Here is a 117,019-nt window from a genome sequence, read left to right as displayed (position 1 = left end):
CACTGTGAACAGTTCACCCTGGACTATCAGATCAAATACAAATATCACTGTCATGTCTACCTCTGATAAGCCTCCCAGTAAAGCAATTAAAAACAATCAAGCAACCAGAAAAGTGTGAAAATAGGTCACATTAACATACAGTGCCTTCAGAAAGTACTCAAACCCCTTGATTTCCTCCACATTTTGTTAAGTTACTGCCCTATTCAACAATGGATAAAGAAAAAAAGATCCTCAGCAATCTACATACAACACCCCATAATATTTTTTGGGGTGCAAATTTATAAAATATAAAAAAACAGAAATACCTTATTTACATAAGTATTCAGACCCTTTCCTATGAGACTCGAAATTGAGCTCAGATGCATTCTGTTTAACTTTTCCATCCTTGATATGTTTCTACGACTTGATTGGAGTCCACCTGTGATGAATTCAATTGGACATGATTTGGAAAGGCACACACCTGTCTATATAAGGTCCCAAAGTTGACAGTGCATGTCAGAGCAAAAACCAAGCCATGAGGTCCAAGGAATTGTCTGTAGAGCTCCGAGACATGATTGTGTCGAGGCACAGATCTAGGGAAGGGTTCCAAAAAATGGACGCAGCACTGAACGTCCCCAAGAACACCCTGGCCTTCATCATTCTTAAATGGAAGAAGTTTGGAACCACCAAGACTCTTCCTAGAGCTGGCTGTCCAGCCAAACTGAGCAATCAGGGTAGAAGGGCCTTGATCAGGAAGGTGACCAAGAACCCTAGAGTTCCTCTGTGGAGATGGGAGAATCATCTCTGCAGCACTACACCACTCAGGCCTTTATGATAGAGTGGCCAGACAGAAGCCACTCCTCAGGAAAAGGCACATGAAAGCCCACTTGGAGTTTTCCAAAATCAAATCAAATCAAATGTATTTATATAGCCCTTCTTACATCAGCTAATATATCAAAGTGCTGTACAGAAACCCAGCCTAAAACCCCAAACAGCAAGCAATGCAGGTGTAGAAGCACGGTGGCTAGGAAAAACTCCCTAGAAAGGCCAAAACCTAGGAAGAAACCTAGAGAGGAACCAGGCTATGAGGGGTGGCCAGTCCTCTTCTGGCTGTGCCGGGTGGAGATTATAACAGAACATGGCCAAGATGTTCAAATGTTCATAAATGACCAGCATGGTCAAATAATAATAATCACAGTAGTTGTCGAAGGGTGCATCAAGTCAGCACCTCAGGAGTAAATGTCAGTTGGCTTTTCATAGCCGACCATTCAGAGTATCTCTACCACTCCTGCTGTCTCTAGAGAGTTGAAAACAGCAGGTCTGGGACAGGTAGCACGTCCGGTGAACAGGTCAGGGTTCCATAGCCGCAGGCAGAACAGTTGAAACTGGAGCAGCAGCCCGGCCAGGTGGACTGGGGACAGCAAGGAGTCATCATGCCAGGTAGTCCTGAGGCATGGTCCTAGGGCTCAGGTCCTCCGAGAGAGAGAGAGAGAGAGAGAAAGAAAGAAAGAGAGAATTAGAGAGAGCATACTTAAATTCACACAGGACACCGGATAAGACAGGAGAAATACTCCAGATATAACAGACTATCCCTACCCCCCCGACACAAACTACTGCAGCATAAATACTGGAGGCTGAGACAGGAGGGGTCAGGAGACACTGTGGCCCCATCCGATGATACCCCCGGTCAGGGCCAAACAGGCAGGATATAACGCCACCCACTTTGCCAAAGCACAGCCCCCACACCACTAGAGGGATATCTTCAACCACCAACCTACCATCCTGAGACAAGGCCGAGTATAGCAAAAGGCACCTAAAGACTCTCAGACCATGAAAAATAATATTGTCTGGTCTGATGAAACCAAGATTGAACTCTTTGGCCTGAATGCAAAGCATCACGTCTGGAGGAAACCTGGCACCATCCCAACGGTGAAGAATGGTGGTGGCAGCATCATGCTGTGGGGATGTTTTTCAGCGGCAGGCCCTGGGAGACTAGTCAGGATCGAGGCAAAGATGAACGGAGCAAAGATCCTTGATGAAAACCTGCTCCAGAGCACTCAGGACCTCAGACTGGGGTGAAGGTCCACCTTCCAACAGGACAACGACTCTAAGCACACAGCCAAGACAACAAAGGAGTGGCTTTAGGACAAGTCTCTGAATGTCCCTGAGTGGCCCAGCCAGAGCCCGGACTTGAACCCGATCGAACATCTCTGGAGAGACCTGAAAATAGCTGTGCAGCGACGCACCCCATCCAACCTGACAGAGCTTGAGAGGATCTGCAGAGAAGAATGGGAGAAACTCCTCAAATACAGGTGTGCCAAGTTTGTAGCGTCATATCCAAGAAGACTCGATGCTTTAATCGCTGCCAAAGGTGCTTCAACAAAGTACTGAGTAAAGGGTCTGAATACTTATGTAAATGTAATATTTCAGTTTTTTATTTTTTACAGTGCCTTCTGAAAGTATTCAGACCCTTTGCATTTTTCCACATGATGTTACGTTACAGCCTTATTCTAAAATGTATTTTTAAAAATCCTCATCAATCTACACAATACCCCATAATAACAAAACAAAAACAGGTTTTTAGAAATGTTAAAAGTAAAGAACTGAAATATCACATATGTGATGGGATGTATAGACATTATGGACAGTATGTGGATAGAATATGTAATATATTTGTAGAATACGTAGGACAGAATAATTTATGTATAGCAGTAATTTAATAGGATGGTCTTTACAAGAATACAGCATTATACATATGAAATTAGTAAAACAGTATGTAAACATTATTAAAGGGACCAATGTTTCATGTCAATGTACATAGGGCAGCAGCCTCTAAGGTGCACGGTGGAGTAACCAGGTGGTAGCCGGCTAGTGACAGTGACTAAATTCAGGGCAGGGTACTGAGTGGAGGCCGGGTAGTGATGGCTATTTAACAGTCTGATGGCCTTGAAATAAAAGCTGTTTTTCAGTCTCTCTGTCCCAGCTTTGATGCAGCTGTACTGACCTTGCCTTCTGGATGATAGCGAGGAGAACAGGCCGTTGCTCCGGTGGCTAAGGTCCTTGATGATCTTTTTGGCCTTCCTGTGACATCGGGTGCTGTAGATGTCCTGGAGGGCAGGCAGTGTTCCCCCGGTGACTCGTTGGGCAGAGTGCACCACCCTCTGGAGAGTCCTGCGGTTGCGGACGGTACAGTTGCCGTACCAGGCGGTGATACAGCCCAACAGGATGCTCTCAATGGTGTACCTGTAAAGGTTTGTGAGGGTCTTAGGGGCCAAGCCAAATTTCTTCAGCACACTCTCTGTGTGGGTGGACCATTTTAGATTGTCATTGCTGTGGACGCCGAGGAACTTGAAGCTTTTCACCTTCTCCACTACATCCTTGTCAATGTGGATTCAGGCGTGCTCCCTCTGCTGTCTCCTGAAGTCCATGATCATCTCCTTTGTTTTGTTGAGTTTATTTTGCTGGCACCACTCCGCCAGGGCCCTCACCTCCTCCCTGTAGGCTGTCTCGTCATTGATGGAAATCAGGCCTACCACTGCTGTGTCGTCTGCAAATTTGCTGATGCTTGCAAGACGAAGAACACCATCCCAACCGTGAAGCATGGGGGTGGCAGCATCATGTTGTGGGGGTGCTTTGCTGCAGGATGGACTGGTGCACTTCACAAAATAGATGGCTTCATGAGGACGGAAAATTATGTGGATATATTGAAGCATTATCTCAAGACATTAGTCAGGAAGTTAAAGCTTGGTCGCAAATGGGTCTTCCAAATGGACAATGACCCCCAGCATACTTCCAAAGTTGTGGCAAAATGGCTTAAGGACAACAAAGTCAAGGTATTGGAGTGGCCATCAAAAAGCCCTGACCTCAATCCTAAAGAAAATTTGTGGGCAGAACTGAAAAAGCATGTGCAAGCGAGGAGGCCTACAAACCTGACTTAGTTACACCATTTCTGTCAGGCGGAATGGGCCCAAAATTCACCCAACTTATTGTGGGAAGCTTGTGGAAGTTTGACCCAAGTTAAACAATTTAAAGGCAATGCTACCAAATACTAATTGAGTGTATGTAAACGTCTGACCCACTGGGAATGTGATGAAATAAATAAAAGCTGAAAGAAATCATTCTCTCTACTATTATTCTGATATTTCACATTCTTAAAATAAAGTGGTGATCCTAACTGACCGAAGACATGGGATTTTTACTAGGATTAAATGTCAGGAATTGTGAAAAACTGAGTTTAAATGTATTTGGCTAAGGTGTATGTAAACTTCCGACTTCAACTGTATATAGTGGATCGAGAGTTAACTGTCTAACAGAACACAGAGGGTGTTGTTTAATGGACGCCTCTCCAACATAATGCAGGTAAAGTCAGGCATACCCCAGGGCAGCAGGCTAGGCCCCTTACTTTTTTCTATTTTCACTAATGACCTGCTACTTGCACTGAGTAAAGCCTATTTGTCTATGTATGCTGATGACTCAACATTATATCTGTCAGCTACCACAGCAAGTGAAATCACTGCAACACTTGAAGAGCTGTAGTCAGTTTTAGAATGGGTGGCAAGTAATAGGTTAGTCCAAAATATTTCAAAAACTAAATACATTGTATTTGGGACAAATCATTCACTAAACCCTAAACGTCAACTAAACATTGTAATTTCTAAACTGCTTGGTGTAACCCTGGATTGGAAACGGTCATGGTCAAAACACATTGATGCAACGGTAGCTAAGATGGGAGAGGTATGTCCGTAATAAAGTGCCGCTCTGTTTTCTTGATATCGCTATCAACAAAATAAGTCCTAAATGCCCTAGTTTATCGCACCTGGACTACTGCCCAGTCATATGGTTAAGTGCTGCAAATAGCAACATAGGCAAATTATAGTTAGCCCAGAACAGAGTAGCACGTCTGGCCCTTAAATGTACACCAGAGATGGAAACTCTCGCACTTAAATTGCAAAGAAAATGACTTGCGACTTGACTTAGACTCGTGATCAATTGACTTGAGACTTGGACTCTAGACGAGAGACTCGTGAACAATGCAAGTCAGTACTGGGATACGTTTTTGTTGTGCATTCTGTCAGATAACATGGAAGAGGCGGAATTGTAACACAGAGAAAGTAGTTTAATACAGAGGGCTGAAAAGCGTTCTAGAACATCTGCATTCCGCAAAATATATGCAGACAAGGACGTATCTATTTCAATGGGGGGATAATGGTTACTCATATTTACACTTTGTCCTTATTTGATTGAGCGGACATTGTGTATGCTATTGCTATATAGATCGGAACATTAAAACGCAAGCAAAAGCTATCGTTTATCTTAAGTTAAGCTTGTTAAGACAAGCAAAAGTTAGCTATCGTTTATCATAGTATGTGAAATCGTGTCATATTTAAATAATATGCTGTAAATTATATAATTATGTCAGTGTTTGGAAACTAATTTTAAATTTATGAAATTATCCAAAAAAGAATGTTGGAAATTTCTGTTAGTTTTTTTTAAGTGGACATGGTTTCACATTGACTGTTGACCTAGTGAACCGTCTTAGTAAACTTAGAGCTTAAAGAACTATTAAGTGTTAATTTTAAAAATAGGTTATTGGACTGGTCTAGGTGGAATTATTAAAAAGGAAAGAATATTTATTAAATGTTTCTGCCCACTATGCTGTGTCTTCCACCAGCGCCCCAGTGGAGAGTAGTCATGGGGGCCTCATCGTGCGCCCTCATCGTGCCAGGCTCAGTGCAAGAACACTGACAAACTTGATCTTTCTGAAAAGTAACCTGTCTGCAATAGAAATGTTCTCTATCTTAGGGTACACAATATAAATTGCTTCTTGTTACAGGAAATTGTATTTCTGTTAAGTGTCCAGGTCAGTAAGTATATTTTAGGGATAAAGGTCATTACGTTTGATATATAGGACACTTTAGTAGTGCAGATATTGAACAGTTGTCAGTCATTTTGGTTAAGATTCATACTTGTCATTTATTTTCCCTCACCTACAGATTTTCAGTTTGTGTGACAGAATGAAGTGAAATAGACAATATCTTCCACAAAATACCATAACATTTTAAAGTTTATGTTTGCTTTTTTTCATATCCGGTACAATTACTTTTAATGTAAACTGTCTACATTTTAAAAGGCAATGTATTTTGATTTAAATAGCGCCTGATGTGCTTTCTTCATACAAGTATGGACTAATGAACAAGGGAGTCTCTTCAAATAATTTACAAGGTTTACAAGACCTAACCCACACCAGGCAGAAAGCCATTGCCTAAAGGGACTTGCGACTTAACCCTAAAAGACGAGACTTGACTTGGACTCTACCTCAAAGACTAGTGACCATCTCTGATGTACACGGAGAGCTAACATCAGTAACATGCATGTCAATATCTCTGGCTCAACGTAGAGAGGTTGACAGTATCACTACGTATCTTTGTGAGAGGTATTGACAAGAAGCAGCAGCAAATGGGGATCCTTAATAAATACAAATACAGACTTAAAAAGCAGCCCCTCCACAGTTGTCATAGCAGGAGGGAGAAAATACGACACTATCGGGTTTTGCCCCTCTGCATAGTAAAATACCATGGGCCGTGTAGCAGGCCAATGCTATTATGTACTGATACTTGCAAAGACATTGGAGTCTTACAGACATTGGTAAATGCATCACCTTCACTGTTGCGACATGTTAAAAGCATCAACGTGAAAACAGACTAAAATTGCTGATAGCATCAACGTTAAATAAAATGGCCACGGGTTACATGATTCTATATCTCTGTACATCATTTTATTTACATGATACAATTTTGAAGTAATGTTGTGTAACAAGATTATATGCGCAGTACATAAATATAATGATGGTTTGTACAAACTTGCATAACTAAAAAAGGGTTAAAAATGTTAAAACATAGATATTAAAGTGAAATCTCACAGCCCTACAGCGTGAACAGCAGGACCAAATAAAACAGAAAAACTAAAATAATCTAAATCAAGAGTGAGTCCACTGGACCAGTTCTGACTACTGAGGAACACAAGCACTTACTTGCATACATACAAACATACACATCCACCATACATCCAAGTCTACTGCACTACACTTGTGTTTAATACATAGCATGTGACACGCACTCCACAATATATCAAACATATCAGCACACATACATTAAAAATTAAAAAAATGAACAAAACACAGAAGTGAAACATTAATCAAAAGATTAGTGGACCTAACCCTTCCAACCTCAGCAATCTGGTTAATTTAGGCTTTTTGTCATTGATACAACAACCCATGCAAAACAATCCATATCCTCGTAAAAACATGGACACGAGAAGGGAGAAAAAAAGAACACAGAATGGGCACCAACACTGTCACATGACCCGAGTGGCTGGATGAGTGAGGTCAAATGACCTGACCTTGATCTCATTGCAGGAAGTCTTCCTCCAATTTCCCATCCACCCTGTCAGAGGCAGCGCCAAGTATCCCCTTCAAATGAGCATCACAGCATCAAACCTAAATACTTCTTTAGGAAATAATCTTTTAACGGATACAAGTAAACCTAAGCAATGTTTTTTTAGTGCAGCACACATTGCCAGAAGAATGAACCAGTGGAGCAGGCGTGTATGACACAATGCTATTCGGTTTGATTCAGACGCATCTCCGATGAGAGCCAATAAGGTTGGAATAGAACACATCCATCCAGCCATCGTCCAAGTGTCAGGGGTCTGGCTGCTTTCACCATGCCTACTGGATGATAACTTCACAAGCTCCCCCAAGATGTTCTTTAGTTGACTAATAAATCAAGCTTTTTTTTATGTCACTACTTCACATCTTATCTCACAATAGGGAAATGTGCTTGAGGACCTCCCCTGAACTGAGGCCCCATGCAGCACAGAAACAAACATGTCTGGTAGTACATATAAAACAGACTCCATGAGGACACGTTATGAGAAGTTGAGCAAAAACAGCTATTCCCAACAAGCCAGCTGTGACCTGACACTGCGGGAGTGATCCGGTCGGGGCTGTAACAGTCTCATAGGCTAGTATGTGTCCCACATCCTAAGAAAAATCTCAACAATACACAGATAGCCAGTCACAAAAGTAGTTAACACATCAGATCGTCTACTTGACAACAATCAGACTCCCCCATAAACAGTGAGAATTAAGCCAGGTCCAGGCATCACCGGAAAAGCAACATTTCTAGTCTGTATTTTTTAAACAATTTTTTGATCTTTCTCATTTTTCTTTAATCATTAGCACAGACACCGACAGAAAACAAAAGAAAAAATGTGATCGTTCATGCATTGCAGGAAACTGGACCCCCCCATACTGTAATTTAAAAAACTAGTCCTTTAGAACGCAGGTCAGCACGAGTCCTTTTTTAAAATCCAATCACTCAGTGTTCAAGGTCAAAGTGAGAAAAGGTCTTATATTCTCTGGATCTTGTCGGCCACCACCACAGGGTTCTCCTTGCGGATCTTGGCGGCGGCCTCTGCTTTGTAGTCGTACGGGCAGTTGTGCTTGTCTGAGTAACGGTGGAGTCCACAGAACAGGTTCCCACAGCGGCAGTCAAAACCTGGCAGATTAAAAAAGGTACAGTGAGTCACACTAATAGACCTGGCTCATACCAACTCTGTACAGTGTATCACACTCAAACATAGCAGCACATAAGCCACAGCCTTCTTGAGGTGTAACTGACCGAATAAGCAGTAATGGAATGTTTGTCCTCACCTGTAAGGCCAACCTTCTTGCGGCACATGAAGCACCTGTTCTTCTTCGGTTTGGGGGGTTCGGGTAATTTGGATTCGTCACTTCCGGCAGCACTGGGAGGGGAAGCGGAGGCGATGGGCTGAGTGACCACTGGAAAAATAGGGGAAAGCAAAATAAGACCTCAAAACGGTCCCAGAGAATATTCACAACCACCTCCCATCACAGGCCTGTAACCACTCACAAGTGACCCCGCCCCCCACGAGGCTCTGAACACCCATATGAGTCAGACACCCACCAGGTTCTGCAAGCTCTGCTTTAGGCGATGCTCCTTCCTCCTCACAGGAAATGCTCATCTCGGTCATCTGTTGGGTAACAGGAAGAGCTGCTGCTGCCCCACTACAGTGAGAGAAAGAGAAGCTACAAAGTTTTACTCCAAATCGTCCACTTCATACTAGCCATCTCATTCAGATGTAATGATATAACAAACGTGGTGCAAGACAAGCGACAGTCATTTGGTGTGGATTTGTCTTAAAGAATTGTTTCCATGGTCATTTCTAAGTAGCAACAGACACTCACCTGGCAGCTTCGGCATCAGCTTCAGCAGCAGCAGCCGCAGCATTATTCAATGTGGCCTCAATTCTCTGGATGGCAGAGGCCTCCATTGTGGGGCTACTGGAGACACTGCCACCTAAATTAGACAAATTATTGGATTTAATAGGAGAAAAGGTCATGACCGCAAACCTGAGTCTTAAGGCATCTACTTCTCAAACAGATAAAAATTAACAAAAACAATTAACAGTTTATGGAGGAATGGCAGATCTTACTCATTGCACTCAGGGGGCTCACTCCTCCATTGTTCTGTCTGGTCAGGTGGTCCTTATAGCAGACAGAGCACATGCCACTGGTCCTGGGGTTTCCAAAGAAACCACAGCCGGTAGCACAAAGCATGGGCGCTTGACTCTGATTGGTCTCCTGTGCCATCTCTGCTGGGTAAATTGCCCTGGACAGAATCAAACAGACATGCTCATTAGAAAGTGAGACGTGTGGGCTGCAAACAGTCGGGCAGAATGTCATCTGTCAAAAACAGACAGACAATGGTTAGGGGGGGGGGGGGGTCGTTTTATGACATATGGCTAGCTGAGCCCCTTCTAATATGATTCTAGCACAGTTATTAGCCTATCATTTGACAAAATGTCTAAACATAACCAATTGTTAGTGAGACAAAGCTGTTTACAGTATTGGTCCAGTCACACATCAGACAATATTCAGTACCAATAGAAGATAATGAACCCTTAAAGAAGAAGCAATATTATATTCCAGCATTTTAATCTCGCCGGGCTGTCCTGGCATCTGTGGCCTTGAACTGCTTGCCGCCATTCTAAAAGCACTGCCACTTCAACAGTTGAACCTGAATGATCTCACTCACCCACATCAGGGTCAGAGTGGGTTTATTTTGAGCCCCATTGAAAGTTTTCTAAATCAGAGATTTTATCTCCGCCTTTTGATAGCCTCACTGTCCACAGTTCAGTTTACAGCTTCATACGTTTAATCACCATCTGTTTCAAGTCACTCTTGCTGCACTGAGTGAATCAGTGCGGTCTAGGCCTAGTTATAAGTTAAAAATCGAGATAGCGTCGCCGGTGAGCTCATCAGTCAATATGCGGCTGCCTGCATTGTTATCGTCAACACAAGGTCAATAGACAAGACAGGACTCTTTAAACAGCTGGTGGGATGTGCAGTCTTCAATCATAGACAAGAAACAACTAGTCCCTCTGGTTGAATCACTCACTATCACAAACAGAGATAAAACAAAGAGACGTATGAGACTTGGCCCAACCAATCAGCTAACGATTTTCAACTGGACACAAAATTTAGCAGTCAGTTAGCATTAGCCAAGCTATAGCCCAATAGTATTTTCATGGGAAGATTAACTATAAAGCAAGAGTTGGGTGTGGGCCACAGAAATAATGAATTAAATTACTATGGCTGGGGCAGTTGTATCAGTCAGAACCAAATGGGTCCCATGCAAACAAACTCCAACAGTACACCCCACGCTTTTTTGCGAAATGCGTCATAGGATTTCCCAGGAAATGCACTGCAATCGCTCCATCACGTGTGCCTGCTGACTACAGTGTTCTTCAGCATCCCATGCTGCGTTCCTAACCAAGTGGGACGTGGGAATTTACCACCATAGATTTAAATAGGACTCTAGATGGATAAAACCCGTTTTGGTATGAAGGGCTTCCACCATTTTAATGTAGTCAACTGGGTGGGACCTCCTATGGGTGAAGGAAGGATCACATGATTCCACCCAGGGTCCTCAGGAGGAATCAGACAATTAATTATACTTGTGCGCTAACATTCAATAAGTGTAGGAGGCAGTAAATTGCCATCATTGGCTTCATACCGGTTTAAACAACACACTAGGATGACAGTATGCACCCTTTCAGTTTGTTTGCCAACTTGTAGAAGTAAATTGACTACTTCAAAATTGATGTTTTCAACGGTGCTGCTGGTGCCTTCAGACGCAATAATGGGACACACAAAATCTGTTTACCACATACGACTGGGAAAAATCTGTTTGAACGGTCCTCCAACTGGAAATTATTAGGGCGGTGACGGAATTTTACACGAAAACCAAACCTTTAAAAACCTGCTGCATGTATGCATGTATGACGTGTGCTATAGCTTGGAGAATACACCAAACAAAAAGATAAAAAAAATCTGCATGTAAAGTGTTGGTCCCATGTTTCATGAGCTGAAATAAAAGATCACAGAAATGTTACAAATGCACAAAAGACGTATTTCTCTCAGATGTTGTGCACAAGTTTGTTTAGATCCCTGTAGTGAGCATTTCTCCTTAGTCAAGATTATCCAGCCAACTGACAGGTGAGGTGCGGGGGGCTGTCTTAAACCGACATCCACGTCTTCGGCGCCTGGGGAACAGTGGGTTAACTGCCTGTCAGTTCAGGGATTCAATCCAGCAACCTTTCGGTTATTGGCCCAATGCTCTAACCACTAGGCTACCTGCCGAGTAAAGCCACGTGTGTGTGGCCATGTTCGCGGCATTCCTGATGATAATGTCGTGGACGAAAATCTATTGGTCATGGGTTGTCGGTTTTTGGGCTATTTCTAAGTTGCACCGCAGCCACCATGGCATTTCTCTTAAAATATATATTTCACTGTGACCTGCTCCAGACTGTCAGGTAGTTGCTGAGTGAGTGGTGGGGAGGGCCAGAGGGGTGCGTGTGGGTTGAAAGACCACTACAGTTATTGGCTGAATCACGTGAGCGAGAGGAGAGAGAGCAGCACACACACATTGTGACATCTTTTTTCCAGTCGTAGGTAGGCTATTTAGATTGTCATTACAGAGACACCTATTTCCAACCCTTTTTCCAGAAAACATTAAAACTCTAGAACTGATGCATATCAAGAAATAATGGAGACAAAGCACTGGAAAATGATTTTAGGCGCATTACATTTATCAGCTCAGAGGAGGTTTAAAATGCATTATAATGTTGACTGCTGTCAAGCGCAGTGATTCATGCATGCTCAATTCTTGGAGGTTGCCGGAGTGGAAGTCTGAAATGGACGTTGTGGAACTCCCTCGCGTGGTTCTTTATTAAAAAAATTAAATTATGGGGGGGGGGGGTCCTAAATGTAGGCTAAATGTGGAAAATTATATATTTGCCTCTGTTAACCATCAAGTAGCCTATTAACGTATACGCCATTGAAATTACAATATCACTGGAGTCAAATCAATTTGTGCCACCTGTATAGCCTACCTGGAGCTGGCAAACCAATTTAATAAATTGGTCTATAACTTCAGTTTGTTGTTGTAGCCTGGTGTTCTTATGAACACATTAGATTGATGTAACAGTAGTCAGATTAGGCTACAGAAAAAAAAGAAACATTGGCTGTTGACAAGCATATTGAGTTAGTCTGCTCATTTTAACTAAGTAAGCTGCTAAATCGTTCAGTTTACATCTAGTCTACTGTAGACTGAAATGAGATGTGGGCCTATAGACTACCTGACTTTATCTAAGCAAACTATGGCATTTAATTAGAATCATAAACCCAGATTTTAGTCTGTGTCCTTGAAATGACAAGTAAATCTCACAAATGGGCCATTTATAACAGTTTAGTCTTAACATCTAGCGCATAAGAGAACAATTGCCAGAAAATAGCCTAACATTAGTTTATGTTCATCCAAGTGTTTCTTGCTCAGAGATTGAGATCTTCTGTCCAACTTTCTTATCTCAAACTCATGACAGATGTATCTATAGTTATGCACATGCTGAATGGGGATTTATTTACAAATATAAACCTGGTTTGAGGCCTGAATGCAGATTGGCTGAAAACAGTGGTATATCAAATCAAATGTATTTATATAGCCCTTCTTACATCAGCTGATATCTCAAAGTGCTGTACAGAAACCCAGCCTAAAACCCCAAACAGCAAGCAATGCAGGTGTAGAAGCACAGTGGCTAAAACAAACTCCCTAGAAAGGCCAAAACCTAGGAAGAAACCTAGAGAGGAACCAGGCTATGAGGGGTGGCCAGTCCTCTTCTGGCTGTGCCGGGTGGAGATTATAACAGAACATGGCCAAGATGTTCAAATGTTCAGAAATGATCAGCATGGTCAAATAATAATAATCACAGTAGTTGTCAAGGGTGCAGCAAGACAGCACCTCAGGAGTAAATGTCAGTTGGCTTTTCATAGCCGATCATTAAGAGTATCTCTACCGCTCCTGCTGTCTCTAGAGAGTTGAAAACAGCAGGTCTGGGACAGGTAGCATGTCCGGTGAACAGGTCAGGGTTCCATAGCCAGACCATATACCACAGGTATATCAAAACAGTACTTTATTACTGTTCTAATTACGTTGGTAACCAGTTCATAATAGCAATAAGGCACCCCGGGGGCTTGTGGTATATGGCCAATATAACAGCTAAATGGCTGTATCCAGGCACTCTACGTTGCGCTTAAGAACAGTCCTTAACCGAGGTATATTGGCAATATACCATACCTCCTTGTGCCTTATTGATTAATCATAACAATCAAGCAAGTTAATAAATCGACATCCATTGATGGAAAATGATCTGGCAAGTTTAATAAGGGCAAATTCTTTGCTTGTCACATTCAAATTCCTTTATTACGTCATGTCACAGCTTGCAATAATTATTTTGAGGAACACCAAATTTTGCCTATAATTTCTTTAAAAGTTAATGACATTAATTACCTTGATACCGGTATGAAAAAATTGCTCATTGTATAGATATGGCAACTCCTCCCTTGCTGTAAAAAATAAAATAGGCCTAGTTTTCAGGTCATTTAGGCAGGTTTTGATTGGTCATTGGGCAAAAAATGTTTGCTTGAACTGGCAACCCTGGATGTGACTAAGGGCGTCTCTTCGCTATCAGTTGAAGCAGCAGACTAAAACTAATATCAATAAACAACTGAGCTGTTACCTACTGTGAACAGATGTCAGTTCAACGTTTAGTTTTGATTTAAGTGAAATTACGATAAAATTCCCTTACATTGATGACATTTTTGCAAATCCAATAATTTTCCCATCATAGAGTTTTGTTGTAGTAGAATGACGTAGAAACAAAGTTGATTCAACCAGTTAGTGTAACAGTGGTGTTACTCTTCTACACGTTCAACAAAAATATAGTACAAAAATAAAGTATTACCTATACCAATTAAAATAGTGTTGCAGGGTGGGCCCCATTGAAACTATGCATCAACAAATTCCATGACAGGTTTTTAAATATCTTAATTGGTATCGGTAATGGGCATAATCTGTCAATGGCATCAAACCAACAGTAAGAGGTTAGGTGTCTGTTAACGTTACACGTGGTAGCTCTTTAGAATACTTTGGTTTAAGCAAATATTTGCGCTCGCTCTCTTACAATAATGCTGTTACACAAGTTCTCTGAACATTTAAATGAGGGACATCACCTTTTTCTGTCACCGATCTTTCAACATCTCATAAATGTCTGTCTTTTCAGTCCAGCTCTCACAAACACACAGCCTGATTAAACACATACTTTCCTCAATGAATTAGTCATTGTGATTACTTGGCTAAGCTTTAGTTTATTGTGTTGTACCTCACCAGACTGATCACACAACTCTAAAGCGCCTGCTTGTCATCTCTGTAACCCCTTCAAAATACAGTATCAGTCAAAAGTTGACACCTACTTATTCAACGCGTTCTAAAACCCTTGAATGAGTAGGTGTGTCCAAACTTGACAAACTATACTTTGAAAACAGCCACTGCAGCATTTTTCTAATAGAAATCGCAACTCGCACTTACTCAACTCTACTCGCACATGTAATGCTCGCATTAGAGCCCTGCAAATTGACCACCCGCAAATGTGGCTGGTAAAATAAGCATTCGTAGCATCCAATACCTAAATCTACTCTCATTTGGCAGGTGTTCATTTTATGCCCTGCTAGACTGCCATTTTTAAGTATTGCCATATATTTTCAAGCAGATTTAAGTTAACACTAACTAGGCCACTCAGGAACGTTCAATGTTGTCTTGGTAAGCAACTCCTGTGTATATTTGCCTTGTGTTTTAGGTTATTGTCCATGCTGATGACAAGCATAGCCATAACATGATGCAGCCTCCACCATGCTTGAAAATACTATGAGTGGTACTGGCTTCATATTCAGGCCATTTAAAAAAAACTCCACATTTTGCATGCCATTGGAAAACCTCCCTTGGTCGTTGTGGTTGAATCTGAAATTCACTGGTCAACTGAGGGACCTTACAGATAATTGTATGTGTGGGGTACAGAGATGAGGTAGTCATTTATAAATCATATTAAACAGTTATTGCACAGAGTGAGTCCATGCAACTTGTGACTTAAGCAAACAACTTATTTAGGCTGGCAATAAAAGAGGTTGAATATTTACTCAAAATGTCAGCTTTTCATTCGAACATTTTTAAACACATCTATAAAAAAAAATCCGCTTTGACATTATGGGGTAGCGTGTGACATCCATTTTAAATTCAGGCTGTAACCACAAAATGTGGGGAAAGTAAAGGGGTGTGAATACATGTCCCATTGTGGCGCCTGAGCACACAGGCAGCGTGAGGCCATCCCCAGTTTGAAGTAGTTTTTCTTTCTACTACTTCTTAGTTGGCAAACAAAGTGAAAGGGTGCATACTGCCAGCTAGAGTGATTGAACAGGTATAAAGCCAAGGTTGGCAATTGACTGCCACCTATAGTTATGGAATGTTTGCTCACAAGCATAATTCCTTGACTGATCACTCCTGATGACCCAGGTGGAATCCTGTAATCCCTCTTCACACATAGGAAGGCCCACCCAGTTGGCTACTTTAGAATTGTGTGGAAGCTCTCAATGGCAATGCCAAAACTGGTTTTATCCATCTAGAGTCCTCTAACTCGGGTGGCAAATTCCCACAACACTGACTCACATGGACAGGGGTATTCACTTTCGCTGGTTACAAGCAAGGTTGACACACTGATCTCAAACAACCTCGCTAGCTAACAGCTCGGCTGACTATTTTTAGGCAACCCTGGAAGCCCCACTAAGGGTTGGTTACATCACAAAAAGCCGGCTGGCACAGCAAGACTGTGCATTGGTTGTTTATTTATACAGGAACGAATGTAGGGCGCTTAAAGTTTGACTGAGCAATATATTACAACCTTTAGCTACATACCAGCCGATTAAACTCAACAATAGTGTGGGCGGACTGGAGATCCGACATAACATAAAAATAATAACCCGCAATTACTACTTTATACTGTATAATGCCGCGTTCAAAACAGCGGAAAAACTGTTTTGAACGGTCATCCAACTCCAGACCTGAAGCTCATCGACGTCTTGAACACGGCATAATTGGGTGTTATTCTTTGTGTGCTGAAAATCAGTAGTTTGATAGAATGTCGCTCAACTCCATTGTAAATCGTGGAGTTGGTTAGCTACATACCTACAAGCTGCAAAGCCACATGCATATGTCTTGCATTGAAATGAAATGTGTGTTGCTAGCTAACTGATAAGGCAACAGTCCTATGATGTTTAGCTATAAATAATATATATTATATGAAAATCAACATGAAGGAATATGTGCTGCCTGCCTACTGCCACGACCACCATCCCCCACGTTGGGGTCAAAGGACAAGTTTACTTTATATCGAAATAACGTTGGCCAACTGACAACGTTATATAGACAATAAAACTATAATGCATCCCAACATAATAAATCCACCCAAACAGACTGGCGAGCAAGCTGGAACGAAAGCTCAGGCCAACGATTCCGACATTTCAGCCAGCGGAGGCCTCGACTGCTCTGTAAATCCACCGAGTCATGCTAGCTAACGTTAGCTAGGGAAGACTGCCATTCCGACATCTAGTTAGCTAACGTACTGTACTAGATATAACAATAAAGCTACGGCGTTGCTTCCCAACTATACATGACATGATCATATTGCAGTAGCTAACTACCTAATGATCAATAATATATGATTCAACAATATATCCAACGTTAGCTAGCGAAATGTGGTTCTTCGCAAATCACCACTATATCTTACTAGCTAGCTACCGTTAGCACTTTGTCATGTCTTTGTTCCTGCCACTCTTCCTGTTTTGGCAGTTTAAGATGAACAAATACTTTCGGTACACCAATAACTAGTTACCTACATCTAACGTACATTAAATAAAATGGATGCCCATTTCGACAGACGTTGGTTGCTAGCTACGTTAACCATATAAAATATTCGAGGTTGAGGTTGCCTCGAAATGATCCGCACATCACACTCTCGTCAACCATCATCGACCACGCTGATCGAACTCAGATGGTTGCCGTTTTAGGTAGCTAGTTAACATTAGTTAGCTGGCCAGTTCTGTGGTGGTTATAGTAACTCCAATGTTCCCTAACGGTTGTTTTCCGCGGTGAAACTGTTCTGACCCCCCCTGAAGAAAAAGCTAGATATACGTGACGCTAACTAGCCATTTTCACTTCGTGGACAAAAACAGTAAGTTACCTAGCTAACGACGTTAGGTAGCCAGCCGTTTGCCCTTAATACTTCACCATACATTAATTAAACTGGATAAAAATTGCTTAGACTGATCTGTATAGTTAAGACATTTTACCGTAACTAGTAAAAGTAAAAACTAGCTGGTTGTAACGTTAGCTAGCTAATACATTTTTGATATCCTTTCACACTCACAGTAAACAACTGTTAGTCATCTAAATTACAGTAGCTAACATTGTCTGGCAAATATTTTTAAAGGCATTTCACTTACCTTATCGGTGTAGTTTTATAGTAGCTTAATTGAATAAGAGGGTTCTTGCTCCGTGGGTCGTTCGGTGTTAGAAAAGCCCTGGCAGACTCTCCGTTTCCCCTTTCTGCGATTCTAAGGGCTCCGTCAGAGTTTAATCCCACCAGCTGGCTAGCCTAGCTACTGTTTTCCATCGGTTGGGCGTTTGTTGCCTTAGTAAGAGGAGGAGTGGCAATACACGTCATGGAAGATAGCGACCCTATGGTTGGAGGAGAGGAAAGTAGGGGCATCCCTTTTGGTCGTCGCTAATATTTTAACACATACAAGACAAATGTTAGCTACAATGTAACCATTGTGAAGATAGTCAGTGGATGTTTTGGAAATCAGTGAATTTGAGCAGTCAACGCCCCCAAAAAGCATCGGTAATTATTCGTCATCGTTTTTGCATCAATTGTGGCTTAGACACGGTGTAACAACAAAACAACGGAGTAAACAATGACTGTATATTAGGTAAGTAAATCATGTCGAACTTGAGTAATACATTGTTTACGTTACACAATGTCATACTAATGTTAGCACTGACTCCAGTAAAGAAAATAATATTGTGTAGTTTAATTTCAGTAATGGCATTGAACAATCATTTGAAACTACACGTTGAACAATAACATCAAGAAAAGGAAAAAGAACAGAACAAGACAATATAAAATGAGGGTTATCAGGGCCCTAGCCTTTGAGGACCTAAGTGAGAGAACATTTTTGCAGTATTACAGCGAATTTCCTGTAATTCCACCCATTCTGCCACGGGTGGAGATAAGTTAAGTAAATTTCCTGCAAATCTACACATTTTGACTGGTAAATTAGTGTGTCACAGAGGCTCTCCACACTGCCAAAACTGACACTCCTCCGTTCTCATCCTGCTAGATCTATCCGCTGCCTTCAACTCCGTGAACCATCAGATCCTCCTCTCCACCCTTTTAGGACTGGGTGTCTCAGGCTCTGCTAACTCTTGGATTGCATCCTACCTGGTGACGTGGAGAGGATCTGTGTCTGCATCAAGTACTCGCACTACTGGTGTCCGCAAGGGCTCAGTTCTAGGCCCCCTCCCTCTGTCTATACACCAAGTCACTCGGGCTCTGTCATATCCTCACATCAGGGATGGGCAACTTTGATGGGGGTGGGGGCCACAAACAAATCTGAACTCATCATGAGGGGCTGCAATTGCGCACAGGTCTGCGTACCCAGATCCATACCCCCAACATTGCAAGAAAAACATGTGGCCCCACTCTTGACAGCAGATAAATAAATACATTTTTTGCAATCTACACGTTTTTTCCATGAGGTGGAGACAATGTTACTGTTTTAAGGCAAGTTTGCTGCCATTCTACTCATTTTGCCATAGGGTGGAGGAATTGAGCTGTTTTACAGCAAATATTCTGCCATTCTACATATTTTTCCATAGGGTGGAGAGAAATGTTTACAGTTTTTAATATATATCTGAGTGAGACTGATTCTGTTAGTCTATGGGGGCCCCCCGGCAGGAAATTTGACCATGATAAGTTTAGATAGTTGAGCGGCCAGCTAATTTAGCAATAAAAAAAAATGCAAAGAACCTTGACGTAACCTTGGACAACACCTTGTCATTCTCTGCAAACATCAAAAGCAGTGGCTCCTGCAGGGTCATGCTCGACAACATCCATAGAGTATGACCCTAACTCGCACAGGTCCTAATCCAGGCACTTGTCATCTCCCGTCTGGACTACTGCAACTCGCTGTTGGCTGGGCTCCCTGCTTGTGCCATCAAAGCCCTGCAACTTATCCAGAATGCTACAGCACGCCTGGTGTTCAACCTTAAGTTCTCCCATGTCAACCCGCTCTTCCGCCCATTCCACTGGCTTCCAGTCGAAGCTCACATCCACTACAAGACCATGGTACTTGCCTACGGAGGAGCAAGAGGAACTGCCCCTCCCTACCTTCAGGCTATGCTCAAACCCTACACCCCAACCCGAGCACTCCCGTTCTCCCACCTCTGATCTCTTGGCCCTCCCACACCTACAGGATGGCAGCTCCCGCTCAGCTCAATCACTTCTCTATCCTGGCACCCCGATGATGGAACTAGCTTGCCCCTGAAGCTAGGACTGCAGTCCCTGCCCATCTCCGGGAAAACATCTGAAACCCTACCTCTTTAAAGAGCATCTTAAAATAATCCCACAACCCCCCCCCCCCCCCCCAAAAAAAACTTTTGTTAACTAACACTCACATGACTTCCTCGCCCCCCTTACATAACTTAATCGAGGCTTTTCCGGCTCTTTTGCACTATAATGTGATCAGAGGTGATGAGCGCAACAAAATGACGACATTTTCACTCTGGTTTATAGACAAAAGGTATCCAAGTTGATCAAGAGACCATTGATACAATGGGAGGGGGTGAGGGAAAAGCTTGGCGATTTCAGTGTCTGATGTCCTAAGCACTCAGCAAAAACCATTAGCTAACATACTATCATGTATTAAAAATAATCCAGAAAATGTGTCTTTTGCCATGCTGAATTGCTAGATGTCACTGAAATGTAAAAATAATCCATTATTAATTTGTTTGACCCAAAATTGAACAGCGCTTGTGCGGCAGATAGCTTAGCAGTTACAGCTTTGGGACAATAACCGAAAGGTTGCTTGTTCAAATCCCCGAGCCAGCAAGGTGGAAAAATACGCTGTTCTGTCCTAGAGCAATGCTACAGCTGCTCCCCGAGCGCCGATGACATCGATTAAGGCAGCTCTCCGCACCAGAGGGGGGGGGGGGGGGTCGTGTTGTGTGTTATACACTTTTCGGTTTAATACATAGTTGTGCAACTGACTAGGTATCCCCTTCCCCACTTTTATCAATGACAATTAACTTTTCTTAGTCCTACAAATCTGAAAGAAAACATTTATTTGAACAGTGTTTTGAACAGTATATACAAAATATCTATTAATTTGACGAGAGTATATAAAAACAAACAAATAAGTTGCGCAAATGTGTAAGGGGAGCAATGCCAAAATAAACTGATTGTGCATACTTTTTTTCTGTCAAACCCAAAATTAGGGCACGAGATGGCAGAGAGCGTTAACTGGTGATTTCACTACTTGACCTTGCGGCGGACACAGGGTCTGGTGAATGCCTTCTCATCCCATTTGTGGGGGGGCAGCATGTGAGGTCCGTTATGGACACACAGGACGGTCATCTCATCTGCATACTGGAGGTTCTGCAGGAGCTGGAAAGAGAGAAACACACACACTGGGTGCGTTCGACCAGATCCATTTGGGCTCTATACCCATTTGAAGAGAAACAAGTTATTGTGTTTGAGAAGATTAAAAAGACTCTCATGGGACGCTATTTAAATGTTATGGGACTCTAATTTTGGGATTCACTGTACTACTAACCTCTCTCCCCGTTTGCTTCAATGCTTCCTCTCTCTCTGTGCTTCAATGCTTCCTCTATCTCCTTTGCAGCCTGACTCACCACTGTCTGTAAAGAAAAGGTATTTTGTTATGAGAACTTATAGTAGCCCATCCTTTGATTATAACTAGCTTAATTTCAGTCAATTGTTCCTGCTGAAGTCAGGCTCCATTCAACATTAACTTCATCCTTCTAGCCAGCTAGTTATAGCTAGCTACCTGGCTAACAGCCAGAGCCCTTGAGTACCTAGCTAGCTAGACATCTGACTGAAATAGCAGCGACTCTTTTCCAGTTGTACACTCATTCTCCAAGAGTCAGGGGGCTTTTATTTGGGGGATGTATTGACACGGCAGGAGTCGAGGAATTTTAAAAATAAATCCCACTGTCAGCGGCGTCTCCGCTACTTGTCAATCTAGGTCTGGGCTGAAGTAGTTTGTTTCACCTCTCGGGCCTATGTCGTGAGAGGAGTTTCCTGTTGGACAGAGTGGTGAATGAATGCGCTGCTAACAAGGTTAATCTGAGGAAGCAGGCGAACATAACGAGCATACATGAATCATTCATAATCCCACTCGTTCGCAGAGGTAGGCGCGATTAGAACTCAGATCTAGAAGCCTTCTGAGCGTTGATCAATGTTGGAAATGCAATAAGTGGGTAAATGATAATTAAAATGGTGAGTAAACCATAATTCACAAATATAAAAAGGTGTGTAAAAGGTGCTTATCCTCCACTACATCCCTGGTTGGGTCTGGCAAAACCAATTCATAAACATCAATATCCTGCCAGGCCGAATTGAATCTACATTTGCTTGGCATTTTAGTTATCGATGTGATGTTTGTCGCCGCCTAATCAGTCAGTTCTGTACCTGCCTGGCTGAGTGGCAGTGTGGGTGGAATGAGTGAGCTCTCCTGACACGAAACACGTGTAGGGAAATAAAACTCTGTAGTGTGCCTGGAAATTAATTTGCAAGACCAATACATTTCTACTATTTTTCATATTAACATATAGTGCAGTCGGAGAGTATACAGACCTTCACTTTTCACCATTTTGCTACGTTACAACCTTAATCTCAAATGGAATAAATAATTCCCCCCCCCTCAATCTAAATACAATACCCCATAATAACAACGTGAAAACAGGTTTTGAAAAACAGAAATGCCTTATTTAAATAAGTATTCAGACCCTTTGCTATGAGACTCGAAATTGAGTTCAGGTGCATCCTGTTTCCATAGATCATACTTCAGATGTTTCTACAACTTGGAGTCCACTTGTGGTAAATTCAATTGGACATGATTTGGAAAGGCACACACCTGTCTATATAAGGTCCCACAGTTGACAGTGGATGTCAGAGCAAAAAACAAAATATGATGTCGAAGGAATTCTCCATAGAGCTTCGAGACAGGATTTTGTCGAAGCACAGATCTCGGGAAGGGTACCAAAACATTTCTGCAGCATTCAAGGGCCCCAAGAACACAGTAGCCTCCATCATTCTTAAATGGAATAAGTTCGGAACCACCAAGGCTCTTTCTAGAGCTGGCCGCCCAGCCAAACTGAACAACTGGGGAAGAAGGCCTTGGTCAGGGTGCTGACCAAGAACCCAATGGTCACTGACAGAGCTCCATGGTTCCTCTGTGGAGATGGGAGAACCTTCGCAGCACTCATCAATCAGGCCTTTGTGGTAGAGTGGCCAGGTGGAAGCCACTACTCAGTAAACAAGGCACATGACAGCCCGCGCGAAGTTTTCCAAAGACTCTCAGACCATGAGAAACAAGTTTCTGATGAAACCAAGATTGAACTCTTTGGCCTGAATGCAAAGCGTCACGTCTGGAGGAAACCAGGCACCGCTCATCACCTGGCCAATACCATCCCTACGGTAAAGCACGGTGGTGGCAGCATCATGCTGTGGTGGTGGCAGCATCATGCTGTGGGGATGTTTTTGAGCAAGCAGGGACTGGGAGACTAGTCAGGATCGAGGAAAAGATGAACAGAGCAAAGTACAGAGAAATCCTTGATGAAAACCTGCTCCAGAGCACTCAGGATCTCAGACTCACCTTCCAACAGGACAACGGGCCAAAACACACAGCCAAGACAACGCAGGAGTGGCTTCGGGACAAGTCTTTGAATGTCCTTGAGTGGCCCAGCCAGAGCCCGGACTTGAACCCAATGCAGTGACGCTCCTGACAGAGCATGACAGGATCTGCAGATAAGGATGGGAAAAACACCCCAAATACAGGTTTGCCAAGCTTGTAGCATCATACCAAAGAAGAGTTGAGGCTGTAAATCGCTGCCAAAGGTGCTTCAAAGTACTGAGTCAAGGGTCTGAATACTTAAGTAAATGTGATATTTCTGTTTTTTTAATACATTTTTTACCCGTTTTACCTGCTTTGTCATTATGGAGTATTGTGTGAGATTGATGAGGGAAAAAAACAATTTCATCCATTTTAGAGTAAGGCTGTAACGTAACAAAATGTGGAAAAAGTGAATGAGTCTGAATACTTTCCGATGCACTGTATTTGATCATTTTATGTTATCCTCTCATTTTAATTTAAGTACTTTTCAAGTACCATCTTGAGAAAATCTCTGATTTTCAAGGTATTCCAGGACTTGTGCCAAATTCAAGTACTTTAAGCTCCTTGTGAACCCTGAACAGGTTGTGTGTGGCGTGCTTACCTCGTTCTCTGAGTGCAGATCCACCTCCCCGGCACACTGCATGGAGCAGAAGAAATCACTGAACTTCTCATTGATCTGCTCTACCAGTTGCTTCAGAGGGTTCAGCCAGCACTCCTTAGCCTGTCAACAGAGAGAGGGCGAAGGCCTCAGGAAGGAAACATTACTCTCTGTAAGACAACACACCTGAACATGCACTTTGAGGCAAGTACACTAGCAAACACAGATTTTCTAGATTGTGTATTTTCAGAGACCAATTTTGCACCTGCTTTTTTATGACATATTGAAATAACAAAAAATATGAAGGAAAAAGAAAACGCAGGTTAAAGTCAGGTACGGAACTATTTAAAGGCAATTTCACATTTAAGCTTTGTTTTTGTAATCCTCATTTTTTTTAAAACAGGTCAATCTTGCACAGGTACAAATGCTTAGTAAATCTGACCAATCCAAACACTGAAGTACCTCTGATATGTTCTGTCTGTAGGTGTCAAGGGCATTGCTCTTGTCATCCAGCTCTTTCTCCAGGTTCTTGATCTCCTGCTCTCTTCTGTTGTACTCATCCACCACCTGGGGAAGAGGGGGGGTTAAATAGTGAGGCAGAATCTATGATCTCAGACACACACACACCAGTGGCATACTGCAAAAAAAATTACTTCCTACAATTCCACACATTGCCATGGGGCATAAAGGGAAAAGTGCAGTTTTATAGCTAATCTCATGCTATTTTACAAATTTTTCCATGAGGCTGAGGGAAAATGTTGCAGTTTTAAAGCTAATTTCTTGCTATTCTACACATTTTGCCCTGAGGCTGAGAACATTTTTGCGGTTTACCGCCCTGCGGGGGTGTGTGGTATGCCAGACACGCGCGCACACTGCATGCTTAGAGGAGCCTTCCAACTTACATTCTCACGGAGGCCAGTGAAGCACTCTGCCCTGGACCTCTCCTCATTCAACATGGCATCCATCTCATCCAGAGCGTTGGGCAGCTGACTGAAGGCCTACACAACACAAATGAAGAAATACACAAATGAATGAATAGAGGAATGAATTTAACCTGGTAGAATGAATGGACGACTCCGTTTTGAGTTGTGCCGAGGTTACTGTATTGACCGTGTGTAGGTCTGGGGGTACAACACTCTCCCCAGGATACATGTTACAGATCTCCCTGGCCCTCCTCAGCATGCCCTTACATTTCTCCAATAGACAGGCCTTACGCTGCTCCAGCATGGCACACGCTTGCTGCGAGGGGGAGAAGAGGAAACACACACGGTTAGCACTCAGCAAATCATACATTAAATATTGTGTTGTGTAATAGTTTAGTGTGTGTGCGCGCGTGTGACCTCTAGGACCCTGAGCTCAGCCGAGCCCTCCTTGCAGTCCCTCCAGCTTGGTCTTCTCTGCTGTCATGCCCACAGTCTCTAGAGCCATGTACACCTTCTCCATACTCAACCTAGCCCTCAGCTGGAGAAGGAAAAAGTGAAGGAGAGAGTTGAATAAAAATAAAGGGTTTTAGTATACACATCTCATGTAACATAGAACCTGTGTATATAGAGCCTTCAGTATTAACCCGTGACAGTATCTTCATGTGGGCCATGAACTCAGCCACAATGGACACCTTCTGGGAGTTGACTGCAGAGATCTGGGCCTTAGTCTCTTCTTCAGCCTTTTGCAAGTCAATGCCCCCCTGCTCCATCTGCCGAAGACTACACACAGAAGAGGAAATGGTATGTGAGAACAAATACAAAGCTTATTGTCTAAAAGTTTACACTGTGTGTGTGTGCCACCCACCTGTCCTGCTTGGTGCTGATCTTCTGTTCCAGCTGTCTCTTTTTGCCCTTCAGTTCCAAAAGCTCCTTCTTCCAGGCCCGCAGCTCGTTGTCACGGCGATCCTGTTTAGCAGCACGTTCCTACATGGCTATCATCTGTGCGTCGATGGCCTGCAAGCTCTTCTCAGCTGCCTGGGCATGGCCAAAGGTCAAAGGTTACACTTCACTTTCAAGGTGTAATGCTATGCTAAGCATCTGGTTATTACTACATTACTGCAAGTTATCTATGCCAACTAGCATCATTGTGCGTCTATGATATAAATGTATTACTATGGCAGGTGTCGAGTCAATCTTAAGAAAGTTCCTTTCCTATGTGAAATGACAAAAATATACTGACTGCTAATGGACAGTTTATAGCATGTGTTATTTCAAATTCATATTTTTTCCTGGCCTCACACTGATCTGCTCCTCCAGATGGCGTTTGTCCTCGGCGTCCACGGCCATGGTGAGGTACTGGGAGGGCCGCACAGCAGAGTTACTGGTGCTGGTCTTGCCTGAGTAGAAGGACTTCTTCAGGGGAGTACTTCCCCCTCAGCCATGTAGAGCACCTTCAGATAAGGCTCCTCAAATCACCTGACAAACATATATGGTCAAAGGATTATTGAGGTGAAATACTAGGGATGTGACAAACTGACCAACAGTTTTTTATTTTATTAAAATCGGTTTTCCGTTAAAACGATAACCCCCCCAAGAAATCATACAATTCCACATCAATTAACAATGCAGAATAATTTCCCTATTATGCATGCATGACTGCTAGGGCTATATTATATCTACCAGACATAGGACGCAGCTACAGTAACGTGTCAATAGCAACAATTGATAACTTTTCAGACAAAAATACATTAAAAAAGCTGCATCAGAAGCGTCTAACTTTTCAGAATTCTGCTCCGGCATAGAATGTTCTGTATTGTATCCCTGACAATAAACATTGGGGATTGATGTGCTGCTGTGTTTTTTTATGGTAGGGTAGCTAGATGTGTTTTTTTCCTACTAAATGTCTTTGTATGTCACAGTATTTAAATGTCTGCGTGCAGGCAACAAACAGGCAGGTTGCTCGCAGGCAGTTTGAGATTATTTGATTGACAGTTCTGGTCGTCTAGTGATGAATGTTAGTCCTGCTTCAGAAGCGGCATTCCTTTACAGACAAGTAAAATGCCCGTTCATATGTCTAGAGGTTTCGTGTCGGTATTTAAAAAGCCGTAGTGTAGCCTACCCTAACAGACAAACATGCCAGCAGCCTAATGTAATTTCATATGAGACAACAGCACCCCCACCCACTCAGTAACGAAGAGTAGGCTATCCTGTGCTCATTAGACTGGCCTGAAGATACCTCTGTATCCCGGCAACATCGGTGTCATGAAAAGGCTAGGATATTCTACACGCAACAGACCAAAGAATGAACACACACACTTGCATCATTAGTGAAGAGAAAAAGCAGGCAGGCCAACACGAGGGAGAAAGAATGGAGCAGGGAGAACCATGAGCATATATCGTGGTAATCTGCGTCTCACAATGTCTTGTCTCACATGCTTTGTAGTAGCCTAAAGTTCACCTCTTCCTCTCTGGTTTTACTTACATTACACAACTTTCCCCAGGCCTTTATAGCCTATTGTCTAATATATTTTGTTAGGGATTTTCTTAACATTAGGGATCCCAATTTAACAGTCACACCCCTAGTTTGGAGCATTTTATATTGCAGTCTGTTCAGAAATCAAATAAGATATGAAAGTGACATCATTTGTTGAAATTAAAATTAAAAAAAATCCATCCTCCCAGCCACTCTGGGGTATGGAACGTACCGTCTTGATCATGGCTTTGGTTTGGTACGTTCCCACGGGAATATCGTGCACCCTGTACTGGTTGCAGAGGTAGCTCATAACCTCTTCTGGAGCATCGAAGAGCTCCTGCAGGTACGCAAAGAACCCGAAACGCCTACAGACAAAAAAAAAAAAAAGCATCTTACACATACAAATGGAAGGGTTAGGATTAGGGTTGAGGTTAGGTATAGGCTTGATACATTTACAATCCATATTGGGACAGTATGAGAGGACTACTCACTTCAGGGACTCAATGGGTCGGGAAGGGGGGCGTGTGGCACAGGACTCCTCAGGAGCAAAGACTGAATTCACCTTCAGGATCTGGCTGTCACGTACCTGAGGCCAAGGACAAATCCATTATAACTTTTCCCACTGTATATAGTTCCTTTAACTAGAGCCTATAAGAATGAGGGCCTGGGCAGGTGGGTCACATGGTCAGTAAACCTTTGACTTAACCAAATTTCCATGACCAACAATTGTATATGTATAAACATATGTATGTATAAAAAAGTAAGCATAATGTGGTATCGACTCTGGGAGGATGCTCTCTGATCCGATACCATCACCTGTCGTTGTGCAAGGCACTTAAGCCCCCACAATGCAGAACACCTGTTAGGTAACTACATAAAACACGTGGTCAACCCTCAGTGAGCTACTGGGTGTCAAGGCTTTTGATCAAGCTCTGCTCAAACACAGAGCCAGTCTATCAAGGTCCGGTTGAGCAGCTAATTTCTAAAAATGTGGTTCATTAGAGGGGGACTGGAATAAAAGCCTGCACACCCAGTAGCTCTACTGGAGGATGGTTGACCACCCTTGATGTATAACATTGCAACATAACAACCAAATACTTTATACCTTTTTAAATAATTAGCTCACTCAGTATATCAAAGATCAAATGGCTATCGTAGATTACAAATATTTTTATTCAGCAAGCCCACAAATATTTTTTATTCAGCAAGCCCACAAATTTTCTTCAGGAAATATACCTTTTCGATTTGAGTCATATTTATATATCTTAGCTACCTTAGTCGTGTTTTCTTTGCAGGCTGACTAGCATCTATTGAGTTGCAATGTCCCATACATTGCCCAAACGAACTGGAAGTATCCACATAATCCAAAAGGTTACATCAAATATTTTTTCCTAAAATTACTATTCGCAAATTATAATTTTTATTCACATGATTAGATTCACCACAATTGAACCGAATCCCAACTAATATAATGGCAAAGTGAATTGTTCGTTTTGTCAAAAAGAATAGTTTCAATTAATCATACGAATTGTTCAAAAAAGTTAATCAACTTTATATGGCCTTTTTTGTGATTGTCGGTGAAACGTTTTGGGATATGACGAAAACCTTAATACACGCTAATAATAGCTAAACAGTTAACTAGAGGGTCCTATATATATATATATATATTTGTTTTGAATTGGCTACCTAGTTATTAGTCTGTTCTCTATAATATTTTACAGGCTAGGCCTATCTGCTGCTACAATGTCTGACTGTCCCGCTTCTCCTTGAGCAACAGCCCACTTGTCTCGAACCCCAACAGGTGACGCGCGCAACCACAGACACGTTAGTGTCATTCCAATCCTGGCTGACATGTTATCAATTAAATAAAAAGAAACCTATTTAAAAACTGTGCCTAAATAAATTACATTAACAGAAACTATTCAATTAATTTCTATGACTTTTCCAAACCTTTTATAATTTTCCAAAACTTTTCCAGGCCTGGAAAAGACCATTTAAAAATTCCATGACTTTTCCAGGATTTTCATGAATGTACAAACCCTGCCTTATATCATTGTAGACAGAGCATTGTGATATTGTTGTATTGGCAGTTGAATTTCTTTCTGAATCTATTGCTGACCCTTCTCACCTCTGTCATTAACTTCTCCATGTCCTCTCTCTTCTGGAAGATGAAGGCCCACACTGATCTGATAGAACAGAACGTTTAATTCAACAAAATGCTACTACGGACTTTCAAATTCTGTTTACATAGTCATACATACTATTCTTTGAACCAAGTAGTCTTGATTGAAAAAAGCCCTCCGTGCTACAACAAACAAACAAAAGTATGAGGGGTGCTCAACAACTACAATGATACTTCAAAGTATTAGGACAGGGCCAGGACAAATAGTATGCTCTCACCACTAGCATCTTTGGTTCATAGACGTTGCCACTGAAGAGGTGTTTGTTCTGCCTCAGCCACTTGACGGCAGCGTAGGTGTCCTTGGAGCGCCCTCTCAGGTTCTCCTCCTTGATCTTCATCATGTCATCCAGACTTCTCAGCCTGTTCTTCAACACTACAGGTAACAGGGAGTTTAGCACCAAGTCAAATGGTATGTGTTACACTTCACCATGGTTAAAATGGTGCAGTAAGGCACTGTGCCAAAACTCCTCAGAGCCTGTGTCTCTCCTACGTCTACACTCTCCGTTCAGGTTGGCCTTCTCCTCATGGATGTGCCTCAACTCGGCGTTCACCACGACGAGCCGCGGTGTCACGTCCAATTGGTCGCCCAGGTTAGCCACCTCTGCCCGCAGGTCGTCAATCATGCATCGGGTGTTGCTGACTCGCTTCTGCCGGTCCGCCTACTCAGTCTGCTTCAGGCTGAATGCCTGCTTGATGTCCTCAATCTAGAGGGATAAGGGAGGATCAAGCATTTGTACATGTATTTTTATGTCATACTTTCTCATTGGTATCAAGAGAGTATAAAAGGCAGAAAGAGAAAGAAAACAGCGCCAGACCTCTGTGCTTACTGTCCAGGTGGTCCCGTTTCTGTTTACACTTCTGAGGCCTCCCTGACGCTGGCCGTCTGGAACACAACAAGGATACATCACCACCAGTCCATGGGCTACACAACACACTGGTTCCCAAATGTCTTTGCAGTATCACCCACCAAGTAAATATAACCCATGCTTCTACCCAGGTCCCCGTTTCAAAATGAATCGACCCTGGAACTAAGTGGAATAAATGGACATCCCCATCCAGCGCAGCTACACAGCCCAGGAAGCCTGTCTGACCTTGTCTTTCATTTGGTTCTCGATGGGCCTCAGCTGGCTGTCGATGTGCTGGATCTTCTTCAGCATTTGGGCCTGGGACTCCCTCACGGTTTTTAGCTGCTTCTTGGCATCCTCCCTCTCCTTCTTCACCCCCTCCAGCTCATTACAGGCGGTCTCATATTCTTGGAGAGGACAGAAAGGGTTGACAAAGATTAACATATTCACATAACATTCATATAAACACACTCACGTGCAATTTGTTTTTACATGGAGGATAATCTACCCATGTCCAGTGTCTTATTGCAAGCTATGAATGACTACAGGGTTGTATTCATTAGTGCACAACATAGCAAAATGTTTTGCAAAGGAAACAGTTTACATCATGTTGTAGTGTCTGGAGTAAGCGGTTTACGTTGGTGTGCATAATAAAAACGTGTGTCAGATGATCTTGCTATTGAAACTCACCACCCAGGGTTTCTTCTTATCCAGCATTTTAATCATGTCCAGGTGTCTCTTCTTCTCATAGTAGCGCTCCACGTCATGCTTGTTCCGTTCATTCCTCTGCTTGAACTTCTCCAGGGCGCTGGCCTTCTCCTTCTACCAAAAAACAATACCAGCATACCTTTTAACTTGCTCTCCCCTGATCGGTCAACACTGCAGCAAAAACTTCTTTATAAAAGAAGAAGCAATGAGTCCCCATTCATCCATAAAGCTCGAGTTAAAACTGTGCTCACCTCCAGTTCCCTCTCTTTGGTGCGGAAGTTCTTGAGCTTGCAGTGCTACTCGTACATCTCTGGAGGCCCCACTGACTTCTCTGTGGCCTCTAGCAGCTCAATCTTGGTCATCTTGGCAAACTCACCCAACTTCTTCTGCAAAGTCACAGGGCAGGAGGCAAAGGGTGGTCAGAAAATTGGAAGGAGTAGGACGTTAGCATTCAAGTAAATAAAATAAAATAAAACTCCAAGTTTACACTCACCTGTGGCAGGAACTGGCAGAGGTTGCTTACTTGGATCTGTAGAGCCTTCACCTCCTCCCCCACAGCCTTCTGGCTGGAGTGTCTCCCATTCAGCATCCACACTGACTGGTTATTCTCCACGTGGATCTCTCTGTTGATCACCAGGTTCCCCCGGCCTTGTACCTGAAAACACAGGTGGGGTTCCATTCATGTTATTATACCCACTATTGGAGACATATGGGAATCAGTGTGATGGCATTTCTGATTTAATCAATAACAGACTTACAATTTAATCTGAAACGATCCTTTGTTGCACCCACGCTTCACGTACAGCCCAACCTAGTCAGAATAATACAAGTTATCAATTAAATTCTGTACAATCAAATACAAAACCCCAAACAAACAGAAATTAAGTACAATATAGAGTGCCATACATGCAACAATCCAAAATAATGCTATGGAAAGTTTGAAGTTCTTGAAGTTAAATAAAGGTTAAATAAAAATTGACAACACATCCCAGTTGTAGCTAGCTAAAGTCAGTAATGTTACACTTGTTAATAAATAGCCAACTACCTTGTCCCCTCTGCCCAGGATGGTAGTATTTCCTGCCAGACCAAGACATATGGCACAGACAATACTGGACTTCCCAGTTCCATTGGCTCCCACAATCATGTTCAGGTTTGGTCCAGGGTGAACTATGGAGTGGTCGTAGGTTCTGTGTGAAGGAGTGAATTGTGTCAGCTTAATTTAAGTGCAGCAACTTTATCTAATAGTTAGCACATTCAGTTAGTTAACGTTAGGTAGCCTCGGCTACAATACAACAACCTATGTCGGACACAAGCACATTCAGCAACTTTGAAGCTTGCTAGCACATTTAGTTAGCTACAAGACTTGGCCATATACAGAATTACCATCATCTTTGACTCGGTTGTTCATGCCAAGTAGGTGTCTCTCTGCAAAACAGCAACATCTCTCACAGCTAGCTAAGTTACCTAACTAGCTAGATCAGCTTACTTCAAACATTTCACAAGGCTAACGTATGCTAGCACACAAGAGACGTAGCTAACGTTAGGTAAATCGCCATCACGTCATTGTGGTTAGCTAGCTTGTTTGTTTGTTTGGGAGCATTTCAAAGGGGAGTTGACTCACAGGAAGTTTTGCATTATGATGCAAAGTATGGATCATTCGACAAAACCAGGCATTTTACCATCTCCAACGGGACGTGGGTCAGTTTCAGTACCAGAGGATGAGCTAACTTAATTATTTGATGTTTGTGTGTTCATTACGTTACTTACTCGTTTCCTTTTGCCCACAGAAGCCATGTTCTTGAAAATTATAAGATGCGCTAGCAGTCTGTCACTACGATTCGAGCGCCCACTGTGGAAGGTTTTCGATTGATGATTGGACAAGGTGGATCACGTGTAGTTAATCAACAAAACAACATGCAACACATTCTTCTTCTGGGGCATTTATGGCGGACTACAACCCCAAAAGGTGTATTGCCGCCACCAACTGGACAAGTTGAAACCAAAACAAGGTAAAAAGAAAATCCATACGTGATAGGGAAACTAACTTACTTCACCCAAATAAAAATAGTACATATACAAAACAAAATTCCCACTTATTTCTTCTTTCAATACTCCATATCTCCCTTCTCAGGCTCTAGGACCTAAGAGGGTGGTACGGCTTGTGATAATATTCCATGTTACTCCTTCACCGAGAAGTCTTTCAGCCCCAGGAACCGCTCCTCCTCTTCCACAATGATTTCTATCTTCCTGGACTTGCTTTCCACCTTGGCAGTGCCATTTATCACCATAGCTATAAAGGCCACAAATTCCACCTTCTTAACCTTTAAAATGTCAGGATCCTGCTGGTGAAAGGCAACCCCTGCAGCCTGCAGTGAAGGCCTATCCACTACCATGGACTCTTCATGTGCACCATTCCAACCCTCAACCCTTTTAACAGCTGCTGCATATGATATGCTCTGGATAGCCCTGACTTTGGCCACCTCATTCTCTTTCACCCTTGTGGAGCATTCGAAAGACGTAGCTTCATGGTTCCCACCACAATTGCGACATGTCACATTTATCCCTTTAATAACACATAATATGATATTTTCCACAACTTGGACATCTCAGCTTCTCCCTTCTGCAAACACTTGAAACATGACCAAAAGCTTTACAATGATCACACTGTATTGGTCTTGGGATAAATTATCTAACTCTGTAGTTAATATACCCTAAATGTACTTGAGTAGGGAGAGACTCCATATCAAAAAACAAAAGAACAGAGACTCTTCACTTTTTCTTCATTCACCACACAATTAATCCGATGTGCATCAATCACTCCAGGAAGAGTTTATTTGTATTTTTTTTATTTAACCCTTATTTTACTAGGTAAGTTGACTGAGAACACATTATCATTTACAGCAACAACCTGGGGAATAGTTACAGGGGAGAGGAGGGATGAATGAGCCAATTGTAAGCTGGGGATGATTAGGAGACCATGATGGTATGATTGCCAGGACACCAGGGTTAACACCCCTACTCTTACAATAAGTGCCATGGGATCTTTAGTGACCACAGAGAGTCAGGACACCCATTTAACATCCCATCCAAAAGACAGCACCCTACACAGGGCAATGTCTCCAATCACTGCCCTGGGGGTATTGGGATATTTTTTGTAGACCAGAGGAAAGGGTGCCTCCTACTGGCCCTCCAACACCACTTCCAACAGCATCTGGTCTCCCATTCAGGGACCAACTAGGACCAACCTTGTTTAGCTTCAGAAGCAAGCCAGCAGTGGAATGCAGGGTGCTTCATCTCTTCAACATCTACTTCCCACAAGATATAACCCCCTTGAGGGGTGCCCTGTTCCTAAGAGACACACACCGCACTTCAAACTTATTAAATCGGGAAAGACGAAATACACGTTTCTTCTGGAAGCGCAAAAAATCAAAACCAGCCCGTCTCTTGTGATCCTGACAGCCTTCACTCTACCCAGCACTCTCTCCACCAGTTTGGATATCTCAAATGGATTCCTCAAGATTGGTAGTTTGATCAGCTGCTCCTCATTTACAAACCGTACTCCTACAAGATACTTAGTGACATTCTCATCATTGTACTCTACTGTGATCCGTTTTCCTTTCCTTTGGACAATATTCAAATTCTCCTTGATTCTACGGCCATTAGATTAATAATCCACTTCCGCCATCTTTTCTCTACTGCTCCTGTTACCACACGCAACTCATGTCCACTAAGTGGGGCAGTAACAGTTTGTTACAGTAATTCATTATGTCGGCCTTCCGCATCAGCAGTGGAAGATGGCCGAGTTACAGCGGTGTTTGTCAGACAATGAGGCATCCCGAAATTCGGTATTCTCACGAAAATGTCTGTTGCGTCCGAAAGGTTCTTGATAGCTTCTCTGTTTTGAAGTTAAAGGCATTCTTTGTGATTTCTGATAAAATCAAGACAAGGACACATTTGAAGCATGTTGTAAAAAGCTTCCCTCTATTTATTTTTTTTACCATCAATTCATATTCATCTGAAGACAAAGTTTCCTCTATTGCTGGGGAAATGTTGACTATGACTATTACCAGTTTCTATACAAAGAGCAAGTATAGTCAGGTGTGACGTAGTTAAAATGCAGGATCTCTTTTACTCATCATGGCAAAGTTGTTGTATTTTGTGTTTGACATCATTATGTCTTTATATAGCAGGCCTTTCTAATCGACCTGGCCCGGGTATCCTGGAAGGATATTGACCTCATTTCGACAGTAGAGGATGCCTGGTTATTCTTTAAAAGTGCTTTCATCACCATCTTAAATAAGCATGCCTCATTCAAAAAATGTAGAACCAGGAACAGATATAGCCCTTGGTTCACTCCAGATCTGACTGCCCTTGACCAGGACAAAAACATCCTGTGGCGTACTGCATTAACATCAAATAGCCCCCGCGATATGCAACTTTTCAGGGAAGTTAGGAACCAATATACACAGGCAGTTAGGAAAGCAAAGGCTAGCTTTTTCAAACAGAAATTTGCATCCTGAAGCTCAAATTCCAAAAAGTTCTGGGACACTGTAAAGTCCATGGAGAATAAGAGCATCTCATCCCAGCTGCCCACTGCACTGAGGCTAGGAAACACTGTCTCCACCGATCCACCGATTTCCACCTGGCTACCCCTACCCCGGTCAACAGCCCTGCACCCACCACAGCAACTTGCCCAAACCTCCCCCATTTCTCTTTCACCCAAATCCAGATAGATGATGTTCTGAAAGAGCGGCAAAATCTGGACCCCTACAAATCAGCCGGGCTAGACAATCTTGACCCTCTCTTTCTAAAATTATCCGCCGAAATTGTTGCAACCCCTATTACTAGCCTGTTCAACCTCTCTTTCGTATCGTCTGAGATCCCCAAAGATTGGAAAGCTGCCGCGGTAATCCCCCTCTTCAAAGGGGGAGACACTCTAGACCCAAACTGCTACAGACCTATATCTATCCTACCCTTCCTTTCTAAGGTCTTCGAAAGCCAAGTTAACAAACAGATCACCGACCATTTTGAATCCCACCGTACCTTCTCCGCTATCTGGTTTCCGAGCTGGTCATGGGTGCACCTCAGCCACGCTCAAGGTCCTAAACGATATCATAACCGCCATCGAAAAGAGACAATACTGTGCAGCTGTATTCATCGACCTGGTTCACCAACTACTTCTCAGACAGAGTTCAGTGTATCAAATCAGAGGGCCTGTTGTCCGGACCTCTGGCAGTCTCTATGGGGGTCTCTGCTGGAACTGCAAAAATCACTGAAGCTGGAGACTCATATCTCCCTCACTAACTTTAAGCACCAGCTGTCAGAGCAGCTCACAGATCACTGCACCTGTACATAGACCATCTGTAAATAGCCCATCCAACTACCTCACCCCCATACTGTTATTTATTTTATTTATTTTGCTCCTTTGTACCCCAGTATCTCTACTTGCACACTAATCTTCTGCACATCTATCACTCGTGTTTAATTGCTAAATTGTAATTATTTCACCACTATGGCCTATTTATGGCCTTACTTCCCTTATCCTACCTCATTTGCACACACTGTATATAGACTTTTTTCTATTGTATTATTGACTGCATGTTTGTTTATTTCATGTGTAACTCTGTGTTGTTGTTTGTGTCGCACTGCTTTGCTTTATCTTGGCCAGGTCGCAGTTGTAAATGAGAACTTGTTCTCAACTAGCCTACCTGGTTAAATAAAGGTGAAATAAAAATAAAAATAAAATATGTGCAAAACGAGTTGGTGCCATCAGTACAACAGAAAATGTTTGTCCACATGTGCAAGTTTCAACTCAGTTTTGATGCATGCAACATATTCAGCACTATTCCCCTCTGCTGCTCCTTCACTCAATGTCATTTGCGTTTCCAGGGGAATGGGTCATTTTGACTTCAATATCTGTGGACAAAAAAGAAAACCAACTGGAGTAATGAGTTCCATGAAAGACACAATCTCTTCCCCAGCCAGATCTCGAACTGAGCCTGGGGACAAGGTTATGCAAGACTACATGAAAGCAAAACAATACATTTTTGGAGAGGTTGTATGACCCTTATAGGGAACAGATACAATACCTGGGCACAGTCTACTTTCAAACACAATGCTGTCAATGGCTATATCACTTCTTATTGAGGAACCCCTGATGGCCTCAAATACAATCTAGAACAATAGGAGAAAAATAACAAGTGATGACTCAGTAAAAAAGTATTTGGCCAGAGCACATGTTGTGAATAACACTGGGTGCAGTAGTAGTGAGCGTAATTCTTCAAACCCTTGCCTGAATATCTTTTTGTAATTTGGAGGTGGTGTTATCAAAGAAAAGATGGTGAATAAATGAATATATACTGAACAAAAATATAAATGTAACATGCAATAATTTCAAATATTTTACAGAGTTACAGTTTATATAATGAAATCAGTCAATTGAAATAAATAAATGATGCCCTTATCTATGGATTTCACATGACCGGGCATGGATGGGCCTGGGAGGGCATAGGCTCACCCACTCCTGGCTGTCCCCAGTCCACCTGGTCGTGCTGCTGCTCCAGTTTAAACTATTCTGCCTGCGGCTAGGGATCCCTGTCCTGTTCACTGGACGTGCTACTTTGTCCCCGGACCTGCGGTTTTCTCTCTATTCTCTCTCTACCGCACCTGCTGTCTCGACCGCTGAATGCTTGGTTATGAAAAGCCAACTGACATTTACTCCTGAGGTGCTGACCTGTTGCAACCTCTACAACCACTGTGATTATTATTTGACCCTGCTGGTCATCTAAGAACGTTTGAATGTCTTATAGAGCAATCTGGCCTTAAATGGCCATGTACTCTTATAATCTCCACCCGGCACAGCCAGAAGAGGACTGGCCACCCCTCAGAGCCTGATTCCTCTCTAGGTTTCTTCCTATGTTCCTGCCTTTCTAGGGAATTTTTTCTAGCCACCGTGCCTCTACATCTGTATTGTTGGCTGTTTGGGGTTTTCGGCTGGGTTTCTGTAAAGCACTTTGTGACATCTGCTGATGTAAAAATTGATTTATAAATACATTTGATTGATTGACTTGGGAGCCATCAGCTGTCCGGGTGGTTGGTCTCAGACAATCCCACAGGTGAAGAAGTCAGATGTGGGGGTCCTGGGCTGGTGTGGTTACACGTGGTCTGCGGTTGTGAGGCCAGTTGGACGTACTGCCAAACTCTCTAAAACGACATTGGAGGCAGCTTATGGTAGAGAAATCAACATTTAATGGCAACAGCTTGGGTGGACATTCCTGCAATCAGAATGCCAATTGCATGTTCCCTCAAAACTTGAGACATTTGTGGCATTGTGTTGTGTGACAAAACTGCACATTTTAGAGTGGCCTTTTATTGTCCCCTTCAAAAGGTGCACCTGTGTAATCAGCTTCTTGATATGCCACACCTGTCAGGTGGATGAATTATCTTGGAAAAGGATGAAAAAGCTTCTGCTAAATGTTATACATAAAAAGAGAAATGCTCACTAACAGGGATGTAAACACATTTGTGCACAAAATTGGAGAGAAATAAACTTTTTGTGCATATGGAACATTTCTGGGATAATTTATTTCAGTTCATGAAACATGGGACGAACACTTTACATGCTGCGTTTATATTTTTGTTCAGTATTGTTCACTGAGGCCGTTTATCATTGGGGAAAAAAGTTAAGTTCCGGTTTACTTAACCGGGTGTATCTCTCATAGATATGAATGCAATAGCAGCTACTTAGTTCATTGACTTACATTGAACCAGAAAACCCCCCCAGAATAAAACAACGAGTGGGGTGTTTCGTTTCTTCTTACGTTTCAGGTGTTATTGTACAGAGGAGGAGAGGGATTATTGGTAGTGACGTTTTTCACCACTTGCCTGATGCTGTTGGTCACTTTGGTATTCCACAGTGGCTCTCAGCCAGGTGATGCTCTGCTCTCCAGTGCGTTTCCATAGCAATTTGTCCTTTCCATTCTTGCTCAGATGGACACTGAGCTCACCTATGCCCGAGCCATACATGTGGTAGAAGAAACGCAGGCACAGAGGACCCCTGGACCCCCTCAGAGGACTGGAGAATAGTCAGGCATTTTGACCAGGCAGCATGTTAGAGGCCTCAATGTGCATGTAGTACCCTGACAAACAGTTTCACAGGGTCAAACTCTAACTATCATGGTATAACATGGAAACAGACTACAATGATGTCACATTTACACTCCTTCAGTGAATGCTGGAGGGAGTTGGATACTCACTGACTCCTGTGGTGTGATCCACCCTTGGCCCGGTGTAAGAAGTGGGGGTAGGCCCTCTCACCAGTACCCAGTCACCCTTATCACCCTCTTTGTCCTGATTGTACCCACAGTGACCCGTCTCAAAGTTACAGAGCCCAGGGACAGACAGGAGAAGACCTGTAGATGGACACCCAAAATGACTCAAGGAGCTAAATTATGTTTATCACAGAGGCACTACTTCCAGAGATCTCCCAGAGATCCTGTGGGCATCAGGGATCAGTGAAGGTAAAGTTACCTGCTGTAAGATCACAATCCCCGAGGCTCACACTGATGTCATCCAGAGCAACTGACCCACAGTCAGAAGTTCGTACATGTGCTGACAAACACCACCTGGACAGCAGGGGCAGAGTGGGTGACATCATCAACCACAGACATTCTCAGAGGATATAGCTTCTGGACAATGTAACTGCATAATACATTTGCAAACAGTTACATCTATTTAATTTATTGTGATATGGTATGATCCATGTTTTAACAGGGCAAAAGCTGTTTAAAAAGAAAAACCAATGAGGAGAATCACTGACTACGGACTTCGGCATTCCTGTTTAATTTTATGTGAAACATATGAAACCTAACTGCTGCTCCTTATGAAGCTGGAGCCAAACCAAAGGACTGACAATAAAAAAAAAACGATGTCAAAGATACAATGTAAGGCCGAATAAACACAAGGGGTTCCGTCACAAACATTATGAAACACTATAGGCAGGGCATGCACAGGACAGTTGTTGTGACTGAGGAATGAAAATAACTGACTAACTAAAAAGGAAAATAATACATGTTAAGCCATTTTACATTGGCAACATGTGGACTCTGGAAGGTGACCTCTGTCGCTATCCAGACACCTTGTCGTTCTGGGTCCATATCCTGGCTACTATAGCCAGCACGTGGATTCAGCCAGAAGGAAGGATCCTGTGTGAAGAGAAAGAACTGTTATTATTGTCTTGAGCAATAGATTGTGTCTTTCTGACACTTGAAATACTTCAGGTTTTTACCAAAGCCAAATGTAATGCAGTGCAAATTGTCAGCAGGAGAAGATAGAGAAGCCATCTCTCGTTCACTAATTACACCTCTAGCATCTCTTGGTGATCAAAATCGTATCATCTCTTACCTGCCCACTGTTGTGTGGTCCCCAATCCTGTAGATGTTAGGCTTGACTGACACCCTCTTCCATGGGGATCCTTCCATTTGATCCTGGGTGTATCAGCAGAAACCACCCTCAAAGTCACAGTTGGCGATGGAGGGATCAAAGGTTGGCTCTGCGGCACATATGGGAGACATTAGGAGGCTGCATCCCAATACTCTTTAATAGCATGCTTTTCTCCTCTCTTACCGTTCAACTAATCTGTAAAAGTCATGAGAGGTAGGAGAAGAGGAAAAGGACACTCTGAATCTACTGTGTGATCAGGTGGACTGGGATATGTTCCGGGTCGCCACTGGAAATAACATTGACGATTACACTGACTCTGTCACTGGGTTCATCAGGAAGTGCTTAGAGGATGTTGTTCCTACAGTGATGATCAGAACATATCCAAACCAAAAACCGTGGATAGATGGCAGCATTCGCACAAAACTGAAAGCGTGAAACACTGCATTTAACCACGGCAAAGTGACCGGGAACATGGACATATACAAACAGACCAGCTATGACCTCCGTAAGGTAATCAAAGAGGTGACAAAGTGGAGTCGCAATTCAACAGCTCGGACATGTGGCGCATGTGGCAGGGACGTCAGACAATTGGATTATAAAGGGGAAACCAGCCACATCGCTGACATCAACACCTCACTCCCAGATAAGCTGAACACCTTCTTCACCCCCTTTGAGGAGAATAACACAGAGTCACCGACAGGGGCCCACTCTGCTCACGAGGACTGTGATCTCTAGATCTCTGTGGCCGACGTGACTTTCAAGAGTGTTAACCCTCACAAGGCTGCTGGCCCGGATGGCATCCCTAGCCTCATCCTCAGAACATGTGCAGACTAGCTGGCTGGAGTGTTTATGGACATATTCAATCTATCCATATCTATCCATGATCTTTTAACTTTTGGGATTGTGTGTATTGTTATTGTATTGTTAGGTATTACTGCACTGTTTGAGCTAGAAACATAAGCATTTCACTGCACCTGCGATAACATCTGCAAATCTGTGTACGCGACCAATACACTTTGATTTGATGAAAACAGGAGAGAGACCAAACACACAGACCCACCTGTCTCTGCAGTACAGAACTCGGGAGAAAAGGAAATGTCATCGAGTGCCACGTGACCCCCCCTGGGGCTGTTGAAGGCCACTTCAAACACCACCTGGAGATAGGTGTACACATACAATCCTACTCATAGAACATCAGCAGATCAACACATACAAAGAAGTGGAAATGCTGCTCACTGTACTTAGTATTCAATCAGAATGTAAATCCAATGTGTAGTCCTTTTGAAAACATCTGCACCCCACTGACCTGCAGAGGGAACGGGGCCTTGATGTCCACCTGCACAGGTATCCACTCAGGGGTGGTAGCGGTCCAGTCATTGAGGTTCTGGTCCTCTGGGTCAGATCTCCACAGCTCCTGGTACTGGCCTGCCTGGTCTCTGGTGTAGACGGAGAACAGGTTCCCTCGCTCCGCACCCCGTTGGTACTGGAAGCTCAGGCTGCTCGACATTGGCACCATTGTCAAGGGAGACACCAGTTTGGCTACTTTCTGGAATGTCTTGGCGTACACTGAATCCGCATACAAGTAGTGACCTGAGAAAGTAATGGCAGCTTTGATTTTCAACTTGAAGTAATTATGGATAATACAAACTTTTGTTTCCCTTTGTACTTCCTCAAGCTACAATTTATTGGCAGTTTGCTGCCATATGAAAACAACGAAAGAGCTTTTATGAACTAGTAGAAGGAGGCCAGTGCTGTCAGTTGAGAGGGTTCCTTGCTGAGTATACATAATGCTGTTGTTCTGTTGATATTGTAGCAAGTTATTTGTTTTGGTTGTGTTTCGTTTTTGCAGTGTTATTTGCTATTGACCTGTGTTGGGCTGTACTATCTGTTTGTTGTTGTTGTTGAGCTACGATATCAGCTATACATCTACTAGCATTTAAATGCACAGTAAATCACCACAGCCTGTGATATCATTAGCATTTAATATACATTAGAAATCATACAGTGTCATTCCCTGCTAGCACATAAACTTCTGAGAACCACATGTTTCTTAGAGCTTGGTGAGAGTGTGGTTGTCTTATGGTTATTTTGCATACAACCTTCCCACAACTTTCTGAGAATGGTGCAGGATAGGTACTTGGCTTTGGAACATTCTCAACACATTTAAGGCACTTTAAAGAATGTTTCCTAAAAGTTCAAACATGGTTACATTTAATTTAAATTAATGTTCTAGGAACGTTCTCCAACTGGTTTGACATTGGGAATGTAGTTCAGATAACATTAAGAAACAACATTCTTCTGTGGGAATTTGAGCGTTTCCTACAGGTTTCCCCATGGTTTTATACTGAACAAAAATATAAATGCAACATGGTTTTGCTGAGTTACAGTTCATATAAGGAATTCAGTCAATTAAAATAAATTCATTAGGCCATAATCTATAGATTTCACATGACTGGGCAGGGGTGCGGCCATGGGTGGGGAGCCAGTCACTGGGGAGCCAGTCCCAGCCAATCAGAATTAGTTTTTCTCCACAAAAGGGGTTTATTACAGACCGAAATACTCCTCAGTTTCATCAGCTGTCTGGATAGCTGGTCTCAGACGATCCCACAGGTGAAGATGCCGGATGTGGAGGTCCTGGGCTGGCATGGTTACACGTGGTCTGCAGTTGTGAGGCCAGTTGGACGCACTGCCAAATTCTCTAAAACGACTAAGGAGGCTTATGGTAGAGAAATTAACATTAAATTATCTGGCAATAGCTCTGGTGGACATTCCTGCAGTCAGCATGCCAATTGCACGCTCCCTGAAAACTTGAGACATCTGTGACATTGTGTTGTGTGACAAAACTGCACATTTTAGAGTGGCCTATTATTGTCCCTAGCACAAGGTGAACTTGTGTAATGATCATGCTGTTCAATCAGCTTCTTGATATGCCACACCTGTCAGGTGGATTGATTATCTTGGCAAAGGAGAAATGCTCCCTAATAGGGATGTAAACTAATGTTGCAATTTTATAACACGTTTCATGCAATTCCACTCATTTTGCCATGGGATAGAGAGAAGAAATGTGTTGTTTTACAGCAAATTTCATGCAATTCTACCTATTTTGCCATGGCTTGGAGAGAAATGTTTGCAGTTTTAAAGCAAGTTTCCAGCAATGCTACACATTATGTAACGGCTTATGCCATGTCTATATGATATGAGTGAGAATAAATAACAAAATCAAAAATGGGGGGCACGTGCCCTGTGTGCCGGTCAGTATTCGGCCATGATTACTACAAGTTTAGATAGTCTAACCAGCTAACTGCCAATCTAAAAATTGTTAGCTGACATGGCTAATTGAGTGACTGGTGATGCACAATCAAACTTCAGAATTGCACCTGGTGTATTCTACTATTATTACTCTCAATTGTAAGTTGAGACCCCGATTGAGCAGCCGGGGTCTCATTTAAAAAGACCCCATTAAAAAGGAAACAAGCAGACCAGGTGTGAACAATTAGTGACCAACACATCTGAACGCACTTAACAAGACACAGGATAGAGAGTTTTGTTGATGCTGAGAATGGAATGTATGTGTTTAAATAACATTCTTAGAACGTTACTAAAGTTTTCTTGTGGTTTTTATGGAAAGTTTTCTTAACGTTCTCTGAACAATTTGAGAACATGACTTTAAATAGAACCAAGAGGAAACCTGTAGGTAACGTTCTGCTTAAGTACTCAAATTCCTACAGAAGAATGTTGTTTCTAAATGTTCTTTGAACAATTTTAGAACATGATTTTAAATAGAACCATGAGGAAACCTGTAAGTAACATTATGCTGAACTACTGAAATTCCCACAGAAGAACATTGTTTCTTAACAGTCTCTGAACTATTTGAGAACATTCCCAATGTCAAACCAGTTGAAGAATGTTCTTAGAACGGAAAAGTTATGTTAAAGTAATAAAATACCAATTAATAAAAATGTTTTTGTCAAGTTCCTTAAATGTGCTGAGAATGTTCCAAAGCAACTATTCTGCACCATTCCCAGAAAGTTGTGGGAAGGTTGTATGCAAAATAACAAAATGACAACCAAGCTCTAAGAAACATATGGTTCTCAGAACGTTGTGCTAGCTGGGAGGTGTGTGTGCATGATATCATACACTTTCAAAGTCTTACAAATCCCATGGGTACATGATATGTGTGCGATTCACTGACCTAAGCAGTATCCAGAGCTGATACATATCTCAAAGATGGCCACACTGCTGCCTGTGCTCTCACCGGGTCTGCCATCAATGACAATCTGATGAGTAGCAGATGTTCAGTAATGGCCCTCAATCAGTAATGAAGGAGAAGGGGATATGGAGGTATAGTATATGTCTGTGCTCCATTATCCCTGCTGAAAAAAAACAGCATAGACCAGCATACATTTCAAGCTGGTCTATTCTGGTCCATGCTGGTTTATGCTGGTCCATGCTGGTCTATGTTGGTCAGATGCTGGTCAAGCTGTCCTGACCAACATCATCTAACAGGTTCTGCTGGCCGACCAGCATGGTCTAGCTCAGTGGTCACCAACCGGTCGATCACGATCAAATGGTCGATCTGCAAGGCATTCCTAGTCGATCACCAAACGTTTGTTTGTTTTGTTTTACGCTGTTGGCGGTAGTTGCACTTGATTCAGCAGCCCTAGCACCGAGAAGGCAAAGTGTTCCCATTTTGAACCATTTCATGTGTCTGAAGGTAGAACTCCTACTCAGCAGGCCCAGAGAACAAATCAAGTGCACCTATAGGCCTACAGGTGGTCAATGAGATAGCTTAGATCAACATGTCTGCACAGTTTCCTCGAGCTTTAGACTGTAAAATGATGCCCCGAACGCACAGCAAAGTTGATACAGTAAGATTTCAAAACGTTTAAAACCATGATTACAGAGAGACTCAACGAATACAGAAAAGAGCTGCTGTTTTTATGACTAAGTCCATGTTTAAGTTGTTATTCAGGACTGTCAACACTATTATAAGCCATAAAATGCATGTTCTCCCTACTTCCACTCACACTACAACCAGCACTGCAGCTACAATGAACGAGTAGCCTATTGCAAAGTGTTCCAATAAGCTTGCGTTGTTATTATTAGTGATTTGCGTCTTTTTTAATTGCGAGGGATATTTTACTTTCTCTGGTCATAGGAGTAACAACATGAATTAGTGCATGAAGCAGAAATAATGCAGTGCGACTTGAGCTTCGACATCAGCTGGAAGACTGTGTCCCCTTTTCTCAGCAGAGGGAGAGAGGAGGGACGGTGAGTCGAGTGAGAGGCAGCCTCACTGCTGCTCCCTCCCCTCAGACTGACCATCAGGTGCAGGCTATCAGTCCAGTAAAAAAAATATGCTTATGCTCACTCAGCTGTGCCTCACAAGTAATCCAACAAATGATCTATTACCAGTGTGATCATTTACTGTACCTACATTTTTTTCAATATAATTTCAAAATGGCCTGAGAAGAACAACATTAGCAGGGCAATTCAAGCATAGCCAATATGCAGTGATAATGTATTGGGCCTATAGCCTACTGCACAAACCTAATTGCTACAGAACTGTTTTCAATTGGTTAAATGTTGCATAGGCTTACGTTTTTAAGTCATGTTTGAAAGAAATCTGAATGGTAGTTCTCGGGCATTTTGACTCAGAAAGTGATCTTGACTTAGAAAAAGTTGGTGACCAATGGTCTAGCTGGTTATGCTGACAGACCAGCATGGTCTAGCTGGTTATGCTGACAGACCAGCATGGTCTAGCTGGTTATGCTGGCAGACCAGCATGGTCTAGCTGGTTATGCTGACAGACCAGCATGGTCTAGCTGGTTATGCTGACAGACCAGCATGGTCTAGCTGGTTATGCTGGCAGACCAGCATGGTCTAGCTGGTTATGCTGGCAGACCAGCATGGTCTAGCTGGTTATGCTGACAGACCAGCATGGTCTAGCTGGTTATGCTGACAGACCAGCATGGTCTAGCTGGTTATGCTGACAGATCAGCTTGGTCTAGCTGGTTATGCTGACAGACCAGCATGGTCTAGCTGGTTATGCTGGCAGACCAGCATGGTCTAGCTGGTTATGCTGGCAGACCAGCATGGTCTAGCTGGTTATGCTGACAGACCAGCATGGTCTAGCTGGTTATGCTGACAGACCAGCATGGTCTAGCTGGTTATGCTGACAGACCAGCTTGGTCTAGCTGGTTATGCTGACAGACCAGCATGGTCTAGCTGGTTATGCTGACAGACCAGCATGGTCTAGCTGGTTATGCTGACAGACCAGCATGGTCTAGCTGGTTATGCTGACAGACCAGCATGGTCTAGCTGGTTATGCTGACAGACCAGCATGGTCTAGCTGGTTATGCTGACAGACCAGCATGGTCTAGCTGGTTATGCTGACAGACCAGCATGGTCTAGCTGGTTATGCTGGCATACAAGCATCCATTCACATTAGTGATGTTTAAATCCTATTGGAGTCCAGCCAATCTGCATTCAGAATGACTGCCAGGGTTAGAAAGAGACTACCTCAACGTTCTAAACTGGAACAACTATTTCAGTAACGGGTGCAATAAGTCCAACTAACAGATTGGATTAGTTTAGAAAAATGAATCCTACTTATCTTTGTGTTGCGTAAGATAAATGAATTGATTAATTAATCAATCAACACTGGTATACCACACCCCCCCACGTGGTCTTTTCTCTCAGCCTAATAGCAAAATGTGTAGAATAGTAGGAAATGAGCTATAAAAATGTTAAATTCTCTCTGCCTCATTGCAAAATGTGTAGAATAGCATGAGATTAGCTATAAAACGGCATATGTTTCTCTCTGCCCCATGGCAATGTGTAGAATAGTATGAAATTAGCTATACCTTGCTCAGACCTGCTCGGTCACTGTCAATCAATGTACATGCAAAAAAAACTGATTCAGTGAGCTCCAAAATAATTGAGACAGTGACACGTTTTTGGTTGTTTTGGCTCTGTACTCCAGAACTTTGTATTTGAAAAGATAGAATGACTATGAAGTTAATGTGCAGACTGACATATTTCATTTGAGGTTATTGTCATCCATATCAGGTGAACTGTTTAGAAATTACAGCACTTTTTGTACATTTTTCCCCCTCATTTTAGGAGACCAAAAGTGTTGGGACAAATTAAATTATATGTGTACTAAAGTAGTAAAAGTTTAGTAGTTGGTCCAATATTCCTAGCATGCAATTATTAGTACGCAACTTGTTGGATGCATTTGCTGTTTGCTTTGGTTGTGTTCAAGATTATTTTGTGCCCAATAGAAATGAATGGTAAATAATGTGCAGTGTCATTTTTGAGTCACTTTTATTGTAAATAAGAATATAATATGTTTCTAAACACTAGGTAGGGCTGCATTGCTATATGAATGCCAATACGCACAATAGGCTGGAAGGTTCTCCCATCTCCACAGAGGAACTCTAGAGCTCTGTCAGAGTGACCATAGGGTTCTTGGGCACCTCCCTGACCAAGGCCCTTCTCTCCTGATTGCTCAGTTTGGCCAGGCAGCCAGCTCTGGGAAGAGTCTTGGTGGTTCCAAACTTCTTCCATTTAAGAATGATGGAGGCCACCTTTTTCTTGGGGACCTTCAATGCTGCAGAAATGTTTTGGTACCCTTCCCCAGATCTGTGCCTTGACACAATTCTGTCTCGGAGCTCTACGGACAATTCCTTCGACCTCATGGCTTGGTTTTTGCTCTGACATGCACTGTCAACTGTGGGACCTTATATAAACAGGTGTGTGTCTTTCCAAATCATGTTCAATCAATTGAATTTACCACAAGTGGACTCCAATCAAGTTGTAGAAACATCTGAAGTATGATCAATGGAAACAGGATGCACCAGAGCCAATTTCGAGTCTCATAGCAAATGGTCTGAATACATATTTTAAGGTATTTATCTTTTTTGTTTTTAATAACCCTGGCAGAAACTCTGAATGCAGATTGTGGGTGAATACAAGTGAAAATGTTTTGATATACCCAGTCAGGCTGGATTCCAATAGGAATTTGACATCCCTTTGCAAGCCACCATAATGTGACTTGATGCTGGTTTTGCGGGTAAACAGCATATGCTGGTAAACTGGTGACTAGCTTATGTGTCCAAAACCTAACGGAGGCTGGTCACCAGCGAAAACACAACGAAGGCTGATCACCAGCGAAAACACAACAAAGGCTGGTCTCCAGCAAAAACACAACAAAGGCTGGTCACCAGCAAAAACACAACAAAGGCTGGTCACCAGCAAAAACACAACAAAGGCTGGTCACCAGCAAAAACACAACAAAGGCTGGTCACCAGCAAAAACACAACAAAGGCTGGTCACCAGCAAAAACACAACAAAGGCTGGTCACCAGCAAAAACACAACAAAGGCTGGTCACCAGCGAAAACACAACAAAGGCTGGTCACCAGCAAAAACACAACAAAGGCTGGTCACCAGCAAAAACACAACAAAGGCTGGTCACCAGCAAAAACACAACAAAGGCTGGTCACCAGCAAAAACACAACAAAGGCTGGTCACCAGCAAAAACACAACAAAGGCTGGTCACCAGCAAAAACACAACAAAGGCTGGTCACCAGCAAAAACACAACAAAGGCTGGTCACCAGCAAAAACACAACAAAGGCTGGTCACCAGCAAAAACACAACAAAGGCTGGTCACCAGCAAAAACACAACAAAGGCTGGTCACCAGCAAAAACACAACAAAGGCTGGTCACCAGTGAAAACACAACAAAGGCTGGTCTATGCTTTTTTTCAGCAGGGATGTTTGTGTGAATGTTTGCCATATGGACTATATAGCCTTGGGCTAATGGTACAATCCACAGCTCCCAAGTGAGTCATAGCTAAGGCAGGCCCCTCCAGGCAGGTTCAAGGTCAAGTGCATGATTAGTTCCTGTAATGTTCATACCTGACTGCCTGTGTGTTTCTACCATGCTCCCTTATTTCTATCAATCCAGTCAGGTTGTGCAGCAGAAAGCACCTTTAAGAGGTTACATGTCATACAACAGGGGTCAGCAACATAGGGCTGCACAACGCCAAGGCTTGGCAAGTCACCCAAAAGACTAAAAAAGGATATATTTATTTCATTTGTTTTTTTGCGTGGCGTGCTAAGTCTTGGCTGGACGTTTATTATCTCACTTATTTATTTTGTATTTATTTTTTGAAACTGGAGAAAATAATTGAAATTGCATGCATTGGTTTTTCGAAAATGCATTGGTATTCACTGCAATGTTGTAGTTCCCAAGGTATGTCAATCCTGATTAGCCAATGGAATTTCATGATTTTTTCATGAGTTTCATATTATTAGACCAGCGCAAGACGACCGCCTCTCCCGCCAAAACCAAAGTAGCACTGAAGATGAGAGATTCGTTTTCACATAGCTAGCAGCTAGCAAGCCTTCTTTTGTTATTTAAAAAAGTTCAGGGCGCAAAATGTCATTAGCAAAGAAAAATAAGGCAGATGACCGCTCATGTATTGCCTCTTGGACAAAGGAATATGGATTGTTTTACTGAAGGACCGGTCTGTTTGCGCTCTCTGTTGTAAAACTGTTGTTTGTCGGACATCAAGTGTACGGCGTCATTTTGAAACGAGACATGAGAAAAACTTCAAGGATGAGGCGGTTAAGGCTGAAGGAATCCTGGTGTCCTGGTATGAAAAGCAAAGCAATGTGTTTACAAATCTACATTTAGTCAAAGATCAAGCTACAGAGGGGATCTACAAAGTTGTGCAGTGCATTGCTAAACATGGAAAACCATTTACTGATGGGGAATACTGTATATCAAGGAGACTTTCCACAGTAGTTCGCAGGCTTTATTTGATGGATTGCCTAACAAAGACACAATCACCTCAAAGATAACAGAGATGCCTGTGTCTGCCAGAACGGTTGAAAGGCACATTACCGAGATGATTGAAAATGTAAAGGAGCAGCAAACTGTAGCGTTAAAAGATGCCCCTGTGTTAAGTGTGGCTCTTGATGAGACTGTGGATGTGAATGACATTCCACGTCTGGCAGTTGTTGCAAGATACTGTGACTCAGAGCAGGTACGTGAGGAGCTGCTTTGTCGCAAACCCATGCATGGTACTACGAAAGGGGAAGATGTAGCAAAAGCCTTCACGGATCATTTTGAGGAGAGAGGTGTCGATATTAAAAACATATCTGCTATTACAATGGACGGTGCCCCCGCTATTGTGTGGAAACAAAGGATTCGCAAAGCTGACTGAAGATAAGATTGGCCACCCCGTGGTTAAATGTTACTGTATCATTCACCAAGATAATCTATGTTCCAAGATCAAGCCTGTGGTGCTAATGGACAGTGCCTCTGTTTAGTGAGCTATGGAATTCTTCCGTATCTGGGCAATTAGATATTCAGGAGACACAATTAGTTGTAAAGCACATATGAAAATCATAACTGGCACGCAGATCGTTAGAAATGGTAGGATAAATTGTAAATGGGCACTCCACACTAAAAAGGTAGCCGACCCCTGCCCTGCATAGTAGCAGTACACAGACGTGAGAGATTGAGCAGCAGATACGAGAAATGCATGTCATTTGATGTTTGGTCTAATCAATGTGAGGGCTCTAACATTTTCCAGGCCCCATTCCTCCACCTAAGTATGGTAGTGTTTAGATTAGCACATATGTTTTAACAGTGTGTTTGTGCCTCCATGTTCCTGAGAGTGTGTTGTTTACCCTGTACGGCTCTGTGGTGTTCTGGAGGTCGATGCAAGAGATGAGGCAGCTGTCGGAGGCAGTCTGGGTGCTCCACAGTGTCCAGTCGAAGCTCTCTCCCTCCCTGCGCAGCTGGACCTGCAGGGAGCCCGACCCGGAGAGTTGGTACACCAGCCTGAGACAGCTCCAGTCCTCTTGCTCCATGGCCGGGCTCAGCAGAACCCCCCTGCCCTCACCCTCTGACCTTTCCTCTCCCTCTGGCCTCTTCTCCTGACTATTCTGGTACTCCTGGCCTGGGTCCACTGAGATAAAAGACCCTGAGAAGACATAGAGGAAGTTTGAATAGAGGTACTATGAAAACAGAGAGAGAGAGAGAGAGTATAACAGAATCTACTTAATCTATTGTCATTAGGCCTTATTTCAAAAGATACCAAGGGCGACAGTGGCAGGGAAGGATGGATAGAAAAAAAGATGAGAGGAATCAGATGATGAAGAGGAAGGACGGGGGGAGTTGAGCCACAACAGGACACAAGTAAAAGACAAACACAGGAGGAGGCATTCTGTTTGCTCAGCGAACAACAGTTTATGTGTCCCTGTTTTAGGGCAAAATAGAATAATTACACAGCAATGATGATTACATGGTTGCCATAGAATTTCACCTGCTTTCTTATGTGTCCTTTCATCATTCTGCTTAAGTGATGATGGACTTATTTGGGGTATAAATATGTATCTAGCACTCAGAAGAGTACCAACTCTTAGAGCTGTGAATGCCTATGTCTCCAGATGTGCTCTGATGTTGGAAACCATGCATTCCAGATGTCTCTCTCTTGCTATTGTCCCTCTCCTTTCCATCAGAACAACTGCAGAAACCACATCAACAAGTACAACAACTAATACAACTACTACTATAGGCACTAGAACATAAAAATATTTGTAATAAGCCCCAATAATCTTTGCTGCATAGAAGAGGTCACTGTCTTCTTGTGTTTTCCACAAACAACAACAGGTTGCCATGCATTTCAAGCACTTCAAAGGGTATAAGCTACTGTATTATAGGCACTTGTCAGTGTAATTGAAAGGATATAGGCTTCAATCTTTTTCAAAGTCTCCTACCATTTTTGTTGAGCGTCCAGCTCGTAAAGTCTGGGTCTGATGTGTATCCGCAGGTGCTGGACTCAAAGCTACAGGAGCCTGGCAAGGGTCTATTCTGGGCTTGGACTATGGCTGGGAGATTAGAGAAGATGGAAGATAATGAATCCTACACAGATACTAAAACAAGCATCACTTCACGTACAAAAACATGCACATAATCACTGCAAATTAGTTTTCTATACTCACCAAACAGGGTGAAGAGGTAGAATGGAAGGATTGCAATCTTACATAAAAAATTATCCAAGACCAGGAGACAAGCTGAAGTAGCTTCAAACTAATGCAGGAGCAAGTGTATGTGCCAACTAAAATCAATGCCACACCGAGGTCCACACCGTCAGAATCTCCCCGTCTGGTCATCTGCCAAAGTCTGTTCCTGTCAGTATCAATCTGTATCAGTGGCTCTGTCAGTGTCTCTCCAGCTCACAGACTGGCAGAACACTGTAGAGTCTCCAATTGCAAGACTGTCTGGAGAGCATGCGGAGGAGGAGAGGATGAGAGAGGGAGGGAGTACTAATCTGTACCAGAATCAGACTGCAGAACTTTCTCACACTTCCCTCACCTCAGATTCCTGGAGAGTTTGTCTTTATTTACACTGTGGGAGGTAGCCTTTAAGGTACACTGCTTTTGTATTTATACATATTGGCTAGTCAGTCCCCGGTAACCTCGACTCCAGCAGTTCTAGAGAGGTTTCTCCAGAATGTCAAGCACTGATTCTCAATTCACGAGAATATGGTGATGACTTGAGATATGGCTTGCAATCTACAGGAGATCGGAAATAATAATACAAGAGACATAAAAAATGTCCAGCAAGTAAGACATGCTAACAATAAAAGCTGAACATTTTGCAAGCTGCTATGCCTTTTGCCTGGCTTGTCTGTTATCCCAGCTAGCACATTTGGTTCCTTGGAAGTAGTGGGATCGTATGTTTTTGGTTTCACATTGGTTGTTGGAACAATTTGAGAACATGACTTTAAATAGAACCATGAGGAAAACTGTAGGAAATGTTATGTTGACGTACTAAATTCCCACAGAAGAACGTTGTTTCTTAACGTTCTCTGAACTATTTGAGAACATTCCCAATGTCAAACCAGTTGGAGAATGTTTTTAGAACATTACCAAAATTGAAATGAAATGTAACCATGTTTGAACTTCTAGGAAATGTTCTATTAAAGTAATGAAATACCAATAAATATTTAAAAAATTTACATTGTGAGCTGGCCCTTAAATCCCTGCTCTTAATTAATAATGTTTACAAAAGGCTGACATTTCAACACACACACACACACACACACACACACACAGTCCTTTGTGAAGCTTCCTTTCTCAGAGAGGACTGGCAGTTTTCTGTGGCATGGAAACTTTTTAGTTGAAAAAGTGACCTGATGGGAATTACGGGTTAAAATGATCAGAAGTAAATCTCAACAGGCTGAACAACAGCCATGCTTTGAGTGGATTTTATAATAAAAAGACGGATGTCTGTTATTTTCTGTCATCCGCTTCAGAACATAAACAAATGAATGTCAGAGGGAGGTAAAAGTAAAGAGACATCAGGGTGATGGATTGGACAGAGGGTCTGATGCTAGTTATACAACACATCTTACATTTGTCCTCCATATGTACTTTGTCTGGTCTGTCCCTTCATGTTCGCCTTTCCCTCTTTCCTGAAGGTGCAGTGAAATGCTACATGGGAAAACAGGTCAGTTCTGGGTGAAATATTACAGTATACACACTTGATTATGTGAAGAAGGACTTCAGCAATCAATGGATTTCCTTCGCTAAGAGAGAAGAGTGGGGTCATTTACAGTGTTAGACCAAGTATTGAGAGAACTGAACCAGCAAGATACACAAAAATCAATTAGTGCAGAAACTACCACAATCATCATAAAATGACAATCAACAAAAACAGTAAAATAACATGTCCTTTCTCAAGTACCTTGTAAACACTGGGAGAATGGTTTCATAAACACCTAAGTGTGCTTGAAGAATATGACATCTGTAGCCATCTGGGTTGACACAGTGCTGTTGTGTGTTAGCTGATACCCTGACGGGTTCTGTGCAGAATGTGGCAAGGAACCAGAGGACTATGCGTCAGGTCCTTTTGGGTATCTAGGCCAGCATTGTGTGGAGTTTCCAGGCCGTCATTGTAAATAAGAATTTGTTCTTAATGACCTGGAAAAATTATTTAAAGTCCCTGTTTTTGAACGGCACCAAAGATCCTCTGAGTAAAAATATTATTATTAACATTATAATGCAAGAGGTAGGACATAACCTTTAAATATATATTCAAACAATGTCCCACACTTATTATGGGAGCGTCATGGATTGTTATGGGAGTGGTTTGAGCCTTGCAATGATGTACATATTCTGTAAGCACAGAAGATTGATAGGACTACCATATGGTTGGTCAGCTCATATCAAAAGATTAAGAACAGTTCCGCCATTGGACAGCACCACCTGCAGCCCAGCAATGACAAGTACTGGGAAGATAGGAGAAGAAGAGACAACACTACACCATCCAACCCTTGCTTTCTTCAGTGCAGTCTAAGCCAGGAATACCGGAGGTCTTGCATGTGGGCCATGGGTTTTGCGTGACAACACTGCAATGGATCTGATCAAACATTTATGAATGATCATTTCAAAGATGGGTTTTAAACATGCTCTCAAGCCTGTCATGCTCCTAAATAACTTAAGACAGAATATATACCTTCATCAATGAATGAAAAGAAAGGACCAGAAATTATTGATGCCCAGTTTTAAAATAGAACAGCAAATGTGTGAATGGGAGCATGAAATGCTAGGTTGCACCAATAAGAAGGGGGTATATGATAGGCTAATTTATGAATCCAACATGGATGAATCCACATTTGCCAAACAAATCACTCCCTTATTGTTTATCAAGAATGAGCTGAAATTATGGATGTGCGGGAAAGAGAGAGGGATATGGGACAATCAGGCCCCTCTAGGTTTAAATGCTGACACAGATTGGATACCATGGTTACTACTTACATTTATTGCAATCCGGGAATCCTTGAGACGTCCCTGCCTAACGCTAAATTGAACCCCTACCCTTAATTTAACCATACATTTTACCCCAACATTAACTGTTTTAAACTTCAACAGGTTGACGTCAGAGTTGGGACGTCCCAATGATCTCGTTTAGACTGTAGAGAAGATAGCAATAGAGGCGTGAGCGCGTTCTGGGGAATATTTTCCTAATAGATAATGTAGGCTAGTCTACATCCATAGGCTATTCTGATAAAATGCTGTGAGCGAGGGTCCTTGAATAGTTTGTTTAGTGTGCTTGACACCGTGGTGTCGATATTTTGCGTACACCTGTGTTTCTTAGCCCTAGGGGGTGCATTGTGGGCAAGGGAAGAATTTGCGGGCTCTGATATCTCACTGCGCGTGGGAAAAAGTGGTGCAGACCAGAGCAGTGTAGCCTACGTGGAACACGATCGTTGCAGCGCCATCATGTTGAAACACAGCAGTCGAAAGTCGCTTTGTGCATCGGTAATCCGCTCAAATGTCACGATGCAGCAGGAGTTGACCGATCGGGCCTAATCCATGCAAATTGTTTGAAGGTATCGAGCAGAGGGACCAGTAGGATAAAGATGGTGAAGCGGAATGTTACGCGATCTACCAGTTCCTAGTCATGAACAGGTAAGCGCCTATTTATGATCCAGGAGATAGGGCAAAGAGCTTACATTATGACAACTCGCATAACACCACCGAATCGATGAAGGTACCAGTGGCGCCGATGATTTGACCATGAAAGGAACCTGGTGGATCATTTAATTAGAGACGTGTCACATCGTATAGGCTTTAATCGTCGTCGGACATTCAGACAGGTGTCTGTTTGTTAAATAGGATTATAGCCCATTCGTTGAGCAGTTGTCAATAAGTAAACATGTATTAGGATATTTCATCACAGGAGCGCCTACTCGTTTTGCTTTCCTTTTGGGTTACGTTCCACTCCATACATGGTGACAGAATCGGAAGAGCGTTTTCTGCACAAGCTACCTGCTGTCCTACCCTTTTAATTTCCTCACGTTCAGGCAGATATAAAAAATTAAAATAAATTTAAAAAAAGTCCTCCCAACGGCCATTCAACGTGGGACTTGAATAGTCTACAAGCTTTTGCCAGTCGTCACACCACCTTGCTTAGTCTATGCATTAATCCTGTCCTGCTGAAACCACATATATCAATAAAATATAAATAATAGGCCTATTGATACTAGGGGAGAGTGGGGTATATTGAGCCAAAGGGTTAGTTGAGCCACCCCTTGTTTCTAAGAAACCATGCACAAAATGAATCATGTGACAAAATATTTAGGAAGAGGTCATCATTTCATGGAGTCTGTGAAGGAAGAAACCACATGGAAAAAGTGGTAAGCAATTTAGGTCCCAAGTCAAATGAATTTATGTTGTAAGTTTCATGGTGCTTGTATCTAAACCAACGTTTTATCTAAACCAAATATTGTTTTATACATACATTTGGGTCTCTATAAACTACAAATGAGGTCCTTAATCTAGCATGAAAGTGCATCCTTGTAGCTGCGTGGGCTAATACAGTCAAAATGTTTGCCTTGGGGTAAGTTGAGCCAATGTCCACCATACTCCATACAAATTATGATTACATTTTGTCAATTTTATGCATAATATGCATAGTATTTTTGCAATGTGTCATGCAAATGAGCTCAAGTGCATTTTTGTTGTTGTTGTTACAGAGCAGACATCATTGAGGTTCTTGAGAGAGCAGCCAAGGAAGGGAAGAAGTCCATTTGAGCAGTAGCAAGGGATGAAAAACATCTACTGAATGACACTGAAGAGGTATATTGACAAAAAAGAAAAGGAATATGTACCTGTGTGAAAGAGTAGCAGATGCTCATGAGGTCTCATCTGATGACATGAGCTTGCTAAACATATTAAGAATCTCGCGGACCAGTTTCATGGGCTTAGTATCCTCAAATGCAGAGAACTTGCCTACGAGTTGGCACATTGAAACAACATCCTTGTCCCAGACAATTGGTCAAGAAATGGAAGGGTAAGTGAGATCTATATCTGAATGTAGGCATACATTTAATATATACGATATACCACACCCCCATTCCATGAATTCAACTTTGACCTACCAGCACCATCACCTACTGTCACAAGACACTATCACCCACTTACCCCCAAGGCGGCTCAATTTACCCTGTACATGTGCTCAACTTACCCCCTTACCCCGGGGAAGTTGTGCCAAGAGACCACTTTGTTTTGGACAAGCTATGTTTTGAAAACTGTTAAGTTTACATTTAATTCTGGTTATTTCCAGGGACACACAATATCAATAACCATTATGATCACCTGCTCTTTCCATGGCATAGACTGACCAGGGGAATCCATGGGAAAGCAACAGTATGATCCCTTATTGATGTCACCTTGAATCCACTTCAATCAATGTAGATGAAAGGGAGGAGACCGGTAAAGAAGGATTTTAAGCCTCGAGACAATTGAGACATGGATTGTGTATGTGTGCCATTCAGAAGGTGAAAGGGCAAGACAAAATATTTAAGTGCCTTTGAACAGGGTGGTAGTAGGTGCCAGGCACACTGGTTTGAGTGTGTCAAGAACTGCAATGCTGCTGGGTTTTTCACGCTCAACAGTTTCCCATGTGTATCAAGAATTATCCACCACTCAAAGAACATCCAGCCAACTTGACACAAGTGTGAGAAGCATTGGAGTCAACATGGGCCAGCATCCCTGTGGAATGCTTACGACACCTTGTTGAGTCCATGCCCTGACAAATTTAATCTGTTCCTAATGTTTTGTACACTCAATGTAGATATCTTTTAGACATAATACTATATTTCCCTTGATGTAGTGATTCTGAATGTAGAAAATGGCTCAACATACTCTCCCATACATGTAAACACTGTTTTAACATTGGCCTGTGTGTGTTAGACTAGCGTAAGATCAGTGAGTCAATGACTTGGTACTGTAAATCCCCTCCCTGTGGCTTTCACTGGAGCCCTGACAGATGGAGGAGCTGCTCACAGCTCCCTCCGCCTGCCGCCTGGCCGATGTTGCCCACAGCCTGACCATCTGTGACCTGGGCACTGCCCCCCTGGGGCCCACCCAGTCAGCAGCACCAATCACTGGGGAAAGAGCATATTTCTAGCATATCATCTCCACTCTTTGTCCTCCTTACATGTCTCCTCTTTGTCGGTTCTCGCCTGCACTCAGATCACTGAGGTACTGCATGAACCTCTGCCCCTGGTCTCCAGATATCCAGCCTTTATTAAATCTGTACACTCTGCTCTCTGCTTTCTGTATCCATCAAATTTGTATTTCGGCCACTAATTCATACAGTACAATGGGCTATAGCTCTTAAAGCTACAAAATACTGTACCTGCAATACTGTGCACAATTTTGAAAACTGACCATATACGATACTGTGAATTCAGTCTACTGATTGATGCTGAGTATACTGCACAGTCTATCTAGAGTTCAGACATCAATATTCTGTACACTGAGCGTAAAGTTTGGTATTCAGCCTGACCTCCTCTCTCTCAGGTCAGTGACGTCAGGGCTTTGTCCCTCCTCCTGCTCCTCCTCGCGCCATCTGCCAGCTGCTGTGGCGTGGTGCCGCTGCTGGTGCAGGGAGAATATGCCTGAGATTAAACACACCCAGATGAATCCCATGGGATTTAGGTTTTACCCTGGAGTATAGGGAGACCCTGCGGCTCTGCTTATCTATCAGGCTCTTGTGCTTTGTACTTTGTAGATGTGTGGGGGATTGGCAGATCTCCGAAATTGAGGATAGAATTGACGTTAAAATGGATATTGGGAGAGTGGTACATAGATCTACTTCATAACCACAGGGGTGCTCGCTCACAATCACAATCTCCTGTTTGTAGACATGCCTTCCTGATCCTGCTGTTTCACCCATAACCCCTGAACTATCTGTTCACATTCATTTCCTGTCTCCCTGCAGGCAGTGCTGTGAGTGGTGTCTCCTAGGAGATGGAAGGACCATGTTCTAAAGGTAAACAGACCACAGCAGAGTGATGAGCTACAAGCAGCAGGGGGAGGGGCTAGGTGATGCTGTCTTGGATGACAATAAGGCTTCACCTGCTTCCAGAAACCGGAAACCCAATGGCACATCAGGAGAAGGGGGGGGAGAAGGGGTCCCTGTCCGAAGAAGTTGGAGACCCTGCCAAATGCTCGGTCAAGATGGGCAGGATCATCACCACCACCATCATCCTCCTATTCCGCACCAAGGCTCGGGCCGCGGCCCTGCATGGCACCGTAGGCGAACTCCCTCAGGGCAGGGCCCATCCAGACAGTGGGAGGGAGCAGACATGGAGCCTCCTCGCCACACCCAGCCGCCCCGCCCTGGCGTGGCCCGCTACCGCCGCCAGGGAGAGCCCAGGGTCAGAGTTCACGGACAGAGACCGCCGACGAGAGACGGCCAAGACACCCACGCCCCGCCGTTTCAACAGCAACGGTCATCTGGCACTCCCCTGACTGAACAGAGGGACATGACTGGTCCCGCAACAATGAAGCAGCAGCACCCCCCACACTCCTGTCCACCCCACCACACACAGAACAGTGGAGCACCTGACCTTACAGCTGGTACCTCTCCTACCCCCACACACCACACACCATGTCCTACTGCCCCTGATCTCCCTTCCCAAGACCTACATCCACCCCTTTCCAACATAGAGTCTCCCCAACCTCAGGAGGAAGAGGAGGAAGGGTACAGCTCATCCATAACGCAGTCTGTTAGTACTCAAAGTGGATTTGACAACCAGACAGACCTAGAGAACCAGAGGGAGGGGGACCATGGAAAGGGGGAGCTAAAAGAGACCGGTCTGGTAGAAGAAGACAGAAGCAAGAGGGATCTGGTAGAGGATGACCAGGAAGATGGAACTAATGAGTACTGTTCTAACACTGAGAGTGCTGCCTCGCTAAGCATGGAGGCTCCGGCCCTGAGTTCACCTCCTCACCAATCACCATTCTTGCCCCCTCCACTTCAGTCTGAGAACTCGGACCAATGTAGTGACGAGTTTAGCCCAAGCCCCACCTATGAAAATGACATAATGCCTGATGATGAGAGCTGCACTGATTCTCCACTGTCCCACCCCAAATCCTTCACCTTCAGAGACTCGTATCCTAAGACCTATGCAGAATTTTATAATGAGTCCTACCCACAGTCAGAATCTATTACAGAATCCTACACAGAGCCCTATGCAAAATCCTACCCTCAGTCTTTCCCTGAACCCTTGAAATTGATTAATTATCCAGACAGGAGATCTGAGGCTGACTCTGATGAGCCATATTCAGAACCTCACCCAGGGCCCTACAGTCGTAGACAGAGAGAGCATATTTATAAGGGAGCTACAGACACTGAACCCCAACCCCGTGACTCCTGGCCAGGTAGGGATGTGGGGTTACCACAGACCAGCCCCCATTGGCAGGGACGCTCAGTCGGCTCAAGACTACACCATTACGATGACACTACGTCTGACGGGGAGGGCAACAGCCTCAAAGAAAGCCCCAGATCCCAAAGCCTGGGGCCACCTCCCTGGAATGTGCAAAGTGAAGCCCAGTCAGAGCGTCCCAGCTCTGGGCAGCCTGGTTCAGGTGAGTTCCAGGATGAGCAGGCCGGGATGGAGCTCCGAACTCCAGTGGAAGGCCTTTCCGAGGACAGTGTCACATGCTCAGGGGATGCTATCTCTCTGGCCATCAGGAACATCCGAGAGGCCATAGAGGAGGTGAAGACAAAGACGGTGCGCTCCCCCTACACTCCTGACCAGCACATAGAGCCTGTGTGGGTGATGAGACCGGAGGTCAGTCCTAATGAGGACGAATCCTCCCCAGAGCAGCCACCGGGAGGCGACGTGAGTATGAGCCAGCCCTGGATCACTACAGAAATCACCATTTTGAAATGTTTACATAGTGGAGTAGAATGGATGTTAGTCCATTTATTGCATCAGCGATAAGAGTGATCTCTGTGGTAATAATGTTATCTACTCCTGTTTAAATGTGCCACCAGAAATCAATTGAGGTTTTCTCTCATGTATCTCTTAATCTGTCCTACAGCCTGTCTCTCAGTCTCCTTCGCACTATAACCCAGTCCCAGCCCGAGTTCCAGCCCCGGGCCATGTTCCAGTACCAGCTCCAGCCCCATCCCGAGTTACAGCCCCATCCCGAGTTCCATCCCGAGTTCTGGTGCCAGTCCCAGAGCATGTCTGTCCTGTGAGGGCAGAGTCCTCCAGAACACACCAGGTTCATCAGAGGGAGCATAGAGATCAGAGGGAGCCGCCTAGGCCACCATCCATTGAGGAGGTAAGTGACTGCTCTGCACTGTGTCACACACACCACTGTGGAAAGAGAAGTGCTATTCTACTGTTACTGTCACCGTTACTGATGTATAATAGTAATATTCTGTTTTCATTTCAGATCCAGAGGCATATGCCGTCCTTCCCTACATACGTGGAAGGTGAGTGTCTCTGTGGTTGGGGGTCATTAGTGAGATAAGCGGAATGTTTTTGTAGATAAAGCTTTGCTGTGGTATACAGCTTTGCTGTGTTTTCACTCAAATCAAAAGTGATGACCATTGATTGTCGCCAACCTCAATGACCGTCTTGTCCACAGTCCCAGGGCCATGTGACCCACAGGACCTGATTGATGGCATAATTTTTGCAGCCAGTTACCTGGGCTCCACCCACCTGCTGTCAGAGAGGACTCCCACTAAGAGTGCCCGCATGCAGCAGGCCCAGGAGGCTATGAGCCGTGTCAGGGTGAGCCACACGGGGGTCACATCAGCTAGGACCGAATACTCTTCCCTTTGTCATTCCTTCACTTTTCCATCTTTTAAGTGACAGGCAGTAATCATTCTCATGTCCTTAGTTCCATATAATTATGTGCATTGTGCATTACATTTTTACTAAATAGCTATTGATACTTCTGCCAAATAACATTATTTCATGTCCATAAAGAAGTATTGAAGAATGCCCATGGCATCTGTCAGTCTATGTTGTTATCACATGCAGTCTGTTTGTTTCTTGAGGGGTGCTAATGTCACATTGATGAAGGGGCAACTTTTGAGGATGTTTGCTTCATAACCTCTGGGCCAGTAACTTTTGTCAGATGTGGTAGACGGCTTAAATCACCACCTGCCCACACAAGACACACACACACACACACACACAAAAAATGGGATGGCCAATCAAGTGTCGTCCATACCCTAGCCCCATCTTACTATTCTTGACGGAGCACTGTCTTGAACGCTCTCTCTCTCTCTTGCTTTTGCTATTCTATCTGGCAGACCGCACAAAAGCAAGCTAAAAACAGAAAGAAGGTACAGTGACAGTATTACGGCTGTAACATATTTTTTCTGTCTGTTCTGTGTCTTTTTAAAAATTATTCTAAGTCATATTTACTGTTTGTCTGTAATGGTTGTTTGAATGTCTTCTGTTGTTGAAGTGATGCTCTCCTCTCCCTAAATGTGCAGACTGGGGGTGAGATTCCTTCTTCCACTGAAGTGGATCTCTTCATGTCTACACAGAGGATCAAAGTGCTGAATGCAGACACTCAGGTAAATACTGTATAATATTGACCTTAACATGGACTCACTCAAGGATAGCGACTGCTATGTTACAGGTACCAAACAATCGCTATAGTCTTAGTAATCCCGGCGTTAATTGGGTCGTTCCATGAAATGAGTGCCTGTTACGTGCGACCCTTTTAATATTTTAAGTAGAAATTGTGCACCAATATTGGATGTTAAAAGCCTGTTATATTAAATTAAGTGAGCTTTAGTATAGACCACATGGAGAGTTCAATAAATGCTAGTGCCAAAATTCGGCATATTGATATTTCCCTCCGTGCACCCTCTGTGACTTCTAGAACGATTTTAAACTTCTTAGGGCTAGGCCCCTTTTTTCAAAATTTCCGCCTGAATGACGTGCCCAAAGTAAACTGCCTGTTGCTCAGGCCCTGAAGCCAGGATATGCATATAATTGGTACCATTGGAAAGAAAACACGTTGACGTTTGTAGAAATGTTAAAATAATGTTGGAGAATATAACACAATAGATATGGTAGGAGAAAATCCAAAGAAAAACCAACCGGAATGTTCTTTTTTTGAGAGACCATCCTCTTAGAATGGCAAGCATAAGGTCATACTGAAAATGAGTTCCCTGTATGCAATTCCTATGGCTTCCACAGGGTGTCAGCAGTCTATGTTCAAGGTTTCAGGCTTTTAACTTAAAAAACGAATAAGTAATATCAGTTTTAGTACAGGGACACAGTCTTGGAAATTCGTGTCTGCACGCCATGAAGACAGGACGCACCTGCTAAAATCGGTTTCCTATTGAACATACTTCTTTCTGTACGAAATATTATAGTTTGATTACATTTGAGGGTATCTGAGGAGTTAATAGAAATGTATTTTGACTTGTTGAAGCAAAGTTTAGGGGTAGATTTTTGGATTCCTTTCTCTGCATGTTGGGATGGCAGATAGCCTAGTGGTAAGAGCATTGGACTAGTAACCGAAAGGTTGCAAGTTCGAATCCCCAAGCTGACAAGGTAAAAGATCTGTCGTTTTGCCCCTGAACAAGGCAGTTAACCCACTGTTCCTAGGCCGTCATTGAAAATAAGAATTTGTTCTTAACTGACTTGCCTAGTTAAATTAAGGTTAAAAAAATTATATTGAACGAGTGGATTACTCAAATCGATGGCGCCAACTAAACAGACTTTTTGGCATATAAAGAAGGATTTTATCTAACAAAACGACACTACATGTTATAGCTGGGACCCTTTGGATGACAAATCAGAGGAAGATTTTCAAAAAGTAAGTGAATATTTAATCGCTATTTGTGAATTTATGAAACCTGTGCCGGTGTAAAAATATTTTGATGTGGGGCGCCGTCCTCAAACAATCTCATGGCATGTTTTCGCTGTAATAGCTACTGTAAATCGGACAGTGCAGTTAGATTAACAATAATTTAAGCTTTCAACCGATATGTACCTAAATGTTTAATATCCATAATTTGAATGATTATTTATTTGAATTGCGCGCCCTCCAGTTTCACCGGAAGTTGTCCCGCTAGCGGGATGCCTAGCCCAAACAGGTTTTAACCCACTTAAACCCAAAATGTCTCCAAGTATTCACCATCATTGTAAAGGCCTAGTTATTTTGTAGCTTTGACAAAGTAATTTCTGAAGATTATTATTTATTTCATGTGGTTAGTGATTCATTTACGTCTGTCCCTCATTTTAAGGTCAACCCTGTTACGTGAACTGAACTCTCATTTTTAATATGGTGAAACTATTCCTTTAAAAATATTTTTTCAAAAGAAACATTGAACATCTAATAGCCAAATTATAGTGATAATGCAGGTGAGCTGGTTCTACCCTTTGTCCATTTTGTGGTGGACAACTGAGTGGGTCAAGCATAACACGTCAACCCTATTACCCATAGATAGGCAGGCTAAATTTCCTTTTTTTTGCATTCAATTGCCCTTCCCTGTTGTATCCAACAAGCTTCCATTCCCCGTGTCACAAGGGGATTTATGGCTGATTTAAGATGAAATCGTCAACCCTGTTACTTTATTGGGCACTTACTATAGTCATTTTTTAAAATTTAGCCTCTTGAGATGTGGATTTTTTAAATTTTTTTATGAAGTTGAACATGTGCTCTAAATGACAATTTTACAATTAGGTGAACATTTCATTTTTATTTGCCACCTAATTGGTGGAACGGCACAGTTATCAAACTTACCTCTCCACACACACACTTAAACTACATCCACATACAATACTGCCAAACACCTCTTTCCCTCTACAGCCACATAACCATGTCCTTATCCTGTGTTCCTATCAGGCGTCCATGATGGACCTGCCACTGAGGACCATCTCCTACATTGCTGACATAGGCAACATGGTGGTGCTGATGGCCAGGGGGAAGATGGTACGTTCCAGGAGCACTCAGGAACATCTGAACCATACAACTGACCACTCTGACCACACCAACAGCCCAGCCCGCGACAACCTCCCCCAGTACAGGATGGTCTGCCACGTGTTTGAGTCGGAGGATGTAAGTGTGTGTTTACAAATGATTTGTTTGACTCGGACACAAGTGTGTGTATGAAGGAACTTTGTGACATACAATGGAGGCATATTACGTTGTATTTGATGCCACTCTTACCCTCTGTCCAGGCCCAGCTCATAGCCCAGTCTATTGGCCAGGCCTTCAGTGTGGCATACCAGGAGTTCCTGCGGGCCAATGGCATCGACCCAGAGGACCTGAGTCAGAGGGAGTACAGCGACCTGCTCAACACTCAGGACATGTACAACGATGACCTCATCCACTTCTCCAAGTCAGAGAACTGCAGAGATGTGAGTCAACCACCAGGGGGCAGGCCAGTGTTGGGTGCTTAGTATTTTGATATGGGATTTTAGACCTTAGTGGCAATGCCTATTAGTTCTATAACAGTGCGAGGTGTAGACCTGTAATACACATAGCATTGCATTAACAAGAAGGGCTAACTGAAATCATGAAGACATTCAAGTGAACATTTGCCTCGACCTTATTGGTGTAAGTAGTGGCATTTGTTCTGTGTGTATCCTATTGCAGGTTTACATAGAGAAGCAGAAGGGAGAGATGCTGGGTGTGGTCATAGTGGAGTCAGGCTGGGGCTCTATTCTGCCCACCGTCATCATCGCTAGCATGATGCATTCTGGGCCTGCGGAGAAGTCTGGTCGACTCAACATTGGTGACCAGATCATGACCATCAATGGAACCAGTCTGGTTGGACTGCCACTCTCCACTTGCCAGAGTATCATCAAGGTTTGCCTTTCTCGTGTCTCTGTTGTGTTTCACCTTTCTTTCAGCCTCTTTCCCTTGTCTCCCGGCCTTCACCTTTTCTCTCTTTGTGTCACTGTAGCCCAACTGTGCATTTCTGCTGAAAATGCGAATGCACTTGTGGTCAGGTAGACAGTCTGTTTTAAATCTAAATAGTCTACTCCTCAGCAAGCTGGCACACACGGAAAACAATTTACTTTGACTGCTTGACCAGGCGGTGCTGTAAGTACATTCTTTCCCTTGGCTGTCTCCTCCTGTTATAAACCACCCCTAATCTGTCCCCCCAGGGTCTGAAGGCCCAGTCCAAGATTAAGTTGAACATCGTCAGGTGTCCCCCCGTCACTATGGTGCTGATCCGCAGACCAGACCTCCGATACCAGCTGGGCTTCAGCGTACAGAATGGCATTGTGGGTATCATGACAATGGGGGGAAAAAAGAGATGACGATTAGATTTATTGTAGTTTATTTTCAGCTGTTTGTGTCCCTCTCCTCCTGTAAAGATCTGCAGCCTGATGAGGGGGGGCATTGCTGAGAGGAGGGGTCCGTGTCGGTCATCGCATCATTGATATCAACGGTCAGAGTGTGGTGGCTACACCTCATGAGAAGATTGTTCACGTCCTGTCTAATGCAGTGGGAGAGGTACAAGAACACACGCAACAGTAACATGTAATACAGTCCAGTGTTTGAGGTCAAGAACTTAAATAGTCATGAGTTGAAATAATCCTAATTGAATCTGTAAATGGCATTACAATTAATTTATGAAGTGGAGATAGAATTGACAGTCAATTCAAAACGTCAGGAAAACTATGCTCTGCTGTATTTTGATCATCAACCTGTGTGTGTTGCAGATCCACATGAAGACGATGCCTGCAGCCATGTACCGTCTATTGACTGCCCAGGAACAGCCTGTCTACATCTGAGACTTGCTCTCTCTCCGTCCCTGGACAAAACTCTCCATTCCAGTTCACATCAAGAGGATTTTACTTCGGTTTTTATTTAATTACATTTATCAGCCACGTATTTGATTTTCACATCACTGTTTGCTTAAAATCAAAGTATTTTCATGCCACTCCGCACTGACTTGCCTTAATCTGAACCTGTGAAACATGAATGACAGGTGCATCTCTGAAGTAAAACGGCACAGAGTAATTTACCAGGCAGATTGATGTTTGATCAGTAACCAGATAGCTGAATTTAAATATGCATATTGAGGAAAAACAGAGCAAGGAATACCTTTGGTCTTTCAGGATCCTATGAATGTACTGTAAACTGTCTCCATGGGGGTGTGGTAACCCAAATGTGAGCTTTTCATTGGACCAAAACCACTTGCATGTCCTTAGATGTTGCAGCTGTGCTATAATTTGCACCTGGTTGAATGAACTCCCAGAAACCATCCTGCCTGAGGCTGCATTAGAAACACAACAGTCACCACTATTTATAGAGTGAACTAAGACATGACACAAATGAACGTTTAAAATAGATTTATTTGAGAAAGTTAACTAGCCGCATGAATCAAATAGACGGATGACACTCCTGATAAAACAAGAATAGCGCATCTATACTGTATATGCCATAAAAATGTGATTGTGTCTCAGGTTGTATGTAAACTGGCATGTTTTGTCCATCACCTCAGAGCCTAGTGCTGACTGCTACACTATAAAAGGCACTTTGTATGCGCTGATCTCTAGTATTAAAATACACAAAAGGACAGTACAGTAAATCAAAGGGTATGCAATGAGAGATTACAGGCCAGCTGGAGACAGAATACCCCATGTCTGTCCAGATAAGCATTATTTGTTACATTGAGATCAAATATATACACACACGGTTATAAAAAGTGTACTAGAACCCTATTGGTTTGGATAAATATGACTGAGGGTAGACATCACGGGGTTGGGAGGTTAAAAGGCATATACGCCATCCACACAGTGAGGCAAACAGTCAATGTAAGGACACCTGAATGGGATATATCGCCCTGCCACTAGGTGGGGCCTCAGGACAGGCACAGGGATAGGGTGTTTGAGTAACCACAGTAAGGTGTAACAGGTGGATCTGTCTGTCCTACATCTCGGTGTCTTTGTATTTCTGGGGGTTGCTGTAGTAGCCTCGTCTGGTCTGGTTGGCCAGCTGTCTGCGGTACTCTTCCTCATCGTCGTCGTAGTGACCCCTGCTCTCAGAGTAAGGTGGCCTGGAGGACGGAGTCTGGGGCTCTGGGTTGGAGCTGGAGCTGGACACACAGGAGAGCGAGAGAGACATTTTCGTTCATTCAGACTGTTGGGCATTGAGTCTGTAAAAAAATAAATATATTCAACACAACCTGAACCCAACCTGACAGGCAGTGGAAAGTTAGGTAAAAATGAGCATTTGTGTGGTGACCGACAAGGTTAAATAGATGAACTTACCCTATTGGCTGTGGGCGGTTGTGGTTGGGCTTTGGTAGTTTCACTGGGACTGCATAGATGTCTGGGTGCTTCTGGGCTATTTCCAACTACAGTCAAGAGAGCAGGAGGAGTTTGACAGTTGTGTCAACGCACATACTGTACATTATGAACATAAAGTTGGAAGTTTACATACACCTTAGCCAAATACATTTCAACTCAGTTTTTCACAATTGCTGACATTTAATACCAGTAAAAATTCCCCGTCTTAGATCACCACTTTATTTTAATGTGAAATGTCAGAATAATAGTAGAGAGAATGATTTCTTTCATCACATTCCCAGTGGGTCAGAAGTTTATATACACTATTAGTATTTGGTAGCATTGCCTTTAAATTATTTTAATGACTCCAACCTAAGTGTATGTAAACTTCCGACTTCAACTGCATGCACTTGAATATACCTTTTGGTACTTGCAATAAAACATTTAAATCAGAATATATGAAATTATCACTTTCCCCTGTAGATCCATTTGGTTATTTTATGAGGCATTACACTGCTGGGGGAGTTACTGTTGTTTTCCACCAGTAGTACTGACCCGTGCTTGCTCGGCCTCCTGGAGCTCCAGCATCCTCTGGGCTCTGGCCAGGTGGTCCATCTTTTCGAAGGCCTTCACCTTGCCAATGAATGAGCGGTTAGCCGGGTCCTCTCCCCCCTGGACACTGTGGTCCTCAGATGACTGGCTGAGGGCCCTTAGGGTGGGCTTGAGGGCCACGGGGGGCGGGGCGGGCTTGGACCCCCCGGCCGCGTCACTGCTAATGGTGCTGCTGGAGTGGGAGTCATAGCCCCCTCGAGACTGAACCCTTACCTGGTGCAATAGAAGAGGATATTATGGTCATTTAGCAAGCACTTATATAGCCTTAGTATTTTAAGTCTTAAAAGCAAGCACAAAATGTGGCACAGGGTTTGGGGTTGAGTGCTGAGGGTGGGGTTCAAGGTGGTCTCACCTTGGGGGGCTCAGGGACGAAGGTGGGGGGCGGGCTGGGGTCTCTCAGCACCTCTCTGCTCCCTGATCTCCTCATACGAGGTATGGGGGCAGGATGGCGTCTCTACAGGTGGGAATGGAGGGATGTACATATGTCAGATATACATACAGTATGTCAACACAACAAGTCAAGATTGTTGACTGGCAATGAGAGATTGACAGATTAATGGAGTACACTTGAGAGAGACATGCCAGTCTCCATCTGACACTGGATGAGTGATTGACAATGAGCGCTAGTGATTGACAGTAGTAAAGCACACCCACCTCCTCTGGCAGTACGGGCTCTGAGGAGCGGCTGATGGCCGACACCGGCTGATGGGGCTCGTCCATTGGCTCGTCCAGCTCGTTGTCGGTGTAAGCCCCACCCTCGTCGGCCGTGTCGTCGAAGTCACTGGTCAGTCGGCTGTCCATGCTCAGGTAATCGGCGCTCATCGCTGACAGGTATGACATGTGGTCATCATGGATATCCAGTTCCTCTTCAGAGCCGTCCAACTGAAAGAAAGAAAGGACGCAAGTTGGTATGAAAGACACACAAAGACACTACATACAGTACATAAATTCACTGTAAGTATATAAATATCTTAGAAATTGTTGCGGTTTATATTTTTGTTCTCTGTATGTGTGTGTGTGTAAAAAATATAAAAACGCAACATGCAACAATTTCAAAGATTTTACTGAGTTACAGTTCATATAAGGAAATCAGTCAATTGAAATAAATTCATTAGGCACTAATGTATGGATTTCATATGACTGGTCACAAAAAGAAAAGTAGCGGCATTGATCAGAAAACCAGTCAGTAGCTGGTGTGACCACCATTTGCTTCAGGCAGCGCGACACAGCTCCTTCACAGAGTTGATCAGGCTGTTGATTGTGGCCTGTGGAACGTTGCCTCACTCCGCTTCAATGGCTGTGTGAAGTTGCTGGATATTGTTGGGAACTGGAACATGCTGTCATACACGTAAATCCAGAGCATCCCAAACATGCTCAATGGGTGACGTACTACAAAATTGTCTAAAATGACATTGGAGGCCGCTTATCGTAGAGAAATGAACATTCAATTCTCTGGCAACGGCTTTTGTGCACAGTCCTGCAGTCAGCATGCAAATTGCACGCTCCCTTAAACTTTAGACATCTGTGGCATTGTGTTGTGAGACAAAACTGCACATTTAAGGGTGTCCTTTTATTGTCCCCAGCACAAGGTGCACCTGTGTAATGATCATGCTGTTTAATCAGCTTCTTGATATGCCACACCTATCAGGCGGATGGATTATTTTGGCAAATCAGAAATGCTCACTAACAGGGATCTAAACAAATTGGTACACAACATTTGAGAGAAATAAGCTTTATGTGTGTGTGAAAAATTTCAGGAATCGTTTTTTTTCAGCTCAAGAAACATGGGACCAACACTTAAAATGTTGCATTTATATTTTTGTTCAGTGTATATGTATTAAATAAAAACAGAGCTTACCTTGCCCTCACAGATCCACACAGCCCGCTCCTGCTGTGCCCGGATAGAGTCTTTCACACTCCCATACCATCCGTCATTGGCAGAGTTCAGGTCAACAGTCGCTGTCCATAGAAACAAACCAGAATGATTGGCACAACAGAAACAGGAGAAATACAGCTTAATCATAGTTTATTACTGAAACAATGTGGCCTCAATAGACCAACCCTAGTGTTTGGGCTTCATAATACTAGGGATTCACCTGGGGACTAGCATCAGTGACATGTATAGTGCCATATACAGAGGAGCTGCTGTGTGTGTGACTGACCAGTGAAGAGGTGGGAACAGGTCTTCCTCATTTTGACCGCCTGCTCGTAGAGTTTGCGGGCGCTGCGACTGGAGCCGGGCACAAGGCGGTTCCTCATGGTCTTGACGCCCCCCTTGCTGTCCGGGTTGAGGAACACCACAATGGGATACCACTGGGTGTAGTTCAGGGTGTCCACTGCCTTGGGAGTCACGTCCAGCAGGGCATGGCGGTCCTGGGGAGACAGGGAAGGACAGGGTCAATGTGAGAGGGAAGCTAGAGAAGATGACAGTGAAGAAGAGTAAGGTGGAGGATGATGACTACGGTGATGAAGGTAAGGGGTGTATGAAGATGATGGTAATGATGATTAAAATGGGGAGGATGAAGACGCCGGTGGTGGTCGCGTTTACCTGTTCGATGATCTGACGAATGGTATTGAGTCTCACCACACCGGAGGACTTGTCAGCGCCTGCATCCTTGGGCTCGGTCTCTGTGTGGTCAAACAAAAACACATCAGCTTCTCACCAATACTACATAAACACACATGATAATAGAAGCCATAAGGCAATGCTCAATTTAGAATGCCCGGTCAGCGCAGGGTGAACAAATGTGGAACTATTCCATTGAAATTAAAAATACTAAATTGAGCGCACCTAACGTAAATACATGATGCACCTTCGTTCACAAGCAGAAGTTAAGAGCACCATACTCACTGGCTATGACAAACTCCTCAGGCAGGTCGTTGGCCAGTTTCTCATTGACTGCGTCTGCAATGGGCCCAAACACAACCACTGGTCTCCTGAAGCCAGCTGAGGATCAAAACAGACACACGGTTAGTATCTCACATCTGTAATATACAGCTGAAGTCGGAAGTTTACATACACCTTAGCCAAATACATTTAAACTCAGTTTCACAATTCCTGACATTTAATCCTAGTAAAAATTCCCTGTTTTAGGTCAGTTAGGATCACCACTTAATTTTAAGAATGTGCAATGTCAGAATAATAGCAGAGAGAATGATTTATTTCAGCTTTTATTTCTTTCATCACATTCCCAGTGGGTCAGAAGTTTACATACACTCAATTAGTATTTGGTAGCATTGCCTTTAAATAGTTTAACTCGGGTCAAACGTGTCAGGTAGCCTTCCACAAGCTCCCCACAATAAGTTGGGTGAATTTTGGCCCATTCCTCCTGACAGAGCTGGTGTAACTTAGTCAGGTTTGTGGGCCTCCTTGCACAAGCTTTTTCAGTTCTGCCCACAAATGTTCTATAGGATTGAGGTCAGGGCTTTGTGATGGCCACGCCAATACCTTGACTTCGTTGTCCTAACGCCATTTTGCCACAACTTTGGAAGTATGCTTGGGGTCATTATCCATTTGGAAGACCCATTTGCAAACAAGCTTTAACTTCCTGACTAATATCTTGAGATGTTGCTTTAATATATCCACATAATTTTCCTACCTCATGATGCCATCTATTTTGTGAAGTGCACCAGTCCCTCCTGCAGCAAAACACCCGCACAACATGATGCTGCCTCACCCGTGTTTCACGACTTGCAATCCTCCCCCCTTTTCCTCCAAACAGTTCTATTTTTGTTTCATCAGACCAGAGGACATTTCTTCAAAATCTATGACTTTTGTGCAGTTGCAAACCGTAGTGTGGCTTTTTTATGGCGGTTTTGGAGCAGTGGCTTCTTCCTTGCTGATCGGCCTTTCATGTTGTCGATACAGGACTCATTTTACTGTGGATATAGACACTTTTGTACCCGTTTCATCCAGCATCTTTACAAGGTCCTTTGCTGCTGTTCTGAGATTGATTTGCACTTTTCGCACCAAAGTACATTCATCTCTAGGAGACAGAACACGTCTCCTTCCTGAGCGATATGACGGATTTGTGGTCCCATGGTGTTTATACTTGCGTACTATTGTTTGTACAGATGAATGTTGTACCTTCAGGCGTTTGGAAATTGCTCCCAAGGATGAACCAGACTTGTGAAGGTCTACAATTTTATTTTCTGAGGTCTTGGCTGATTTCTTTAGATTTTCTCACGATGTCAAGCAAAGAGGCACTGAGTTTGAAGGTAGGCCTTGAAATACATCCACAGGTACACCTCCAATTGACTTAAATGATGTCAATTAGCCTATCAGAAGCTTCTAAAGCCATGACATACTTTTCTGGAATTTTCCAAGCTGTTTAAAGGCATTGTCAACCTAGTGTTTGTAAACTTCTGACCCATTGGAATTGTGATACAGTGAATTATAAGTGAAATAATCTGTCTGTAAACAATTGTTGGAAAAATGACTTGTCATGAACGAAGTAGATGTCGTAACCGACTTGCCAAAACTATAGTTTGTTAACAAGAAATTTGTGGAGTGGTTGAAAAACGAGTTTTAATGACTCCAACCTAAGTGTATGTAAACTTCCGACTTCAACTGTAGCTCTGGTTAGACATGCTATATAGTTTGTCTGTGCATTCCATTATGAGAAAGTTCCTAATAATTCAGTTCCTAATAATTCAGTTGATCGTTAAGTTCAATCGAAAGTTTAGAACTTATTCTGTTCTATCCAATCAAGTGGCTCTTAGACCACACCCCAACAGGAGATAGGAGTCTTTTGCGTTGGGAGACGTACCTTCTCGTAAGACCACCCTCTCGTAGGCAGAGAAGCGAGTGGTGACAGGGGTGGCAGTCAGATCCTCTCTGCTCTTACGGAGGTCCTTCTTCTTCGCCGCCCTTTGACCCCTCAACCTCCAGAAGTCTCCTCTGTCATTGGCTGTTCCTCTCTGGGCATTCTGCACATTCGACATTTGTTCTGCCCTGAGAAGCAGAGAACACCAGGAATCATAAATTAGTACTTAGTCTCAATCATCACACACACATTGCCATTTTCAAACACTTGGGTGAAAACTTGGCAATTCCATCAGACATGGTTAAAACTACTGTCAAGGTAGAGAACATCACTTCTAAAATTGAGATCATATGAATTACTACATACGGTGCCAACTGAATACAAAGCCAAATTAAACAAATATCTTCCAACATTGTTATAGGCTACATACAGTATGATAATAGATAGGATTATTACACCTACATATTAACAGACATACATTTTTAACATGATCAAAATATAGTCTGCTATATACAGCACTAATTAATTAATAACATTATGAGTTCTTAAATAACCTAAGTGAATTAGGCTGCAGATGGAATAGGGGTCTTATGATTGTGTAATTATGTATAAGTAGCCTCAATCATTTTTATAATTGTAACTATAAGTCAAAGTGCCTTAAAATCATGTAACACGTAGCCTACCGATTGCAAGGTGCAGCCTGTGTCCAAATATTGAAGTCTGGTCCGCTCATTCAATGCGACACGTTTCAATCTGCCTTAAAATGTTTTATACAGTGTTGGGATGGCGACTTGGGAGAAATATGTGCGAGATGGATTCTTGTATCTCCTGTCCAGCTTGTTAATCATCTCTTGAAGCCGTCTTTGCGGACTGTACAAATAGGAACCATGTCTTTGGCTATGTGGTGAGTGATAACCTCTGATTTCTGTTCTGCAGGATGTTTCTTCGTTGGCCTTACCCTTGAAAATGCATCGGCAATCAATGCCTGTTTAACTGTACGCTCTAAGCGGGATGATTGTGATTGGCCAGCATGTGCAAGCCGTGCAGAGAGTGAGAGACCCTGCTTGTGATTGGTCAGCATCCTCTGTGCATGTACAGAGTGAATGAACAGTCTAGTGCATCTCATTGGAGGAGGTACCGTAGTCTAGTTTTTGTAGTATTAATAGTGCCAAAAAAAGAGGAGAAAATCATGGCCTCTTGCGATATGGATATTGCACATGTCAATAGCTCAATTTCAATCTGAATTTGATTCCACGTGCAGCCCTACCTCAAAACACTATAAGTTCTCCTGCAACAGAGTGATCAAATTAAGATCTTACATCTGTATGCGCACACACACCTGCTCTTGTTGGGGATGATGCCCTTCTCCAGCAGCTGGTTGTCTTTGTCAGTGCGGATGGCTAGCCAGTTACCCAGCTTGCCGTCATAGAGTGTGTCAGTCACATTGAAGATCTCCCCTCGGGAGAAGGGCAGGCTCTGGGGAACCTCTTTCTCATACTCAAAGTGGGTCCTGATGAAGAACGAGTCCCCCCTGCCCGATGCCAGGATGTCCTTATAGACTGGAACAGAGGACAGACACCACAAACATCAAACCACTTCACCTGCAACATGAGTTGAAATAAAATGACAGATTTGTCTTTATCTAGAGAGTGAAGGCGTGACTCACCATCAGGTTTGCTCTGAGCCAGGATGGTGACATCCTCTCCCTTTGGAATCTCCAGCAGGTATAGGACAGCATCCTCACGCACCATGCCCCTGAAGTCCATGTTATTCACCTGACAGACACAAAGACGTCAGAAGACATAACATTAGAGATCATATGTAAAGCACTCATGAACAGAGATGAGGAATTTCACAAACATGACAAACAATCCTCTTAAGGATCCGCTCGTTTCTTTTTTTTCGCCTAAAATGTCATACCCAAATCTAACTGCCTGTAGCTCAGGCCCTGATGCTAGGATATACATGTTCTTGGTACCATTTGAAAGGAAACACTTTGAAGTTTGTGGAAATGTGAAATGAATGTAGGAGAATATAAAACAATAGATCTGGTAAAAGATAATACAAAGAAAAAAAAAGCCGTTCTAGCTACTGTAAATTGGACAGTGCAGTTAGATTAACAAGAATTTAAGCTTTCTGCCAATATCAGATATGTCTATGTCCTGGGAAATGTTGTTGTTACTTACAACCTCATGCTAATTGCATTAGCCTACGTTAGCTCAACCGTCCCACGGAAGGGACACCGATCCCAAAGAAGACAAAGACTAAGAGTTAACCCTTCCGCTACCTTCATGATCTGGTCCCCAGTGTGAAGACCCTCCTGTTCTGCAGGACTGTCCTCCTGAACGCCTGCGATGAAGATTCCCACATCGTTTCCTCCCGCCAGCCTCAGCCCCACGCTCTCCCCCTTCTGGAAACGCACCATCACCGTGTTGGGCCTGGACAACACACAATCCATTTAAGATAACAGGCAAGTTAATAACATTTGTACATTTCTATTCATAATCTACATTAGAGTACACAACTCTGTTGAGTTAATAGTGAGTCTGTACCCTAGACCCATTCTCTGTAGATTTGTTTGTGGAACCAACACTTACCCGTATATCTCCTGATCCTCTATGCTTGGCGTCAGTGGTACCTTTGGGGCAGAGTGGACTTTTGGGGCAACAGTTACTACCGGTGCTGTAAAAACTAAATGGAAATCGTCATTGGTGAGCATTGCTACGATGCATGGGTAAGTTAACTGATGCACTGCTTATATAACAGATAAATGTGATAACGGGAAATAAAAATGTCCCATATTCAGTTATTCAAAGTCATTGTGCTTACCTGGGGGTGTTTCTGGGCGGGGCTCCACCCTCTCTGCTGGCAGAAGGGGAGTGTCCTCCACAACTCTATCCGGTTTTCGCGCCGGCTTGGCGAACGGTGTCGGCATAGCGCCCATTTTAGCCAGCCTGCTGGTAGGTTCCTCCCTGATCGTAAAACACACATAATCCCATGGTTCTCAAACAGTACTGCACAGCTACAGTAGGCTTTCATCTTCTCCAAAATGCCATAGTGATGGAGTACAGATACTCAACGTAAATATCATCTCAACACAATATTATATGGTACAGTACATAAGAGTGATCCATACAGCAGGTGGGAGCAGAGGGTGACTGTTTACCTGGGTTTGTCTCTGAGCCTCTCATTGGAGGAGTGGGAGGACAGGTCTGAGTGGGGGGCCCGTCGGTCATCCTGTGGCGAGTAGGAGCGGTAAGACTCGATCTCGGAGATATCTGGAACACAAAATATTACCAACATCTAGTTCATCTTCAGACAGATCACCCAAGCCAGGCTTTATACACGTAACACTAACTCGACTTTTCCCATAAGAAATGTTACATTTGGTATTAGTGGAGTGGAGAGAAAATAGACAAACACAGCAAACCTCAGACAGATACATTTCTTGCAGATACCTGACACACAGACAAGCACCCCTGTTCTCAAAACAGAAGCGGCAGTTCCAATCTTAGATCGCACATTTATTTGCTACATTTCAGACCATAACATAATGAAATTCTGTCATATTCAATAAGTGGATTATCGGGGGGGATTATATTCCCCTGCCAAGCACTCACACACCACGTCCCTGAATGGACCAAAGTGGGTCAGAAGTCCCCGGGTGTGTGACAACGCCCCCCTCAAACGCTTTGGGTTAGCGCATCACCCCACCCTCCCATTTAATTACACAAGCCAATCATAACCTGCACTTTGATCACGTGACAAACATACCGAAATAGAGCCAGTAGCCATAGAGACAGCCAGGTGACACTGAAGAGAACACGTTCTCTTTTTCATGCATTATTTCTATATAAATGTGAAATGTTTTTGTTGGAATAGACTAAATGTCATCAATAAGGTGTCTGTTTGGCTGACATGCATGGGTATACCGTTTCATATTCTCTCTATACCAATGACAGGTCGGGTGGAAGGTGAGTAAAGTTGAAACAAAACTTTATTATCCCTAAGGGGAAACGTTGTTGTTGTTGCCAGAATCAAACAAAAAGAAAACAGACAATTCAATAAAACCAGATATGGACAGGACAATACAACCGAAAACATACATGTTCATATCAGTAGACAATACAGTAGGTTAAAACACTCTCAATGAATAACTTCTACAAAGCACTGGGACCGTTCTGAATCTGTCCACATAAAAATGTAGTTTTCCTTAAAAAGGAAAGGAGCTGCTGCCACAGAGACTGAGAGTGGAGGGTCTCTCACCATCGAGCTCAGAGTCGCTGTCTGCCAGGGGAGGAATCCTGACCAGGACCTGTCTCCTGTCTCTCTGCACCACCAGCTGCAGCTTTCCTCGAGACTTCTCGATCAGCTTCCCTGCATCGCTCAGAGACAGGTTCTCGGTCACTGTACCATTGATCTGACACAGAGTGAGAAAGAGAGTCAAATCACATTCACAGTGTATCGTAGCAAACACGCATAATATCTGTAGCCCACTGTCCGAGACGGATCATTCTTAAGTAATATGGGAGGGAGGGGAAAATCCCATTATAGTTTTTGGCCAACATAACATGCAACTTTTAAAGAGGCAGCAGTGAAACACCGCTTCCCCCAGGGCAGAGATGAAACAGTGGTCTGTATGTGAGGCCCTTCCTACCTTCAGTATGATGTCTCCCTCCTGTAGGTTGCCATCCCTGCAGGCCAGACCTGTGCTGGTCATCTCCTTAATAAACAGCTGACTGCCCAGACGCAGACCATACTCTAACACACACACAAAACACATGGTGTAAAAATAAAAACATGGTTTAACTGATAGTAAACATTTAGCACAGGCTGTCTTAGAGGAATGAGCATAGTAGTGATATATCACTGTAAATATGGAGTGTTAGTACAGTATGTATGTATGTCAAATCAAATTTGTATGTATGTATGTCAAATGTATGTATGTATGCATGCATGCATCTATGTCAAATCCAATGTATGTATGTATGTATGTATGTATGTATGTATGTATGCATGTATGTCAAATCAAATGTATGTATGCATGTATGTCAATACAAATGTATGTATGTATGTATGTATGTCAAATCAAATGTATGTATGTATGTATGTATGCATGTATGTCAAATGTATGTATGTCAAATGTATGTATGTCGTATGTATGTATGTAGACCTTCATTGGGCCTGTTCTTCAGCAGCAGCACGTTGAGGGGTTTCTCCAGGGGCTCCTGCTCCCGAGGGGGGCGGGCCATGGGGACTGGCATGGCGGTGGGGGAGGGTGAGCGGTCCAGACGCTCCCTGCTCCCGCTCCTCTTCATCTGCTCTTTCCTGTGGTCGCGGTCACTGGGAACACGTTCACGGTTACGCTCAAAGCTGTGGTCGCGACCATGGCTGCGGGCGGGACTGTGATCGGCTCTGTACCGTCGGTCGGGGCTGTTAGTGCGGTCAAGAGTGCGTTCACTACGGAAACGCCTGTCGGGGCTGGGGTCGCGGTCAAGGGCCCGTTCGCTGCGGTAACGCCGATCGGGGCTGTGGTCGCGGTCAAGAGTGAGGTCGCTTTTGTAGCGGCGGTCAGGGCTACGTTCACGGTCCAGAGTGCGACCCATGCTCCCGTCTCGTCTGTACTGCCTGTCTGGATGGAGGTCCCTCTCCATACTTCTGCCCCGGTCATCTCGACCGTAATCACGGTCAAAGCCCCGTCCCTGATAGCCAGCGTCTGTGTAACCACCCCTCTCCTGGCTGTGGTCGCGGTCTTGATGACTGCTGCGTCCACTGTACACACTGCGGCGGTCCTGGTCGTAGTCATCGTTGTAGTCGTTACTGAAGACGCGGTCATCAGGGGAAGGGGCGCGTTTCAGCAGGTTTACCGGAACCTTCCGGGGCCTCTTGACCGTCTGTCAAAAACAAAGACCACATCAGGCACTGACTGAACCATCAGGAATCATTGACAACTTATTTATTCAATTTGTATTTTTTTAATTTTTAAATCAGGGGAATCCATTGAGACCAGGGTCTCATTTTCAATGGTGCCTTGAGGACAACAAATTCAACATGATTCATGAACATCATGCAGCCCATATAGGTTTTGATTTAAAAGGTTTGTATCATTCTTAACTGTAAGGTGCCAAATAACTCTAAATCTAGCATATAGGACCTGTTTCAAATGATCACTTTTATGCTCAACATAGCCACTTCCTATTCGCACTCTCATGCCGGAATGGGAAAATATCCTTTTTATTTTATTCAGCTAAGTTAAATTAAATTCTTCTTACGATAAAAATTATATATAAAATAATGGCACGGGACATAAGAATATATTGTCTGCTAATTGAACTAGCCTACGGCATGGCGCATAGCCTGACAACAGAGTAGGCCGACTCAAATTCTGTTCTTTTAAAATTGACTACATTTTATTCATGTTTCTTTAGACCTGCCCAAAATAAATAATGGATTTATTGTGTGTGTATATTAAAACAGATTTATTAACTTTTTTAAATGTAGATGCTCCCAATACCGAACCCCAGCGGTACAGCTTCTGTAATATCCAGGAAACGAGACTTAACACCATCAGAAATCAGACATTGTGTCCTGTCTGACAGTTCATTCTCAAACCACTTGCAAGACGCCTGATCCAGGCCTATTTCAGTCAACCTTTGAATGAGAATGTGACGGCCAACAGTGTCGAAGGCCTTGGAAAGGTCTATAAATAAGGCAGCACAATGATGATTTTTAGGACCTAAGCAATTTAGCACATCTAGAACAAGTGTAGCAGCTGAAACGGTGCTGTGTTCAGGTCTACCCTCAGATCCCAAACATCGAATTGGGAATCTTTTGCCACTACAATCAAACATTTTTTTTTATATATACAGTGCATTTGGAAAGTATTCAGACCCCTTCCCTTTTTCCACATTTTGGTACGTTCCAGCCTTATTCTAAAATGGATTAAATTGTTTTTTCCCCCTCCATCAAATCGACACACAATACCCCATAATGACAAACCAAGCCATGAGGTCGACAGAATTGTCCGTAGAGCTCTGAGACAGTACTGTGTCAAGGCACAGATCTGGGAAAGGGTACCAAAACATTTCTGCAGCATTGAAGGTCCAAGAACAGAGTGGCCTCCATCATTCTTAAATTGAAGAAGTTTGGAACCACCAAGACTTCCAAGAGCTGGATGCCAGGCCAAACTGAGCAATAGGGGGAGAAGGGCCGTGGTCAGGGAGGTGACCAAGAACCCAATGGTTACTGACAGAGCTCCAGAGTTCCTCTGTGGAGATGGGAGAAACTTCCAGAAGGACAACCATCTGTGGCCAGACAGATGCCATTCCTCAGTAAAAGTCACGACAGCCCGCTTGCAGTTTGCCAAAAGGCACCGAAAGGACTCTCCGACCATGAGAAACAAGATTCTCTGGTCTGATGAAACCAAGTTTGAACTCTTAGGCCTGAATGCCAAGTGTCACATCTGGAAGAAAGCTGGCACCATCCCTACGGTGAATCATGGTGGCGGCAGCATCATGCTGTGGGGATTTTTTTTACAGCGGCAGGGACTGGGAGACTAGTCAGGATTGAAGCCAAGATGGAGCAAAGTACAGAGATCTTTGATGAAAACCTGCTCCAGAGCACTCAGGACCTCAGACTGGGGTGAAGGTTCACCTTCCAACAGGACAGCAACCCTAAGCATACAGCCAAGACAACGCAGGAGTGGCTTCGAGACAAGTCTCTGAATGTTCTTGAGTGGCCCAGCCAGTTCCCGGACTTGAACCTGATCGAAAATCTCTCGACAGACCTGAAAATAGCTGTGCAGCGACACTCCCCATCCAACCTGACAGAGCTGGAAAGGATCTGCAGAGGAGAATGGAAGAAACTCCAAATACAGGTGTGCCAAGCTTGTAGTGTCATACCCAAGACTCGAGGCTGTGATCTCTGTCAAAGGTGCTTCAACGAAGTACTGAGTAAAGGGTCTGAATACTTATGTAAATGTAAAATTCTAGTTTTTAAATTGGTAAAAAAAAATGGGAAATTTCTAAAAACCTGTTTTTGCTTTGTCATTATGGGGGTAGTGTTTAGATTGATGAGGGGGGAACAAATATTTCATCTATTTTTAGAATAAGGCTGTAACGTAACAAAATGTAGAAAAAGTCAAAAGGGTCTGAATACTTTCCGAAAGCACTATGTCAAACACTCACAATTTTGGCTACTTTTCCACACTTTCTGAGGGTCTGTACAGCGAAGGAGTGTGGCACGCTGTCCATGGGAATGGCGTTCACCTGCACCACCCGGTCATTCTCACTATAAAACACAATTAACATCTGAGGATATACAAACTGTACACAGATTAGCTCCTCAAAATGACAGAACACTTGATTTCTCATAATGACGGATTGACAAGAAGTACGTACAATAGCAGGCCATCGGCGGGCCCTCCTTGAAGTACGTCAGATACCACTATGGACATCTCCCCGCTTTCCTCGTTGGGGTTGTCCCGCCCCCCGGACACTGCAATACCAAAACCCATCTTGGGGTCCTGCAGTGGAGAGGACATGTATTAGAGATGTGTTTGTATGGGTGTGCGAGTGCCTGTGTGACCTCGTCTGTTCAGGTTAGTGTGTGAGTAAATGTATCTGTCTGTCTAGGTTTGTGATGAAGTCTTTATGTAAGATAAGCCATACATCCTACCTAGTGTTTACGTGTGTGTGTCTCTCTCTCTCTCCTTGTTGTCTGTGTGATGTACCTGCCCCCGTGCTGACCAGATGAGACTAGAGCAGAGATTTAAACACCCCCATCTCCTCTCCCATCTCTACTAAAAACATTCCCTGCTCCGCTCGCGAGAGTTTGGCCGACAGCATCGGCATGTGAAGGTCGGTCGAAAGTTCCCTATGCTATGCCAAACAGTACCTATCCTGTAACGGCTAAAGGAGCATCACATTAGCCCGTTACACTCTCTCTCTCTCCCTCTCTATCCTCGCTAGCAGATTGTATGACAGCTGGATGTGGAAGGGTCAGTGATGTGGTGGTAAAAAAAAGCAGCTTTATAGCCAGAGCAGAGTGAGTGGAGGAGACAATGAGCACGAGCGCCACACGATTAACTGTCCTGGGCAGATGTGATTGCATGCATGGCATTATTCCAGTCTGTGTGCTGTAGATGGGTGAACATGTACTAGAGTGCGTCAGATGTTCTGAAACACATCTTAAAAAAGGACCCACGGTGTATTGCATTGTAATCTGGTGGTGTAGCTGCGCATGACAATTAGAATTCAATTCTGTTTTTGTTATAAAAGTACACATTGAAATGTGATACAGTTGCAGTGAAGAGTGTTGTAGTGTGTTATGGTTGCAGTACTTAAATGGGTTGTATTGTGTAGTAATCCAGTGTGGTGCTGTATGTGTGTTGTTGTAAAGCTGGACTCACCCTCTGCAGCGTCACTGTGTACTGCTCCCACACGGTTTCCTCCATGACTGGGCTCTATGGGAGAAGGACACATTCCACAATGAACAGGAGATAACCATGTGTCTCTCATTTCAACAGGACATACTGAGGTGCACACTATTAGCTCAATCATGAGGGACCATGCCAAACATCATGCTCAAAATCTCATATACCCAACAGAAAGGCCACATAAGATAACACTCTGCTATACCCAGCACAAACAAATTCCATGTTCCCAACCAATACCCTCTGAGCACATGGTACAGTACACACCAAGTAATCAGCAGAATCACACATGGACTACTGCTTCCGCACACCCTCAGCCTTACACGAACCATCCAATACAGTACACATACCAGCTGAAAACAGAAAACTTGACCAAAGTACCCACCCACATTTTAACCAACTACTACACCCACCATGAAACACCTGCTTATCGGTCTACCTTTCCACCCAGACCACCTGTCTAACTAGAGCCAAGCTGGAGTCACTCACGAGCCCCTGGAGGATACGGATGGCCTTGTAGGTGTGGATCCATTTCCTGTGCAGGTGTAGGACAGTCTTCATGGTTCCTTCTCTGCTCTATCTACCTCCACTGATTATTTGCTCTGGCTGCCTGAGCTGCTACGCCACGACCTCATCCATTTCCACAGCAGCAGTGGCAGCAGCCACACCCTGCATTTATCTGCCTGCCTAGCTTTGACGTAAGCTGTATTCTGCTGGCCTACATTCAGCGCAAATCCCACCGTCCACAGAGTGTAAACACACAATTGCAAACGCGGCGATGATTAAATACACATGCACACAAAATAACATGCATAGATTCACCAAGATAATCGCACACCGACATATACGAATGAGTATATGCAGATGTACGTGTGAATTTGGATTCAATCACTTTTTGACAGCATCCCTTTTGATTTAAACGGAACCTAAATTTCCCATTGTAGAAGTGGTCAGAAAGTGACTTTTTGGACCCGAATGCCAAAATATTCAAGAGATAAAAGGTGCTCAAAGTTGACCCATTTTGCATACCCCATCATACCATGTTTTCATCACTGAAAAAGATAAACGGTTGAAATTGATATAATTTAAAAGCTTACAGACAGGGTTGTCAAACTATTTTATAATGTATGTAAAACATTTGTGACAAACATTCATTTTTTTTATAATTAAAATGTAATTTCACAATGTTTCAACTTCATATTCATAATCTCAAGCACCACCCCAATATCAACATGTGAAAATGGCCCGTTTCTATGTAGTAAAAACAATATGCTTTCTCTAAGTGTTTCCAATGACATAATCAACCAATTCATAGACAATTAGTAGGCAATGCCTACTCACAATTGGTCAAAAATCCCACGATGAAAACCGACGAGGTCACTGGAAGCACTTATCTTCGTGTTTAATTATTTATTTATTTTAACTACTACTATGGGAATAAAATTGGCATTTAAACTTTCAAAATGATACCAAAAAGGAAGGTTGGATGTCCACACAGAGAATGTTGACTTGAATGGGAATATCTGCTGTAAATTATACTGTCAATCCTCCATAGGAAATCTATTGAAATCATAGAAATATAGTTAATAGAATAGACATCAAGACCTATCATTTAAAAAGATTCTCTGGTACTTTTGTATACTTTAGAGTCAGTAGCTCTGAAAGTAGCACTCACCAGCCAAAAGTGGTCCCCAAACATTGTGTACTACATCACATACAGTACCAGTCAAAAGTTTGGACACAGCTACTCATTCAAGGGCTTTTCTTAATTGTTTTACCATTTTCTACATTGTAGAATAATTGTGAAGACATCAAAACTATGAAATAGCACATACAGAATCATGTAGTAATCAAAGTAAAAACAAATCCAAATATTTTTTAGATCCTTCAAAGTAGCCACCCTTTGCCTTGATGACAGCTTTGCACACTCTTGGCATTCTCTCAACTAGCTTCACCTGGAATGCTTTTCCAACAGTCTTGAAAGAGTTCCCACATATGCTGAGCACTTGTTGGCTGCTTTTCCTTCAGTCTGAGGTACAACTCATCCCAAGCCATCTCAATTGGGATGAGGTCGGGTGGTTGTGGAGGCCAGGTCATCTGATGCAGCACTTGGTCTTTTACCAAATATGGTAATCTTCTGTATACCACCCCTACGTTGTCACAATACAACTGATTGGCTCAAACGCATTAAGGAAATAAATTCCACAAATTAACAAGGCACACCAGTTAATTGATATGCATTCCAGGGGACTACCACATCAAGCTGGTTGAGAGAATGCCAAGAGTGTGCGAAGCTGTCATCAAGGCATAGGGTGGCTACTTTGAAGAATCTCAAATATAAAATCTATTTTGATTTGCTTAACACTTTTTTGGTTACTACATGATTCCATACGTTATTTCATAGTTGTAATGTCTTCACTATTATTCTACAATGTAGATAATAGTAAAAATAAAGAAAAACCCTTGAATGAGTAGGTGTCCAAACTTTTGCCTGGTACTGTATGTGCACCACCTCATTGCTTTCTCCCTCTGTTGTGTTGACAGAGACTTTGGGCCCGCTCTGCAACCTTATTGGATATCGCTGGGCAGGCCTCTTGCTAGCTGTCACTCAAATGCCAGGGGCTGAAGCTCATTGGCTATTACTCAAATTGCTAGGGGGCTGGCCCACGTGGGGAAGATTTTGGGAAAATTGCACAGCATAGCTTCAAGAGAACAGTTGCTTTCAAATTAGGTATTTCTTGGCTAATTGAGGTACAGTAATTATGCATATATGAACTACACATTGACACATCCAGCACAAAGCGGGAGAAAAAAAAAATAAAGCTTTCTTAGTCACCAAAGTACCGGAGCATGTTTTTTAGTTAACATTCACTTGGTGGGTGGACCAGCAGTCATCTTTGTTTTTTGGTAGTAATTAAAAGTTAAAATTTCTATTAAATTAAAATGTCAAATTGTCTACCAGCGAACTTGTAGTGGTATGAAGGGATAGGTCCAGTCTATGAATTATATTTCTATGTTTGAAATGACACCCACCCTCTATTCAAGAGAATGTTGTGTCTCAACCGATGGCAGGCATAACACAAAACCTCAGATGATGTGAAATGGGGTCTAAGCTACAACATATGCGAATATGAAAAAAATATGATTTTCTGCGTTTAGATAAATTGACACATTATGAAAAGGATTGTTTTGTACAACAAAAAATATATATACAAGTTGTTTGACAACAATTGTTTGTAATCATTTAAATTATATGCGTGTTGGCATCCAGTTCCAAAAACTCACTTCTTCCATGGGCAAACATGTATGAAAGGTTTCAAATCAAAAGAGACGTCAAAAAGTGATTGAATTTAAATGGATATACCCAATATGCACACACAAAAGCAAACGCTTTAACCACATGCTTTAAAAACCACATCCTTTATTCTTGTTCAGATAAAACAACAAATATCATGCACACACACACAATAGAATAAGACAACACAAACAACCATACATATCTGCTACAAAGCCTTACACAATACACATGCCAGGCATGTCTATAACTCCAGCACTGCAATTCTATACAGTTCTCATTATGGTGTGGTTTTATCTACAGGACATGTCTTCTTGTAGCAGTATGCCCTCTACTTCCAGAACAGCTAGCTACACTACACGGGGTGCCCAAATGCACTCTATCAAAGACACTAACAGATTTCAAGGGGTAACATTTACCTACAGTACTGGATTAAAATCACTAGTAGAGTTATTTCTAATTTGTCAGAAATGTCCAGATCAACTAACCCATGTCAGCTAACATGTTATTGTAATGTTTGACTCACTCAAATATCACAAAAACACATGGCATAATGTGTAGAATTGCAAATGTTCTATCTGCCAACAACGAGGGGGGGGGGGGGGGGGGGGAACTTGCTTGTGCCCATAGAAATAGATGTAGGGGGATGTTACCCAATGCTGGAAAAAGGGTAAGAGTTAAAACATTTTTTAAAGACTCTAAAACAACTCAGTATGTTGACAGTATCAGGATGTACCAATGTAAGTGTCTCGAATATTTTTATCTCAACAAATACGTAGACCTATAAACGCAGTCCATTACCACAACCAAATAATTTTTATAAAAACACCCAACTAATGTTCAAACCAATAAAATACAACACGCATTCATTATCGCTTGGAATTCTGTCCATTTTATTTTGACAAAATGGATCCTTCCCAGATTACTTTAATAGATTTTTCAACCCTGGGTGTCCCAAGACTAACAGAGGCAAGTCAGTCAGTTCCAAATTGGAAAGTAAGATTGTTAGTTGTAGAGTTTCAGTGTTGTAAAAAGGACAGGTATTTCAATCTAACAATGCAAACTGAATAAAAATATTAATATGCGGGTGTGTCGTTCCAATATCAGATTCAGAGCTGTCAAGTTATGTAGCCATCAAGCGTAGCTCCATGTCATTGCATCAAAGTAAAGTAGATAACAGTGCTACTAATAGCCTCAAGACCAAACAGCATTTCCGGTTGCACATGCATTTAGTACAATAATCTGTTGTGATGGGTGGCCTGAATCTTTTCCTCAGTTCTCTTTAAACTGCTTCTATGGAAGACTCCTAATAGTCCTGGTTAAATATGCATTGGGTGAGGTGCGTGGGCCAGCAACTTCCAAATAGTGCTAAGGGACATAGGCCTTGGATACATTGTGAATGGGGAACATGAATAACCGAAGGACGATCCAAGGTAATAGATATCCAGCAAAGACTTTCAAACTGACTTTTAAACCATATCCTACTGCCAAAACCACTCTTGATGTCCTGTTTACAGAGTAGATCACAAAATGGCACTGTATAAATCATATGTCCAACCACACACACCCACGGTATTAGGGCAGATTAGGATGGGTAAAGAATACATGTACAAAGTTTGCAGAAATGATGACATACCTTCAGAATAGCAGAGTAGCTGGGTGAAGAGAGTCGACAGAGACACAGGTACTGGGCTTCTTTGGTCCAGTAGAACCTATCCCAGGAGCAGCTAGATCGGTACAGGTCAGTGTTGGACTGGTCAGTACTGGATGTGTCCCTGTGGGGAGAGACAAAAGGGCTTTCGATAATCATTACTTAACATTAAGATCAGAGTTCAACTTTGTATAAGGAGTTTTAATTGTCAATCTATGTAAAAATGTAACTCGGAAGAAAAAAGTATTAACTAATTAAGACAAATATTTGTTCTTGTAATGGTGGAATCAATTAGCATACCATGTACTGTTAATTGGTATGTCTGTGCATGTGTAAGAGTTGCTTCCATCCCTCTCCTTGCCCCAACCTGGGCTCAACCCAGGAACCCTCTGAAAACAACAACTGCCTCCCACGAAGCATCGGTACCGATCGCTGCACAAAAGCCGTGGCCTTTGCAGAGCAAGTGAAATAACTACTTCAAGGTCTCAGAGCGTGACGTCACAAAATTAACCGCTACTAGCGCGCAACGCTAACTAGCTATCCATTTCACACCTGTTACACATGAACTATAAATACCTTATTTTATTGATTAACATCTATATTATTGAATGTCATGTGATATGGATGTGTGGCGATAAAGCATTTGTCTAATGCTATTTATTCTGCCTGTCGAATACAAAAATAGTTTTAAAAAAATAGACAACATTTTTTTTTTTTTTGATTGCATTGGTAAGAGGGCAGAGGGGGGAGGGGACAACAAGGAGAGCCAGTGTAGCTGTAATCTGTTTGCATTTTAGCCAAACATATGCTCTGCTATTTGGCCTTGTGTCAGAACAGGAATAAATACACTGAACAAAAATATAATAACGCAACATGTAAAGTGTAGGTCCCATGTTTCATGAGCTGAATTTTAAAAATCCCACAAAACCCATATGCACAAAAATAAGAATTTCTGCACAAACTGTCAGAAACCGTCTCAGGGAAGCTCATCTGCGTGCTCGTCGTCCTCACCAGGGTCTTGACTGACTGACTGCAGTTCGACGTTGTAACCAGCTTCTGTGTACAAATGCTCACCTTCGATGGGCACTGACACGCTGGAGAAGTGTGCTCTTCAAGGATTAATCATGGTTTCAACTGTACCGGGCAGATGGCCGACAGTGTGTATGACATAGTGTTGGCGAAGGGGTTTGCTGATGTCAACGTTGTAAACAGAGTGGCGGTGCGGACAACAAACACAATTGCATTTTATATGATGACAATTTGAATACACAGTGACAAGATCGTGGAGGTCCATTGTCGTGCCATTCACCCGCCGCCATCACCTCATGTTTCAGCATGATAATGCACGGCCCCATGTCACAAGGATCTGTACACAATTCCTGGAAGCTGAACATGTCCCACTTCTTCCATAGCCTGCATAGTCACCAGACATGTCACCCAATGAGCATGTTTGGGATGTTCTGGATCGACGTATACGACAGCGTGTTTCAGTTCCCGACAATATCCAGTAACTTCACACAGCCATTGAAGAGTGGACAACATTCCACAATCAACAGCCTGATCAACTCTCTATGCGAAGGAAATGTGTCACGCTGCATGATGCAAATGGTGGTCACACCACATACTGACAGGGGTTCTGATCCATGCCCCTACCTTTCAAAAAAAGGCATCTGTGACCAACAGATGCATATCTGTATTCCCAGTCATGTGAAATACATAGATTAGGGCCTAATGAATTTATTACAATTTACTGATATGAACTGTAACTCAGTAAAATCTTTGAAATTGTTGCATGTTGCGTTCATATTTTTGTTTTGACCAAATGCTCAGCTCGTGTCGTTTGCCTTTTCCTTTCCAACTATCTCCCCAATACCCTGACCCTAGCAGATGTGCAGGGAAACTACAAGCAAGCTTCTATCAGCATATATTTAGTTTTATTTCAATTTTATTTGACTAGGCAAGTCCGTCAAGAACACATTTTTATTTACAATGATGGCCTACACCAGCCAAACCCTAACCCGGATGACGCTGGGCCAAATGTGCGCCGCCCTATGTGACTCCCAATCACGGCCGGTTGTGATACAGCCTGGAATGAGACTGCACGATTAGGAAATCTCCAAACTAAGAATACTGCAATCTATGTATCTTGGGAGAATGACGAAGACCAATATTGTGCATAGTGAATTACTGATCTACAACAACCTCAAAAGTGGGCGAGGGATCACACACACAAAACCTCAGTGGGTGAGGGGTCATATAGCACTTTGTGATGTGCTGATGTAAAAAGGGCTTTATAAATACATTTCACTGAATGATAAATATATACACACACCACACACACAAACTAAAGAACGGTTCCATAACAGATCCAGTGAGTGGCTGGACTGGGTCAGCTAAGGAGAGCCATGCGACTCACAGGATCTCTGCTACATTCATCTGCTGTGCATCTATAGTCACACTCAAAGCTCTATGACCTGAGCTGGAACTAATGACAACACACATGCTCATGCTGTAGCATGTAGGCTAGTACCATCTGGCTGAAACATCTATACATTCTGGCACACAATTTATTATTTGTAGTGCAAATGATTCAACTACGTTAGAGGTGCAGTAAATGCTTGTACTTGAATCCACCAGAGTTAAGCTACATAGACACTAGACCCACATTCATTTCACACAAACACGCTCATACGCCACACCTCTGCTTCACTCACCCTGGGGGCCTCCATCGTTTCCTCCCAGGTGGTAGGAGCTCTCTTTTGTTGAGGGGAACAATCCCCATGGCCGCCTGCATGATGGTAATGAATTTCTTAAACTTCATCTTTGAGCCCTCAGCTGTTTCTTCACTTACACCCCATGCTACTCACAACGGTTCCACTAACATATCTCACTTCCCTCCGCAATATTCTAAACCCCTAACTACCAACCCTCTTTCCCACCACTGTGCTCACTGCCATCACACATACACACTACACTGAACCCTGCCCACTAGCTACTACATTTGCGATGACGAGCCCTGTGTCCCCTAACCATCAGCTCTGACAGATGTATTTTCCCCCTCAGAGAAACAAAATGGACAATTACAGCCACATTACAGGCGATGGGCAGGCCCAGAGGGGATGACAGCAAGTCACTCTTATACAATTCTGGAGATCTCTAAACATTACACTAATGAAAACGCTGCTGCCGTGATAATTCTGGTACTAAGCCCTGATAGATCATGTATGCACCCCGCCCCATTTTCTCATAATCCCCACGGAGGCTTAGTCCTCTGGCCATTAACACCCAGAGCCCCCCATCATCATCATCATCCTCACACACACACACCATTCCATCCTCACACCATAAGAATAACAAATAATTAAAGCGCAGCAGTGAAATAACAATAGCGAGATTATATACAAGGGGGGTACCGGTACAGAGTCAATGTGCAGGGGCACTGGTGTCGAGGTAATATGTACATGTAAGTAGAGTTATTAAAGTGACTATGCATAGATAATACCAGAGAGTAGCAGCAGCATAGAAGAGGGTGGGGGGGATGAAAATAGTATGGGTAGCCATTTGATTAGCTGTTCAGGAGTCTTATGGCTTGGGATAGAAGCTGTTTAGAAGCCTCTTGGACCTAGACTTGCTGCTCCGGTACCGCTTGCCGTGCGGTAACAGAGAGAACAGTCTGACTAGGGTGGCTGGAATCTTTGACAATTTTTAGGGCCTTCCTCTGACACCGCCTGGTATAGAGGTCCTGGATGGCAGGAAGCTTGGCCCCAGTGATGTACTGGGCCGTACGCACTACCCTCTGTAGAGCCTTGCGGTCAGAGCCCGAGCAGTTGCCATACCAGCCAGTGATGCAACCCTTCAGGACGCTTTCGATGGTGCAGCTGTCGAACCTTTTGAGGATCTGAGGACCCATGCCAAATCTTTTCAGTCTCCTGAGGGGGAATACGTTTTGTTGTGCCCTCTTCACGACTGTCTTGGTGTGTTTGGACTAGGGTTGCACATTTTGGGGAATATTCAGAGGTGGAACCTTTCCGTGGGAATTAACAGGAATATATGGGAATTAATGGAAATATATGCAAATTAATATTAATACCATTTAAATGTAGATGTTTTTTGCATTGGATATATTTACCATATCACATGGAGACAGAAACATAAACCTTTTACCTTTTCAGTAGACATAATTGCAAATGATTAAATCCTTCCAATATATATTTTTTTTTAAATAATAATAATTTTATGAATTGAACTTTAAATGAGTTGAACAACAAAAGAGAATATTGAATGATCCCCAATGATCCATCGCATCTCCCATTTAAAAAAAAACATACATCTGTAAAATGATAGTCTAGAAACTAAAGCTATGGTTGTCTTCCTCTCAGGCTTCCATGTCTTCTCCCTGGACCTCTTCAATGTCCACCTCTAGAACATCAGACTCTGAAGCCTCATCTTCACATTCACTTACCAACCTTGTTGAGGATGTCTTGTTCCATGTTTGAGGATGGCTTGTTTCTTGTGTGTTCCAAAAAAAGGAGCTGTTGTGCTCTGAGGCAGCTGATGTTGGTGGGATTTGGAGGATGATGGAGGCAACCGGGGAAGAGCCTCAGATCCACAAAGTCCCTTCCACCAGGTGGCTGATGAGATATGTTGGCACGACTGCCATATTGCATCTCCATCCCAAAGCCCTTGCTTGGAAGTGTACTTCGCCAGACTGCCAAGAACCTTGCCCTCATCCAGGCCAAGGCAGCGAGACACAGTAGTGATGACACCATAGGCCTTGTTGATCTCTGCACCAGACAGGATGCTCTAGCCAGCATACTTGGCATCCAACACGTATGCTGCGGCGTGTATGGGCTTCAGGCAGAAGTCTTCACGCTTTTTGATGCATTTCAGAACTGCAGTTTCCTCTGCTTTTCAGTGATTTGCTTTTTTTTTTGAATGATTTGCTGTTTGTTTTGGTTGTGTTTCAGATTATTTGGTGCCCAATGGAAATTGATGATATATAATGTATTGTGTCATATTAGAGTCACTTATCTTGTAAAGAAAAACGTTTTTAAAAACTTCTACATTAATGTAGATTCTACCATGATTACAGATAATCCTGAATGAATCAGAAATTTAGAGGCATACAAACCCTGCCTCCCTCCCCCACGTTATTGTAATGGTGAAACGTTAGCATGTCTTGGGGATAGGATATTTGTGAGAACTCTCAACATTACTCACGATTCATTCAGGACTATCCACAATCATTGTAGCATCCACATTAATGTAGAAGTGTTCAGAAACATATTCTTATTTACAAAAAAAGTGACTCCAAAATGACACAATACATTATTTAAAATTCATTTCTATTGGGCACAAAATAATCAAAACAAACAGCAAATGTATCCAACAAGGTTGTAGAGTCACAAGCATTGGGTGCTAGGAATACGGAACCAAATAACTAACTTTGGACCACAGGAGGCCTTTTGATAGGCCTTCATTGTAAATAAGAATGTGTTCTTAACTGACTTGCCTAGTTAAAAAGGGTAAATAAATACGAAAATGATTTGTCCCAATTCCTTGGGACCTCTAAAATGGGGGGACTATGTACAAAATGTGCTGTAATTTTTAAATGGTTCACCCGATATGGATGAAAATATAGTCAAATTACAGCTAACAGTCTGCACTTTAACGTAAGTCATTGTATCATTTCAAATTCAAAGTGCTGGAGTACAGAGCCAAAACAACAAAAATGTGTCACTGTCCCAATATTTTTGGAGCTCACTGTATTTGGAATGCATATGCCAGATGGAGACACATGCCAATCACAAATATGTCTGAGTGAGAGAGACTTTTTGCCTACTGTAATGCAACCTGGTTTAATAGCATTTTGTATTATTCTGTACGTAAAAACAAGACTCAATTTAGTATGATATGTATTAATTTGTGGGTATGTTACGAAATACAATTTGTATTATATGTTACAAATTTGCAAAACATACAATATGTTATGAAGTCTAGCTAGGTGGCTAACGTTAGATAGGTTAAATGGTTAGGGTTAGCTAAAAGGATTAGGTGAAGGGTTAAGGTTGGCTAAAAGGGTTAGGTGAAGGGTTAATGATAATGCACGTCCCCATGTCGTAAGGATCTGTACACAATTCCTTGAAGCTGAAAATGTCCCAGTTCTTCCATGGCCTGAATACTCACCAGACATGTCACCCATTGAGCATATTTGGGATACTCTGGATCAACAGCATGTTCCAGTTCCCAACAATATCCAGCAACTTAGCACAGCCATTGAAGAGGAGTGGGACAACATTCCACATGCTACATTCAACAGCCTGATCAACTCTATGTGAAGGAGATGTGTCGTGTTGAATGAGGCAAATGGTGGTCACACCAAATGACTGACTGGTTCTGATCCTAGCCCCTATTTTTTTTCTTCTTTTTTTTAAGGCATCTGTGACCAACAGATGGATATCGGTATTCCCAGTGATGGGAAATCCATAGATTAGGGCCTAAAGAATGTATTACAATTGATGGATTTCCTTATTTATTTCTGTACCTTTATTTAACTAGGCAGGCCAGTTAAGAACAAACTCTTATTTTCAATGACGGCCTAGGAACAGTGGGTTAACTGCCTTGTTCAGGGGCAGAACGACAGATTTTTTACCTTGTCAGCTCGGGATTCGATCTTGCAACCTTTCGGTTAATAGTCCAACGCTCTTACCACGAGGCTACCTGCCAACCCATGAACTGTAACTCAGTAAAAACGCTGAAATTGTTGCATTTATATTTTTGTTCAGGATAAATGGAGTGACTCGGATTTACGTACAGAATAATACAAAATGCTTTGAGACCAGTTAACGTAATGATGTCCCTGACCCTGAATAATCACTGAGACAGTCAACATCCCACAGTTGAGAACTAATCTAAATAAAGCGTGCAGTGATTTTAGGAAATAATTTAGTAAATGAATGCACACAGATAGTAAAGCTGAAGCTATAACTGTAATATTTGTGTTGTGGAGAAATGACCAGGCAGGAGACGGGAGTACAGTTAGTTTTCGTTTAGTCAAAACCTCTCGTGCTCTCCAGTTCGCGGCACCATGGTGCGCATGTGCATTTCCTATTAGGTGTAGTAACGTAACACTGCCGTAATACATCACTGCTTAGTAACTGCATAGTAACTAATATAAACAGATGTAGATCTCAGATACTACACTCCTCCCCCATAGTGTTTAACTCCCAGAGAACAAGGTAAATATTAGAGAACTACTAATGCAATATCTGAACAATGCATTCTTAAACATCTTTCAACTACTGGGTTGAAGCAGACTTTGAGCCCAGCACAAATCCATGGGATTATTCTAACCGAAGATGGAGTTTGTATCCTAATAACTAACCCAGGTAATGTCATTTTTCTTTCCTTTTATCTAGGACATATTAAAGTTTTTGTTTGTTTTACTGTCTGTTACCTCCTTAAACAGCTCAACTCACAGGTCAAGCTTTTGAGGTGCCCTTCGCTGTCGAATAGGATATCTCTGCTCCTCCTGGGCTTCCGGTGGTGGGCCAGGTTCGGGTGGAAGGTCATGCTCTGTCTCTCCCGTACGTCCACAGTCAGGAGAATAGTACTGGGGGTCGTTATTGTTCTTGTTCTCTCGGCGTGTCTCTGCTGGGGCGTTGGACCGTAGCAGATGATCCACATGAACGTTGACCTGGCGATGACCAATTTGGACTTGGTAAGTCAAAGGTCCTCTGCGTTGCAAGATCACACCTGAGTTCCACAGGCGCTTGGGGTGTCTGAAATCACGTACCATCACCCTCTCTCCCTCTTTGAATTCTCTGACAGTCTTTGAGTGTCTGTCATGAGCTTTCTTCTGCTGTAGCTGGTGCTTTGCCACAGTGCTTGACAAGTCTGGTTTCAACAATGTCAGGTGGGTACGTGGTTGGCGTCTCAAACAGTTCAGCTGGTGTACATTCCGTTACTGTGTGTGGTGTGTTACGGTAAGACTGAACCTCGAGTCTAGTCCAGGCCTTCTTAAAGGTTTGCACGGCTCTCTCCGCTGTTCCGTTTGATGCCGGATGGTAAGGTGGTAACAGGATGTGCCTTACTCCATTGTTCTTGAGAAACATTTCAAAATCGTTTGAAGTGAAAGGAGGGCCATTGTCCGATACGAGCTCCTTGACTAGTCCAAAGGATGCCACAGGTGTCTGAGAAGATTGATGGTCTTCTCAGCTGTGGTCAGTTGAGTAGGGAACACTTCCATCCACTTGGAATGGACATCGACGACAACAAGGAAATGTTGCTTGTCAATCTCGGCGGAATCCACGTGGATGCGTTCCCAAGGTGTAGCAGCCCAGGACCATGGATGAAGAGGTGCAGCAGCAGGCTTGTTGTGAACAGCTTCACAAGGTGAGCAGTGGCCTACATGCTGTTGAATGTCCTGATCCAGTCCAGGCCACCACAGATAACTGCGAGCGAGTGCTTTCATCCGAGTTATCCCTGGATGTCCCTCATGCAGGTCAGATAGCAGTCTCCTCTGGAATTTGTGAGGTACCACCACCCTTGATCCCCACAGAACACATCCTTGATCAGTGGACAACTGGTCTTTCTTGTCGATGAATGGACGAAGGTTATCGTCATTTACGAAATTTGGCCAACCGCCTAATGTTAAGTCCAAGACTTTGGAAAGCACTGGATCTTTCCTCGTTTCCTCTGCTATGTCTGAAGTAAATATGGGCAGTTCGTCAATGAGAGAGATCTGGAGGACTGCTCTGTCATCTTCACTGTCGGAGTCACTATTGCATGGTAGTCTTGATAGTGTATCTGCATTTGCGTGATCACTGGATCGTCTGTACTCAATCTCGTAGTCGTAGGCTAACAATATCAGAGCCCAACGTTGCATTCGAAGTGCAACAAGGGTTGGTATAGCTGATTTGTCCAAGGATGGCCAACAGAGGCTTGTGATCGGTCAGCAGTTGGAACTTCCTTCCGTAGAGGTATTTGTGAAACTTCTTCACTCCGAATATTATGCTCAGGGCTTCCTTCTCAATTTGAGCATCATTTTTCTCACTTGGTGATAGAGTCCATGATGCAAATGCAATAGGGTGTTCTTCACCTGACGATAGAACATGTGAGATGACGGCTCCTACTCCATATGGAGATGCATCACACGCGAGTCTCAGCTTCATCTCTGTGTTGTAGTGGGCAAGCCACTTACTCTTTAGCAGATGCTGTTTGCAAGTCTTGAATGCTTCTTCGCATTGTGGGGACCAATTCCACTTTGTATCAGCCTGCAGCAGTTGGTGAAGCGGATGCAACAATGTGGACAAGTTTGCCTCAAACTTTCCGTAATAGTTCAGGAGCCCCAAAAATGACCTCAGCTCTGAGATATTTGTGGGTGCTCTCCAGTTCAATTACAGTTTTTTTTTATTTAACCACCAGAGGGCAGTGTCGCTATTCTGGACTCCAAAAGTCTTGCTACTTGGCAGCTCCTGAACACTGTACCTACTAGCAGTGCTTAGCCTTTTTTACTGGCGAAAGAAAATAAAAAACTGACGAATTACATAATTATTTTGAGTTTCATTACTCACGCAACATTCTTCCCTTCAAGCAATGTCCGTTAAAGAAGTTTAATCACCTCATTGCCATTGTAATATTTGTGTTTTGGAGAAATGACCAGGCAGGAGACGGGAGTACAGTTAGTTTTCGTTTAGTCAAAACCTCTCGAGCTCTACAGTTCGCGGCACCATGGTGCGCATGTGCATTTCCTATTAGGTGTAGTAACGTAACACTGCCGTAATACATCACTGCTTAGTAACTGCATAGTAACGAATATAAACAGATGTAGATCCCAGATACTACAATCACGATGAATGGTGATGAATCTCATTGTAAAACAAATGCCTAAACCTGCAGCATTCAGAACTGGTCATGACTCCGATCAAAGAAGGCCTCACATTAAAACATACATTCAGTTCTTACAAACATAGTCTGGGCATGTAGACTGAAATAAAGAAATGGAGTAAAAGGAGATGATATATCTCAATATATCTCTTCTCCACATGGTTGTTGTGAACCTTATCACAAAGGGATGTTTTGACTGGGATTTGCTATTCTGAATAAGGTCTCGGTGCTTTGGGTTAGACATACCCATAGCCCAATAAATGGACTAAAGGAGTCTAACATTACTCCTTATAGTCCAAGGTCTACACTTGTTGTATTCGGCGCATGTGACGAATACAGTTTGATTTGATGTTCTGTTAAAAAGGGGAATTGGCCCTGGAAGTCAAAACAGCCAAATACTCTAGGGCTGGGCGGTATTCCGTATTTTTACGATATACCAGTATTGATGCACGAACCGGTTTGGGTTTTTACTTTACCCTCTAACACTATTTGAATGTTTGGTTTGTTAAAATGTAATACACTGTGTGTAACGTTCATTTTTATAGTTTACTTTGCTACTTAAGTCATCTCTCTCCAGCCTCTTTTTCCACACAGACCTAGTCCCGCCCCGGCACTCAAGAGCATTTGTTGTTCCAGACTGAGACACTTGCGTTCAGTCTAGCACATGCAACAATATTGATGACAATGATGCAGTTTTCACTTTGCTTCTTAATATAAATTCACTAGTGTTCTATAAATTACACTATTAGTTTGTGTTTCTTACATCTGCAAAACAGCTAGTTTGTCTTTTCTTAGTAAGTTGGGCCTAAATCTTGTTAGCCACCAATGCTAATCGCTAGTTAGCTGGCTAGCTAATAAAATGTATCGAGTCAGAGCAAATGTAATTAGCTATACAGCCTGATAATACCAGTGATGGTGTAGACCTAAATCAGCATGTTGTTTGTGCAACAGTATCTTCTAAATCAAAGCCGAATACGCAAAGAAAGAATGTTAGCTACTTCATGCAGCAAAGTGAAATCATTCATTGTGGCCAAAGATTATTGGTTCCCCTAGGAAACTCTTATCAACACTGTTTCCTACCCTATCACAATAACTCCTCCCTGGCATTTTCAATCATTATCATGTCAAACACTATTCATAGTGCCCACTATTATATTGTAACTATAAATTTAGAATAATCATTCTAGTTCCATGATCCCAACAGTTCACCCATGTGTTAGAAAATAAGGCCTAGATTTTTTTTGCCTATATCATGCAGCCCTACTGCTATTTACAGTGTGGAAATTCTCAAATGAGTGCAGGAAATGTATGAAAAATTATTTTTGGTTGAAGTTGAATTGAACAGTATAAAACAATCAGAATGGAGAAAGACCCATTGAAATCAATTAGAATGTGTTGCCACCCTAGGGTCACACACTACTCACAAAGCTATTTATTTTGAGGCCTGTGAGCTAGGACCTCTTTTTAAGGGGAAGCCTATAAAAACAGTTATAAAACACAAATAGAGTTAAAATTACTCCACAAGACACCAGTACCCAAAACGATAGCCTAAATTGCAATACCTAAAAGTTGAAGTCCTATTTTATTTGGATAGGCCTAAATTAAACATTGAATTGTTAAAATGATTGGCTAAAGACCTTTGAAGAATTTAGATGATTTTGAATACACACATGGATTTCAATAAACAAATGGATAAGACTGTTCTATTCTCTTTGATTTAGTTCCTATTGCAACTCTGGCAAATTACAGAATGAATGACATACTGAACTAAATGGAGGATGAATTAAATGTTAAAATGTTGGAATATGAGACACACACATCATGCATGCTCTGCACTTTTTCTGGCTAGTAGGCCTACATTAGGGTATAATGACTATGGCTGCATGCCTCTAGAAGGGCATATTCTGAGGCTGAGGGGTGCTTTTCCAAAGGCGCATGGTGCTGCTGCAAGCAGATAACAAGCTCTTCAACTGGGCAGCAGTGTCACGATGGAGGGAATAGCCTATACGGAGACTACCTAAGACCACTGCAACAGACTTATTGTAAAGTGTGGGAATAAGTTTATGCCAGACATAGCCTCTGTTGAACCTCTCCCTAGTTAATTTCAAAGGCCGTATGTTCATGGCCCGATTCATACAAATCATGTAAAATGATTTTAAATTCATATTAACCCCTCCTACAGAATATGCTTTGGCAAGATTGAGTGATGAAATAAATGTCAAAATATATATATTTTTTTCAATATTTTGAGTGGCAAAGACTCCAGTGGTCATACATAATTCATATATTCACCAAATATCTATTATGTTCTGTTTCGTTATTCCTGGTATATACTACTGGTTAAGATTGCAGAAAGAGCCCAGAGAATGGGATGGTGCAATATTGAATTACTCATATTTTGATAAGATGCATGCATGGGGATGTCCACGTCTGTAGAGATACACCTAGCGGAATGAAACTTCACTGTTGTAGGCATAATACAGCTAGTGCTATCTAGACTTGGCCAACAAATCCATTACATTAGCAACCTAAATGTGAAGAAAACTCAACTGAGGAGTAATAGAGACTTTTGACTTTGAAACAGGCAGGATACCTCTTTCCCTGACCATTTACATTTTTTTTACTGTTATACTTGTTCGCGTAGCACTCCTCACAGGACATTTGGTGTACATTTTTTGTTGTTGGTGAGATGAAACTGACAAAACTCTGAAAAGTATTATTGTACGTCAGAATTGCAACGCAAGATTTGTTCAAGACTAAAATGTAAGTCCGTAATCGTAACATGGTGTTTGTATGTTCACTGATTCAATTTCACATTGACGATTCATGCATGCCCTTTCTTACTATCCTAACGATAGCTGCCAAAAGGTTGAACGTACTATCTGGTTCCATACTTATGCTTCCAAAACGTAACGCAAGCAATGCGCGTTAATGTGCTTCGGCAAACTCCCCCATACAGAAGAGGCTTTCATCCAATGACTTGTGTGTGTAACACAACGGCACTGAGTCATGATCAAGGGCTAGAAACACCCATAGCCACACTCAAAGACACCAGTTAATATTTACAGAATTATAATCAGTATAATAATTCTCTTTTTGGGTATCCCAAAAAGCAAGAGTGGATGAATAGGTCAACTACTAGACATAAACAAATGGAAATGGTTCAGTAAGTTAGTAACATTGAGTTGAGGCCTCCTCAGAATGTAGGCCAAATCGTGACGTTTCTGTAACATAATAGCCCTCGTGAATGGGCTACAAAGGACAAACACTGAGGCCGCCCAAGCTTGACCAGTTATAATTGTACTATATATTCAGAAGTTTGAGGTTTTACTTTAGAAATAACGAATAACGAATGATATGGCTACTGTGAACAATGGTCAATACCCAAATAAGGCAAGAGAAGCAAACTGAGAGATTATACACTACGTTACGAAAGGCAGTTTCGAAGTTTGACTTACCTATTGGAAATTCTGGATATTTGGTCTTTTGCGATTGAAAACCACAATTAAAAACCTAATATGATAGTACACCAGCAGAAGGTGAGTTTTGAAGTAAGAAAAAAGCAGTTAGTTTTGCGGCAATGCTTTGCGTTTCCTGGTTTTTGCAGGTATGGGCGTGGCGTTGAAACTGCAGGTGAGTCACGCACGGCGCTGTAAACTACCACGTGACCATACGTAGGTGAGTTCTGCCGAAGGGCATGAGTCACCCCTCAAATGTACACTTATATAGCCCACTTACCGTTAGGATGTCCACACTCCCCAGTGAATTGTACAGAAACTGAATGTCAGCTCAGTAATATGTAAGGTAAAACAAAGCCTACTCACTCCTGCCAATCACACACTCCTTATAATTCAAAGTAGGGCCTAATCCACACTGAAACTGCATGAATCATACCTGGGAAGTGAAACATAAAAGGAAACTCATCATCCACTCAACCATTTTTTTCTCAACCATTACCACCCCTACCGACATGTTATCAACAGGCTACAATTTTGATTCAGTGCTTCTACTCCTGGATTGATTGCTGTTTGGGCAAACATTTTTGCCCCCTCATCAATCTACACACAATACCCCATAATGACAAAGCGAAAACAGGTTTTTAGAAATGTTTGCAAATGTATTAAAAATAAAAAACAGAAATATCTTATTTACGTAAGTATTCAGTCCCTTTGCTATGAGACTCGAAATTGAGTTTAGGTGCATCCTGTTTCCATTGATCGTCCTTGAGATGTTTCTACAACTTGATTGGATTCCACCTGTGGTTAAATTCAATTGATTTGGTGCTTCAATTGAAGGTGCTTCAACACATGACTGAGAAAAGGGTCTGAATACTTATGTAAATGTAATCAGATTTTTATTTTTAATACAAATGCAAAAAAAGAAAAAAAAAAGCATTTTGCTCTGTCATTGTGTGTAGACTGATGAGGTGTAAAAAACGAATCAATTTTAGAATAAGGCTGTAATGTAACAAAATGTGGGAAAAGTCAAGAGGTCTGAATACTTTCCGAATGCACTGTATGTTGATAGCCTGTTGTATGTTTCCTTGATGTCAGCTGTTGCGTTTCTGCATTTGAAAATCATGGATGGGTTCATTGTTTTCAAACAGAGTATATTGATAGCATTGGCCTGCAATGTCCATAGAAGAGTGTAATAGTGAGATTCCCTGGTGTGTATAAATGTAGTGGTCTCCAAACTGTGATCCACCAGAAGCCTTTTGAATTTTCCTGTGCATCTCCAGATAATGAAAACAACGTTTGAAGCCACAACAGCCCATTCTTAAGCCGTGACCCAGGAGGACTTGGCTGTGAATCACCAGGGCCCAGTTTTTCTAAGATTATCTATCTGAATTTCGGTTATCTGATAGGATAAAAAATACACAGATATGTTGATAGCCTTGATAGAATTAATAGAACGGGAGTCCCCATTCAAGCCCATGTTTTTTAAACTTACTTACATGAACAGATAAAATGTATATATTTTCTGTGTTTAGTTTTCACTGAAAAAGCTTCTATATGGAATATTGATAGCGTTTGCATCTATCATAACATAATCCTCGATGAGGAAAGAAACAGAGATCAGTAATTCTATACACACTGTGCCCCCTATTGATCATTTATGGGCATGGCAATGATAATGCGATCCTTTAAGGGATGGAGAATTTAGAGATGGATACATACAATGCTACTGCATAAAATCAGATTTTATTTGACCGACAAATTATATTTATAGAAGACTAATTATTTTTAAATACAATATACATATTATGCCAACTGTACATTTAAAAAAAAAACATTTGATCTTGAAATACATCATTTTAAAACAAATAAAATGTGCAATCATGACTGATCATTAATAGGCCTACACCTATATGAAATGCATTATAAAATGTGTGATCGTGAAAGGAAGACACTTCGTGATATGGCATAATCACATGTCTTTAGCTACATAACATAAGCCTTCGATGGTATTCTTTCACCATGGCATTGTTTTACAATCTTGACTAATTCAATGCATGGAACATTGATTGGCAACTAAGGGCTCAGACACACCGATAGCGTTTGCTGGCCAAGAGTAGGACTATTTAGCACGTCTGAATGTAATTTGCGAAACGACTGCGAATCAATTTTACATGTAGAATCGCCAGAAAAAAATTGTCAGTCGGACATGTACAGCGGGTGGTCCCTAAAACACAGCGTGCTGAACGATTGGCAGACGAACGCTAGAACCACATTCGGTGCGATGTGTGCGAGCCTTAAGTCCCCACTACATTGTGTGTTCCCTGGTGTCCAAGGTCTACTACACTGATTGTGATATGACTTAATGGGTTGATTTATGGGGTCTCAAAAGTATGTCATGTAACTAAAGCATTTGCTCAATACAGTATTTTCTTGTACTATTCTAGATTTATTTTCATAAAATTCTGTATCTTTATGCATGTATATACATTTTTTTTAATGCTTCCTATTTAATCAAATAACATTTACATATTTAATTTTTCAGGAATCCAGCCTCAGAGATTTGAACATTGTTATTAGTGATATTTCAACATTAAAATCCATAATCAATCACATGGATGTGCATACAAATAGAGCTTTGCTAGAGAAGCATTGAATAGAAGTGATTTGGCATGTTCCACAAGGTGACTGTTGCTAGTAATCTCCATTCGAAAACCTTAGGATTGTCCCTGATTTTAAAGTAGCAGCAAAGTGTACGGTAGCAGGAGAAAGGTGCTTTACAGTGCCGGTCATGACTTCAAAAGGCAGGACAGTCTGTATTAGGGCACTGTCATAATAGCGTTTTTATGTGCAGTTGATGCTTAAAGAGATCGTTATCTATTTAGTGATGCTGTGGGAAGGGACTTTTCATCTTCTTCCACCCGTCTTCACTAGAACATAAGAGGTTGAAAATCAGAGATGTAACAGAGAGGAGATGTTGGAGATGTCATAGATTACCAAACAAACAGGGATTTCAGAGAGGATTGGTAATATACGGAAAATGTCTAAATACATCTTAGTGATGTCATACATAGGAGTTAAGTTAGCGATGATGTCACAGAGCGACACAATCAGTGACCTTACAAAGGGCATGGAATATTTATGATATTATAGAGACAAGCAGAAGTGATGATGTCATAGACACTATTAAACAGATAATGACTCCTAACTAAATGCATAGTGTATCTTGTACACCCACGAAGTAGACATTGCGTAGAGTCTGGGCTGCCCTGGGTATGGGGAGAGAGGACAGTGTCATCCAGGGCCACATTTGCACTGGAGTCACAATGGTTATCACTGAGGAGACAGTGGGAAGAGTTACAATGGACAACAGAGATAAATAACTCCATCACTGTCTAACAGAACAAAATGTTGGTTCCATCAAGGGGTGAGCCTTGAAAGGTATAAGGGTGCTAAGGTGGATAAGGAGTGGGTGAGGTCTGGTGTATATGAAGTGGTGCGGTGTACAATCAGAGTGAGGACCCACTGGGCACACCACATAATTTCAACATGGAAATGTGGGTTTTATTTGGTTGAGATGTTGACCATTGAGATTTCAACCTTTATTCAGCCACTCAAAATGACAGCCAGATGTTTGTTGAATTCCCAATGTGTTATCACTATGCTTTCAATCATTTAAAAGTACAAAGTTCAAATGGGAATACAATGTCAGATATTTTTTATTTATACAACAACTTAATGTGTTATCACTGTGCTTAATCTAATAGCACAACCAAATTACCTGGATTGCAGTTGAGATTACATTAAAAGTACATAGTGCCAGTGATCAATGATGTTTGAGATTCTGCACAGATTATTATAGCAATTCTGAAGATCTCCACAGACCTGCGACCTTTGCATGCCACCTTGAACATGCATGCTTTCTATGATTACATAAGAAGACAGTTATAGTTACAGTAGGCTAACCTCAAAATGTAGCAATGGATGTGTTACTCATTTTAAAGTTGAATAAATACTGTTAAATTAGTTTGTAAGATAGCTTTAACTTTAGGCTATTGACTGTATTAGAAAAGTATTATTGAATTGTGTTTGGTTGACAACACAGCCAAATATCAACATTTAAAGGATATCTAATCCTTGGATACATTAATCTGAGCAACTGGCACAATCCTATTCTTAAACGTTTATTTTTGGTTCATTTGGAGACGTGAATCCAATTTATAATTTGTTAACTTGTCGACAAGTTAATAGGCTATTTGTGTTTGGTTGTCAACGCAACCAAATATCAACATTTGAAGGAGATGTATCTTTGTGCCAATGACCCAGTCTGGCTTTATTCCTAGTTTGTCTACAAATTAATGACATGTTGGATTCACGTCTCCATCTCAACCAAGAATCAAAGTTAAAGAATAGGACTAAATCAAACTTTTATTTAAAGTGCATTTAAAGTTTAATTTGATTTAGTCCTATTCTTAAACTTAGATTTTTGGTTGAGACGGAGATTTCAAGCCAGACTAAGTCAGTGGCACAGATGAAACTATCCAAGCAGAAGATCTCCTTCAAAATGTTGATATTTGGTTGTGTTGTAATTCATTTCCAGTTTGTCTACAAATTGATATGTTGGATTCATGTCTCCATCTCAACCAAAGATCTAAATTGAACCCTGGGTTGAATTGAAACAATAACTGTTGATGAATTTGCAAATGCTTTGTAGGCCTAAATAGTATAATTGATGATAGGACTTATTGCCTTCAGAAAGTATTCACACCCCCCCCAACTGTGTTACAGCCTGAATTTAAACTTGATTACATGTTGTTTAAAATTGATGACATTTTGTTTTGTCGCTGGCCTACACACAATAACGGCAAACCTAAATAAGTTCATCAGTAAACATGTGCTTAACAAGTCACATAATAAGCTGCATGGACTCACAATTGTGCTTTAATGGGAATTGTAAAGGATATGGGCACGTGTGAAGTGTTTGCAGACGGGAGAAGTATGGTATTGAAGAATCGGTGAATGGAAAATGTTGCAACTGTGGTGGGGATCATATTCCGGACTTTCTTGAGTGCCCTGTTAGGGTGAAGGAGGTTCGAGGTGTCAAGGATCAGAGCTGTGTAGCGGTTCTCCTATGTGGAGGCAGTGAAGAGAGTCAAAGGTCAAGAGGCAACCGTGTTGAAGCTATGGCGGTGGATGCATCGCAACCAGTTGTTAGTGTTTTAAGTAAATCGAGTGATCTGGATACACCCATTGTAAAGAATATGGATTTTGTGGCATTTATAGCCACAGTTATTAATTGTACAGCACAATTGTCATTTTATCTGCAGCCGATACGTTTTTGGAGTGCAGAAGCACTGCAGAAGCACTGTAAGGACTAATGTCTCTAGGAAATGTCCCGCCCTCACAGGAGTCTTCTGAACCTGTGTAGGGACCTGATTAGTATTAGTGTTTTACAGAAAAGCAGGTTGATTTTGTTAATTTCTTTTTTGATAGTTTGTATGATATTTGATTTATTTTTACCCACATTATTTCCATTTTTGGGATCCATATTATGCACCCGCACAGTAGGTGGCGGATTGCACATCTAATTGTTGAGAATGCCATCATACCATAGAAGAAGATTGGTTATGGCGCACTGGTCTGTGTACGTGGCTAATATTGCATTGATTCAATCACAATTCCCACAGTAGAGCGAAATGTTGATAGTGCTAACTAAAGGGGAAAACTGTATAAAATTGAGTGAAGTTCAATCTCGTGCACAGCTTAGAGGGAACATTGCTTCTGACCATCACTGATGTGACACTATAACTCCTCTAAACAAAGGCCTTAACAATGCCTGAGTTACCTTACTGTGCTGCTGCCTACCTACCACATTGTGTTGGGTGATTGTTATTCTGCCTCTGTCCAGTTCCTCTGTTGAGTAATAATGCAGTCATTCAGAAGGGCTCAAGGTGATGTAGAAGAGGCCAGTCATCCTTATGTAACATTATTGCCAATGTGGGTTCAAAGTTCAATGAGAAATATCCAACCAAATGCTACTGAAGGAACTAAAATGTCCCTCTAACAACACACATTTGACTAGCCTTCATGTTTTGAATATGCAATATCAATAAGTAAGTGAATCTACTGCGAGTGGCCTCACCCTGCAGTCCCTCTGCAGTGTCTTCATTAAGGCACTGTACGTGTCGCCATCAAAGTGCAGGCCCTCAAGCATCTCCTGGAAGTCCAGGTCTTTGAAGGTGGGTGAGAACTTGGCGCGTTCCCTGCACGAGGCGTGGCGTTTGTAGGTGGAGCACTTCAGGTCGTATTTGTAGTGCATCTGGAGGGCCCTGGGCAACACGTTGTTCATCACCACCAGGCGGATGTTGACCCCGGCACTCTGGATGCAGTACAGGCCGTAGAACTTACAGTGGGGAGAACAAGTATTTGATACACTGCCGATTTTGCAGGTTTTCCTACTTACAAAGCATGTAGAGGTCTGTAATTTTTATCATAGGTACACTTCAACTGTGAGAGACGGAATTTAAAACAAAAATCCAGAAAATCACATTGTATGATTTTTAAGTAATTAATTCGCATTTTATTGCATGACATAAGTATTTGATCACCTACCAACTAGTAAGAATTCCGGCTCTCACAGACCTGTTAGTTTTTCTTTAAGAAGCCCTCCTGTTCTCCACTCATTACCTGTATTAACTGCACCTGTTTGAACTCGTTACCTGTATAAAAGACACCTGTCCACCCACTCAATCAAACAGACTCCAACCTCTCCACAATGGCCAAGACCAGAGAGCTGTGTAAGGACATCGGGGATAAAATTGTAGACCTGCACAAGGCTGGGATGGGCTACAGGACAATAGGTAAGCAGCTTGGTGAGAAGGCAACAACTGTTGGCGCAATTATTAGAAAATGGAAGAAGTTCAAGATGACGGTCAATCACCTTCGGTCTAGGGCTCCATGCAAGATCTCACCTCGTGGGGCATCAATGATCATGAGGAAGGTGAGGGATCAGCCCAGAACTACACGGCAGGACCTGGTCAATGACCTGAAGAGAGCTGGGACCACAGTCTCAAAGAAAACCATTAGTAACACACTACGCCGTCATGGATTAAAATCCTGCAGCGCACGCAAGGTCCCCCTGCTCAAGCCAGCGCATGTCCAGGCCCGTCTGAAGTTTGCCAATGACCATCTGGATGATCCAGAGGAGGAATTGGAGAAGGTCATGTGGTCTGATGAGACAAAAATAGAGCTTTTTGGTCTAAACTCCACTCGCCGTGTTTGGAGGAAGAAGAAGGATTAGTACAACCCCAAGAACACCATCCTAACCGTGAAGCTTGGAGGTGGAAACATCATTCTTTGGGGATGCTTTTCTGCAAAGGGGACAGGACGACTGCACCGTATTGAGGGGAGGATGGATGGGGCCATGCATCGCGAGATCTTGGCCAACAACCTCCTTCCCTCAGTAAGAGCATTGAAGATAGGTCGTGGCTGGGTCTTCCAGCATGACAACGACCCGAAACACACAGCCAGGGCAACTAAGGAGTGGCTCCGTAAGAAGCATCTCAAGGTCCTGGAGTGGCCTAGCCAGTCTCCAGACCTGAACCCAATAGAAAATCTTTGGAGGGAGCTGAAAGTCCGTATTGCCCAGCGACAGCCCCGAAACCTGAAGGATCTGGAGAAGGTCTGTATGGAGGAGTGGGCCAAAATCCCTGCTGCAGTGTGTGCAAACCTGGTCAAGAACTACAGGAAACGTATGATCTCTGTAATTGCAAACAAAGGTTTCTGTACCAAATATTAAGTTCTGCTTTTCTGATGTATCAAATACTTATGTCATGAAATAAAATGCAAATGAATTACTTAAAAATCATACAATGTGATTTTCTGGATTTTTGTTTTAGATTCCGTCTCTCACAGTTGAAGTGTACCTGTGATAAAAATGACAGACCTCTACATGCTTTGTAAGTAGGAAAACCTGCAAAATCGGCAGTGTATCAAATACTTGTTCTCCCCACTGTAGGTAGCAGTGTCCTCGGGTTCTGATTCAGATTCTGAAATAAAACAAGATGGAAAAAGAGATACATTGAGAATAGTTCACACGTTGCCAACATTTAAATCAAACTTTACAATCTTTGATTAAGAATATCCTGAATGCACTAGAACTGATAGGAGTTGCCCTATTTATTATGCCAGGAATGGTGTTTGTGTTAAGGGAGGGGCTCACCATGTAGTAACCAGGAAGGAGTTTCTGCAGGAACTCAGCCTCTTTATGCTGCACTGTCTTAATGATGAACTCATCGTCGCTGGTCAGGTAGAACCAGGAACTGCTGGCCCCGGGGTTGGACAGCTCGATCAGAGGCTCATTACAGATGGAGTACTGGAATTCATACAGGAAGAGCCAATAGCATGCATTAATATAGACAGGACAGCAACAAGGAAGTTTTCAAAAAAAAAAACAATGGGCAAAAACTGTTTGAATCAACATTGTTTCGAAGTAATTTCAACCCAAAAATGTACATGTGAGGACGTTGAATTAACGTAGAAAACTGATTGAATTTGAAAAAAGGCATCAACGTAAGGGGATTGTATTTTTTTCACCCAACTTTTAAACTAAATCCAATGACATGGTGAAATGTTTTGTTGATTTCACATTGAATTCACATTAGTTGACAACTCAAATGTAAATCCAAACTAGACAATGAAATGACATCTGTGCCCAGTGTGAACACTGTGCTCTTACTTCTAGATCAGACAACTCTAATGGGGTGTAATACTACATCATTGTATGCTGTATTATCAGAGAAGCACATGGTGTGTAGGAGTGTTTTTTGTAAAGGGCTTTCCACACTAACCAGGTAGTCATCTGCTTTGATGCCAAAGAGCTCCCTAAAGTAGCGAGGGGCGTAGGTTTTGAGGCGGAAGTCTGGGAAGTGGTGCGCTGGGGTCATGTTGCTCCTCTCACTGACAACACAAGCATTATCACACAAACAGATCAGTGTTATCAGTGTACAACAGCAGCCCTATACATCCATATACAAACACTCATTTACCACTGAAAACACATGCATTTGCATCCCAATAGAACAGGGTCCAGTACACAAATGTATCAGTTAGAGCAGCAGTTCCCAAACGTTTACACTCGGGGCCCCCCTTCCATCATTGGGGAACAACAAAATGGGTAAAAAAACCTAGATAAAAAAAACATTAGCTGACATGGGCTAGTAAGTTGGTTCTGGTAATTTCTAAAACATTATAAGGGATACCTAGTAAGTTGCACAACGGAGTGCATTCAACCTAAATGTGTATTCTGCATTTAACCCAACACCTCTGAATCAGAGCGATGCGGGGGGGCTGCCTTTATCGAAGTCCACGGCACAGTGTAACTGCCTTGCTCAAGGGCAGAACGGCAGATTTTTCCACCTTTCGGTTACTGGCCCATCGCTCTTAACCGCTAGGCTACATAAATAGCTCTCTGAGGGAGCAATGACAAGAGGAAAACTGCTGATGCACTACCTCATTTTGAAGTATTCTACTATTACAGCTTTCAAGAGTAAGTTGGCCCCAGAGTTTGGGAACCACTGAGTTAGAGCAAACAGAGAATATTGTGATTGAGTGATGAACCACTACAAGGAAACTATTGAAGTATACAAGAAGCATCAGCTGTGCGATAAGCAGTGCCTAACAGATGTCACAACAGATGTGCATCTTTCAGTGAAGCTTCGAAGGTCACGCATGTCTGGGTCAAGTGTCTTCAATTACATTTTCAACCTCTCCCTGACCGAGTCTAATACCTACATGCTTCTACATCTGCATTGCTTGCTGTTTGGAGTTTTAGGCTGAGTTTCTGTATAGCACTTTGTGACATCTGCTGATGTAAAAAAGGCTTTTTAAATACAGTTGATTGATGGTGGTCAAGCAGACCACCATAGAAAAGCGGAGGTAACATGCCTAAAGGACTACCGCTCAGTAGCACTCACGTCGGTAGCCATGAAGTGCTTTGAAAGCTGGTCATGGCTCACATCAACACCATGATCACGGAAACCCTAGACCCAATCCAATTTGCAACAGATCCACAGATGACGCAATCTCAATCTCACTTCACACTGCCCTTTCCCACCTGGACAAAAGGAACACCTATGTGAGAATGCTGTTCATTGACTACAGCTCAGCGTTCAACACCATAGTGCCCACAAAGCTCATTACTAAGGACCCTGGGACTAAACAACTGGATCCTGGACTTCCTGACGGGCCGCCCCAGGTGGTAAGGGTAGGCAACAACACATTGCCACGCTGATCCTCAACACGAGGGCCCCCTCAGGGGTGCGTGCTTAGTCCCCTCTTGTTCTTAAGACAGCCTATAGGGAGGTGGTCAGAAACCTGGCAGTGTGGGGCCAGGACAACAACCTCTCCCTCTACGTGAGCAAGACAAAGGAGCTGATCGTGGACTACAGGAAAAGGAGGGCCGAACATGCCCCCATTCACATCAACGGGGCTGTGGGGAGCGGGTTGAGAGTTTCAAGTTCCTTCATGTCCACATCACCAACAAACTATCATGGTCCAAACAAACCAAGACAGTTGTGAAGAGGGCACGACAATGCCTTTTCCCCTCAGGAGACTTAAAAGAATTGTCATGGGTCCCCGATCCTCAAAAAGTTATACAGCTGCAACCATCGAGAGCATCCTAACCGGTTGCGTCACCGCCTGGTATGGCAATTGCTTGGCATCCGATCGTGAGGCGCTACAGAGGGTAGTGGGTACCCCCCAGTACATTATATATATACAGGACCTCTATTACAGTACATTATATATATACAGTTGAAGTTGGAAGTTTACATACACCTAGGTTGGAGTCATTAAAACTCGTTTTTCAACCACTCCACAAATTTCTTGTTAACAAACTATAGTTTTGGCAAGTCGGTTAGGACATCTACTTTGTGAATGACGCAAGTAATTTTTCCAACAATTCTTTACAGACAGATTATTTTACTTATAATTCACTGTATCACAATTCCAGTGGATCAGAAGTTTACATACATTAAGTTGACTGTGCCTTTAAACAGCTTGGAAAATTCCAGAAAATTATATCACGGCTTTAGAAGCTTCTGATAGGCTAATTGACATAATTTGAGTCAATTGGAGGTGTACCTGTGGATGTATTTCAAGGCCTACCTTTAAACTCAGTGCCTCTTTGCTTGACATCATGGGAAAATCTAAAGAAATTAGCCAAGACCTCAGAAAATAATTGTAGACCTCCACAAGTCTGGTTCATTCTTGGGAGCAATTTCCAAACGCCTGAAGGTACCACGTTCATCTGTACAAACAATAATATGCAAGTATAAACACCATGGGACCACGCAGCCGTCATATCTCTCAGGAAGGAGACGCGTTCTGTCTCCTAGAGATGAACATACTTTGTTGCGAAAAGTGCAAATCAATCCCAGAACAACAGCAAAGTACCTTGTGAAGATGCTGGAGGAAACAGGTACAAAGTATCTATATCCACAGTAAAATGAGTCCTATATCGACATAACCTGAAAGCCCGCTCAGCAAGGAAGAATCCACTGCTCCAAAACCGCCATAAAAAAGACAATGACCCCAAGCATACTTCCAAAGTTGTGGCAAAATGGCTTAAGGACAACAAAGTCAAGGTATTGGAGTGGCCATCACAAAGCCCTGACCTCAATCCCATAGAAAATTTGTGGGCAGAACTGAAAAAGCGTGTGCGAGCAAGGAGGCCTGCAAACCTGACTGTCTGGAGGAATGGGCCAAAATTCACCCAACTTATTGTGGGAAGCTTGTGGAAGGCTACCTGAAACATTTGACCCAAGTTAAACAATTTAAAGCCAATGCTACCAAATACTAATTTAGTGTATATAAACTTCTGACCCACTGGGAATGTGATGAAAGAAATAAACGCTGAAATAAATCACTTTCTACTATTATTCTGACATTTCACATTCTTAAAATAAAGTGGTGATCCTAACTGACCTAAAACAGGGAACTTTTACTTGGATGAAATGTCAGGAATTGTGAAAAACGGAGTTTAAATGTATTTGGCTAAGGTGTATGTAAACCAATCCACAGGTAAACCTCCAATTGACTAAAATAATGTCAATTAGCCTATCAGAAGCTTCTAAAGCCATGACATAATTTTCTGGAATTTTCCAAGCTGTTTAAAGGCACAGTCAACTTAGTGTATGTAAACTTCTGACCCACTGGAATTGTGATACAGTGAATTATAAGTGAAATAATCTGTCTGTAAACAATTGTTGGAAAAATTACTTGTGTAAAATGGATTCCAATTTTCCTGCATTAAAATCACCAGCCACTAGGAGTGCCGCCTCTGGATTAGCATTTTTTTGTTTGCTTATGGCCCTATGAAACTTGTTGAGTGCGGTCTTAGTGCCAGCATCGGTTTGTGGTGGTAAATAAACAGCTACGAAAAATATAGATGAAAACTCTTGGTAAATAGTATGGTCTACAGCTTATCATGAGGTATTCTAACTCAGGCGAGCAGAATCTTTAGAATGTGCACCAGTCTTTGTTGACAAAGAGACACCCCACCCCCATGGATTTTACCGGATTCTGCTGTTCTGCCGATGCATGGAAAACCCAGCTAACTGTATATTATCCATGTCCTTGTTCAGCCATGACCCCGAAAAGCATAGTGTATTACAGTTCTTAATGTCCCGTTGATAGGATAGTCTCAAACTGAGCTCGTCCAGTTTGTTCTCCAGCGATTGCACATTCACCAATAGAACAATCAATCAAATGTATTTCTTACATCAGCTGATGTCACAAAGTGCTGAACAGAAACCCAGCCTAAAACCCCAAACAGCAAGCAATGCAGGTATAGAAGCACGGTGGCTTGGAAAAACTCACTAGAAAGGCCAGAACCTAGGAAGAAACCTAGAGAGGAACCAGGCTATGAGGGGTGGCCAGTCCTCTTCTGGCTGTGCCGGGTGGAGATTATAACAGAACATGGCCAAGATGTTAAAATGTTCATAGATGACCAGCAGGGTCAAATAATAATAATCACAGTGGTTGTCGAGGGTGCAACAGATCAGCACCTCAGGAGTAAATGTCAGTTGGCTTTTCATAGCCAATTAAGAGTATCTCAGAACAGAGGGTAGGAGCGGTTTATTCACTCGTCGCTGTAGTCTCATCAATGTACCCGCACTGCGACCTCTATAGCTATGTTTTTTCCTCTTCCGGGGATTAGGGCCTGGTTCGAGATGAGCAGGATGTCCTGTGGCGTAGACTCATTGAAGTAGATGTCTTCGTCCAGATCGAGGTGTGTGATTGCTGTTCTGATGTCCAGAAGCTTTTTCAGTCATAAGAAACGATGGAGGAAACATTATGTTCAAAAAAAGACACAGTGCTATCTGTGGGAGAGAGAGCTTACCTTTTCATGGTTGTTTGATCAATAGGACTGTAAAGTCTGCAAATGTAAGAGGACACCCGTGGTATTTAATTTATTTGCAGAAATTCAACAGGTGTATTTTGTGGCTTTTGCCGAATACGTTCTAATGATCTAAAGTCATGCTGTTGCTACTGCCTGTAAACACACAGTCCAGTTCAAAGTGAGTGATGGCAGGCCGGTGTGGCAGATAGCTCATTTGCATATAGGCCGACTGTAGCTCTGATTGGCTATGTAGTACCAGTCTGTGTAGAGTCCAGTCCTGGACAAGACAGATTTTTTTTATTAGGTTTTATTCACCGCAGTGTTTATTAATTGTCCCAACGCACCACCACTTTCCCCACTCTATATTGTTAGCGAAGTTTCACATATGCTTTACTCTACGTCATTCCCAAAAATTCTATGAATCTATGAAAACGTGGAAATGAGCAGGTGTTAAATGAGGTGAGAAGGAGACTGGAGTAGGACTTTTGTAGTGAAAGGGACTTCTGTGTCAATGGGAAAATCTGTCAGATTTGCTTCTTTAACAGGGTTTGTACTGTATTCATGTCACTAACTAGTGATGTGTATAAGCCCGCTGAGTGATGCCAGTGCTGTGTACTGTACCTGGGTAGAAAGACACTCTCCACCATGTAGAAATCCTGCATGAGCACATCTCTGTCAGGCTTGGATGTCAGGTTCCCCACAGCATACCCAATGCCCAGCTGGATGGCTCCTTTCAGTGCAGCAGCAGTTGGCTGGGACCACACAAACATAATATTCTCAATCAATACAACACTGATTATAATGTGTAGGATTTCAGATCAAACATGACCATTTTTGTACATCTGAAAGGTACATCTGATGCACGTCAGTCAGCACGTTCATGGATACCAGGACAATCTGTAGCTTTGTAACTGATTTTGGCATTTCTGTTCTGAACTGATGGAAAGGCAGAGAATCTAAAGGGCAGTCGGCATGCCTCTCGTGTGGCTAAACACAGTGGCTGATCTACCTAATCACGTTATCCGCCGCTCCGGCCCCTCCATCAGCAAACACAAACAGACAGACTGAGCACCATTATGTAACGCTCAACCACAACACCATCTCCAGTCCAGGGAGGGAAAAGCATTGCCCAATATTAAGAGGAATGGCAGTAATCCTTCTTGAAGCTCAGTTCACCAATGGGACCTTGTTCACACTCAGAAGGACATTATACAGGATTTGTAGATGTGTGCCATAAATTAGAAATCAATTACCGGGGCCCAAAGACTCCATACTTTTTTGTAATCTTTTGACCCACTGGTTCCTCCACCTCCATTCTCAGTGGTTGTTGTTTCCATCTTTTGGACGGAAAGAATATAGATTAATCTAAGACAAGATTAAGTATATACCCTTTCACCCTGTTTAACATGACATAATAATAGATGTATTATAATCTAAATCATGGTTGTGGTATTTCATTATTAACCAATTAGTCACATTTATTTCATAAAGCCCTCTTTACATCAGCAATTATTAGAGGGCTTTAGGTATATGCAGCCTAAACCCCCAAAGAGTAAGCAACGCAGAAGCAGAACCACAGTGGCGAAGAACAACTCCCTAAAAGGCCATCCTCCTGGTTCTTTTGTTCAGCATAAACAGGGAACAGGTGAGTTCCTATTCCACGACACAATATATAGTGTGATATGAGGGCTGATTTGACCTTATAAAGCAAATATTTAGCAATTACTGCCAATCCCAGTTTCACACTTCCTAGAGGAGATGGAAAGAGAGGGTCAAGTCCAAAAATTCTCAGCACTGTATATCATTATAGTG

The 117,019-nt window shown here is 42.7% G+C and overlaps 3 protein-coding genes, 1 long non-coding RNA gene and 3 pseudogenes across 5 annotated transcripts; 2 read left to right on the top strand and 5 right to left on the bottom strand.

The window, feature by feature from the left end:
* Positions 1–6,732: 6,732 nt before the first annotated feature.
* On the bottom strand, positions 6,733–18,287 carry LOC139551786 (AN1-type zinc finger protein 5-like). Its single transcript, XM_071363123.1, has 6 exons — positions 17,951–18,287; positions 9,496–9,671; positions 9,248–9,359; positions 8,967–9,067; positions 8,693–8,821; positions 6,733–8,537 (listed from the first exon to the last, which is right to left on the bottom strand). Exons 2-6 carry the CDS (start codon positions 9,650–9,652, stop codon positions 8,389–8,391), a joined length of 648 nt encoding a protein of 215 aa, XP_071219224.1. The 5' UTR covers positions 9,653–9,671; positions 17,951–18,287; the 3' UTR covers positions 6,733–8,388.
* A 14-nt stretch (positions 18,288–18,301) lies between these two features.
* On the top strand, positions 18,302–19,248 carry LOC139551789 (uncharacterized). Its single transcript, XR_011670322.1, has 2 exons — positions 18,302–18,436; positions 18,848–19,248. It is a non-coding gene; the product is annotated as an uncharacterized lncRNA (long non-coding RNA).
* Positions 19,249–20,832: 1,584 nt separating this feature from the next.
* Positions 20,833–33,544, bottom strand: LOC139551842 (structural maintenance of chromosomes protein 5-like; annotated as a pseudogene).
* Positions 33,545–37,014: 3,470 nt separating this feature from the next.
* LOC139551841 (MAM domain-containing protein 2-like) lies at positions 37,015–39,820 on the bottom strand (annotated as a pseudogene).
* A 15,763-nt stretch (positions 39,821–55,583) lies between these two features.
* LOC139551779 (amyloid-beta A4 precursor protein-binding family A member 1-like) lies at positions 55,584–69,175 on the top strand (annotated as a pseudogene).
* Positions 67,752–102,030, bottom strand: LOC139551777 (tight junction protein ZO-2-like). Of its 2 annotated transcripts, none has more exons than XM_071363114.1 (24): positions 101,809–102,030; positions 88,448–88,586; positions 83,493–83,546; positions 82,483–82,607; positions 82,270–82,372; positions 79,257–79,977; positions 78,741–78,844; positions 78,350–78,503; positions 77,250–77,361; positions 76,913–77,055; positions 76,681–76,774; positions 76,371–76,521; positions 75,750–75,858; positions 75,423–75,642; positions 74,087–74,271; positions 72,169–72,264; positions 71,866–71,945; positions 71,480–71,690; positions 71,176–71,276; positions 69,972–70,199; positions 69,670–69,771; positions 69,261–69,530; positions 68,688–68,773; positions 67,752–68,572 (listed from the first exon to the last, which is right to left on the bottom strand). In XM_071363114.1, the coding sequence occupies exons 3-24, from the start codon at positions 83,535–83,537 to the stop codon at positions 68,548–68,550; spliced, it is 3,465 nt and encodes a 1,154-aa protein (XP_071219215.1). In that variant the 5' UTR covers positions 83,538–83,546; positions 88,448–88,586; positions 101,809–102,030; the 3' UTR covers positions 67,752–68,547. The 2 variants fall into 2 exon arrangements, with proteins under 2 accessions (XP_071219215.1, XP_071219213.1); XM_071363112.1 differs by having other exon boundaries at positions 67,752–68,512; positions 101,809–102,028.
* A 1,505-nt stretch (positions 102,031–103,535) lies between these two features.
* Positions 103,536–116,089, bottom strand: LOC139551840 (phosphatidylinositol 4-phosphate 5-kinase type-1 beta-like). The gene is made up of 6 exons (XM_071363203.1): positions 116,048–116,089; positions 115,829–115,959; positions 110,655–110,763; positions 110,027–110,179; positions 109,818–109,853; positions 103,536–108,208 (listed from the first exon to the last, which is right to left on the bottom strand). Exons 1-6 carry the CDS (start codon positions 116,087–116,089, stop codon positions 107,912–107,914), a joined length of 768 nt encoding a protein of 255 aa, XP_071219304.1. The 3' UTR covers positions 103,536–107,911.
* Between the last annotated feature and the right edge of the window lie 930 nt (positions 116,090–117,019).

Source organism: Salvelinus alpinus, chromosome 24 (assembly GCF_045679555.1).
Source record: "Salvelinus alpinus chromosome 24, SLU_Salpinus.1, whole genome shotgun sequence".
NCBI lineage: Eukaryota > Metazoa > Chordata > Actinopteri > Salmoniformes > Salmonidae > Salvelinus > Salvelinus alpinus.
The sequence above is the reverse complement of the archived record's forward strand: the minus strand, read 5'-3'. Positions and strand labels throughout refer to the sequence as shown.

Bases quoted from the DNA above. Each gene is read 5' to 3' on its own strand.
- LOC139551786 (XM_071363123.1), bottom strand. From the start codon at position 9,652: ATGGCACAGGAGACCAATCAGAGTCAAGCGCCCATGCTTTGTGCTACC. The intron at 9,360-9,495 runs GTAAGATCTGCC...TGTCTAATTTAG, and splicing joins GAGCCCCCTGAGTGCAATGA to GTGGCAGTGTCTCCAGTAGC. The intron at 8,822-8,966 runs GTGGGTGTCTGA...CTATTTTTCCAG, and splicing joins AGCAGAGCTTGCAGAACCTG to TGGTCACTCAGCCCATCGCC.
- LOC139551777 (XM_071363112.1), bottom strand. From the start codon at position 83,537: ATGGAGGAAACCGTGTGGGAGCAGTACACAGTGACGCTGCAGAGG. The intron at 77,056-77,249 runs GTAAACAGTCAC...TTTTACGATCAG, and splicing joins AGGCTCAGAGACAAACCCAG to GGAGGAACCTACCAGCAGGC. The intron at 69,531-69,669 runs GTGAGACCACCT...CTATTGCACCAG, and splicing joins TCGTCCCTGAGCCCCCCAAG to GTAAGGGTTCAGTCTCGAGG.
- LOC139551840 (XM_071363203.1), bottom strand. From the start codon at position 116,089: ATGAACGTGCTGACTGACGTGCATCAGATGTACCTTTCAGAT. The intron at 115,960-116,047 runs GTACAAAAATGG...GTGTGGTCCCAG, and splicing joins ATCAGATGTACCTTTCAGAT to CCAACTGCTGCTGCACTGAA. The intron at 109,854-110,026 runs GTGAGCCCCTCC...GTTTTATTTCAG, and splicing joins TCCTTCCTGGTTACTACATG to AATCTGAATCAGAACCCGAG.